The 144,179-nt window shown below is 42.9% G+C and overlaps 1 protein-coding gene across 2 annotated transcripts; it reads left to right on the top strand.

Annotated features, from left to right (window-relative positions):
* Positions 1-60,772: 60,772 nt before the first annotated feature.
* Positions 60,773-107,387, top strand: LHX9 (LIM homeobox 9). Of its 2 annotated transcripts, XM_044301740.1 has the most exons (6): positions 60,773-61,134; positions 66,117-66,319; positions 70,015-70,376; positions 88,580-88,585; positions 92,010-92,206; positions 92,978-93,235. In XM_044301740.1, the coding sequence occupies exons 1-6, from the start codon at positions 60,958-60,960 to the stop codon at positions 93,233-93,235; spliced, it is 1,203 nt and encodes a 400-aa protein (XP_044157675.1). In that variant the 5' UTR covers positions 60,773-60,957. The 2 variants fall into 2 exon arrangements, with proteins under 2 accessions (XP_044157675.1, XP_044157676.1); XM_044301741.1 differs by lacking the exons at positions 88,580-88,585; positions 92,978-93,235 and adding an exon at positions 106,868-107,387.
* Positions 107,388-144,179: the final 36,792 nt, after the last annotated feature.

Raw genomic sequence — 144,179 nt, 5'->3', positions numbered from 1 at the left:
ACGCCACTGATTGGAGGGCAAGTCTGGTGCCAGCAGCCAACTTGCTCCCGGCCTCTACAACATTCACCCAGTGTGCCATCCTGGTGACGACTGTGTTGACCAGACTCTTGGCTACTGAGACTGGACTTGTAGGTGAGGGCCTGCTGCCTCTTTGTCGGCTCTAGATAACTTTTAGGCGATCGCACGTCCCCGTGACGGCGACAATCCATTTGGATGTCTGCCCTATCAACTTTGGAGCAATTTTTCAACAAGGACCTTCTGGTATAGCACCATTTGCTTGTCCTCTCCACCAGAGGGATGAGAGATGAGAAGTTCACTTTGTAGCGGGGGTCAAGAAGGGTGAACAACCAGTAATCCGTGTTGTCTAAAATGCATATAACGTGTGGAAATGCAGCCTAACATGAAGTCAGCCATGTGTGCCAGAGTACCAACAGGCAAGACTTCGCTGTCATCATCAGAAGGTGAGCTGACCCTGTAAAACATTATATGCGAGGGCCTGCAGGTGAGCTGACCCTGTAAAACATTATATGCGAGGGCCTACAGGTTAGCTGACCCTGTAAAACATTATATGCGAGTGCCTGCAGGTGAGCTGACTATGTAAAACATTATATGCGAGTGCATGCTGTTAAGCTGACGCTCTAAAATATTATATGCAAGGGCCTGCGGGTGAGCTGACGCTCTAAAACATTATATGCGAGTGCATGCTGTTCAAATGACGCGCTAAATCATTATATGTGAGTGCATGCTGTTCAAATGATGCGCTAAATCATATGTGAGTGCATGCTGTACAGCTGACGTTCTAAAACATTATTTTCAAGTGCATGTTGTTCAGCTGACGCTCTAAAACTTTATATGCGAGTGCATGCTGTTCAAATGATGCTCTAAAACATTATATGCGAGTGCCTGCAGGTGAGCTGACGCTCTAAAACATATGCGAGTGCATGCTGTTCAAATGACACTCTAAAACAATATATGCGAGTACATGCTGTTCAGCTTACGCTCTAAAACATTATATGTGAATGCATGCTGTTCAAATGACGCTCTAAAACATTATATGAGAGTGTATGCTCTACAGCTGACTCTCTAAAACATTATTTTCAAGTGCATGTTGTTCAGCCGACGCTCTAAAACATTATATGCGAGTGCCTTCAGGTGAGCTGACGCTCTAAAACATTATGTGCGAGTGCATGCTGTTCAAATGACGCTCTAAAACATTATATGCGAGTGCATGCTGTTCAGCTGACCCTATAAAAAAAAATTAAGTTAGGGCCTGCAGTTAAGCTGACCCTATTAAGAAAATTAGAGTAGAGGGAATATATACAATCTGGATAAGGCTACTTTCACACTAGTGTTCGGCTGTCCGCTCGTGAGCTCCGTTTGAAGGAGCTCACGAGCGGACCCGAACGCTTCCGTCCAGCCCTGATGCAGTCTGAATGGATGCGGATCCGCTCAGACTGCATCAGTCTGGCGGCGTTCAGCCTCCGCTCGCCTCCGCACGGACAGGCGGACAGCTGAACGCTGCTTGCAGCGTTCGGGTGTCCGCCTGGCCGTGCGGAGGCGTGCGGATCCGTCCAGACTTACAATGTAAGTCAATGGGGACGGATCCGTTTGAAGATGCCACAATATGGCTCAATCTTCAAGCGGATCCGTCCCCCATTGACTTTACATTGAAAGTCTGGACGGATCCGTCCGAGGCTATTTTCACACTTAGCTTTTATATGCCAATATAATGCAGACGGATCCGTTCTGAACGGAGCCTCCGTCTGCATTATTATGATCGGATCCGTTCAGAACGGATCCGATCGAACGCTAGTGTGAAAGTAGCCTAAGGAGGAGGAGAAAATAAGATTCAACCATATACTCTTTTTTTGTGGTGGAAAATGTACATGGGAATACACTACATTAGATTGAGTACATTATAAATGATAGATTGAAATTTCCTTTATGTTCATCATCAGCTTTCCTCTGGTAGAGTTGAGAAGTAAGGAGCAATTCAGGCCTTGTTCATTTTTTATCTGAGTCAACCTGTCAACATTGCCAGTGGACAAGCGGATATGCTTATCAGTTGTAATGCCACCAGCAGCACTAAATACACGCTCAGACAAAACGCTGGCGTCAGGGCAGGCCAGCACCTCCAAGGTGTAGAGCGCAAGTTCGTGCCACGTGTCTAGCTTGGACACCCAGTAGTTGTAAGGCACTGAGGGATCATTTAGGATGCTGACATGGTCTGCTATGTATTCCTTCACCATCTTCCAAAACGTTTCCCTCCTTGTACCACTAGTCTGCGCTTCAGGGTGAGGTTGCTGGCGGGGTGTCGTGAAAGTGTCCCATACCTTTTGGTATTGCACCGTTTTATTCGTCATCTCCACCACAGGAATGAGACATGAGAAGTTCTCTTTGTAGCCGGGGTCGAGAAGGGTGAACACCCAGTAATCCGTGTTATCTAAAATGCGTATAACACGAGGGTCGCTGGAAAGGCAGCCTAACATGAAGTCAGCTATGTGTGCCAGAGTACCAACAGGCAAGATGTTGATGTCGACATCAGGATGACTCTCCATCTCCTCATCCTCCTCCTCCTCTTCTGCCCATCCACGCTGAACAGATTAAATTAAAGTTCCATGGGTACTACCCTCTGTAGCTGTCTCCAGCTCTTCCTCCTCCTCCTCTTCATGGTCCAATTTGCGCTGAGAAGACAAACTAAGGGTGGGCTGGCTATCACCCTGTGTAATGTCCTCCCCCATTTCCTCATCTGCCACATTCAGAGCGTCGTCCTTAATTGTATGCAGCGATCGTTTGAGTAGACACAATAGTGGGATGGTTACGCTGATAATGGCGTTATCGCCACTACCCATCTGGGTGGATTCATCAAAGTTTTTTAAAACCTCACATAGGTCTGACATCAATGCCCACTCCTTGCTTGTGAATAGTGGGAGTTGACTCGAAAGGCGATGACCATGTTGCAGCTGGTATTTCACAACTGCCCTATGCTGCTCACAAAGCCTGGCCAACATGCTCATGTTGCACAACAGTCGGTGAGCTGGAAGCCGCAAGCGCTGCTGCAGCGTTGACAGACTGACTGAAGCTATGGATGACTTGCGTCAATGGGCACACACACAGTGCGCCTTCACTAGTAGCTCTGGCAAATTGGGGTAGGTTTTGATAAAGGTTTTGTGTAAGGTTGCCGCGCTCCAAAGGCGCCACCAAGTTACAGCAATTGTCAGACACCATGCCTGGTTGCAGGTTGAGTGGCGAGAGCCACAGCTCATGCTGGTCCCTTATACCCCTAAGCACATCAGCTTCAGCACGGCCTGTTGACGCTTACCCACAGCAGTGCTACACTGCTTCCAGCTAGCGACTGATGGCCGACTGCTGCTGGAGGTGGAAGTGGAGGAGGAGGCGGTGGAGGAGGAGAAGTGGGGGTTGGAGACAGTAACATAGCAGAGACCCTGATGGACGTAGGGCCCGCAATCATTGGCGTGGGTAGCACTTGTGCATCCCAGGGTATGACTCACTCCTGGCCTCCACAATATTCTGTGTGCGGTCAGGGAAATGTAGCGTCACTGGCCACCAGCACTTGTCCATGTGTCCGTGGTTAAATGTAACTGCGTTGGTCAGGGCACGGGTGATGTTCTGGGACACATGCTGGTGTAAGGCGGGCACGGCACACCGTTAAAAATAGTGTCGGCTGGGGACTGCATACTGAGGGATGGCCGCCGACATCAGGCTGCGGAAGGCCTAAGTGTCCACAAGCCTAAATGGCAACATTTCAAGGGCCAGTAATTTTGAAAGTTGCACATTTAGTACTATGGCCTGTGGGTGGATATTTGCGCTTTCGTTCAAATGACTGTGTTATGGACATTTGCACGCTGCGCTGGGACAGGAAAGTGGATGTTGTTGCTGATGGTTCATGCGAAGGTCCAGGTGCAGGGCGAGGGGCATACGGGCTTGCGCCTTCGACAGGGGATTGGCCAGCAGTGCATAACACAGGGTAAGAGGAGGCAGTGGTGTGACCCGCAGACCCAGATTGTGGACCCAGGCGTTTAGCCCACTTATTAGGGTGCTTGGATGCTATGTGGCGAATCATGCTGGTGGTGGTGAGGTTGCTAGTGTTCATGCCCCAGCTCATTTTGGTATGGCACAGCTTGCAAACTACCACTCTTTTGTCGTCTGCACTTTCCTCAAAAAAGTACCATATTGTGGAACACCTTCCCCTTGGCAAGGTAGATTTATGCATGGCGGTGCTCGGTGTAACGGTTGCAGGCCTGTTTGGTGTGGGCCAACTTCTCCCTTTTGCAATCCCACTACTGCCTCTTTCAACCTGTATTGGTGCTGTGGATACCTCCCCCTCTGTACTGCTGTCCTCGCTCGGCTTTTCACCTTCCCATGTTAGGTCAGTGACCTCATCGTCCACCACCTCTTTTTCCACTTCCTCACTCTGCTCATCCTCCTGACTTGACCTAACCACAACCTCAGTGAATAACAACTGTGTATCATCATCCACCTTGTGAACTAATGATTTCTGTTCACCACCATCATCTTCTTGAGACTGTGAAGGCTCAAGAGGTTGGGAATCAAGGCAAAATATATCAGGTCCCTCTTCAAGCGTTCTAGGCGCGAGGGCCAAATGTAATAGTGCCGCTGGAAAGAGCTCCTCGGGATCACTCGTTTGGCAAGCCTCTCCATGGGGGAAGGAGGAAGGATGATCAGAGTGAGGATTCGGTTGACCAGACTCTTGGGTACAGAGACTGGACTTGGTGGAAGAGAGGGTGGTGCTTAACCGACTGGAAGCATTATCTTCACCAATCCAACCGACCAACTGTTCGCACTGGTCCAACTTGGACAGTGTTGTTCTGCGCCGCCCAGCTAAGTTGGACATGAAGCTGGGTACGGTGGATGTTATTTTTTTTTCTGGTGCACTGGCAGCAGGCACAGTTTCATTGTGCCCAGAGCCATGGCCTCTGCATGCACCATCAGCATCACGCACACTTCCCTGTCACTTAGTGCTCGCCTTCTTCATATTAATGGTTTTGTTACTAGATGTGGTGCAGATTTTTTTACAGTCCGCTAACAACACAGTTTTCGGATGCAGGACAGTAAATTTCACAGAAACCCACAAAAAATAGACACTATATTAGGCCCAGATTATTGGATTCTGCAATACAGACACTGTTTTCTGATGTAGTACAGTATTGGTTACAGAACACCACAGCCATTGGACACTATATTAGGCCCTGATTATTGGATTCTGCAATATAGACACTGTTTTCTGATATAGTACAGTATTGGTTACAGAACACCACAGATTACTGGAATTTGCAATACAGACACTGTTTTCTGATGTAGTACAGTATTAGTTACATAACACCACAGATTATGGATACTATATTAGACCCAGATTATTGGAATTTGCAATACAGACACTGTTTTTGGATGCAGTACAGTATATGTCACAGAAACCAGGGGCGGACACAGGCAGCAAAGGGCCCCTGTGCAAAGGATGGACCTGGGCCCCCCCTCCCAAACCACACATACAAATATAAGCATATATGTGCAAATAAAAAGCATCTTGTGAATATATTTACAATATGTATATATATTCTTTTCATACTAGGTCATGCCTCTTACTCTGCCCAAAGCATAACTATACACACCCAGTACCCTTAAAGGGAACCTGTCACCAGGATTTTGCGCATAGAGCTGGGGACATCGGCTGCTAGATGGCCGCTAGCACATCTGCAATACCCAGTCCCCATAGCTCTCTGTGCCTTTATTGTGTTAAAAAACCGTTTTGATTGATATGCAAATGAACCTGATATGAGTCCTGTATCCGGAGATGAGTCCAGCGGAAAGGAGCCCAGCACCGCCCCGCGTCCTCCGAATCTCCTCCTTGCTGGCTGATGTCACAGAGCTGGAGCGCCGAAATCTCGCATTGGTGGCCAGTGCGCCCCCCCCTCCCTCCCTCTATTGTAATAATAGCTTGGTGGCCAGTGTGCGGCCCCCCGGCCCCCCCCTTCCTCCCTCTATTGTAATAAATCGTTGGTGGCACAGTGTGCGTCCCCCATCGGGCCCCCCCTTCCTCCCTCTATTGTAATAAATCGTTGGTGGCACAGTGTGCACCCCCCATCGGCCCCCCCCTTCCTCCCTCTATTGTAATAAATCGTTGGTGGCACAGTGTGTGCCCCCCATCGGCCCCCCTTCCTCCCTCTATTGTAATAAATTGTTGGTGGCACAGTGTGCACCCCCCATCGGCCCCCCCTCCCTATATAGCATTACCAACATTGGTGGCCAGTGTGCGGCCTCCCATCTCCCCCCCCTCCGATCATTGGTGGCAGCGGAGTTCCGATCGGAGTCCCAGTTTAATCGCTGGGGCTCCGACCGGTAACCATGGCAACCAGGACGCTACTGCAGTCCTGGTTGCCATGGTTACTTAGCAATAGTACAATAGTAGAAGATTCATAGTTACCTGCTGGCTGCTGCGATGTTCGTGTCCGGCCGGGAGCTCCACCTACTGGTAAGTGACAGGTCTGTGCGGCGCATTGCTAAATGAACTGTCACTTACCAGTAGGAGGAGCTCCCGGCCGGTCACAGACATCGCAGCAGCCAGCAGGTAAGTATGAATCTTCTACTATTGTACTATTGCTAAGTAACCATGGCAACCAGGGCTGCAGTAGCTTCCTGGTTGCCATGGTTACCGATCGGAGCCCCAGCGATTAAACTGGGACTCCGATCGGAACTACGCTGCCACCAATGATCGGGGGGGGGGGGGAGATGGGAGGCCGCACACTGGCCACCAATGTTGTTACTGCTATAGAGGGAGGGGGGGCCGATGGGGGGCGCACACTGTGCCACCAACGATTTATTACAATAGAGGGAGGGAGGGGTGCCTTGTATTATAGTCCCAATTATTAAATACTGACTGGTTACTACAATCATGATTATACTCTTTAACCAATTATAGTCTTCTGTGCATAATGATATGAGGGTGATCGGACAATAGATCAACTGGCCCCAAATTTTATAATAAAAATATTATAAATTTAATTTATATGTATATTTTATTTATATTTTATTTGTAATCTGCTTATTACATATCGATTAGTTAAACTAACACATGATCTAATGATTTATTCTTCTTCTTGGCTGCTAGTGTAAATATTTATATCTTTATGTATCTTAATATTAATGACATCACTTATCCAGAATCATGTATCAAACGAAATTGATTAATATATGACTGATAGTTACACAGAACCCCACAAAGAAATTTTTTCCTGAAAGCTACCTCTATCTACAGGGAGTGCAGAATTATTAGGCAAATGAGTATTTTGACCACATCATCCTCTTTATGCATGTTGTCTTACTCCAAGCTGTATAGGCTCGAAAGCCTACTACCAATTAAGCATATTAGGTGATGTGCATCTCTGTAATGAGAAGGGGTGTGGTCTAATGACATCAACACCCTATATCAGGTGTGCATAATTATTAGTCAACTTCCTTTCCTTTGGCAAAATGGGTCAAAAGAAGGACTTGACAGGCTCAGAAAAGTCAAAAATAGTGAGATATCTTGCAGAGGGATGCAGCACTCTTAAAATTGCAAAGCTTCTGAAGCGTGATCATCGAACAATCAAGCGTTTCATTCAAAATAGTCAACAGGGTCGCAAGAAGCGTGTGGAAAAACCAAGGCGCAAAATAACTGCCCATGAACTGAGAAAAGTCAAGCGTGCAGCTGCCAAGATGCCACTTGCCACCAGTTTGGCCATATTTCAGAGCTGCAACATCACTGGAGAGCCCAAAAGCACAAGGTGTGCAATACTCAGAGACATGGCCAAGGTAAGAAAGGCTGAAAGACGACCACCACTGAACAAGACACACAAGCTGAAACGTCAAGACTGGGCCAAGAAATATCTCAAGACTGATTTTTCTAAGGTTTTATGGACTGATGAAATGAGAGTGAGTCTTGATGGGCCAGATGGATGGGCCCGTGGCTGGATTGGTAAAGGGCAGAGAGCTCCAGTCTGACTCAGACGCCAGCAAGGTGGAGGTGGAGTACTGGTTTGGGCTGGTATCATCAAAGCCTTTTCGGGTTGAGGATGGAGTCAAGCTCAACTCCCAGTCCTACTGCCAGTTTCTGGAAGACACCTTCTTCAAGCAGTGGTACAGGAAGAAGTCTGCATCCGTCAAGAAAAACATGATTTTCATGCAGGACAATGCTCCATCACACGCGTCCAAGTACTCCACAGCGTGGCTGGCAAGAAAGGTTATAAAAGAAGAAAATCGAATGACATGGCCTCCTTGTTCACCTGATCTGAACCCCATTGAGAACCTGTGGTCCATCATCAAATGTGAGATTTACAAGGAGGGAAAACAGTACACCTCTCTGAACAGTGTCTGGGAGGCTGTGGTTGCTGCTGCACGCAATGTTGATGGTGAACAGATCAAAACACTGACAGAATCCATGGATGGCAGGCTTTTGAGTGTCCTTGCAAAGAAAGGTGGCTATATTGGTCACTGATTTGTTTTTGTTTTGTTTTTGAATGTCAGAAATGTATATTTGTAATTGTTGAGATGTTATATTGGTTTCACTGGTAAAAATAAATAATTGAAATGGGTATATATTTGTTTTTTGTTAAGTTGCCTAATAATTATGCACAGTAATAGTCACCTGCACACACAGATATCCCCCTAAAATAGCTAAAACTAAAAACAAACTAAAAACTACTTCCAAAAATATTCAGCTTTGATATTAATGAGTTTTTTGGGTTCATTGAGAACATGGTTGTTGTTCAATAATAAAATTAATCCTCAAAAATACAACTTGCCTAATAATTCTGCACTCCCTGTATTTATTTATCTTTTCCTTCCTTCAATTTTATTAATCTTATTAATTGCTATTTTTATTTTCAATCATTCTTTTACTTTAATTACATTCTTTACTTTTTGGATTTGAAAATAGTGCTGCGACCTGGTGGCTGTGTGTTAACGGATATCTATAGAAAAACAACGGCAACATACAGCTTCTTACCCGTGCAACTGAAGAAAGGGATTCCAGTATATGAAAGAGAGTGGGGGCACTCGGCTAACTGGCGCCAAATGGACACAAATCATATTGAATTAAAAGCAATTAATTTATTCCTAGTATATAAAAATTAATAGATGCACATTATGATATGTCTTAATTGTTATATAGCATGATAATACATAAATTAGATGAAAATAAGAATCAAACTAAGTCACGTGATATATGTTGCCGTAATATGATGTCTGGACTGAACTTAAAAAGCTTGCTGTAAAAGAAAGTACAGGCTGTAGCTTTGTAGGCTTTTCAAAATGGCATATTAGCCAATTTGGAAGATAAAAGTCTATAGGTCACTTCTTGTTGTAATTGCTGCTGTACACCAAACGTGTTTCGGGGCGGAGCGTGGTGAGCAGTAAATGATTAGTGGCGGCTTTTTATGTCGACCATCAGTGACAAAAGAGGTTTTTCCTAAGGGTATCGGTTTATTGGAAACACTGACCCGGAATCCTGGCATGGCATTTGTTAATAAATGAGAATAATATCAAATTGTATAAGTTGATGCAACATATAATGATTGTAGTTGAGCGGACACCTGGATGTTCGGGTTCGACGGGTTCGGACGAACTTCGGAAAAAAGTTTGAGTTCGGGACCCGAACTTGAACCGAACTTGACCCCGAACCCCATTGAAGTCAATAGGGGTTCGAACTTTTGAGCACTAAAATGGCTGTAAAATGTAATGGAAAGGGCTAGAGGGCTGCAAATGGCGTCAAAATGTGGTTAAGAGCATGGCAAGTGCTCTGCAAACAAATGTGGATAGGGAAATGACTTAAAATAACATACAATACGTTAAAAAAAAATAATAATAATCTTGATCTAGGAAGACCAGGTCCATATGGAGAAGGAGGTTGAGCAGGGGGTGGATGTGGCAGTGTAGGTGGAAGTAGCAGTGGAGGAGGTAGTCTACACTGCTTTTTGGTTTGTTTTTTTTAAGTTTTTTTTTCAAATTAGGGTACACCCCAAAACATTGGGAAATATAACCCTCCAGTCGTGCTAAACACACGTTCAGACAATACACCGGCTGCAGAGCAGGCCAGCACCTCCAAGGCGTAAGGGCAAGCTCAGGCTATGTGCCCCAAGGGCAAGCTCAAGCCATGTGCCCAATTTGGAGACCCAGAAGTTGCAGGGGCTGACCCCTGTCAGTCAGTTTAGGCGTGTGCATACTTACTGCCCCACCATGTTGCACGTCCTTGTGATGTTCATGATCCAATTTGATATCTGCTCTATCAACTTTCGATGTTCTTTTATGCGCCTACCATGGTGATTACGGGTGGCGGGGAATCAGGGTTCCAGGCTGGAGAGGGAGCGTGAAAAAAAGAGACCAAATTTAAGGGAGATTACTTTTATTTAAAAAAAAAATGAATCAAGAAGAAATGTGGGAAAAGTTATTAAGGCGCAAATGTGGGACAAATTACAGAAGCCCAAATGTGTGCCAAAAGAGTCAAGCGGAATTGTGGGAAAAGCTATTGAGGCTCAAATGTTGGCCAAAAGAGTATTGCGGAAATGTGGGACAAAGTATTGAAGCTTAAATGTGGTACAACTTGCTTAAGTTTAAGCATTGAATCAAAGGAGCTGGCACGCATCAATTAAAGAAGCATTTCAGAAATGTTATTCCCTGTCACCTATGCAGAGCAGGGGTTTATTCACGTCTAAAATTGTATGATGTCAACCCAAGAATGTAACAGAGAAATTACAGAAATTAATTAACCTGTCTACTTGGTAGAGCAGGGGTCTATGATAGGGGCTGCGTGCTGGCTGCGGTATTTAGTGTGAACCTGCCCGTGTACGTGTGTACCCCTTTGACTGTATCTGTATTTCTGTATCCGTGTTATTGGTTGCCAAGGGCAACACCCAGTTCTGTATCCGTGTATGCTGGTTGCCAGGGGGAACATCCGGTTTTGTTCCTGTGTGTCTTGGCTGTCTGAGCTCCAATGCTGATGGGGTTAACCTTCTCTGTTTGCTGTGCCTGGGTGTGGCTTCCCAGGTGCCTCGTTACCCAGCTATATAGTCCTGTGAGCTGTGGTTCTGGGGGTCAGTCTTTGTCTGTCTGTGGCTGCTAGGTGTAGCTGTTATGTGCTTTGCCATGTTCTGCTCTGTACTTGCCTGACTTATATATTATATTATTTGTTCCCTGTTTTCACCTAGCAGAGCGTATCTGCATCTGAGCACCTAGCAGTGCGTAACTGCGTCCGTTATCTGTTCCTGCCCTGTATGTTTGTTTCATGTCTCCTCCGGAAGGGGGCTACTGGCTTTCCCGGAGGGGGAATCGCTAACCTGTGTGTACCTCGTACCTCTGGTTCTGTTTGTCTGTCCCACTGGAGGTTTCACCAGCCTGTTCCTGGCAGGTAGGGGCCAAGCATTCCGGGACCTTCTTGGAGGTGCGACCAGTGAGTCCCGGAGGTCTGCATTGGACCCCGGCACGTGACAAAATTGAGGTAGATTTACTAATCCAATAAATGGCATACATTTAGGATGTCTAGACCTGCAGCAGATTTATCACAGTGGCTCAGTCTGGATAATAAATGTGGTGCAGGCATAGACACATTTGTCTAACTTTATACCAACTATTGGTTGGCTTAGTCTGTGACAATTTTTACAACAGAGTTGTGGTGCACTTTCAGCACAAAATTCCATGCTAAGTCAGAACCCTTTTCCTTTAAGCCCCACCCCCTTCTCAAACTAGGTGCAAGGGAGTTGTTTAAAACTAGATGCAAGAAATGGCTGCAAATTTGGTGCAGTTTATGACAATGTCTAGGTGCACTCACGCTACTAAATGTGGGCCATCATTTCCAAATTAACCATTGATGAGTCGCAATTAGTCTCCATTTCGGTCCTGCACCCTAGCCAACTATCTTTCCCACATGCTGTTTTTAATTAGTGCAGTATATAGCTGGATCCTAGTTTCCCTGAATTCATTTCAGGCCTATTGGCACAAGAAGCAGACTTCTCATATGGTAGAGTCCCATCTAAATGAGGCCATCATGTTGTGGTGGATGGGCACAAATGATTTTGATCAAAATGTATTTGCTAAGTACCGCCTTATTATTTATAAGGTGAATACAGCATTAGTAAAATGTATAATACATGTATATGTACAGTGGAGGAAATAATTATTTGACCCCTCACTGATTTTGTAAGTTTGTCCAATGACAAAGAAATGAAAAGTCTCAGAACAGTATCATTTCAATGGTAGGTTTATTGTAACAGTGGCAGATAGCACATCAAAAGGAAAATCGAAAAAATAACTTTAAATAAAAGATAGCAACTGATTTGCATTTCATTGAGTGAAATAAGTATTTGAACCCTCTAACAAAAAAAGACTTAATACTTGGTGGAAAAACCCTTGTTTGCAAGCACAGAGGTCAAACGTTTCTTGTAATTGATGACCAAGTTTGCGCACATTTTAGGAGGAATGTTGGTCCACTCCTCTTTGCAGATCATCTCTAAATCCCTAAGGTTTCGAGGCTGTCTCTGTGCAACTCTGAGCTTGAGCTCCCTCCATAGGTTTTCGATTGGATTAAGGTCCGGAGACTGACTAGGCCACTCCATGACCTTAATGTGCTTCTTCTTGAGCCACTCCTTTGTTGCCTTTGCTGTATGTTTTGGGTCATTGTCGTGCTGGAACACCCATCCACGACCCATTTTCAGTTTCCTGGCAGAGGGAAGGAGGTTGTCGCTCAGGATTTCACGATACATGGCTCCGTCCATTTTCCCGTTTATGCGAATAAGTTGTCCTGTGCCCTTAGCAGAAAAACACCCCCAAAGCAAAATGTTTCCACCCCCATGCTTGACGGTGGGGACGGTGTTTTGGGGGTCATAGGCAGCATTTTTCTTCCTCCAAACACAGCGAGTTGAGTTAATGCCAAAGAGCTCTATTTTGGTCTCATCAGACCACAGCACCTTCTCCCAGTCACTCTCTGAATCATTCAGGTGTTCATTGGCAAACTTCAGACGGGCCTGCACATGTGCCTTCCTGAGCAGGGGGACCTTGCGAGCCCTGCAGGATTTTAATCCATTGCGGTGTAATGTGTTTCCAATGGTTTTCTTGGTGACTGTGGTCCCTGCTAATTTGAGGTCATTAACTAACTCCTCCCGTGTAGTTCTAGGATGCTTTTTCACCTTTCTCAGAACCATTGACACCCCACGAGGTGAGATCTTGCGTGGAGCCCCAGAGCGAGGTCGATTGATGGTCATTTTGTGCTCCTTCCATTTTCGAACAATCGCACCAACAGTTGTCACCTTCTCTCCCAGCTTCTTGCTAATGGTTTTGTAGCCCATTCCAGCCTTGTGCAGGTCTACAATTTTGTCTCTGACATCCTTGGACAGCTCTTTGGTCTTTCCCATGTTGGAGAGTTTGGAGTCTGCTTGATTGATTGATTCTGTGGACAGGTGTCTTTTATACAGGTGACTAGTTAAGACAGGTGTCCTTAATGAGGGTGACTAATTGAGTAGAAGTGTCTAACCACTCTGTGGGAGCCAGAACTCTTAATGGTTGGTAGGGGTTCAAATACTTATTTCACTCAATGAAATGCAAATCAGTTGCTATCTTTTATTTAAAGTTATTTTTTCGATTTTCCTTTTGATGTGCTATCTGCCACTGTTACAATAAACCTACCATTGAAATGATACTGTTCTGAGACTTTTCATTTCTTTGTCATTGGACAAACTTACAAAATCAGTGAGGGGTCAAATAATTATTTCCTCCACTGTATATAGAGTGCTGTTGCATTCTGTGTTTGCATCCAGATGCAACATTTGTAAACTAAATTGGACCTTTGGTTCTCTTTGTTTAGAGCAAAAAAAAAAAACAATTTCAGCATTCCCCAATAACACCAGCAGTCATTATGGTAGGTATAAAGTTATAGTATTTGGCTGCTTTGCCTAGGGACCTACAGAGCTCTACTTAGTAAAAGAACATTTCTACAGTGTATGTCAATTATTGCTTTATATACAACTAATCTACATAGGTTTGAAATAAGTTACATCACTTATATTTTTTTGCTATTTTCCTCTATTGTATTCCTATTAACTGCAGATCTAAAATCATAAAGAAATTACATGAACTTGTATTATAGGTTCATTATATTCTGTAATATTTTGTTTAGTCTTGAGACTATTTGTGGCGTTATCAGGAGAGTTTGTTTCATTTTTAGGTTTACTTTTCAATACCATTTGATACATTGTATACAAATATAGTCTACATAAATTGAATAAAGAGTGTCAGTACATTGCATTATTTATCTACCCCTGGTTCTGAGTTGTGGCTGGTTATGCTGCTGTCAACAGAATCAGTCAACAGGGTATTCCCATCGTAAGCATTTATGGCATATTCACAGGATATGCTATAAATATCTGATAGATGCAGATCCCTTCCCTGAGACCCACACTTGTCTCCAGAACATAGATCCCATAACCCCCACCACCACCTGGAGAGGTGGCCGCTGGCTGCAAAATCAAAGAGGAGAATGAATAGAGACATGGCCGTCGTCCATGTGTGCAACGCTCTTCATTCACTTCTATGTTGTGCAAGTGCTCCATAGACCTTGAGTTGATATGGAATATTGAAAGGTGTCAGCTCAGAAGCCTGCAGAATTGTGAATTCAGCTCTGGATTGTAATAGACTGTAATTTAACATTGAAAAAATTGCAATGTATGTAAAGGATTATTTAAAGGAGTTTTTGAGGATTTTAATATTGATGACCTATCCTCAGGCGGGGTTCTGACACCCGTCACCCCCGCCGATCAGCTGGTTGAAGGGAAGACTGTGGGCTGTGCCAGTGCTGCCTTCCCTTGGTTTGTTTACCTGCTGTCAACAGCGCATCGGTGAGCAGGTGGAACTACACGCCGTCTCATTCACTTCTATAGAAAGGCTCGTTCCTATACACTTAAAGAGGACCTTTCACTACAATAAAAAATCAAAACTAAGTATGCTGACATGGAGAGCGGTGCCCAGGGATCTCCCTGCATTTACTGTTATCCCTGGGTACCGCTCCATTCTCCCGGTAAAGGGTTCGGTATTTACAGATTTTCATCTCAACTGGGAGGAGCCTGCTCTAGTTCTCCTGGGTGTTTCCTTCTCCAGGCTGTAGCGCCGGCCAATCGCAGCGATCAGCTCATAACCTGAGAGTTTTTTTGGGAGAAGGAGAACTGAAAATCTGAAGATACTGGAGCGGCGCCCAGGGATAATAGTAAGTGCAGGGAGATCCCTGGGCGCCTCTCTCCATGTCTGTATGCTTAAAACAAATCCAAATGTGGTGGAATAAAAAAAAATCCAAATGGGGTGGAATAAAAAAGAAAAAAATGCAATTCTGCCAGTTTTATGGAGTATTTTTTTTTACGGAGTTCCCTATGCATAATAAGTGACCTGTTACGTTCATTCTCCAGGTCAGTACAATTACAATGACATCACACTTGTACAGTTTTTCTTGTGCTTCCATACTGAAAAAAATAAATAAAAACCTTTTCATCTCCATATTATATTCACCTCTGCAGTGTTCATTGCGTACCATTATTTATATGCCATATCATATTTGGGCTAGTGGGGTGTGTGTGCCAGGGCTGCTTTGTAGTTCCAATCTGGCCCTGATGGCACACAATATAACACACAGCAGTAAGCACCGTTTATGGAGTAAGGGCAGGGGCTAGGAATGGTTAGTGGGAGGGGTTAATGATGGGACATAGAAGCCCCATTTAGATTCCTGCTATATGGCCCAGTGATTTCTATGTACGCCCCTGATTGGTTACAAAACCGATGGACCTCACCCAGACCTCAAATAGAAAGTATCCCAATAGCTTTTAACATAATGGGATCCTTGCAATCATATGATTCTGGGGCACACAGCGGATCCAATATTGCAACGCCCTGTCATTGATGCATGCATTGTATAAAGCAGGCATGCTCAACCTGCGGCCCTCCAGCTGTTGTAAAACTACAACTCTCACCATGCCCTGCTGTAGGCTGATAGCTGTAGGCTGTTCGGGCATGCTGGGAGTTGTAGTTTTGCAACAGCTGGAGGGCCACAGGTTGAGCATGCCTGGTATAAAGCAACCAAGAAGGAAAAATAGTTTTTCACATTTTTTTTCTATGTCTGTGTCCTGCTTGATTGTTATATGAATAAGGCCTCATGCACACGACCGTAGTTATGGTCCGCATCCGTGCCAGACTTTTTGCGGCTCGGATGTGGACCCATTCACTTCAATGGGGCCGCAAAAGATGTGGACAGCACTCCTTGTGCTGTCCGCATCCGTTGCTGCGTTCCGAGGACCTGCAAAAAAAATATAGCATGTCCTATTCTTGTCAGTTTTGCGGACAAGAATAGGCATGTTTACAATAGGCCACCCTTTCCGCAAATTGTGGAAGGCACACGAGCGGCTTCCGTTTTTTGCGGATCCGCTTTTTTTGCGGATCCACGGTCGTGTGCATGAGGCCTTAGAAGAAGATTGCCGGAATTTTGTAATCTACCCACCATGCTCCTTGTGTGTAATGTAGAACTACCATATCTCCTAGCTTTGTAAATCACAAAAGATATATGTGAGTGTAATAGGCTTAAACAGATAGCAGAGCAGCCTGCGTATGCGTGTCACAGAGTAAAGAAGCGAGTATGTACAATGTTAAATAATACAATTATGCCACACAAATTGCAATGATCCATTACATTTGGACACATGAGGTTATCCGTGTAATGTTCCACATGAATTATCCACAATGTAATAACTCTAATTATCTTGACTTTGATAACTGTTCCCATTTTTCTCCTTCTCTCATCCAAACAGAACCTTGTTTGCACTTAATTTATAATTCACTTTAAACCAGCAGAAATCCATTTGCCCTTTCGATGCAGTAAATATTCCAACAGATAAAACTCTACAAACAGCGGCCATTAATAGAGCGGATGTCATATCCCGCACAGCGTATTAAATATATTGTGCAGCGTATTATGAGCTAGGTAATATATTCATTTATATTACTTTAAGACCGTATTCTGGGCTTTTTCTCCTAAATAGGGTTGTAAATAATTGCCGGTCTCGCAGGTTTCATTATTTTACGGAGAAAATTGTATTCAGCCTGCTGCAATGCAGACATCACAAACCCCAAAAACGCTGTTGGCATTTTTAAAGCAGGATAATGGTTTACATTACAGAATCAAAATTGATCATTCGAAGAAGAAAAATACAAAGTCAAAGTGCACTTGCCCATCTGTGTAGATTTATGAAAGGGTTAAATGGAAATAGCATGCATTATCACCAGATTCTTTAAAAGAGGACCTGTCACAATAAAATACAGTGCAATCTGCAGGCAGCTTGTTAAAGCACAGGAGGAGCTGAGCAGATTGATATATAGTTTTGTGGGAAAAAAATCTGTAAAACTAGTAATTTATACATTTAACCCCTTCAGTAACCAACCATACGCCTTTTTATGGCAGTCACTAAGGGGCCTTAAGCTGTGCCGCCACCTTTTGACGGCGGTCCGGTCTTAGCGCTGCACGGGTTCCCCCCGGCTGTTTAATCCCATATATGCCGCAGTCAATGGTGCCTGCCGCATGTAAGTGGTGAAAGAGGGAGTGGACTCCCTCTGTCTCCCATCCAGTGGCAGAACCAGAGCCTGGTCTCGGGAGAGGCACTTCCAGATTATTTTCTGTCCGCCGCCACAAAACAATGGTGCTTATAGAACAGACTACACAGTGTAGAGGTATACTGTATATTGTGTGGCACAGTGTAGGCTATATGTGTATAACATAAACATATTTCACATGAAAACTTACAATTACTTGGCTTGGTCCTTGGGGATCTCGGACACCACTTCAACTCTTTGGCCGGGGGCTCGGCGGAGCTGATGTTGTGTTTTATCCTAATGAGAGAGATTTCATAATAAGGATTTGAAGAAGGGGCAGAGGGATAGCAGAGCAGGGAGAGGCTGGTGCTGCCACTAGGGGGCTCATACCATGGGGGAGTAATAAAGCCCACCATAATGCCCCCCCAGTAGAAATAATTATCTTTAGAATGTGACAGTGCAAAAAATACTCCCTTGTAATGTCCCCAGTTGAGCTAATGTCCCCACCCATAGTGCCCCCATAATGTGCCAGTATAAAATACCCCTATACACTCACCTAAAGAATTATTAGGAACACCATACTAATACGGTGTTGGACCCCCTTTTGCCTTCAGAACTGCCTTAATTCTACGTGGCTTTGATTCAACAAGGTGCTGATAGCATTCTTTAGAAATGTTGGCCCATATTGATAGGATAGCATCTTGCAGTTGATGGAGATTTGAGGGATGCACATCCAGGGCACGAAGCTCCCGTTCCACCACATCCCAAAGATGCTCTATTGGGTTGAGATCTGGTGACTGTGGGGCCATTTTAGTACAGTGAATTCATTGTCATGTTCAAGAAACCAATTTGAAATGATTCGAACTTTGTGACATGGTGCATTATCCTGCTGGAAGTACCCTGATTCTGTAGCTTACAGAAACACTTAATTTGTGATCGTAAACTGCTGTACAGGCACAGAAGGAAAGGAGCGCCATGTGGTTTTTAGAGCGAAGATTTCACTAGGATAATTTTAAGTTGCCATATCACTTTTGAAGATTCTCTGATGAACCACTAGAGTAGAAACTCCAATACAATTACCCCATTTTGGAAACTACAGGATAAGGTGGAAGTTTGTTTGGTACTATTTTAGGGTACATATGATTTTTGGTTGCTCTATATGACACAAGGTAACAAAAAACAGCTGTTTTGGCACCGTTTTTATTTTTGTTTTTATAATGTTCATCTGACAGGTTAGATCATGTGGTATTTTTATAGAGCAGGTTGTTTCAGGATTTTTTTGGTTGATTTCAGTTTTACATAATAAAACATTTTTGAAAAAAATTGTTTTTTAGTGTCTCCATATTCTGAAAGCCATAGTTTTTTTTTTTTTGGGGGGGGGGGGGGGGCGGCGACTGTCTTATGTAGGGGCTAATTTTTTTCAGTATGAGATGATTGGGTACTATTTTAGGGTGCATAAGATATTTTGATCGCTTGGTATTACACTTTTTGTGATGCAAGGTGACAAAAAATTGCTTTTTTGACACCGTTTTTATTTTTTATTTTTTGCGGTGTTCAATGGAGAGGTTAGGTCATGTGATATTTTTATACAGAAGGTTGTTATGGATGTAGCAATACCTAATATGTATACTTTTCTTTATTTATTTTTTACACAATAACAGCATTTTTGAAACAAAAAAAAATCATGTTTTAGTGTCTCCATATTCTAAGAACCATAGTTTTTTTTTATTTTTTGTGTGATTGTCTTAGGTAGGGTCTCATAATGGCTTTTTTTTTACACCATTTATATTTTATTTTTTTCATGGTGTTCACCTGAGAGGTTAGATCATGTGATATTTTTATACAGCAGGTTGTTATGGACGCAATGATACCTAATATGTATACTTTATTTATTTAGGTTTTGCACAATAAAAGCATTTTTGAAACAAAAAATAATAATCATGTTTTAGTGTCTCCATATTCTGAGAGCCATATTTTTTTTTATTTTGATTGTCCTAGGTAGGGGCTCATTTTTTGCGGAATGAGATGACGGTTTAATGGGTACTATTTTGGGGTGCATATGACTTTTTGATCGCTTGGTATTACACTTTTTGTGATGTAAGGTGACAAAAAATGGCTTTTTTACACTGTTTTTATTATTTTGTTTACGGTGTGATATTTTAATAGACCTGATTGTTACGGACACGGTGATACCTAAAATGTCTACTTTTAAATTTTTTTTTCACTTTTAGCACAATAAAATCATTTTTGAAACAAAAAAATCATGTTTTAGTGTTCTGAGAGCCATAATAGTTTTTTTCTTTTTTGCCCGATTTGTTTTATGTAGGAGCTGTATGAGGTGAAGGTTTTATTGGCAATATTTTAAGGGGCATACGCGTTTTTGATCGCTTGGTGTTGCACTTTTTGTGATGTAAGGTGACAAAAATGTTTTTTTAGGACAGTTTTTATTTTATTTTTTCTACGGCGTTCAGGTGAAGGGGTGGAACATGTGATATTTTTATAGAGCTGGTCGTTATGGACACGGCAATACCAAATATAATTTTTTTTTTATTTTACAATTTTATGTGTTTTATTTTTTTTTATTATTTGAAACATTTCCCCCCCCCACTCTGGGACTTCAACTTCTGGGGTCTGGTCCCCTCTGCAATGCATTACAATACAACCTGTATTGTAATGCATTGGCATTGTAATGCATTGGCTGTCAGCTTTTATGCTGACAGCCTGCCTGTGAGACCCAGCCTAAGGACTGGATTTCACAGGTCTTCCGTAGAAGGCAAGCCCCAATGCCTATGGATGCCACTGCAGTGCGGGGATCCAATGGAGATGCGGAGGACACGCGTACCCTCCACAAACCCTCTGCATGCCGCGGGCAGCTTTGACTGCTTGACACAAGTGGTACATACGCCGGCATCGGTGTCTTCACCGATGCCTGCGTATGCAGCAGGGGCTCGGCTGTCAGTAACTGGTACAGGTACGGCGCTGGTCCTTAAGTCACGTCCACCAGAGCCGTACATGTACGGCGCAGGTCCTTAAGGGGTTAAGGGAATTTGTCATTAGAAGATTGCTTAAATCATATTTTTGGTTAAACAAGTTTTTTATAATTTTCTTGCAAAAAAATAGGTAAAAAATATAGTAGATACATTCCCTTTAAAAACATTTTTTCCATTTTTATTCCCTTTAGGCCCCATGCACACGGCCGTGTTTCACCGCGGCCTGGATCCCTCCTGAGAGCAGGAGCGCACGGCGTCACTGGTTGCTATGACGCCGTGCGCTCCCTGCTGCCGGCACAGTACAGTAATACACTGTATGGGGCCTTAAAGACTTTTTTTCATTGTGGCATTTCATGAGTCATAACATTTTTATTTTTCCATTGGCATAGCCATATAAGAGCATTTTTATTTAATGGCACCTTTTGGGGAAATATATACAGTAATATATTGTACTGTTAAAATTTTGGAGAGAGAAAGATAAAAAATAATTGAGTTTTGTTTTCATGGCATCCACTATGTGGTATAAATACCATGTTAGGCTACTTTCACACTAGCGTTCGGGCGGATCCGTTCAGAACGGATCCGCCCATAATAATGCAGACGGAGGCTCCGTTCAGTACGGATCCGTCTGCATTATTTTAGCAAAAAAAAGCTAAGTGTGGAAATAGCCTGGGACGGATCCGTCCAGACTTTCAATGTAAAGTCAATGGGGGACGGATCCGCTTGAAGATTGAGCCACATTGTGGCATCTTCAAACGGATCCGTCCCCATTGACTTACATTGTAAGTCTGGACGGATCCGCACGCCTCCGCACGGCCAGGCGGACACCCGAACGCTGCAAGCAGCGTTCAGCTGTCCGCCTGTCCGTGCGGAGGCGAGCGGAGCGGAGGCTGAACGCCACCAGACTGATGCAGTCTGAGCGGATCCGCCTCCATTCAGACTGCATCAGGGGTGGACGGCTGCGTTCGGGTCCGCTCGTGAGCTCCTTCAAACGGAGCTCACGAACGGAATACCGAACGCTAGTGTGAAAGCAGCCTTAATTAAATTCTGTGGTCAGTACTATAAGAACAGTACTAGATTTATGTACTTCTTTTTTTTAAGATCATTTGTTTTGTGTCATCACAATATCATTTAGGGGTACATACCACTTTTTTCATATTGACCTATCCTCAGGATAGGTCATTAATATCAGATCGGTGGGGTGGCAGACTGCCTGCACCCAGGCTGATCAGCTGTTTGAAGAGACCCCAGCACTTGTACAAGCGCTGCCTTCTCTTCATTGTTTACCTGCTCGCCAACTGCAGCAGCAAGCAGGTGTAATTAAAGCTGTTCTGTCCCAGTTCACTTCAATGGGATGGATCTCTCCTATTCGCTTGAACAGGAAGGAGTTGTCCCATTGAAGTAAATGGGGACAGGGGAGTTGTAATCACATCTGCTCACCGCTGCAGTTGCGACAACGAATAGGTAAACAGTGAGAAGAAGGCAGTGCCTGTTTGACCGCTGCCCTCTCTTCAAACAGCTGATCGTGGGGGTGCTAGCAGTTCCCCCCCACCCACCAATCTGATATTAATGACTTATCCTGAGGATGGGCATTCCTGGTGGATATAAAACCCCAATTACTCAAGTTAACATGATTACTATAATTGTCCCATAGTCCTCTCATTTCGCTGATCTTTGATAAATTTCCCTCTATGTGTTCGTCTATGCTCTTTTAGCGCTCATTGTGGCTGCGGTTTATTTGATATCAGGAGAGACTACTTTCCTGATATTAGTCCAATAATCAAAAGATTCACTACGCTTTGGATCTGGCTGTACGAGTGTCACGAGGGTGTCAAGAACCACGCCTGACTCAGTTATATCCGGGGTCAGGAAGTCGCAGCGGTTGGCTGCGCGCTCTATGTAGTAAGATAGGGCTGTTTCTTTATGATAGCTTTCTGGGTTTGCTTTGCAACCCTTTTTGGCTCACTCAAGGACCCGTAGCTCCTTCTCCTCAGCTGTTCCTTGCCCAGCACTCCCAACCTCCTTATATTCCCCTCTCCCACTTCTCTGGTTGCCAGATATAGAGCTTCCTGTCTGGACTTCTATACTGACCCACTGGAACCATGTAGCTGTGTTCCCTGGTGGTTGTTCCAGAACGTTACCCTCCGGATCCCTGTTGGGCCTTTGTGGTCTGCTGTTGTCGCCCACCTGGGTTTATATGTTTGTCTGTATTGTCTGTCCTTATTTGTATTGTCTGTCTTATTTGGTCAGTTATTTCCATCAGTTAGTGTGAGCCAAAACCATTAGCGAAGCCTATTCAGAGATAAGGTATTAGGCCTCATACACATGAACGTTGGTTGGGTCTGCATACGGCTCGGATGCGAACCCATTCACTTCAATGGGGCCGCAAAAGATGTGGACAGCACTCTGTCTGCTTTCCTCATCCGTACCTCCGTTCCGCAGCCCCACAAAAAAAAAATAGAACATCTATTCTTGCCTGTTTCAATGTCAAGGATAGGACTGGTCTATTGAGGGTCAGACCTTCCGTTCCACAAAATGCATATCGTACATGGCTGATATCCGTATAGAAAGATTTCCTCCTGTTTTGTGTTTTTGACCCACTCCTGGTTTGGCTCCCACAACTGATGGAAATAACTGACCAAATAACTGAAGTGTGAACTTGGCCTAAACTCAATAACCCTAATTTTGATCAGCCTCCTGGGTACTGCAGTCTACCCATTCCATTTATCACTTTAGTTGTGCGCATTTGAACCCACTCAAGCCATACGATGTATATTCTTCCACAAAAAATATGTCGATCTTAAAGTTAAGCGATATTGAAAGAGGAGCAAATGCCCAGTCCCACTAAAACAAGAAAATAAATGTTGATTTTAAAATCTCAACCGACACCCCTCATCCCTCACCCCTCATCCCTCACCCCATTAACTTACTTCTCTTCAAACAAATTAGATGGTTGCCCAGTCCAGCTGAAATCAAGCAGGTAATTTGATATACCTCTAATGTGCTCTGCCTGATCATTATGGAAGTAATCTGGGAAGTAAGTTCCACCAGGACCACTGGACGGATTAGGTCCGGATGCGTTCAGGGTGCGTTCAGTGAAACTTGCACCATTTTGCAAGCAAGTTCAGTCAGTTTTGTCTGCGATTGCGTTCAGCTTTTTCCGCTCGAGTGCAATGCGTTTTGATGCATTTTTCACACCAGTGATAAAAAAACTGAAGGTTTGCAAACAACATCTCCTAGCAATCATCATTAAAAAACGCATTGCATCCGCACTTGCTTCCGGATGCAATGCGTTTTTTAACTGAAGCCCCATTCACTTCTATGGAGCCAGGACCGCGTAAAAAAAGCTAAATATAGAACATGCTGTGTTTTTCACGCAATGCAGAACTGATGCGTGAAAAGAAACGCTGTACACAGATCCATTGAAATAAATGTGTTCACGTCACGCATTGCACCCGCACGGAAAACTCGCTCATGTGAAAGGGACCTAAGTCTCTGCAACGTCCTCCATGTGGAAAGCCTTGCCTGGAGGAGTCAGGACCCTCTCAATGTATGAAGTTGTAATAGAACACTCATAGACCTCTATGGGACCCATATGACTCCATATTAGGCTAGGGCTACATGACACACGACAATAAGCTGCATGAATGTCGTGCAACATTTATTGTAATGTATTGTAAAGTCTATGGTGTCGCACTGTGACTGCAACGTAACAGTTGCAGAAAAATCCAAGTTGGATGGATTTTTTGCGACCTTCGCGTCGCAGTCGCACCATGCCGCATGTCACAGTGCGACACCATTGGCTATCATAAAAAAGTCACGTGACTTTTTCTGCAACAAGAAGTCGCACGACACATGTCACCTTCTAGCCCTAGCCTTATGCAATTAGGGAAGACATACATGTCATTTGTGGCTTAGTGCCTCCACACAGAAAGTGTGTGCATAAGAACGTGTGTGCCCCGTGGCCATGCTGTGGCCCAAAAATTGCAAACACCTACTGTGGGGCAGCCGCAGCAGATCGTGGACCCATTCACTTTAATGGGTCCACGATCCGCCTGTTCCACAAAAGATAGGACATGTTTTATCTTTTTGCGGAACGGAAGTACGGGACGAAACACCACGGAAGCACTCCGTAGTGCTTCTGGAAGGTTCCGTTCTGTGCTTCCATTCCGCATCTCTGAATTTGCGGACCCATTCAAGTAAATGGGTCCACATCCGTGATGCGGAATGCCCACGGAACGGCGCCCGTGTATTGTGGATCTGCAAATGCCCACTGATCTGATACTGATGACCTATCCTGAGGATAGACCATCCATATCAAATTCCAAGGTAAACCTTTTAACTGAAAAAAACAAGAAGCAGGTTGGAAAGACAAACAAATATAGCCTTTAAAGGGTAACTCTCCTTTAAAAACACTTTCTACATGTCATAGTGACCACATACCACTTACATCCAGGGACATCTCCTGTCATGTAGACCTTCTCTTTCCTCTTCTCCTCTGTTTGACCCAGACCGCCATGACAAATTCTTTCAGCCGCATCTTGTCTCTACAGAGTTTGTTACACAGACACGTTAGAGTTCTCAATTTTTCCATCAACCTCCCCACAGTGTCATACTCCCAATACTGTGCTTATTTTTGCCCCCCAATGCACCAGGTACTATACTGCTTAAAAAAATAGTGACCCTAATAGACATAATTGGGTCATTTATCAAACTGGTGTAAAGTAGAACAGGATTTCCAAAAGAGCTGTCAAAAATGAAAGGGGAGATTTGATTCGCTGCTATGGGCAACTAAGCCAGTTCTACTTTACACCAGTTTGATAAATTACCCCAAATGTCCCTATAGTGTCCACTGCAGCTGTAATGTCCCCTAGAGTGCCCCCAGTAATAATAACACCTTATATTGTGCTCCAGGCAATAATCCCTGTATAGTGTCCCCAGAAATAATAGAATGGCCTCTACAGTGCCTCCCCAATAGCAAGGCCCCCCACGCTGCCCCACATAGTAATTCCCCCATAGTAATTTGTCCCACACAGTAATTTCCCCCGCACTGCCCCCATAGTAATTTCCCCCACACAGTAATTTCCCCCATATAGTAATTTGCCCCACACTGCCCCATATAATAGTTTATAGTTTACCCCCACACAGTAGTTTTCCCCCACACTGCCCCCACACAGTAGTTTTCCCCCACACTGCCCCCACACAGTAGTTTACCCCCACACTGCCCCCACATAGTAGTTTACCCCACACTGCCCCCACACAGTAGTGTACCCCACACTGCCCCCATACAGTAGTTTCCCCCCACACTGCCCCACACAGTAATTTACCCCACACTGCCCCCACACAGTAGTTTCCCCCCACACTGCCCCACACAGTAATTTACCCCACACTGCCCCCACACAGTAGTTTCCCCCACACAGTATTTCCCACCCCCCACATTCCCCATATAGTAATTTGCCTCCACATAGTAATCCCTCCCATAATAATTTTCCCCACCACTAATCCCACCATAATATTTTTCCCCCACATATTAATTTGCCCCCTTACTGCAATTTTCTCCCCAATGTACTGTCTCTTCACATGTCCTCTTGTGTGTGCCCCCATGTCCCCCAAAGTTGGCACATAAAATAAAAAAACTAAATAAAAAAAAACTAAAAGCTAAATACTCACCAATGTCCAGGCACGCACACTTCACTGTACTGCATCCCAGCACAGGCACGCGCGATGACGTCATCACACATGAATGTGTCAGGATTTCACTACAGCATAGGCCTCGGGCCTATTAGGCTTGAAGCCTATGGCGGAGATGAGAACTATGCGCCCCTGTGCCCAGCCGCAGTATGTGGGCGTTCGGGTCAGCGTTGGGCCCCCCAGTGGTGCTGTGCCCAGGGCTGTCGAATCAAATGTCATCCGCCACTGACTGGAAGGGGGCCCCTTTGGCCCCCCAACGCCGGCCCTGATAACATGATTACTCTTTACTTACAGAATGTCAGAAGGCATTCTCCAGATGATAACAAATAGTGAGCTTTTATTTAATCTTATTTTATTTTATTCCACAATGAAATCCCAAATGAATTCAGTGATTGAACATCTCAAAGCATGAATAGTGACACAATCGTTAGGCGTTTCTGTCCCCAGAGAGAGATCATTGTAAGTAGCCCTGTATGTGGTTAAGGCTACTTTCACATCAACGTTTTTTATTCAGGTTTTGAGTTCCAGCACAGGATCTCAAAATCTTAATAAAACGCTTCAGTTTCATTTAATACATCTGGATGCATCTGTTTCGCCTGGATCCGGTTGTATTAAATAGAAATGGAATAAACCGGATCCGGCATTTAAATCATTGTAAGGCCTTATGCACATGACCGTTTTTTTTTTTGCGGTTCTGTAGTTCCGTGATCCGTGTCAGTTTTTCCTTCCGTGGGTCTTCCTTGATTTTTGGAGGATCCACGGACATGAAGGAAAAAGTCGTTTTGGTGTCCGCCTGGCCGTGCGGAGCCAAACGGATCCGTCCTGACTTACAATGCAAGTCAATGGGGACGGATCCGTTTGACGTTGACACAATATGGTGCAATTGCAAACGGATCCGTCCCACATTGACTTTCAATGTAAAGTCAGGAGTCCCTATTATACCATCGGATCGGAGTTCTCTCCAATCCGATTGTATATTTTAACTTGAAGCGTCCCCATCACCATGGAAACGCCTCTATGTTAAAATATACCATCGGATTTGAGTTACATCGTGAAAACTCATATCCGACAGTATATTCTAACACAGAGGCGTTCCCGTGGTGATGGGGACGCTTCAAGTTAGAATATATCACGAACTGTGTACATGACTGCCCCCTGCTGCCTGGCAGCATCTGATCTCTTACAGGGGGCTGTGATCAGCACAATTAACCCCTCAGGTGCCGCACCCCTCAGGTGAGTGCGGCCCCCCCCTCTCCCTCTATTGTATTAATTTCATTGGTGGCCAGTGTGTGGCCTCCCCCCGACCCCCCCCCCCTTTATTGTATTAAATTCATTGGTGGCCAGTGTGCAGCCCCCCCGGCCCCCCCTCCCTCCACTGTACACAAGAGCGCAGGCAGCCAGCTACAGGGCAACACGATGTCACAGTGAACTGTGACAGAAGGTCTTGTATGGTGAATAATAAGGGGGGCCAATAAATAATTATAGTACCCGGTGAAGGGAATTTAATATGTCTATATAGAGGTACTACGTGGTCTATAAGCTGAGGGCAAATGATGTCGTATAGATGGACTATGAAATATACATATTTGGAAGAAGTGCGATGATGGAGCATTTAATGGAAACATACAAAAAGAAAGCTATAACGGGGACTTGGATGTCAAAAGCATCAAGGAGAAGGAGAAATAGAGGTATGAGGTAATAATAAAATAAGAGGAGTAGGAAAGAAGATCAGTCATAAGTCCAGCTGAGCACGCTATACAGATATTGTGGCTCATTCAGCTCCACTGTTCCTCCCTTGATATCTGGACTTTGCTATGCTACCATATTCACCCATTGCTGCTAAGAAACAGTGGGGGACATTTATCAAAAATCCAATAGCAACCAATCTTATTTCACCTTCCATCTTTCAGAGCTCTTTTGGAAACTGAAAGGTGGAATATGATTGGTTGCTATGGGAAACTAAGCCAGTTCTACTTTACACCAGTTTTGATAAATCTTTCCCAGTCACTTTTCCTTCAGTTCTCTGATCAGTGTTAGGCCTCATGCACACGGCCATTGTTTTGTTCCGCAGCTGAGCCGCCGTTTTGGCGGCGCGGATGCGGACCCATTCACTTCAATGGGGCCGCAAAAGATGATTACTGAAATAACTGTTGACTGCTGCATACCTCGGTTGTAACCTTGAGGCGGATGGGCTACAACAGCAGAAGACCCCACCGGGTACCACTCATCTCCACTACAAATAGGAAAAAGAGGCTACAATTTGCATGAGCTCACCAAAATTGGACTGTTGAAGACTGAAAAAATGTTGCCTGGTCTGATGAGTCTCGATTTCTGTTGAGACATTCAAATGGTAGAGCTCGAATTTGGCGTAAACAGAATGAGAACATGTATCCATCATGCCTTGTTACCACTGTGCAGGCTGGTGGTGGTGGTGTAATGGTGTGGGGGATGTTTTCTGGGCACACTTTAGGCCCCTTAGTGCCAATTGGCCATCGTTTAAATGCCACGGGCTACCTGAGCATTGTGTCTGACCATATCCATCCCTTCATGACCACCATGTACCCATCCTCTGATGGCTACTGCCAGCAGGATAATGCACCATGTCACAAAGCTCAAATCATTTCAAATTAGTTTCTTGAACATGACAATGAGTTTACTGTACTAAAATGGCCCCCACAGTCACCAGATCTCAACCCAATAGAGCATCTTTGGGATGTGGTGGAACGGGAGCTTCGTGCCCTGGATGTGCATCCCTCAAATCTCCATCAACTGCAAGATGCTATCCTATCAATATGGGCCAACATTTCTAAAGAATGCTATCAGCACCTTGTTGAATCAATGCCACATAGAATTAAGGCAGTTCTGAAGGCAAAAGGGAGTCCAACACCGTATTAGTATGGTGTTCCTAATAATTCTTTAGGTGAGTGTGTATATATATATATATGTGCAAAAAAGGCTAAGGCAGCACTCAAATATCCGTGAAAAAAAAGGGTATTTTAATCACCTATGTGGTAACAGCAACGTTTCAGCTCACTCCATGGAGCCTTTGTCAAGCCATAATACATAGAGCAAAATCAAGTGCTTATATAGGATACATAATTAGCAAAGTGAATACATGATTATACATCAATATAAAAAAAAAACTGTGTTAAAACAATATACAAGCAAATGTGCTATGTGCCAATGTTGTGTCCATAAATTCATCTGATTACAGTGCATAACATCACTAATCAATATCACAAATCAGGTGTACATGATCGTGTTAATTAAAAACAAATAATTCATTCAATCTAAAGTTCTCACATGTAGCTTGAGACGGCAGGACCTGGTCGGCGTCCGAGATTGCGTAGTGCGCAGGTGTAAAGTGCTTCTCATCCCGCGAGATTGTTCTATCACATAGAGGACATAGCCGCCCACAACCAAGATGGCGACCTCGCGCTAAGCGTCAACTGAGCATGCTCCATCCCAAAGAAGGGTGGAAACAGTCTGTCGATCACATGACAAAATCACATGACCGCCATTCATACAAGCGGACATAAGCCTTCATTATGCAACTCTTGAAATTTATTCTGACACAAAACATCTTCCTCTTTGACCAACGTATCTACCACCAGCTCAGGGGGGTTGCGATGGGCAGCCCTTGTGCCCCAAACTTCGCAAACCTCTTCCTGGGCTGGTGGGAGAAGGAGGTGGTGTTTACGGACACGATGGACCAATACACATCCTGTATCCAGTTATGGATTAGATATCTGGATGATGTACTAATACTGTGGAATGGTACTAAAACTGGATTTCTAGAATTTGTGGAGACCTTGAACACCAATGTGGTCGGCTAGGGACAGGAGAATTACCACCAAACTCTTTAGAAAACAAACCTCCACTAATAGTCTCCTACATTGGGAGAGTGGACACCCCCTGGCCCTGAGAAGTGGTATCCCGAAGGGACAGTATCTCAGGGCCAGGAGGAATTGTTCTGAGATTGGGGAGTTTAAGGCCGCAGCATCGGACCTCAAATGTAGGTTCAAAAATAGAGGATACCCAGAACATACTTTGAAAAAGGCATACCATCATGCCATGAGTGCGAATCGGAGCGAATTGATTGTACCTAAAAGCAGGGATAATACCGATTCTGCTCCACGTATCTTAGCCAACTTTGATAAGGCCCATCGTCAGGTCCGTGAAATCCTGCAAAATCATTGGTCTATCCTCCAGTCGGATCCAGATATCGGATCATCTATATCTGATTGTCCATTGGTTACGTACAGATGTGGCTCCATAGCCTTTATACCCGGCCTACACCTGAAACATGGCCCAAAAATACAGCAAAAGGCAACTTCCCCTGTGGTTCTTGCATTATATGTAAGTACATCATGAAAGGAGATTCTTTTACCAGTTTCTCTACTGGAGAGAGATATAATATCCGGTCCTTCATTAGATGTACCTCAGTGGGTTTAGTGCACCTGATCACCTGCAAATGTGGCCTACAATATGTAGGCAAGACCAAGCGTGAGCTTAGGAGGAGAATAGGCGAATATCAGATATCCGCAACTCACGGGACACTACGGTGTCTCGTCATGTGTGTGAGACACATGATGGTAATCCAAATGTGCTGCAGGTTCAGGGGATTGTTATGCATAATAGATCCACACGTGGCGGAGATGTGGATACACCACTACTCCGCAAAGAAGCAATGTGGATTTTTAAGCTACAAACTATCCAGCCTAGAGGCCTGAATGAAGCGATTTCCTATGCTTGCTTCATTTGAGCCAGATGCATTACACACCATGGATATGTCCACGGTGTTTGCGCTCATACATACTCTGAATTGTGCGGCTGTTCTTTGTTGCTTGTCTTTCCCTTAAGTTTTTACCGTGTTCACTGTGAGTAGCGGTAGCTACAGTGTACAGATATGGTGAGTGACAAGCAGGGAGAACAAGGGCAACACAGTGTTAATTAATTTTGGTTTGTGTTTTCCTTAGTATGGTATCAAAGCAAAAGGTGGCTACTTTGAAGAACCTAGAATATGACATATTTTCAGTTGTTTCACACTTTTTTGTTATGTATATAATTCCACATGTGTTAATTCATAGTTTTGATGCCTTCAGTGTGAATCTCCAATTGTCATAGTCATGAAAATGAAGAAAACTCTTTGAATGAGAAGGTGTGTCCAAACTTTTGGTCTGTACTGTACGTGTACATGTGTAAAATTCATTCATTTAAATAGCTTCCAGAGCTTCTTAAAAACATATCTTGATCTCAAAACTTACATGATAGTGTCAATAAACATATTCCAACTATTGCAAACATGATCAGTGAAGTTACATATGACATACATGTACATGTGTAAAATTCATCCATTTAAATAGCTTCCAGAGCTTCTTAATCTTACATAAATAAAGTGCTGCAATGGTTAAAAAGTGACGTGTGATATAGAGCCGAAACGTCGCCATTGCCACTGAGGTAAATAAAGTATTTTTTAAATTTTATTTTTTGGAGTGCTGCCTTTTTTCTACCACTAGTGGAGTTGAAAGGTGACGGCAGCCTCACGGTGAAACCCGCTGACAAGGGTGGGGCTAGAATAACATTATCCAAATGTGATGCATTGATGGAATGCAGTTTATTTTAAAAAAATCAGATGTATCCAAGATATATGAGTCTTCTCCAATGGCAAAATTGCATAGTAACTTATCCAGAAAAATAGCAATGTGGCTGAAAATGGAGTCAGAGCCGGACACTATGGGACGACCAGGTGGATCAGTTAAAGATTTATGAATCTTTGGTAACATATATATAACCGGAGTGACTGGTTGTGCAACTGTAAGATAGTCCTTAAACTCTGAGTCAATAATCCCAGCCACAACCGCTTCCATCAATGTATCTCTGATCATATCTGCAATCTGAAACTTAGGATCAGCATCAATCAATGTGTAGATATTAATGTCCCCCAACTGCCTCAAGATTTCAGCAACATATTTATCGGTATCAAGGATGATGATAGCCCCACCCTTGTCAGCGGGTTTCACCGTGAGGCTGCCGTCACCTTTCAACTCCACTAGTGGTAGAAAAAAGGCAGCACTCCAAAAAATAAAATTTAAAAAATACTTTATTCACCTCAGTGGCAATGGCGACGTTTCGGCTCTATATCACACGTCACTTTTTAACCATTGCAGCACTTTATTTATGTAAGATTAAGAAGCTCTGGAAGCTATTTAAATGAATGAATTTTACACATGTACATGTATGTCATATGTAACTTCACTGATCATGTTTGCAATAGTTGGAATATGTTTATTGACACTATCATGTAAGTTTTGAGATCAAGATATGTTTTTAATCTTTGTATTCAGATGTTAAGGAGTTAATGCACTAATTATGTATTAGTCACGTGATATGACGCAATCAGCTGTGGGGGTATATATATTGCTTGAGAAAGGCTCTGATATAGAGCCGAAACGTCGCCATTGCCACTGAGGTGGGTACATGATGGTCATGAGGGATGGTCAAATTCGGACTCTACCATTTGAATGTCTCAACATAAATCGAGACTCATCAGACCAGGCAACATTTTTCCAGTCTTCAACAGTCCAATTTTGGTGAGCTCATGCAAATTGTAGCCTCTTTTTCCTATTTGTAGTGGAGATGAGTGGTACCCAGTGGGGTCTTCTGCTGTTGTAGCCCATCCGCCTCAAGGTTGTGCGTGTTGTGGCTTCACAAATGCTTTGCTGCATACCTCAGTTGTAACGAGTGGTTATTTCAGTCAACGTTGCTCTTCTATTAGCTTGAATCAGTCGGCCCATTCTCCTCTGACCTCTAGCATCAACAAGGCATTTTTCGCCCACAGGACTGCCGCATACTGGATGTTTTTCCCTTTTCACACCATTCTTTGTAAACCCTAGAAATGGTTGTGCGTGAAAATCCCAGTAACTGAGCAGATTGTGAAATACTCAGACCGGCCCGTTTGGCACCAACAACCATGCCACGCTCAAAATTGCTTAAATCACCTTTCTTTCCCATTCTGACATTCAGTTTGGAGTTCAGGAGATTGTCTTGGCCAGGACCACAACCCTACATGCATTGAAGCAACTGCCATGTGATTGGTTGACTAGATAATCGCATTAATGAGAAATAGAACAGGTGTTCCTAATAATTCTTTAGGTGAGTGTGTATATATATATACACTCACCTAAAGAATTATTAGGAACACTATACTAATACGGTGTTGGACCCCCTTTTGCCTTCAGAACTGCCTTAATTCTACGTGGCATTGATTCCACAAGGTGCTTATAGCATTCTTTAGAAATGTTGGCCCATATTGATAGGATAGCATCTTGCAGTTGATGGAGATTTGAGGGATGCACATCCAGGGCACGAAGCTCCCATTCCACCACATCCCAAAGATGCTCTATTGGGTTGAGATCTGGTGTCTGTGGGGCCATTTTAGTACAGTGACCTCATTGTCATGTTCAAGAAACCAATTTGAAATGATTTGAGCTTTGTGACATGGTGCATTATCCTGCTGGAAGTAGCCATCAGAGGAGGGGTACATGGTGGTCATGAAGGGATGGACATGGTCAGAAACAATGCTCAGGTAGCCCGTGGCATTTAAACGATGGCCAATTGGCACTAAGGGGCCTAAAGTGTGCCCAGAAAACATCCCCCACACCATTACACCACCACCACCAGCCTGCACAGTGGTAACAAGGCATGATGGATACATGTTCTCATTCTGTTTACGCCAAATTCGGACTCTACCATTTGAATGTCGCAACAGAAATCGAGACTCATCAGAAAGGCAACATTTTTCCAGTCTTCAACAGTCCAATTTTGGTGAGCTTGTGCAAATTGTAGCCTCTTTTTCCTATTTGTAGTGGAGATGAGTGGTACCCGGTGGGGTCTTCTGCTGTTGTAGCCATCCGCCTCAAGGTTGTGCGTGTTGTGGCTTCACAGATGCTTTGCTGCATACCTCGGTTGTAACGAGTGGTTATTTCAGTCAACATTGCTCTTCTATCAGCTTGAATCAGTCGGCCTATTCTCCTCTGACCTCCAGCATCAACAAGGCATTTTCGCCCACAGGACTGCCGCGTACTGGAGATTTTTCCCTTTTCACACCATTCTTTGTAAACCCTAGAAATGGTTGTGCGTGAAAATCCCAGTAACTGAGCGGATTGTAAAATACTCAGACCGGCCCGTCTGGCACCAACAACCGTGCCACGCTCAAAATTGCTTAAATCACCTTTCTTTCCCATTCTGACATTCAGTTTGGAGTTCAGGAGATTGTCTTGACCAGGACCACAACCCTACATGCATTGAAACAACTGCCATGTGATTGGTTGACTAGATAATCGCATTAATGAGAAAGAGAACAGGTGTTCCTAATAATTCTTTAGGTGAGTGTATATATATCTATCTATATATATATATATATATATATATATATATACAGTACAGACCAAAAGTTTGGACACACCTTCTCATTCAAAGAGTTTTCTTTATTTTCATGACTATGAAAATTGTAGATTCACACTGAAGGCATCAAAACTATGAATTAACACATGTGGAATTATATACATAACAAAAAAGTGTGAAACAACTGAAAATATGTAATATTCTAGGTTCTTCAAAGTAGCCACCTTTTGCTTTGATTACTGCTTTGCACACTCTTGGCATTCTCTTGATGAGCTTCAAGAGGTAGTCACCTGAAATGGTTTTCACTTCACAGGTGTGCCCTGTCAGGTTTAATAAGTGGTATTTCTTGCCTTATTAATGGGGTTGGGACCATCAGTTGCTTTGTGGAGAAGTCAGGTGGATACACAGCTGATAGTCCTACTGAATAGACTGTTAGAATTTGTATTATGGAAAGAAAAAAGCAGCTAAGTAAAGAAAAACGAGTGGCCACCATTACTTTAAGAAATGAAGGTCAGTCAGTCCGAAAAATTGGGAAAACTTTGAAAGTGTCCCCAAGCGCAGTCACAAAAACCATCAAGCACTACAAAGAAACTGGCTCACATGCGGACCGCCCCAGGAAAGGAAGACCAAGAGTCACCTCTGCTGCGGAGGATAAGTTCATCCAAGTCACCAGCCTCAGAAATCACAGGTTAACAGCAGCTCAGATTAGAGACCAGGTCAATGCCACACAGAGTTCTAGCAGCAGACACATCTCTAGAACAACTGTTAAGAGGAGACTGTGTGAATCAGGCCTTCATGGTAGAATATCTGCTAGGAAACCACTGCTAAGGACAGGCAACAAGCAGAAGAGACTTGTTTGGGCTAAAGAACACAAGGAATGGACATTAGACCAGTGGAAATCTGTGCTTTGGTCTGATGAGTCCAAATTTGAAATCTTTGGTTCCAACCACCGTGTCTTTGTGCGACGCAGAAAAAGTGAACGGATGGACTCTACATGCCTGGTTCCCACCGTAAAGCATGGAGGAGGAGGTGTGATGGTGTGGGGGTGCTTTGCTGGTGACACTGTTGGGGATTTATTCAAAATTGAAGGCATACTGAACCAGCATGGCTACCACAGAATCTTGCAGCAGCATGCTATTCCATACGGTTTGCGTTTAGTTGGACCATCATTTATTTTTCAACAGGACAATGACCCCAAACACACCTCCAGGCTGTGTAAGGGCTATTTGACCATGAAGGAGAGTGATGGGGTGCTGCGCCAGATGACCTGGCCTCCACAGTCACCGGAGCTGAACGCAATCGAGATGGTTTGGGGTGAGCTGGACCGCAGAGTGAAGGCAAAAGGGCCAACAAGTGCTAAGCATCTCTGGGAACTCCTTCAAGACTGTTGGAAGACCATTTCAGGTGACTACCTCTTGAAGCTCATCAAGAGAATGCCAAGAGTGTGCAAAGCAGTAATCAAAGCAAAAGGTGGCTACTTTGAAGAACCTAGAATATGACATATTTTCAGTTGTTTCACACTTTTTAGTTATGTATATAATTCCACATGTGTTAATTCACAGTTTTGATGCCTTCAGTGTGAATCTACAATTTTCATAGTCATGAAAATAAAGAAAACTCTTTGAATGAGAAGGTGTGTCAAAACTTTTGGTCTGTACTGTATATATATGACCATTTAGTGCCCTCAATGAGTCAATAAAGAGGGTATCGGAGTACACTATCAGTGTTGACAGGCTGAAGTAGTAGACTGCCTCGACCATAGAATCACTGATAAAGTATGTGAAATAAAGTGGATTAGCAGCAATTTGATAATGTGCCCTGCTATGTTTCTGTATAGATAATAAAATTTACCCACTGTAGTACACGCTGATATGAAGAACACAATAAGGCAATGAAATGGCAGCATCTGCTTCTACTCCCGCATGTTGGCTTTGTCATATAGATCCATAGCGGTATCAAAAAATATCCATTATTATTCTCTTTTACTGAAAGTTGCTAAAATTTTAAATGATGGTTGTCTGAAGTTGTTCTTGCAGAGCTCACTTTAAAGATGGCAAATGCAGATGAAATTTCATGAAAAGGCCACAGAAATTTTGAAAATCCATTTAGGACCTTTAAACCTGGCTATCATTTAGGGCAGCCTTTTTTGAGTGGCTGTCAGTGAACTTTGACGCCACTTGGGGAAACAAAATGATAGGATAAAAAAAATCAGACCTTTGTTCCTCTTCACCAGCAGAGCTTGTCAAGAGGGTCGACCATATCCCACAGACATTAGGTTGTGACAGCTGTCAAAATTGGAGTGCTGAAAAAAAACAAATTTCTGTGGGCAACTTAACTGCACTATTTTACCAGCTTTTTGTGTATAGAAGTAATGATGACATCACATGATCCCATCACTTTGAGATCACAAGTAGCCACATTTGTTACTGTATCAAAAATGTGTTTTGCAGGTAACAACATACCCAAAGACAGAGTCATATTTGCGTGATACAAAATAAATGGAGCGAATAGAAAAATATTGGATATATCTAATATATAAAGCTGAGTGTATGTGAGTGTATGTGTGCGTATGTATGTCTGCTAAAGGAATCTGCACCATCGCATTTACAATCACGAAATTTGGCAGACAGGTATATCAGGTGTCCGGAAAGGTCTTAGACCAGGTCTCAGACAATAGAAGGTCTTTCTCTTCATATCCCAACCGCCATACACACGGTCACATATCCATTATCAGCCAATAGAAGCTCGCAGGTCCTTAGTCTCCACATATACACAGTTTTAGACCAGGTTTCCATAACAACCCAGCCATTTTTCTTCACCACTGAAGGTCATCTTTTAAGAAGCAGGGCTCTGTGGATGACACTGTAAAGGGAGCGGAATGCTGTAGAGGTCACAGTTCAGGGGCAGGTAGGGTGGTCCATCAGGCCACCTTCAAGAGACGGACTTAAAAACCCCGCCCCCAGGTCCCGCTAAGCCAAGTCCCCGATCCGGTTAGGCCACGTTCCCTCCCACTCAGCAGCCAACAGGGATTGAAAAAATGAAGGTAAAAATCAACTTCTGTCAGCTGCAGGGGTGGGAGTAAGGGTGACTTTATCCCTGAAGCTCACTCTCAGACAGCACAAAAGTACATCCCTGTGTCCATCCAGGCCCTGCACTGGACGGAGGACAGGGAGTCTGAAAAGTCTAAAACCGGACCTCTGGCTACCCTAGGGGCATGCTGCTGTGGAGGTCACAGTTAAGGGGAAGGTCTGCTATGGAGGTCAGTGTTAAGGGGCAGATTGCTGTAGCGTCCACTATTGTTGTGGAAATTACTGTCAAGGAGACGGGTACTTTGGAGGTCACTAATAATGGGGCGGCTGCTGTGGACGTCACTGTTAAGGGGGCGGCGTGTTGTGGAGGGAACGGAGCTTTGTGGAGGTCACTGTTAAGGGGGCAGGATATTGTGGAAATCACTGTAAAGGAGACTGGGTACTGAGGAGATCACTAATAAAGGGGCGGCCGCTGTGGAGGTCAATGTTAAAGGGGAGGGCACTGTGGATGTTACTGTTAAGGGGGCAGGCCGCTGTGGAGGTCACTGTTTAAGCAGCGGTCACTGTGGAGGTCACTGTTAAGGGAGGAAAAGACTGTGGAGGCCACTATTAAAGGGGCAGTGGGGTACTGTGAGGTCATTATTAAGGCAGCGGGGTACTGTGAGGTCACTGTTAAGGGAGTGGGGTACAGTGGAGGTCACTGTTAAGGGAACGGGGTACTGCAGCAGTTACTGTAAAAGGGGCAGTCGCTGTGGAGGTCTCTGTTAAGGGGGTCGGGAATGGTGGAGGTCACAGTTAAAATGACTATAACCTATGGTCAGTGTTAAGGTGCGGGTGCTGTAGAGGTCACTGTTAAGGGCCGGACCCCTGTGGAGGTCACTGTCAAGGGGGTGGGGTGCTGTGGAACTCACTGTTAAAGAGGCAGGCTTCTGTAAAGGTCAAAGTTAAGGAGATGGGCTGCTGTGGAGGTCCCATTTTAAGGAGACGGGGCACTGTGGGGGGGGGGGGGTCAGTGTTAAGGGGTGGTGGGCTGTGGAGGTCACTGTTAAGTGGGCGAGTACTGTAGATGTCACTGTTATAGTGAATACTGTTGATATCTTTTAACGACACACACAAACATTAAATGAAATAAATGAAATATACCCGTGCATAGCCAGGTCCTTCAGCTAATATATATATATATATATATATATATTTATGTAATCAGATCCCTGTGATCTCTTCTAAATTTGATCATAAAATATTTCAGATTATGTTTGTTCATAGCTTATACTGTTTGGCCAGTTTTTTTTATAATATTGGGATTTGGACCAATGTCCAAAATTTGGTAGGCCCAATCTTGACTGGTACCACCTTACCTGGAGATGTCTTTTGGGTGGATCCTTAAGCTTAACACCTGAAAGATAGGGTCAGACTGACCTACTAGAGTACCAGAGGATCCTCCAGTGGTCCCAGACTCCGACATAATAATGGACATCTACTAAAACAGGACTGCTATGGTTTAGCAGAAGCTAAAGCCGACCTTGGAATCAATAACCAGCTCACAGGTGGACATACTACTGTATATCTGCAGCCTGTGTGACAACACAGGTTCTAAGTAGGAAAGGAGGCCCATCACCATCTTATCAAGACAGTGCTTTCTACTGTATACTTCATTTTATTTTGCACAGGGGTGCTTAACTACTCAAAGGGGTTATTCCATGATTGTTTCCAGCTCCATACAATGTTTCCTGGAAACTATTTTAAAATAACTATGTAAAGATAAGAAATACATTTTGTATGTACAAGCAACTCTTTCTCATTTCAAAAAATGTGTTTCGCCGACCCACAGACCCTGGTCCAAAGTAATACTTTGTTGAAATGATATACGATAAATGAAGCTATAGATAGATAAATAAATACAATTCCTTTAATAAGGCATCAAACCATCTAGATCGTCTGACAAAGTGGCACTTGTTTTTGTAGTGTCACACTAGGTAAATGTGGGCACTGCACAAGGGTCATTATGGCCAAGTTATTCTCCACCTCCTGTGGAACATGGTCATTGTATTTTATATGATGTTTTATGAGATTTTCCCTGTTATCTCCTGTATCAGGCATGTTAGGGGTAGTTCCTCCTCCTAGACAGTAGGGGGAGCTAAGGAACCCCTAGTATATATAGTTATGCCCAGACAGGAAGGGGTGTGCATTTTAGTCCAGGAGGCTAAGCAGTTCAGTCTAGCATGCCTGAGGTTCCTGAGCAGGAGAAGCTCAGAACTTGCATCCAGGGGAAGAGTTGCCTCCTGAGAGAAACTAAATTCCTACAAAGTACAGTGCAGAGCAAAATTGATTCCAGCCGAACCAGAGAGCTGAAGGGCAGAAGGATATATTTAAAGCAAGGAGACATATACCTGAGGAAGTTTTCCCTAACCAAGGATAAAGCCAGCAATAGGGCATACGGGCCTTGGGATAAAGACAGACATGATTCTGAGGAAAAGTGCAGCCTGATCTGTGTTTAACCCTCTGAGTATCTTGCAAGAACTTTGTGCCTGCCAAATTGATGTAAAGCCTGCATGTGACTACTTCTTATATATGGAACTCTGACCAAAGACTGTAAATAGTTAACTGTTCAGTAAACAGAAGTTTTGGTTCACCACAACATCGTGTTCCTCAATTATTCCTACTGGCGTCACAAATTTAAAGGGATCTTGCCACAGGCACATTAAACAAAACCTGCAACATCCAGGGCACCTCACCTACCATCAGGCCTGGTCCCTATACACAGAGAGTGCCCCAGAGGACCCCTGTGCCAGCCTCTCCATTACTGCTGTACGTCTGCCCAGGGTATATAAAAGACTGTGAGTACTATAACCACCCTCGGTTAGTAACTACCCTTGTGACCTCACCATTCGCCTCACCCTGCTGGGCGGCGTACTGCATATTCAGCATAGAACCGTTATAAAATGGAGATTTAAGGGCAGACACAGATGAGCGAGTTCAGTGCGAGAAACTAGCTGCGTGTGTCAGTGTGAGTTCTTGTTCTGACCTCTATTTTAGGGTACGGCTACACAGCAACATGTGTTGCACAACAGCAAGTCACACAAAAGTCACATAACACAAAAAATGTGCAACAATTTGCTGTCATGTAACTGTTGTAGGCCACTTTCACAGGTTGCAAAATGCATGTAGTGTGGAAAAACCGCAGCATAGTACAGTACCAGCAAATTATATGAGATTACACAAATCTTATGGAGATTTTTTCAGTTCTGAAATGGACTTGCTTGCGTACCTCAATATCTGCAGCATGTCAATTCATGTTTGCAGGTTTATCTGTGGATTTCACCCTTTGCAAATGAAGGATGAGATCTGCAGCAAAATCGCATGAAATCTGCCTCAAAAACCACCATTATGTATTGAGGTTTTTTGTGCGGTTTAGGTGCCGAAACACACAGAAATCTGCACTAAATTTGTGTGGTTCTTCTGCATGTTGATCCGCACTCTTGTGCATGTACCCTTGTGATTTGGCTTGGAAAACGCATTGCATGCCACCCTCTACTTACATTAAAGCCTATGGAGTAAAAGTCACGTGGGACTTGTGACACAAAATCCATTTTTTGCAACTGTTGCTTCGCAGTCACAGGATATCGCTTGATGCATTGCAACACCATTGATAATCATTACTTGAAATGTTGTGCAACATACCGTGTAGTCGTACCCTTAGGTGTCCACATTATGGCAGCAACATCCAGAGCACTGTAGTGCTACAGAACCAGATTTGAAGTCCTGCTCAGTCGAGCCACGGGAGGTCAGAGTATTGCAGCTGTGATGCATACACTAAAATGTGCCCCTATTGCATCCATCTGAAATCAGCCTAAGGGCCAGAGTGCCAAACGTTCTGAAATTTCTGGACAATCCGTAAAAATAAGTGACTTTTTTTCCTGTGTCCAGGAAAAAAGCTAGATGTGTCCGTAACTTTTTTGAGGCTGTTGGTTCATGACTCTATTATTTTGGTGTTAATTCTAATAATTTTACAGCTCACAGTATGTGCTGGTAATAAGTTCCTATCAGTAGATTGTGCAATAGACCTATATATGTCCTATTATTGTCCACATTACGGACAAGGATAGTACTGTTCTATCGGGGGCCAGCTGTTCCATTCTGTGAAATACGGAATGCACACGGACGTCATCCGTTGCATATAGTTTTGTTAAATCCTATTCACATGCATCGTACTACATTATTATTGTTTTAGTAAATAACTGTGTTCCATATTAAATAACCAGACCGGAACATGTATTACTATGACTCTATGTGGTGCTATTTCTCTATTATACCTACTAGAAGTTCCTTAATGAATTGCCAACTGGGTGTTTCGATTTGGTGGTGTCATGTGTCCCTGCACAGCCTGACACTGGCATTACAGATTGGGCAGTGTCAGACTATGCAGGGACTCACAACCTTCCCACACACGCTGATAAAACCTAGCTGGCAATTCATAAAGTTCTAGTACGAATAAAAGAGAAACAACACAGCATTGAGTCATAAGAATAGATGCTCCAGAAATGTTATGAAATGTCATTTCATAGATAATGAAAATAGTTACTAACAGACATATTAGGAGAAGGGACGGGTCCTCTTTAAAGGCACTCTTTATAAGTCTCTAATAACAATAACAGCTATCACGCAACTCTTCAACCCCAAGAATGAAAAGAGGAAAATTGCAAATTAGAGCTTATTTATTCTTAAGCATGATAGCATCATTTGCTGTGTAATTGCTTGGAAAAGAAAATTGTCTACCATAAGTTTGATAATTTGGTCCAGTTTAGAGATGAGCAAATTTTTATTTAATTTGTTTTGCGTCTGATTTGTTAAATCTTTTAAGAAAATCGATTCATGTGTGAATCAATTCTACCCAAATCAAAAGTGTTCCAATTGGCCTAAAAATTGGTATATGACACTATGAGTCTCCTATATTTTTCTCTCTTGTCTTTCTCTTTTTTTTACAAATTTCTGCAGACACTGACATTTATAGCTGTTGGTAAACACGTGGTTGACTGTATTAACAGAGTGCTTAACTTCTTTCCGACAACCACCATACGGCAGAAGTCGGGTTCTTAAATATGATACCTGCTTTAAACAACAGACACCCAGGGTTAATGTCTGCAATCAATGATAATGCAGATCCCAGGCATTTAACCCCTTAGATGCTGTGGTCAGTTGTGACCATAGCATCTGAGGCAGTTTTCCCTGAGAGACATGGAGATCGGGGAAGCCATTTGTTATCTGTGGTAGACTTCAAGCCTGTATTGAATCACCCACAGACTGCAATGGTAATTCATTGCAGTCTATGGGAGAAGCAATCTAAAGTGGTTCCAAATGCCCAAACTATTACCATTTTAATGTATTTATCCCATATGGTAAATGTTGTAATGGACAAAGAAGCAATATGTCCGATTTGCCATTTTAGTCACTTCACCTCACAGAAAAATTAAATAAAAAGTGATCAAAATGTCCAAATTTGTATCAATAAAAACTACAGATAGTCTTGCAAAAAATGAGCCCTAAACAGCTCCTTAGACAGGTCAGTTTTAACTCATATGCATACCACATACCATAAAAACTAAACACATAAAACTATGGCAGAATTTTTTTTTTTTTTTTTTTTTTATTCCATCCCATTTAGAATGTAGCTTCCCACTACATTGTATGCAATATTAAATGTGGCATTAGAAAGTACAACTTGTCTGTCAAAAAAACAAGCCTTCAACCTACAGCGACAATTAAAATCCCTCACTCCCCATCCAACACGTTTCCCATGCATTGAGCCCCTGGCAGCAGCTATTAGATCTCATCCTGACATACATAGGGTCAAAGTTAACCAGGTTGAGTATAAGCTCACTTTATTTGTGGAAGATATTCTCCTCACTTTGACAGACTTACATATCACACTCCCAAATCTTTTCAAACTGTTGGACACATATGGCAGACTTTCAGGATTCAAGGTAAATACAACAAAAACAGAGGCTTTACCACTCAACCTTCCTCCGGATGGGTTAGCCACCTTAAAAGCTAATTTTCACTTTAAATGGAGTGTGGACACTATACGCTATCTGGGTGTGAACTTATCCACCACATATTCTTCCCTGTACGCCAAAAATGTTCCTTCTGTGTTTAAAGACCTAAAGGCTCTTATGAGCAGGTGGATGTCCTTACCCATATCCTTATTTGTCCGTATTGCAGCGGTTAAAATGTCTATCCTGCCCAGGCTATTATATTTGTTTGAAACTTTGCCAGTTGCTGTGCCAAGAAAAGAGTTGAGGGGTTTCCAGTCCTCTATACTCCGGTTTATCTGGAACGGGAAAAGACACAGAATAGCGTGTAACACCCTTACGGCACTTAAATCGCAGTGTGATCTAGCGGTTCCAGATATTACCAGATACTATTGGGCTATGCATTTAAGGAGATTACCGGCGTGGTCCATGCTTTTTGCTTACTCCAGGTGGATGGAGATTGAGAAGCTGTGGATAGTACCTATACATCCCAACTCCCTCATATGGTCACCTGTACCAGCGACACTAACTACGAAATTACTGGGACCGATGTCCTTCACATATAACATATGGCGAAAAAATGCAAAAAACACTTTCCCTTAGCTTCTGAGAAATTGTCTATGATCTCCTTTTTATTTAATCCGCTGTTCCCGATGGGTATGGAGTCATCTTTCCTTACACCATGCTTTTCTCATAAACTATTCCGATTTGCGGATTTTGTTGACTACAGAACTCTGCGACTACTACCTTTTGAGAGCCTTAAAACCTCGTTTAATTTGCTAACTATCAACATACCCAATTACAACACTTTCTCCAAAGCTTATATAATTCTTCACAGGTATTCACACCAACTGTGTTTGAAAAATTGTGTAAGCTCTCAGACTCCACCAGGGGACTTATCTCTGAAACTTACATTATTCTATCCTCCTCTCCCGAATTAGCTAAGCATGCGTATATGATCAAATGGGAGATGATTTTAGATCACACTCTTTCACTTGAGGAGTGGAGGATGATCTGGAATAGAGTAGCGTTGACTTCCTCCTATGTCACTCACAGAGAAAATTCCCATAAAGTGTTAATGTTCTGGTATCACACTCCACAGCTGTTAAGACATCTCAACCTCAATATTTCAGATAGGTGTTGGAGATGTGGATTGAGTGTGGGCTCTCATAGCCATATTTTTTGGGAATGTCCCTTGATATGTCCTTTCTGGGCGAGGGTTCAGGACATCCTCTTCCGACTTCTCCATATTAGGTTTCCATTGGAGTTTTTGGAAGAGGTCTGTCTCACCTTTGCAGTTTGATCTTATTACAAGCGTTACTGAGGTTAGGAAAATGAAAGATCTTTTGGCTATATTGGCCAACCAGGTTGATCGATTTGAGAAAATATGGCAAATATGGGACGAATTCTCAGACTCATGCTCATAGAAACTCACTATGCCTATCCCTATACCTCCCTTACCTTCCTGTCTTGTCTTGTAGAGTCTCACCTGTGTTTGTTCTTTGATCTCCATGTTCTTTTGCGGAACTTGACGGTTTACTGTGTAACTTGCTGTCTTTGTTAAATTCACAATCTTACTTGTGCCGTATTGGCTAACTTTCACTGTTTGAGATCATTATTGTATTTCTATTGCTTTTTTTTTTGATGATCCATGTAAAAAAAAAAAAAAAATCTTGTACATTACTTCTGTACTCTGTATTCTGCATAATGCTTTAATAAAAAGATAATAATAAAAAAAAAGGTTTATACGGCTAAGTGAATAGCAAAAATAAAAAAAATTCTGGCTCCGGGCAGACGGAGTAAAAAACAAAAAGAGTTTAAAACACACTGCAACATTGCATTTGTTATACTTTTTAATACTAGAAATGTTCCATAAATTGTCCCTTATCGGGGGCAGATAGCATTTAAAGGCACACAGTGTTTGCAAAAAACAGTGGCTTGTTCTGCACAAGCATCCAAAAATGATGCCTTAACAGTGACAGATGCCTGCCCATATTTATAGACACACAAGTTTTGTTATGTACAAGACTTGACAAATTCCGTCTTATCTTTGGAGCAGCAGTTCAGTGTGGATGTGGAAAGGGTAAGGAAAGGTCTAAGGCATGTAGGAGTAATAATGGCATGTGGCAGTAATAGTAGCAGCACACAGGCAGTAGATCTGTGTGTTGCTGTGTTAGGGTAGTGGTAGTAGTTGTGGCTGGGTAGGGATAATGGTAGTGGCAGTAGAAAGAGTAGCAGCTGTGGTGGCATCAGCAGCCATACGATATGGCACATGATGCTGGGCAGGCAGACAGCAGCAGTGGCAGGATGCGATAAATAGCTACTGTCAGCAATGACATCATCAGCCTTAGCTGGTGGTGTTTAATAATCCTCATGGATCCATGCCTCATTTATTTTGACAAAAGTGATATTTTGTACATTGGCAGGGGACAACTTTGTTAGTTTGGGTGTGACAACGCCACCTGCCACGCTGAAAACCCTCTCTGATATGATATTGCAGGCTGGACAGAACAAAGAGAGCATCCTAGGTTAGTTCCGGCCACTGTTTCAGTCTGCCTGCAGAGAAGTCCAGTGGGTCAGGAAAGACGGTATGCACCAGAAAAAGGCCACAGTCCAGGTAGGACGGAACCTGGTTATTCAGGCGGTATGTCTCTGTTTGCTAATTTGCATCGGCCTGGCATGGCATATAAAAAATGCTCCATCATGTTGATGAGACTAAACTGGCTGCTGTAGCTTCTGCTGCTTGTGGTTGTGGAGATAGTGTAAGGTGGGTAACTCACTAGGGGCGTGGAAAGGGGCCTCCTGGTCAGAAATGCCGGCGTCTTTTTCAAGCTGCTTACACAGTATATCCTGGTAATAAAGCAATTTGTCTTCCCATTTGGCAACAGGAAAATATTCTCCCATTTTTTTATAATAGTGAGGGTCTAAAAGCATGGCTATCCAGTAATCATCAGATTGCTTGATGCTAACGATATGACTGTAAGTATTGCTTGATGCTAACGTTATGACTGTAAGTACATAAACAAGTGAGTATATAACTTATCATTCCTGCCAGTGTCTCAAGGACCCAGTTCTTTCTGGCTCTACTGGTATATAAAAAAAAAAAACACTTTATGCTGCTTATATAGATGCTTCACCATATGTATGGTGGACTTCCAATGAGTTGAAACATTGTGGATCAAGTGCTGCGAAAGTAGGCCGTTCTGTCGATGCAAGCCCAGGAGTGCGTTCCTTGCCACCTAAGAATAACTGAAATGTGAGGACAGACTCCTGGACATGGCGGACACCCAAGCCATGGTACTTTTTTAAAAAACATTGCACCACAAAATTTATTACGTGTACTATGCAGGGAGCATATGTTATTTCCCCCCAAATGCAGCACAGCCATGATGTTTCTTGCATTTGTAGTGTCCCACTAGGTAGGAGTGGGCACTACACAAGGGTCAATTGGGTAACGTGTTACTTCAGCTCACAAGGGACAGTGATATTGCATTTATCCATGCATTGTAATGTATTTTCTGTGTGTTCTTACATGTATGTTTTCCCTGTTATATGCTTTTCAGGCCTAGTTGGGTGTAATTGAACATTCCAGATACTAGAGGGAAATAGGGAGCCCCTAGTATAAATGTCCAGGCCCAGACAGGGAGGGGTTAGGTCATAGTCAGGAGTCTGTGGAGACAGAAGTGAGAAGGCACCAGCCAGTGATATGCTGAGGGCCTCCTCCTGACATGCAGCTAGATAGTCCTGGTTCCTAGCTGCACCAGGAGGCTAGAAGGAGTACAGCCTGCTTGGAGACCGTGTGTATTCCAGGGTACTAGAGGAGTCACCTAGTCAGCCTGAAGCTCCTGAGGCTAAGGATAGCTCAGTTGAGATACCCCAGTAGTAGGAGAGCACCTCCTGGGAGAAACCTGCAGTCACCTTTCCAATCCAGCAGTGAAGACAGCTAGGAAAAGAAGGTATTGTAACCTTAAGCAAGTGCCAATACTGGAGGAAGGATTTTATACCAAGGATTTAAGCCAGAAATTAGGCATCCGGGCCTTGGGATCCAGCCAGCTAGAATAGCTGTGGGGATAGAGCAGCATTGTACTGCAAAGCATTAACTGTATACCCTCCAAGTATCTTGCAAGATTGAAACCTGCTGTAAAGTAAACCTGCTGTACATTTTCTACAAAATATTCGCGAAATATCACAAATTTGTATATTGCCCCTGCCGCTCATCACTAAGGAGGACTTGGAGGAGGCAGATAAGTGCCCGGTGTGGAAACTAGACTGACACAAACATAGAGGTGTCAAAGGACCTGGCCTCGCTGCCATGCTGTGCTGCTGCTGCAAAAAAAACTTTGACCCAGCTCTATGTGAGTATTTTCCATATGGCAGTCCTTCTCCACAGTGCCAGAAGACAAAAGGATTGCCCTATGCAAGATCTGCAGGGTGAAAATAAGCCATGGGCATTCAAACACAAACATAGGCACACAGCCTATTTGCAGCACATTCAATAGCATCACCAGATCCTGTGGAAAATAAAACTGGCCATCAGCAATTGGAACAAGAGTATCCTCTTTCTCCGGTCTCATTTGCAGCAGCAAGACCAAATCTACATGCAATACAGTGTCCCTATTGTCATCATCAGTTACTTAATTGCTAAATTGCAATTTCAAAAGTACCAGCAAAATTGTCCTCCAGTAAGGACTTTTTCTCCTGTCAAAAATAACAGATCCCAGTACTGTACTGACAAAAACGGATGCAAAATGAGCACAATTGATGCTCAGAATATTGGATCTGTTTTTATTTAATTTTTCTGTTCTAATAGATCAGAAGAATGGAAAATAAAACAGTGATGTGAACCTAGCCTTAGTTGTGAATCTAGCTGTGAAATATAAGTAAATGACTTACAAGGGTCTCTTTAGGGTACCTGCATACGCTGCGGATTATGTGCGTTCTTTTGTCGCGGATTTTCATGTGGAAAAACTGCAGCATAATACAGTACCAGCAAAGTGAATGAGATTTGTAAGTATTTATGCAACAAGTCAAATGCTTGTGCGATTCCATACATTATAGTTGTTTTCCCCATGGACTTCAATGCGGTTGTTAACATAAACAGAAAATTTGCACTTAAATTTGCATTAAAAACACACAACATCTGGGATAGTGCGGATTTATGTGCATTTTCTGTTGTTTTGGTGTGGATTTCATGTTGATTCTCTGTATATAAATCCGCACTGTGTGGAAGTGCCCTTTGCCTGTAGTTGCTCTTCTTGTGCCTGTGTGCAGCAGCCCCTTCCCTCTCTATATATTCCCATTTAATCTGATCCTTCAGTGAGCACACAGCTCGTCTTCACTAAAGACGTATGTAAGGCTACTTTCACACTCGCGTTTGGTGCGGATCAGTCATAGATATGCACAAACGCTTCCGTTCAGATAATACAACCGCATGCATCCAGTCAGAACGGATCCGTTTGTATTATCTGTAACATAGCCAAAACGGATCCGTCTTGAACACCATTGAAGGTCAATGGGGGACGGATCCATTTTCTATTGTGCCATATTGTGTCAGTGAACATCGTCAGGCGGCGCTTTGGTGTCCGCCTCCAGCGCGGAATATAGGTGGAACGGAGGCAAACTGATGACTTCTAAGCGGATCCTTATCCATTCAGAATGCATTAGGGCAAAACTGATCGGTTTTGGACCGATTGTGAGAGCCCTGAAACGGATCTCACAAACGGAAACCAAAAAGTGTGAAAGTAGCCTAAGCAGTCAATTGACATTTAGAGAAGAGGCACCAGGAGAGCAGCCTAATAAGAGGAGAAGGAAGCATCTTTCTTAGATAGGATATATAAAAAATGTTATTTTGTTTTTACTACTTATTTACGGAAAAAAATCAGTTACACGTTAAAGATGGCCCCTGTTCAGAGCTGAGCTTGTGCCATATCTGCACGGTGCCTGCTGTTTTACACATCAGACACCTTGTAGCCAGGATCGCACTGGGAACTTAAAGTGCCCCTGGAAAAAATACTAAAAGTGGCCCCCTTTTGTAGTTGGGTCCAAACTGATGGAAGGCAGGGCCAGTAATGCTGTATTTTGGCACATGATACCACCCCAACAAAGCCAAATACAATAGTCTATCACAAAATACTACCAGCAGCACAAAATATATCCCCATAAACAGGGCCGTCTTTAATATTGATTGGACCCTGGGCAAAAATATACTTGGGCCCCCTGGATCCCGCCTTCCCACACCTTAGCAGGTAATCACGCCCTCCACCACAACACACACACAAAAAATCCACACATCTGGTAGAGTACAGTGAATGACTGTAAATACTTCCAGTTCTGAAGACTCCAGCGGCTCAGGATCAGTGCTCTGGGCAGCTGGGCTCAGGGCTGGAAGTGGGCACCGCTCTGCAGGAAGGAGACCAGGGCTCGGCTCACCCTAGTGTTACAGTGCACCCCAGCACCCCACAGTATGCAGTATAGCACCCTATAGTACAGCACCACACAGTATGCAGTATAGCACCCCACACTATACAGTACCCCACAGTATTTAGTAGAGCAGTATAGCAGCCCACAGTATACAGCACCCCACAGTATACAACACCTCACAGTATACAGTAGAGCAGTATAGCACCTCACCGTATACAGCACCCCACACTATACAGCCCCCCACACTATACAGTACAGCAGTATAGCACTCCACACTATACAGCACCCACAGTATACAGCCCCCCACAGTATACAGTACAGCAGTATAGCACTGCACAATATACAGCACCCACAGTATACAGTATACAGCCCCCCCACTATACAGCCCCCCACACTATACAGGCCCCCACAGTATACAGGCCCCCCACACTATACAGGCCCCCCATAGTATACAGGCCCCCACAGTATACAGGCCCCCACACAGTATACAGCCCCCAACAGTATACAGCCCCCCACAGTATACAGGCCCCCCACACTATACAGGCCCCCACAATATACAGGCCCCCACAGTATACAGCCCCCCACACAGTATACAGACCCCCCATAGTATACAGGCCCCCCACAGTATACAGGCCCCCCACAGTATACAGCCCCACAGTATACAGGCCCCCCACAGTATACAGGCCCCACACAGTATACAGCCCCCCACAGTTTACAGGCCCCCACACAGTATACAGCACCCCAATATACAGTAGTTTACAGTATATTAGCATAACAGCCCCTGACACCTTTTTCTGATGTAATCTTCACAAAAAAAGCTCCACAGTTAAGACAAACTTCTCCTGCAACACTCCTGGTAGGACCTGTGATGACCTCATAGCCATGTGACCAGTAATATTGCTAGGTTACTGGTCACATGGCGATGATGTCATCTAAGGTCCTAGATCACAGCTCTCACAGTATGCTGCCTGGACTCAGTGCCGGCAGGCATGGCATGACAGCACCCCCTGTGTAGCTGACAGCCTGACAACCGGGGCAGTGGCTAACAGGGCTCAAGAGGCAGCTGCCTTGGGCCCCCCAGGAGCCCCTTTTGCCCCTTGGTAAAGATGGCCCTGCCCATAAACTTCCACTGGCCAGCTGTGAGGAGGGCCCAGGAGGCCCCCTGGGCATCAGCCCATCGGGAAATTTCCCTGTAAGGTCTATGGCCAATCTGCCCCTGCTTGTAGCAGAGCCCATGATTGGACACAACTGCCATTTATGGACTTTTAACCCCTCAGATGCCATGGTCAATTGGGACCATGGCATGTGAGTGGTCATTTATCGGAATAGCTACACTCCTGGTGACCAAATGGCTCACCTACAATGAGATTGTGGAAGCTGTTTGGTTGCTATGGCAGCTTGGGGCCCTCTGAATGTTCTGAGGCCTACCATAGTAATGTTGTTATGAATCCCTGCCTGTGACACATGTTCTTCAATAGCAAACCTAGGGAGACAAAATAAATGTGAAAAATGTCTTTAAAAAGAAAATAATAAATAAATTTTTTATATATATATATATATATATATATATATATAATTAGATATAAAAACTAAAATCACCTCCCTTTCCCCATTTTACAAGTAAAAAAAAAATATAAAGATCATTAGTATTGCCTCATTCCAATATGTATTAACTATTAAAATTTTTAAATGTTTATATTGATGAATGGCTTAACGGGAAAAACGGGAAAAAAAAACAAAATGGTCGATTTGCCATTTTCTGGTCACTTCTCCTTCCCCAAAAAAATTAAATAAAAAGTTATCAAAAAGTCATACACACTCCAAAATGGTATCAATGAAAAATACAGATCAGACCACAAAAAATGAGCCCTTACATAACATCATAGATGTTAAAAAATTCTGGGGGTCAAAATATGGTAATACAAAGAAAAAATGTATTTTAGTCAAGTTTTTTTTTTTTTTTAAGTATTAAAACACAAGAAAAAAAATATACAAATTTGTCATGCTGTCTCCTGGTCAAACACAAATAAATACTAATAAATATATCGCACATATGTTTATTTTATGTTTGCTAGTTATTCTTAAAAATTCACTACAGTCCAACATTCTGTGCCAATTAATTTTCTAATATATCTTTATAGTGCAGGAGCTCCTGATTTTCTGATGCAGAGCTCCTCATTCCCTGCAGAGACATTGAGTTAAATGATAGGCTTCTGGCCGTCTGCAGTGGCTTCTAGCATGAGCTTAGGAGCACACTGTTTTCTTATAAAGTTCAGTATATAAATCATATACACTAAATTGGTTTTCTGGGACTTTCCACAAACCTAGAATTAAAATTATGTCTGGCTGCTGCCACTAGAGAGAGCCTAGTAGCTTACAATGGTTTTATAGGACTTCAAAGGGTACGTCATAAATTTCTAAGGTGTGGGTCCCACCTCTGGGACTGACTCCTCTCTCAAGAACAGGACCCTGTGCCACTGCAGTGAATGAAGAAGTGGGTGCTTAAACGTGGATCTCTCCATTTACAGCTATGGGACTTCCAAATATAGCTGAATGTACTTACGCTGCTATTTTTGGAATTCCCATAGCAGTGAATGGAGAGATCCCTGCATGCAGGACCACCTCATCACTAATAACAGCAGGACAGGGTCTCATCCTTGAGATAGAAGTAGGTCTCAGAGGTGGGAATCACACCTATCAGAAAGATAGATCCTTAGGATAGAATATCAATGTCAGACTGTGGGGGTCTGATTCTTGTAACTGCTGTTGGAAGGAACCAGAGTTCATGGGCATCCGCGGGGCCTCTTTTATAGCCTGTGATTCCATCAGTCATATGGCCTTTCTGCAGCTCATGTCCCATTGAAGTGAATGGAACTGAGCTACCATACCAAGCACAGCCACCATACAATGTAGGGCACTGTGCTTTGCAGGGGCGGACTGGGAACTTTAAGTGACCCTGTAAAAAATACTAAAAGTGGCCCAGTTTTGTAGTTGGGTCCAAATTGACAGAAGGCAGGGCCAGCAATACCATATTGTGGAACATTATGCTACCACAACAGAGCCAAATACCAAAGCTCATCACAAAATACTATTAGCTGCACAAAATACAGCCCTATCCGTGAGGAAGGCCCAGGCGGCCCCCTGGGCATCGGCCCACCAGGAAATTTCCCTGTAAGGTCTATGACTAATCCACCCCTGGTGCTTTGTATACTATGAAAAGGCTTCAGTGCTCCTTGAGTGCTGCAGCCTCTTCCAACAGCTGACCGCAGGGCTGTTGGGAGTGGGACCCCCACCCATCTTGATGACCTATCTGGGGATAGGTCATCATCATTAATGTTTTAGTCTTGGAAAATCCCTTTAAAGGGGTATTCCCATCACAATGATCACTGTTAAATCTGTTAATAATTTGACAGTGATCATTTTTGTAAATACATTTAATTACCCAATTCTCACCCTTCTTGAGAAAATAAGTCCCCTCTTAACTGATCGTTGTCTTTCGTCTCCCCTGGTTACAACCACCTCTCCTGTCAAATCCCGCCGGGACGAGCTTGCGCAGAAGATTTTCTCCCGGCCGGGCCGCGCAATGTCCTGAACGCGCACGCGCCATGATGACTTCTTCCTGGCCAGTATAGTACAGAGCCACGAACGCTCACGCCGGCTCTGTACTATACAGGCCAGGAATAAGTCACCATGGCGCATGCGCGGCTGTGTGTGCATTCAGGACATTGCGCTGCCCAGCCGGGAGAAAACCTTCAGTCTTCTGCGCAAGCTCGGCCCGGCCGGGAGAAGAATCCAGGAAGTGAACGTCGCGCTCAACGAAGGTAAGTATGAAAAGTGAAGATGGGAATACCCCTTTAAGCTCCTAAGCCCTCTCTAATGGCAGCAGGTAGACACAATTTTGTCATTTAGAGTTAGACAGCTCTGTTTAGAGGAGCTCCCACAACTGCAAGATATATTGTGAAGTTAATAAGCCCAGAATTTGGACCTAAGGTGATTAAAACAAAAAACATAAAGGCATTCCTGCTTTTCCTATCTGATAAGTAACAGTCTATTTAATGGGTGTTAATGAGCCCTTCAGTTGATCAAAAGCATTGGCTAATGCCAATACAGTGTGCGCCTCTGTATACAATTCTTGTATTATCTTATAGTTAAAGGGAAGGAAATGCCTCTTGCTGTGTTACCACTACAAGCAGCACAGTAGGGACTCCAATGGCAGGCAGCTGTCTCATGGGCAGTTGTAGGGGAGCACATTATGGCCCCCAATTAAATCAATCTCAGTCTAAAGCTGGGCATACACAGGGCAATTTACTCAACCAAAGTGACAACATCTGGGGTACTGCTTGTCACATGGCAAGGAGGCACACTGCTGTCTCCTAAATCAGGTGGAAAACCTGCCCAGACTAGAAGGCAAAAATGGCATCATCTTGGAATATGGAGACCATAAACAAATTATTTTTAACTTTTTTTTTACTTTAATTGCCTCTAATGCCACATACACATGAGTGTGTGAATATGTTCTGATTTCATTTATTAGTTACCCTGTAAAAGTATGAATCCATATATATTATGAAGAGTAAATAATACTCTATTCATCTCTTGTGCTTAAGGTGACACGCGTAGCCGGTATTTATTTATTTTATTTATTTATTTTATGTATTTATTTATTTTTATGCATTGTAACGCGCATTACCAGTCTACAAATTGATTTACCAGTCGGAAGTCAGTTTCTTTCAGTCCTTCCATCACAATATACAAGTTTATTCACAGCAGAAGGAAGGGACAGTCCCGGTAAATGTGGGATCCGGCATTGCTGCAGCTGTTATGTGTATGGACTGGCCCTTGTCACCAGGCTGCCTGCACTATGTCATTATATTATCACTAATTAGCTGGAGGTGTTATCTCTAGTCGGGTTCATGCTAATTGAATGAGTGGAGCAAGAGGCATCAGCAGAGATTTAACTGCAACCCATAGAGGGAAGGCTACAAAAAAGCTGACAATGATATGGACAGGAAATTCTAGAGACACAAAACATTCAGCACATAGGAGGATAGCAAACACTGAGGGGACATACCACTCTCACTGCACATACATAGGATAATAATACCGCTGATAATAATTGTTTTCTTGTAGTCATTTTACAATTATTGGTATAAAAATGACTAATACTGTGCATCTACTATTACGAATATATCGTCATAATAATGATTTTTTATTATTATTATTATTATTATTATTATTATATTATTATTATATTATTATGATATACAGCATTTAGTTATTAATATTCTGTCAATAATAAAGTTTAATAATAATTAATAATAACAATAATAATGATGATAATATGAAATAAACATGTATTTATTGATATTCTGTATCAATAATAAAGTCGAATAATAATAATAATAATAATGTGAATAATTATTATTAATATTATTATTATCATCCTTGATCTTTCATTGTGACTACACAGATGTAGCCTTTGTTCTGGTGTACAGCACTGTATAACTTACAGACTATATTCATAATACTTCATAGTGTAGTATTATTGCCCACATGGACAAATACTAGAATATATAAAAAACGACCCCAAATAATCTCCAGTGTAATCATACATGAGCAACACATCAGATATCGGTCTTCTTCCATCCAGATGATCAGTCATCGATTCATAGTAGTGAAAGATTTTTTTTTCTCTAATTTTCGCATTTAATATGCTGTCATTAATACCGACTTTCATACCCAGGAGTGTAATCGCCATAACTGCAGGAGCGCATTTGAGCAGCCTGATCGGCCGACAAGCACCCTATGGACAAGGTATCGAATCTTACTGCTGTATCGTCTACTAAAGTATCGATCCTGTACAGGGAATGAATGTCCTACAGTGTAAATTACTAAAAATCCAGCAACCGACAGGATTTCGTTGATTACCAATGAAATCAACCAAATCTGAAGTATTCCCAATGCAAGAGAGGATGCTGGAGTAATGTAGGGATTATTGCAGGATGGTTGATGTGTACAGGTGGGACTGGTCAGCAGGTGGACAGGAGGACTGGGAGCCTATAGGTAAAGCTGGGGGCATAGGCTGCCTGTGGTGAGGGGCAGAGTCTCCCGGGCTGGGCATCTTGTTTCTTATAATGAGCTCAGGGACTGTCTGCAGTGAGGAGGGGCAGCCCCCAGCCCGTGCCCGCATCTATCCCCCCAGCCTGCTCTACACTGCCGAGCATCAGCTGGACCTGGAGCAGCAGCCTCAGCACCAGCACCTATAGAACCGCAGCCACAACACCTATAGAACGGCAGCACCAGCACCTATAGAACCGCAGCCACAACACCTACAGAACGGCAGCACCAGCACCTATAGAACCGCAGCCACAACACCCACAGAACGGCAGCACCAGCACTTATAGAACCGCAGCACCAGCACCTATAGAACGGCAGCCTCAGCACCCATAGGACTGCAGCCACATCACCAGCACCTATACCCCTCCAGAGTGTGGGGCACCAGGCACCGTATGCAGCACTACTCCTCTCATCATTAGCAGTCGCCAGTACAGAGAAGAGAGCAGGTATGTATGTCTGCAGCACAGCTCCCATCATCAGTACCTCATCCATTATACACGGACATGACTGGTGCAGATCCATTCATATTGACACCACAAGGCCAGCTCCCGGTTACTAGCAGCTCTGTGGGGTTCTGTCTACTTACTGGTGTGGATTACAATGAAGAACCTGGCAGTGTAAAGTGCAGGGACATCCAGAGGTAATGATAATATGTGAATAGCTGTGCAAAAGTAATGAATCCTGAAGAAGTGAGATGGTTCCCTGTATTATATGTACATGTATGTGTGTATCTATATATATATATATATATATATATATATTCCTATTGTTTCTCTTCTCATACATCTTCCTTGGTCAGGTAAGATTCTATAGCCTCCTGTACATAATAGTGAGGACACAGATCAGGAGCATGTACACATCTGATCACCACCACGTGTCTCCTCTGTGCAAAGCATCCAAATCTGACACATTGTGTGTGTATCTGTGTGTGTCTATATCTATGTGTGTGTGTGTGTGTGTGTGTGTGTGTATATATATATATCTATGTGTGTGTATATCTATGTATGTGTGTGTATATATCTATATCTATGTGTGTATATATCTATATATGTGTGTGTGTATCTATGTGTGTATATATTTATATCTATGTGTATATATCTATATCTTTGTGTGTGTATATCTATGTGTGTATATATATATCTATGTCTATGTGTGTGTGTATATCTATATCTATGTGTGTGTGTATATCTATATCTATGTGTGTATATATCTATGTGTGTTTATATATATATCTATGTCTATATGTCTGTGTATATCTATATCTATGTGTGTGTGTATATCTATGTGTGTATATATCTATGTGTGTGTATGTATATCTATATCTATGTGTGTGTATATCTCTATGTGTGTGTGTATATATCTATATGTGTGTGTGTATATATCTATATCTATGTGTATATATATCTATATCTATGTGTGTGTATATATATATATATATATATATATATGTGTGTGTGTATATCTATATCTATGTGTGTGTATATATCTGTATATATACACCCCTATGTGTTATACAGATGCGTGCAATATATGAAAGGTATGTGTCAAAAAAAATAAAAAAATAAAAATAGACACATAGATTAGATAGATAGTTAATAGATGTAAACAGAGACATAGATAGACAGACAGATTATTAGATAGATAGATTAGATAGGCATCCAAGTTATTACTAGCTCTGACCACATATATGTTTCGTGTATAGTATTGTGTGTACATCTTTATATTTGATGTTATTTGATGTATTTGTGTAAGGCTGACAATGTAGCGGGATGTCTGGGGCCCCTGCACAGTGACATTGAATGGGGCTTCACGGGGCACTGAGCAGCAGCCTAGGGCCACACATAACAAGGTGTTTATGGCCGGTGATGGGTCAGAGAGCCGAGTACACTGACACCTGGATATTCTCTGCATACATTCATTATTACAATCAGCAGCTGTCACTGTACAGAGCATCTCCATGTGTACACAGCATATACTGGGGAATGGTCTAATATAATACAATAAGCAGCTGACATTATCCAAATTATTAATTGTAGTATGCAGAGTAATCTAATGGACTATGCACATATGAAGTGTCTAATAGACTGTAATGTCATATGGAGCATGTATGGAAAATAGAGGCATTTTATCTCAAAGGTGCAGGGTATGTGAGGCGGTGATCATATCTCCAAACCAATGAATGGCCTCACCTGCACCATTATAGGCCATTACATGAGGGGCCAGCAGCTGAAATACACATCATCTACATGAAACTGGTTACTATAATATGTCATAAACAGATAGATAGATAGATAGATAGATAGATATCAGTTCTGCCTCCTTTTTTGGAATTATTAGATAGATAGATAGAATCTATCTGACATATGTATGAAATGAGGAGAGAAATATATCCATACTAAATAATTATTTATATATGGATATTATATCGAAAAGTAAAATGATATGTAAAATGGAAGCTATATGATAAAATGATAGAAAATTATAGAAATACAGATAAAGATATATATATATATATATATATATATATATATATATATATAATAGGTAAATACTAGATGATAGACTATTACAATTTTGCTTAGTGTCTCATAGAAAATTAATGAAACAACACTAGATTAGATAGATAACTTTAATATGATATAATAGATAGGTAGATAGATAGGTAGATAGATAGGTAGATAGATAGATAATAGAGATAGATAATAAATAGATAGATAATTGCAGAACATTGTATTGTGAGTTTATCTGGAACTTCCATAGTTGCTGCTGATATCATTGTGATATTTGGAGACCGTTCACACCCCGCACATCACTGGGATCTATAGCCTGGCTTCACACATTACATTATTATTATGTTTACTATTAGAAATTACAGATGTAAATGTATTAAATATGAAATGAATCGCTCCTTTTCTTAATAATCGTATGGCAATAGGAGAGAATGTTTGGATAAGTAATAAATAGCCATATGTACCTGCTGACATGACTAGCATTAGTGAGTATGCCATATATCGGGGTGCACAAGGGGCAGTGATCGGACAGGGGGGCGCTATTATTATTATTACAGCCCCCCATCAGCTCTCTGTGTATAATGATATATGGTATATATGATGCTCGGGATGGATTCATGTCACTTGTATTTTGTCAAAACACGAAAAAGAGAAATTATTTGATCTATTCCGATTCTATTCATTTCTATAGAACTCAGACCTGCAGAGAAATGTAGATTATTTAGGACCTTGGTATCGGGATGTCTACATACAACTGGAGTCACACATAGATATGACCCGATGTGATGATCTAGGTGTCCTGTCCATAGATCAGAGAGAGTGCAGAAATGAGGTATGAGGGCAGCCCTGTATGTGATACCCCTCTCCAGAGCCCCCAGTACAGAAGTCATCCCTCATACTCCCCATTGTAGATGTGGACACAGAGCACTGTGCACACCTGGAGGTGGGAAACCGCAGCGGCACTACCCCTACCTGCTGGAGATCTACTATCTATCTATCTATCTATCTATCTATCTATCTATCTATCTATCTATCGCTGTCTGTCAATTGATGTGTCTGTCTATTTCTCCTTTACATTTATGTGTTTTATTTAATCTGTATCAATCTATCTATCTATCTATCTATCTATCTATCTATCTATCTATCTATCTATCTATCTATTCCATCCAGTGAGGTCTCATCACACACACATAGAGGTGTGACTCTTTCATGTGCATACTACCCCCCCCTCCTCCCCACATATATCATATAGAGAGGTCCCTGGTGTCCCTGTGTCCTCTCGGTTCAGCTGATGATGATATGCACTTGGCTCCTCTCGCAGAGCTCACAGCTTCCTGCACCCCCCGCTGTGTCAGTGCACTGAGGAGCCAAGTCCCTGCAGAGCAGCAGCACATGGCTCAGTGCATGGCTGGCATCACACCTACAAGCACACAGTACATGGTGGAAGTAGTAATAATAATAATTAATAATAATAATAATAATAATCTGTGTTGTGGTGTGTTTCGGGGGTTAATGGAATAAACTGGAGACCAGCGTAAATTAAGATGTGGGAAATCAGGAAGCTTCTTCTCAGGACTTTCTTAAGTGACAAAGCAATGGGCATCCTGGAGAGGTGTTGGGAAGCTGTAGCCCTGTGTGCATCAAGCTCCAGGTTCCAGACTATAAAATGAATATATATATATATGAAATGAAGAGGGGGTTCACCCCCTGAGCCCCCCCCCCCCCCCCCCTTGTCACCACTTGTCCATCAGGAAGGCTCCACTAGTGCAAGACAACCTTTTGTTTTGCTTAACAAAATCCAGCCCCTCCTCCCCAGTGATCAGGAATGGGATGGTTCCAGCTCTCACACAATTTGGTGGTGGGCTCTCCAGGCTGCTGTGCTGACCAAGTGCTGGGAGACTGAGCAGCAACAGGACAGAGTAGACCTCCTCCCTAGCTTGTCTCTGAGGAAGAGCTCTGCTGAGAGAAGTTGTTCTAAGTTATCACAACACCACCACCAGCAGCATCATCATCATCATCACATAATATGCTCCATGGCTGATTGTGCTGCCTTGTGATACTTCCAGGAGGAGATCACTCATATCTACTGCCCTACCTTCCTCTGTGTGTGGATGCTGGAAGAAACATTGGGGTGCTGTATATGGAAATTGTGGGTTGCAGAACAGAAGAAAGTGCCTATCCCTTCCGACCAGCAGCCATGCTCTTCCATGGGATAACTGGGGGACATATACAAGGGATCATGGAAGAGATGGAGAGACGGTCCAAGTCAGCAGATAGCCGTCTGGCCAAAACTATCCAGGTCAATGGCAGAGAAACAGTGAGTACACCTTGTTAAACAGTTTTATTAAAGTTATCAATCTATCTGTCTAATCTAGTGTTGCTTCAATAATTTTCTATGAAACACTAAGCAAAATTGTAATAGTCTATCATCTAGTATTTACCTATTTCATATATATCTGTATTTCTATCATTTTCTATCCTTTTACCATATAGCTGCCATTTTACATATTATTTTACTTTTCGATGTAATATCTATATATACATAATCATTTTTTATGGATATATTTCTCTCCTCATTTCATACATATGTCAGATAGATTTAATCTATCTATCCATCCATCTGCTATCTATCTATCTATCTATCTATCTATCTATCTATCTATCTATCTATCTTTATATCACAATTTATATTTTCTTTCTTTCTTTCTTTCTTTCTTTCTTTCTTTCTTTCTTTCTTTCTTTCTTTCTTTCTTTCTTTCTTTCTTTCTTTCTTTCTTTCTTTCTTTCTTCATCCACTAGAGACATTCTTGATGCAGAAATACAACCATTCCCATTCCCCAGCTTTATGTGGTCATACATAACATGTATCATACTTAAATATTCAGTTTGCAGCTTTAAAAAATCCAGTTTACAGGCTTTATCTGATACCTTTGTGCAGTTAACCAGGTAATAACCCATTTATTTATTTTATTTTGCATTTAATTCCAGGTTATTATTCCATTACAGAGTACAGGGATGTAAACTGTGGCTGTTTATTGCTAGAGTTCACATTAAATATTAATACTATTATCCTGCAGACTTCTATTTAACCCTGTGATACAAATCTTCAAGCAATTTTACATTTTAGACACACTTGCAAAATACACATTTTTAAAACATTATTGTAGTCACTGTACAGATTCCTAACTGATTTTAGAATTTTGTCATATCTTTATTAGAGAATGCTGTAGAGAAATATATAATTTTTATGCACAATGCCAAAGTAAATACGTGTTCAATATCATACCGTTTTTAATAAATGTATTTTCATTTCATAATTCTGACACATTATATTTTGATAGGATATATGTATTTAAAGACATCTCTATTGGGAGTAGGTCAAATAAATCTTATTCATTAAAAAGACAAATTTGACTCTGCTCAGTAAATATATCTACATTATTAAAATTATAATGTATTTCTTTTATGATGATTATTGAGCTTAGTTGAAAAATATTATACTGATGTTAGTTTAATAAACAAATTCATAGTTACATTATAAACACACAAATAGTCAAAGGTAAAATCAGCCCCTGAAAAGATGACAATGTTAATTGGGGTCAGTATAAAAAAGAGATTAGACAGAGATCAAGCCTCATTAGTGGATAAGGGATATTTTTCCTTCTTTAATAAGCTCTCTGGGGAGATATCCAGACAGATACTAACGTGTTAATACCTCTGAATTCAAGGCTTTATAAGCAGTGTCTCAATCAACCAGGAGAAAGAATCTGTATTTGTGGCGAATGAAACCAGCATAAAGGACTTTAGGAAGCATCTAATTATATATCTCCAGAACTATATGTAGTGTTACTGCACTATGGGTTTTATTTGACTTTTGGGGGAACAACAAAGTGTATGACTGAATGGCAGTATACGCTCTAAGCTAATAGCTTCCCTTGTAAACTAGGTAGGTTAAAGAAAGAGAACCCTGGGTAAAAGGGTAAAAAATATTTTATATATATATATATATATATATATATATATATATATATATATGTATATATATATATATATATGTATATATATATTTTTTTTTACATTTTAAATATTTTCAATACATTTTTTACTAATACAAACAAAATAAATGTTTGCACTTGTAAATAGTTATTCCCTACATGGAAAGGTACTCTAATGTATAGAAAGGAAATTCAGAAAGGGTGTTTATTTTTATTTTTTTCTGTACAAACTGATTGGATAACTGATGCATAAAATTATTTTAGTATACATAAGTATATCTAATCAATTTCTTAGGTCTGGTCAAAGGTGTAGCAAGGACTCTTTCCATAATATCATTTTGCTTTATTTTTACTGATGGATTTTTTCCATCAGTTAAGTCACAGAGAAATGATGGGGATCCTTCAACTGATGCAAAAGTGATACAAAACTGCCAGTTTGCCAAGAGTCATGTTGCATATCTTTGAATCGCATAGAAAAGCAAAAAAAAAAAAAGCAAAAAAAAAATAAAAAAAAAATAAACAACAAATAAAAAAAGATCCTGGTTTAAAATGTACAATAATAATTAGATAATTAGTATATTTTTTATTTTTATTTTTTTATTACAAGCTAGATGTAAAAACACTCTTAACCCAAATAAGTTAATCACTAATAGAATTGGAAATGTAGAATTATGCATTTTTATCTATATTTACAATATTACCACCTTATGGTATAATATATTTATAATCTATTGTCCCTTCCCATTAGTATTCTAATTAAAAACCTGATGCAATATGTTTCCCTATTTAATACCAACATAACAAATAAAAACATTTTGGGCCATTGTAAAGAGTGAAGGTACTGGAATACAGTCTTTTAGCAATTTTTTAAAATCATGTTCCTTCCACAAAGTTAAGCTACTCAGCAAGAATCATAACAGAACAATGATTGTTTACTGGATTTAAATTGTATTAAAAAGGAAATTGTTTGGAATTACCTAAGGATTGTCCAGTTTTAAAAAGTCTTCTCAATGGCACACAGTAGCATCTACATATATGTACTAGTTGCTTAGTTTCATATACAGTTTCATATATAGTGGATTTCACTATCAATGTATAAAAGGCTTTCTACTCTTCCATGGTGTACATTCCCATTGTGTATGTTTTCTATGCAAACGTTTATGGTGTTTTAGTTTGGTGAAGGTTTAAAAGTTTTGCTCCAAACTACTACTATATTTTATGTGGCTGTAATTTGTATTATTCTAGAACTATTAGCATTATGTGATATCACAGCAGAATTATACTGTGTAGCCTCATGATGTTTTATTGGGCCCTGTTTCTTGCTTTCAACAGAGATATATTATAGGCATAGATATTACTTAGGACAAATGACTGCAAACACATTTTCCTAATGTGGATAGGTGTCATTCTAAAGGATAGAGAACTTCACCTAGAGATTACTTTCGGCATCTTCGCCATTGTATGTTTTAGGTTTTAGTACATTTTTAAACTGTTATATTCTAATACACTATAGAAAAATGTTTCATTATAATGGAACAGGCCTGCTGCCCTGCTGTATACAGTATGCATGTATACACTGTACCTCTTTGCATTATGGCACCAATATTTATAATGGTGTTGCCCTTAGCAACAAAAGCAGGCTTAATTTATTTTCTTTCGGTTTTAATAATCAAAGGAAAAATTTAATTGGCTACTATTCAAATTTCCACTTTATTCACCTACTTCTAATAAATATATTTGATGTTTTATGTGTGTTAGTAAAAGTGGTCTATGAAATCTGCATCAGTCCATGTGTACCAGAGCATTTCTCCCTAAAATAAATAAAATATCACCATAAAAATCGGTCTCCCTATGTCAAGCTGTTACATTATGTTTGTGGAGGCTGTCTATGTAGCTGTCTATATTGGTTTTTGGTTGGCAACCAATAGGGCCACTGTTAAAGCTCCCAAAGGGGTCATCACTCAGCTGCCCCGGAATCCTGAATGGACGGTGCAATATATGTTACTGCTGATATTTAACCATTACTAAGTGGATTAGTCATTCACAACTTCAGTAAAGCTAGGTACTTACCTTTCCCAGAAATAGATGTAAGTAGACTTAAGACAACTTAATGGAAACGTTAACAACCCAAAAAAACCACAAATGAATCAGATTTTTTTGTTAGTGGAAATATTCCTTAAATACGCTAATGACTGTATTCTGAAATTTATATTTGTGTAAATGAAGGGTTATGACCTTATGGCTGCCAGTCACATGTCATGCTATAGGATATCTGGAAATATTAGGAAAACTGATATTAAATGATACCAGATATCATTGACATGAATCGGAGTATTCTGCCTCCTACCTTTGGGAGTGGATATCCCTATAGAGATACATTATGCCATGTATTTTAATTATCCTGCTCTGCATGATGTGTAATATGTTAACTACTTTTGCTCTCCGAGTGATATTAATATTGTAACAACCATCACTCTATGTCTTGTATATGGTATTCAACTATTAAAATGATCAGAAAACCATCTGGTAAGCCCCAAGCCTGGTGCTCATCAACAGATTGGAGATCAAATATTTACTACCTGCATCCTGTTATAGACGTTCAATCAGATTGGCTGCAGACATAGCCAATAACCATAGGGCTGCCTGTCCGCCCATATAAAAAGTATATATCCTCATCAACATACATAATCATCCACATCGTTAACTCTGTATTTGACCCACGACGGTCAACATTTTTAGGTTAATCATTTTTAGGGATCAGAAAAACTTCTGCCAAAATATTTCTGCCTTCTTTATCATGTGTAACAAGTTTTATATCCTCCATAGATTTATGGCATTTCTATGGCTATGTAATTTTAGGTTAAAAAGATAGAGGAAAAAAATACTTCTCCAATAAATTTATATGCTATAATATAGCATAACATCATAAAATATATCAAGTAATATAAAATAATAGAACACAATCCTTCTCTCAACCTCTTATTAGTGGGTTTATATTAAGAACAAAGGTTTATATATACGTATATATATATATATATATATATATATCTATATACACACACACTTATTTTTTTAGTAAATATATGATATGTAAGAGAATTGAGCCCATGTTCATGTTTGCTGCCCTGGTTCGAGGCCTATATGGTCCTTCTGATAATTCCTAAGCAGTAAAGCAGCCACATATGATCCTTATTTGCAGTGTTGGTTCTTTCACTTCTTTATGTGACACACATGAATGTAACAGTGATTTCTTCTCCAGCATGTGTTGCCTGTATATTAACCTCTTCTCTCATTGTGACCGCAGAGAATGCCGCCACTCAGCCCAGAGAAGCCAGCTCTGTGTGCAGGATGTGGAGGGAAGATCTCTGACAGATACTACCTTTTGGCTGTGGACAAGCAATGGCATCTCCGCTGTCTGAAGTGCTGTGAATGTAAACTGGCCTTGGAGTCAGAATTGACTTGTTTTGCAAAGGATGGAAGCATATATTGCAAAGAAGATTATTACAGGTACAGCACTGTGTAGACAGTCCCGTTACAATCACATAGCTAACCCATGATTATACCCTTAGGCCAGGGTGGGTCCAAAAGATGGAAGAGGTGCACAGCTTTCAATTAGAGTTTTTTTCTATATTCATGTCTCGCTCCTAGCTTTGGCTTATAAATACTGTGGAAAATACTGACCAAAATACTGTCATGTGAATGAGGCCTGACACCATATGCAATTAGGGATGTGAACATAGTTTTACTATGGACGGATGAATAGATAATAGATAGATAAATATATATCTGTAAACAGAGGAAAGATAGATAGAAGTAAACAGAGACATAGGTAGGTTTACGCTGGGTGCACACCTGAGCGTTTTACAGCGCGTTCCTACGCGCTGTAAAACGCACAACAGGCAAGAACCAATGATTCCCTATGGGAAGGGTTCACACCTGGGCGTTTTACAGCGCGTACGATCGCGCTGTAAAACGCCCGACGCTCAAACAAGTACGGGAGCTTTTTTTGGCGTGTTTGACGTGCGTTTGGGCCATAGACTCTTTGGACAACACTGCTGTCAATCACCCAAACGCGCGTCAAACGCGCGTTCACTATTAAAAAAAACGCGCATAAAACGCGTGACAAAAACGCGCATAGAAACGCGCGTTTGAGAAACGCCTAGGTGTGAACCCAGCGTTAGAGTAGGACCTGCCAGACTGACATCACCTTTGCGTGGGTAGGCGGGACAGATGTGCTTTGATCAAAAAATATTGGCTGAAGGTCTCAGATTTTAACATATCAGAGTGAGGGCTTAGCCATATATAATGTTTGCATCTATTGTGTTAGCGCATTATTTTCTGTGATTTTCACATGAATGTGTGAAGCCCATGCCTGTGCTGTGGACCCCAAATTGCGGTCCGCAAAGCACAGCCACCATCCATGGGGCAGGCGCATCGGGATCATAGATCCATTCACTCCATTCTTCCGTTCCGCAAAAAGATAGAGCAAGATCTATCTTTTTGCGGTGCAGAAGCACGGAACGAAATCCCGTAGTGCTTCCGCAGTGTTTCGTTCTTCCGTTCCGCATCTCCGGGTTTGCTGACCCATAGAAATAAATAGTTGCGGAATGGCCACAGAACTGTGCCCGTGTATTGCGGATCCGCAAATGTGGTCCGCAATACGGCAACGGGCATCCCATGTTCGTATGAACGAGCTCTTAATGTTGCCATGTACATCCGCATAGTCAGTTATCAGATCGTGCAGGATGTTTTGTATCGTTTTCTGTGATTTTTAAACAGAGACATGATAGGTAGATAGATAGATAGATAGATAATTGTGCCAGAGCTTGAATCTACTAGGGGATCTTCTAGTGGACCAGTATGATCTAATGCAGGCATCCTCAAACTGCGGCCTTCCAGCTGTTGTAAAACTACAACTCCCACAATGCCCTGCTGTAGGCTGATACCTGTAGGCTGTTCGGGCATGCTAGGATTTGTAGTTTTGCAACAGCTGGAGGGCCGCAGTTTGAGGATGCCTGATCTAATGCCTAAAGGAACGCCAGAAAAACATTCAGTACTGAGCCACATTCTTAAAATCAAAAGTGGTGCGGGATTCTCCTCTTCCCTGGACTTGAATGCTGCTGTGGTGACCACTCCAGGTTCTCAAACAAGTTTCCTTTAACTTGCAAGACCCAAAACAGACAACAATTTCCCTCCTTTTATTTTTTAATTGTTAAGAAAAATATACTTAGTTTCAAAGAACTACATAGCAGGGTTATCAGATTGTATCTTTGTCACTTGTCTTCCTTACCCACCTGATTCCTTTCATTTATTATATCACTATGTGAAATTATTGAAGAAAACATTGGTAATAATACATAATGATACATATGGACAGTCTACTGCGTACAGCATTAGGCCTCTTTCACACTACAGTATGTCCATTTCAGTGTTTTGCGGTCCGTTTTTCACGGATCTGTTGTTCCGTTTTTTTGCTTCCGTTGTGGTTCCCTTTCCGTTCCGTTGTTCCGTTCCGTTTTTCCGTATGGCATATACAGTATACAGTAATTACATAGAAAAAATTGGGCTGGGCATAACATTTTCAATAGATGGTTCAGAAAAAACGGAACGGAAACGGAAGACATACGGATGCATTTCCTTATGTGTTCCGTTTTTTTTGCGGACCCATTGACTTGAATGGAGCCACGGACCGTGATTTGCGGGCAATAATAGGACATGTTCTATCTTTCAACGGAACGGAAAAACGGAAATACGGAAACGGAATGCATACGGAACACATTCTGTTTTTTTGCGGAACCATTGAAATGAATGGTTCCGTATACGGACCGTATACGGAACGCAAAAAACGGACCGCAAAACGGAAAAAAATAAAACTGTAGTGTGAAAGAGGCCTAATGGTGTTTCGGAAAAAGGTTCCTTAATGATACAAGAGCATTATGGATAAAAAAATCTATTATAAAAATCAAATAATTGAAAAACCAAATAAAGCATTTGTATAACCAGCTCTGGATACCTGGTGGCCCACTCAAACCAGGAGAACACTGGTGGTGAACTGATCACATTACTAAAGGACTGTATGTCTTATTCGCATCTCCCAGTTTCATGCACAGGTGTCTGCATTTCTCCAGTTCATACATGGAAAATAAATGAGCTCATTTGACCAATCCTTTGGTTCACACGAGAGATACAGGACCACCATTATACATGTTACATAGTGTAGTGTATGTAAACCAAGTGTGCAGCTGAAAAGTAAGACACCAGACTGCACACCTGAAGCTATGCTCTGATGGAAGGCAGGGTTTAGGGGCCACAGTCTAAACACCCAAGGACCACATGTGTCCTCCTGGCTTATATGGTATAAAGCAATTAGTAGTGTGTAATATTTATAGGATTTATGTCACATATACTTACATGCTTATTCTCAAGATCTGCATTTGTGTGTACTAAATTTAATATTTCATTTTAATACTGCTGGAAATGCCACGTAATGCTCAAAAATGATTAAACACAATTTATTATACCCATCACACCAGGCTTTTAAAAGCCACATTTTTTTCGTAGGTGGGGACGTGGGTGTGGAGACCCCTGCTAATTTCTTTCTTCCGTGGTTTACCACTGAGACTTTTTTTTACAAAGTTGCAAAAAAGCGGCAAACTTGCTCCAGTAGGAGGGTGGCGTAGAAAAACTGGAGAAGCTTTTCTAGACAAAAGTGCTAGGATTAAAGATGTGACAAATTTAACAAACCATGTGCGACACTTCATGAATATGGCGCAAAGTATGCTAATATAGACTCAAGCAAAACTGGCTTCAAATATTACCCTGATTATAAATCCCCTCCATTGAATTTTAAAAATACATATAGAAGTATATTCAGCAGTGTGAATGCTGCCCACCATTTTTTTTTATTGTATGTTCTGTTTTTTCCCATTTTCACATATTTGCACTTTTAAAGGACAACTTAAAAAAAAACAAAGACTAGAAATATTAACTTTTAAATTCAGGCATAATAATAACAACCCATCAAGCATTGTGTGGCAGGGTAAAAAGAGTATAATTCCTGATGTATGCCTACAGCTAGGTGTATGTCTCAACATATGCTAGGCATATATTGGAACATATTCATATTTATAGCATATGAACATTTATATGGATTGATTTAATTTCAAGTGCCCTCAGTGAATGAATGTTTTGCTTGTCTCCAGAAGGTTTTCGGTGCAGAGGTGTGCTCGATGCCACCTTGGCATTTCAGCTTCAGAAATGGTTATGAGAGCAAGAGAGTCCGTCTATCATCTAAGCTGCTTCACATGCACCACGTGTAACAAGACCCTGAGTACAGGAGACCATTTTGGCATGAAAGAAAATCTAGTATATTGCCGGGCTCACTTTGAGCTCTTGGTCCAGGGAGATTTTCATCCTCAGCTCAACTACACTGAGATTTCAGCCAAAGGTGGAGGACTGTCTGCACTTCCCTACTTCACCAATGGAACAGGAACCGTGCAAAAGGGGAGACCCAGAAAGAGGAAGAGTCCTGCCCTGGGAGTAGACATCATCAACTACACTTCAGGTAAGAACCTTCAAAACTTTTTTGCAGGTAACTTAATATGTTAAGCCATATATATCATATATAAAGCACCTACAACCATTCCAGTCATTATACAGGAGTACAATAATATGTTGTCAGTATGACTATAATTTGCCAGACAATGTACGAAAGCAATTGAAGATGTCAGCTTAGCACAAGTAGTTTAGTTAACACGTCTTGTTAAGCATGTGTGTTAACTCTACTATATCTGTACTTCAGATAAAGGCAAATAAAACAATGCATTTGCAATGTTATTCACCTTTTTCTATAGAGGAAACCTGTGCTGTGAACATAGGTAACAAAGTAGGTATTAAGGTGCCATTGGTATATGAACTGACCAGAGGACAGGGTTCCCCAATCAGTGGCTCAAAAGTCACACGTGGCATTTAACTCCCACTTCATGTGGCTCCCCATCACTGAAACTTAGCACCAGAGTCAAAACCATATCACTGACCACTCGGGAAAAGCCATATAACCACTGGAGAGCCAGTGAATCCCATAGTGGACCTATGAGCTAATCAGAAATGGACCTCTCTTCCCTCTTCTCCCTGTGTCCTCAAGTGCTGGTTATACATTCCTTTCCTGTCACTCACAGGCTGGGGGGCAGCAAGTGGCAAGATGATATAACATCCTGTATCGGCACAGAGGCAGGACATATCTTCTCCACCCATGGGCCCTCCCTCTTGATCTAGCTGACGTGTTCACGACCCTCATCCAATTAGTTTAAAGCTTCTTGCTGCAGATGAATTAATCACATATTCCTTGCCACTCGCCAAAATCCTAGAGCTCTCTGCAGAGGGCAGCGGCTGGACTTCACTAAAGTCTGAGGACAAGTGATAGAGGCTTTGTGAACAAGTCTGAAAGGCAGACAGTTGCGCTTGCACAATCTGCTTGATGATGGTTCAGGCAAACCATGCGGTCATTGACAATCGACAAGCAAATAACTTGAATAATTTACATGAATAAGACTGAGCTTGGAGTACATTTGCCACCCACTAAACAATGACTCCTACTATCAGCTGATTGGTGGGATAGCAGGAGTCGGACTGCCACAATCTGATATTGATGAGTTATCTTAAAGGGAATCTGTCACCGCCAGAAGGCCCAGTAATACATGTATAGGACACCTGCTGATGACTCTGGATTAGTGATTGGCATGTTGATGCACATCTTCTATTCCCTCACTGTGATCCTGCAAACCAGCCATGGACTGCGTTGAGAGGACTCTTGTGCATGCGCCCATAATGGAGAGGACTCCAGGAGAAGTCCTCTCTATGCATTCTATGGCTGTTTTGTGGTGCATAGCGGTGGAATGGGGTGAGTATTGATAAATAAATTACTGATCTGGAGTCAGCAGCAGATTTTCTATACATGGTATTACTGTACTTAATAGTGCTTGACAGAGACTCCCTTTAAGGATAGTCCATGAATATTTAGATTCCAGAAAACTCTAATACTCAGTGTGGCTCAACACCTTCTGCCATATTTGGTTCCTGAGCTAGACAATGTTGAAGACCTCTGCCATAGGATATCCGTGGTCAACTTTCAAGTACTTACAACTTTCAGGTACCAGCCAGGCCCAGACTACCATCCAGACAGTTGTGATATTTGCTGGCTGCTCTGGGTTTCCTCAGACTCAATTAAACTCTAAGCTCTGCTCTGAAACAATTATATTTGTTGTGCTTCAGCTTCTCGCTGACAAACAGCTGTACTGGATAACCAAAGCTGCCGCCCCTTTTGATGGACAGCTTAGATGCATGTGTTTGGTACAGCGCATAATATGTCTACCAGTGATTCCTAAAGATTAGTAAATATAATTAAAACCCATGTTAGGCCTCATGCACACGACTGTTGTTTGGGTCCGCATCCGAGCCGCCGTTTTGGTGGTTCGGATGCGGACCCATTCACTCCAATAGGGCCGCAAAAGATGCGGACAGCACTCTGTGTGCTGTCCGCATCCGTGGCTCCGTTCCGCGGACCCGCTAATTATATTGCCGGCGCCCGTTACGTTCCGCAAATTGCGGAAGGCAACACGGACGGCTTCTGTTTTTTGCGGATCTGTGGTTTGTGGACCGCAAAAAACGGCATGGCCGTGTGCATGTGGCCTTAGCTTGTCTCCTCAGACTATTCTTTGGGCTTCATTTGGCCAAATTCACACTTTCAGTTCTGATGCAGTTTTGTAAGTGAATGCAGTAGAGATGTATCAGGCTTTACTCAACTCGTTTCTTTCCTTTTGTATGTGCTCCTGGATTTTGCAAAAAAAAAAAAAGCATTAATACCTGCATCAAAAACAGCATTGACACTGTGGGGGAGATTTCATATGGCTGTATGTCGTGTTCTGGTGTACAAGAGTTGCACATTTTGTTGTGAGTGCTGTTTTGTATCAAAATTTGTGACTCAGGCTGCGTTCGCATCTGATATGGAAACCTGATCTGGCACAAATGCCGGCTGTTGGCTGCATGCAGAGGTTTTTGTCCAGCCAAAACACAGCATTTATTCTGTAAAGTGGCAGGAACATCCCTAGACCTCATTAAAGTCTATGGGGATCTGTCCGTGAACTATAGTATGCGGCAATGCCAGATCCGGTGAAAACAGCTTGCCAGATCTGCTGCTATAGATGTGAATGCAGCCATATTTAACTTTTTATGACATCCTCACCACTTCACCAAAAAGTGGGTGGGTTGTGGGCGGAGGAGGTGGCCCACCGGTGGGACCTCCACTCCCCGAATAATTTAACAACACGTGCACCAGAAAACTGGCGTACATTTTACCTGAAATTTACTCCTGCTCTTGGCTACCATAGATTTCAGTCTGGTGCATGGACAACAGGAGATGCAAATTTATTAAGAGGCATGAGGCTCTGAATACCTTTGCCCCATCTCACATCAGCGCAGGGCATATAAGACCAGCGTAAATGCCAGTTTTTATAAATCTCGCCCTGTATGTGTGACTCCAGCTTATGTACATTTATGGGAAATGCTCCCAAATTCTTATACTGCACTGCAATCAAGATAACTCCACAGACACAGGAGCACATGTGCTAATGTGATTACAGATAGACCAAATTTTGACACATTTCTTGCATATATGGGGTCATTTATCAAACTGGTGTAAAGTAGAACTGGCTTAGTCGCCCATAGCAACCAATCAGATTCCACCTTTCATTTTTGACAGCTCCTTTGGAAAATGAAAGGAGGAATCTGATTGGTTGCTATGGGCAACTAAGCCAGTTCTATTTTACGCCAGTTTGATAAATGACCCCAATAGTGTGACTTTAAGACCTATTTATGAAGCAAATGCACAAAAAGATGACCCACTTCTCCTGGCTCGCTTGTTTCAGTTCTGGGGGGCATGGCTTTAAGATGTGAAAGGTTGTAGCACAGTTGCACCAAAATCTTAGCACAAAGTAACTTAACCAGCAGTTGAGGTAACGGAAAAGTGCCCAGCCATCTACCAAATTTATCCTACATCGTGCACCACTGTGCAGCATTTTACTGGGCAATTTTCACTTTGTATTTTATTTAAAAAACAGTGTGATCAGATATTACACTCACATCTATGGCAGAATAATGTCAAGTCTACAGACACAGGAGGCAATTCATCAAAACTGTCCAAAAGAAAAACTGTCTTTGTTGCCCATAGCAACCAACCCCAGCAGAAGGCAACGCTCTCTTTGGTTGCTATGGGTAATAAATATAGCTTTTGTGGACATTTCTGTTAATAATAAGTGATGCCTACAGTATTGGTTTTGGGTCCTTTACCATTTTTTAGGACAGCTGTTTTTTTTTATAATAAAGTGGGACAATTTTTCTGGTGTTTTTCCCCACAGACGTTTTTATAGGAATTCAGACAAAAAAGCCCAGTACAAAATACTTCCAAAAATGTTTGTAAAAAACAACATTAAAAGGGTTTTCCATGACTTAAAGGATAGGTCACTCATCAATATCAGATCAGTGGGGGTCGATCTCACGACACTCCTGGTATCAGCTGTTTACAGAAGCTCTGCTGCTGGAACCCGCACGTTCACTTCAATGGACGAATCGCCGCTGTGACCTGGCGCTGTGCAGGGGACGGAGCTGTGTAGTTCCTGAGCTTCACAAAAACCGCTTAAAAAGGCACAGCATTTTTTCTCTGCAAAAATGTTAAAATTCAGCAAAAAAATTATTTGTGCGTGAAAAAATTGAAGGCAGGTATGATGGAGGTGACAAGTTGCCGGATTCAGCAAGTCTACAGTAAGACCGTCCGCTCAGGTAGAAGGAGAATCACTTGTATCCTGGGGCAGGGTGAATAGAACAGTAAATGGCCACCCATGAACATTCTTCTGTTTTCTTCTTAAATTTAAATAAGTGCAAAAGTTTTAAATAAAATTAATAATACATCTTCATAAGGCCGGAGTCACACAGCCGTGTTCTGGATTTATGATTCAGTTCATCTCTATTACTTGGATGTGTCATCCAACCCTGGGTTTAACTGAACTGAACTCACAGCATCATAGGGATCTATAGTCTGTAGTCTGCTGGTGAAACATCCGAAGAGAGACACAGCCTAAGGCCTAGCTCACCCGATCGGTTTTTTTGCGAGTGTACGGGCCATTTTTGTGTTCCGTATTCGGAACTATTCATTTCAATGGTTCCGCATTAAAAACGGAATGTGTTCTGTAAGCATTCAGTTTCCGTATTTCCGTTTTTCTGGTCCGTTCTAAGATAGAATATGTCCTATTATTTGCCCGCAAATCACGTTCCGTGGCTCCATTCAAGTCAATTGGTCCGCAAAAAATGGAACACATACGGAAATGCATCCATATGTCTTCCGTATCCGTTCCATTTTTGTGGAACCATCTATTGAAAATGTTATGCCCAGCCCAATTTTTTCTATGTAATTACTGTATACTGTATGTGCCATATGGAAAAACGGAACGGGAAAAATGGAACGGAAACACAACGGAACTCAAAAACGAAACAACGGATTCGTGAAAAAACAGACCGCAAAAAACTATAAAAAGCTACATGCACACAAACGTATGTGTTTTGCCGTCCGCAAATTGCAGATCCGCAAAAAAAAAAGGATGTCATTCCGTATTTCATCCGTTTTTTTTGCGGATCCATTGTAATAATGCCGATTCTTGTCCGCAAACTAGAAAAAAAATAGGACATGCACTATTTTTTGGGCGGAGCAACGGAACGGACATACTGATGCGGACAGCACACGGTGTGCTGTTCGCGTTTTTTTGCGGACCCATTGAAATGAATGGGTCCTCATCCTATCCGCAAAAAAAAAATGGAACGGACACGGAAACAAAATACGGTCGTGTGCATAAGGCCAAAGCCATACGTTCGTGTGAACTAGGCCTAAGAGAGTCAACTCTTACAGAACCACTGATTCCTTTTCACACAGCCATGATTTACATTATATGAATTCTGGTACCACCCACTAGGGGGAGCTTTATATGTTTTTCTTCAGATTCCATTAAACCCAGTAATACATCTGACTTTAGTAAGCTCCCTCTAGTGGTGACTGCAGGCTGCTAGAATTGTATTCTTCTCCAGGACTACAACATTTATGGCTTATCCTTAGAAGAACAAACGGGCTACAGTGCTGTACAGAGTACTACTTCTCCTTCATTATATACCATGGCGCGTGGTAATTGGTGGAGTTGGTATGAGTTGGACCCCCACAGATATTGATATTAATATCCTATCTTTAGGATAGACCATCATTTTTTTAGTCCTGGGGAACCCCTTTATTTCTATGACTATGGAAAATATTTTGAGCTTTGTATCAAAAGAACTAAGTTTTGACCTTTGAAGATTATAAAAGCTATTATGCAAAACGTTGTACCCAAAAATGAAAGATGATAAACCAGGGACATTTACTGTGAAGTTAGGCTTCATCTAGTTTATTAGGAGCTACTTAAAGCAATCACTGAAGAAAATACCAGTAAGGCCTCATGCACACGACCGTGCCATTTTTTGCAGTCCGCAAACCGCGGATCCGCAAAAAAACAGAAGTCCGCAATTTGCGGAACGGAATGGGCACCGGCAATATAAATGCCTATTCTTGTCCGCAAAGCGCGGACAAGAATAGGATATGTTATATTTTGTTAGCGGGGTCGCGAAACGGAGCTACGGATGCGGACAGCACACAGAGTGCTGTCTGCATCTTTTGCGGCCCCATTGAAGTGAATGGGTCCACATCCGAGCCGCCAGAACGGCGGCTCGGATGCGGACCCAAACAACGGTCGTGTGCATGAGGCCTAAGGATGACTGGCCTCCTTGGTAGTCTTAAAGCGTAACCTGAGTCTGACACATTTATCTTACACAGGCAATGCAACAATTGAAAGGTTTCGTCACTTCAGAAGGGTGGATCTGACGGTGTCATTATCTTGTTTTTCTCGTATGATCAAACCAGTCTCTAGGATAGTCTGCCCAACTGTGACCCTAGCCTTCTTTCATTCTGGAAAATCCTCATAGTCAAGCTTCAAGTTCTATGATGCGTGATGTAGACGAACAGGGCACCTCCTGTGCTAATTATTTCCCATTAATTAGTAGTGACACTGGAATCCCTTGGCCAACAACCAGCATTTAATAATCCAGTAAAACCCTGAGCTCAGCGATATCTCATAACCCTTGCAATGCCACCAGGGAATTAATAACACCTGCCATTTCTCACTAATTATCTTTTACTGTCACCCATTTGGATCAAATTGTCCTTGCAATAGCAAATTGTTTATTTTATTGGGTAGAAATGACTTGCAAGTCACCTCAGGAGTCAGAGCAGAAAAAAATAATCATTATTTTCAGTGATTCATTCAACCATTCGGTTGACTAATCAATGATCAATCTTGTAAAAAGGATGCTATTAGGGTATGGCCCAACAGTGTGACTGGCAGCATGTGGCCAAGCAGACCCAGCCATGGCAGCCATGATCCGCATGATTTGACTGCAAAAAAGCGCGTGGGTGGATGTGTCTTGGCCGTACTGTCAGACCGCAGTCTTGCATGTGTGGCTGAGCCATGGTGAGTGGACATGGCTTATTGCTAATTGCCACTTAAAAACCCTGCAAGTTAAAGGGTTGTCTCATTCAGGGAATAGCATTTATTATGTAGAGGAATTTACTAGAGATGAGCGAATTTCATGTTATGAAATTCATTCACGCTTTGTTTCGTGGTAAAAGACGAATTGCATTATGGATTCCGTTACCACAGACCAATTCTATGACGGAATGCGTAACGGAATGCCTTTAGAGGCATTCTGTTATTCATTCCGTCATAATAGAAGTCTATGGCCAGCATAACGGATCCATCCCGTTTTTGTTATGCAGGAGAGGACTCCCCTCCTTGCTTTTACCACCAAACAAAGCGTGAACGAATTTCATAACATAAAATTCGCTCATCTCTAGTAACTTCATCTACATTATAAATGCTATTTGCTGAAGTGAGACAACCCTTTAACTTGCAGGGTTTTTTTGTGGCAATTTGCAATTCCGTCATAGAATTGCGTCCATCATTGATTACTCTACTGTTTTTTCATCCAAAAAATCACAGTGAATAAGTTACTATTTAGCAAAACTGGCTGTTGAATTCAGTGGGGAATGGGAAAACTGCAGCCCATGCAAACTGCAATGTGTGTTTTCTTACCAACAGTTGTAGAACATTTCATAGAACTTCTTCTAAACAAAAAGAAACCATGGCCAGTGATAGCACCTATGTTGCAACCAAACAGAAACAACATTTTATGTTTGAGGGTATGACCACATGTGTCATAATTGCTGCTGATTTTGCACAGCAGAATTGACTGCAGAAAATCAGTTTTATCTGCCCAGTGTGACTGTAATGTATGTTCTAGCATGATTTTGCTGTGGCTGCAATGGTGGTTTAGTTTTGTGTTCTGCTACTACTGCAACACATGAATACTCCAGGTCCCTAGATACTTTTGCATTTCAAACTGTATGAATGCCAAATAACTCACACTTTACAAGATATAGGGGCACATTTATTAAGACCGGGGTTTAAGACGCAGGCCTTAATAACCCTTATTCCTGGTGGTGGATCCGCCAGAGTTATAAAGAGGCGCCGGCCTCTACATAACTTCAGCGGATCCTCCGACAGTTCTAAATGTAAAAGTTTCTTAGCTGGCATACATTTAGACCATTTTCTGTGCCTAAGACAGGTGTAGAAAATGGTATATGAGATGGGCCTGCTGGCCCGTCCCCTTCCTTGCCAACGTCACTCACACATTTTTAGATCTGCCTTGAGCGGGGAGAGGTGTCAAGACTGTGTCATGGTCTGGTGGTAGTGGAACGTGACACTTGTGCCGTGCATGCTTGTTGCCGGTGGCAACATGTTGTTTTAACATGTGTGGTCACTTCCCATTTTGGTGTGTACAGGGTTAAGGTGTGTGCAAGGTGGAGCTGGGTGTGGCCTCATGGCTCTTCTTATGTTGGAGTTGTGACACTGTGGTCAGTTGTTTGTCTGCCTTTCACCTGTCCGTATGGGCCTCCTTGTGGAACATCAAGGTCTTTAGCGATGTCTCCCTATGTTCTCCTCCTTGTTCCCTTCCTTACCTGTTGTTATGTTTGGTGTGGGTTTGTTTTGGGGATTTGTTGTTATGTCTAGTTTGGTGTTCTGTGTCTGGTATATTGCCCGGCATGGTTGCTAGACATCCTCTTGTTTGTCTGTGCCTCTGGAATGGGGTCTCAGGATTCCCCGGAGGGGGAACCACTAGTCAGTGTGCAGCTCTGCTGGGGCCACCATGGATCCTATCCGCATGGGGGTCCAGGCAGGTTCTGGTTTTCTGGATTCCGTATCTGTGTTTTGTGCTGTGTCCTGGGAGGTGAACAGATTCCAGTACATCTGCATGGGGTCCAGTTGTCATGGTTGCACTGGCAGGTAAGTGCGTGTTGTCTTTGCTCTTACCTGCTGATCCAGTAGCTGTGCACTGTCTATCCCTTCCCTGGCAGCTAGGCCAGTGAGACTCCTGTTCATCTGCGTTTGGGAGGAACAGGTCGTCTCATCCCCTCTCTCTTTTTGAGGGACTATCAGGGCGACTCAGGGTCCTAGGTTTCCTGGGTATGAGCCGTCGTACAATCCAGAGTGAGGTCTTAGGGCGAGGATTAGGGATGCAATAGGAGGTGTCCAACCCCTTATCCCAGCCTCTGGCCTAGTTGCTTGTCCATCTGCATTACATTGTACGGTGGGGAGTTTCCCCCACTCCCCACTGTAACAAGAGGTTGCAGATTGCGGTGCAAAGGTCCTAATTTAGGCGTATTTCTGTTTGATAAATGACCCCCAGACTCTATAAATATATGCTAATTGTTTGCATAGTGATATTGCCTTATACATTTTTATAGTAAAATAATAGTAGCAGGCACTCGCTAGTACAGCTGGTACATGCCTGGCCCTGTCAATCAAAGTCCAGATGACACTGCAGTTGTAGAGAGAGAAGAACCTCTAGTACAGATCCGGAATTGCGGATCCGCACTTCCGGGTCCGCAATTCCGATCCCGAAAAAAAATAGAACATGTCCTCTTCTTGTCCGCAATTGCGGACAAGATTAGGCTTTTTCTATTAAGTGCCGGCGATGTGCGGTCCGCAAACTGTTCTGGTGACAATTGATTGCAGTGTATGAAGTTTGCATTAGGCGATAGCATCTGTATAGCGGTTTGTGAAACCAATACTCTGATTACCATACATGGCATATTTCATATGGGGACTTTCAACATAACAATGGAACTATGAATTATTGTACCTAGAGCTGCTTTGATTAGCACCTCCAACGTTGGGACTATCTATATACTGTACTAATTCAACAAGCTTACCAATATACAGTTATAGCTAGTAATCAAGTGCAATCAGCTGCTCCACCAAAGCATATACAACTATTTCAGAGGATCCACTGACTAATAATTTTTTAACCTTTTATCTGTATTTTATTTATTAATAAATTATACGTGTATCCAGCTGTACTAGCGAGTGCCTGCTACTATTATTTTACTATAAAAATGTATAAGGCAATATCACTATGCAAACAATTAGCATATATTTATAGAGTCTGGGGGTCATTTATCAAACAGAAATACGCCTAAATTAGGACCTTTGCACAGCAATCTGCAACCTCTTGTTACAGTGGGGAGTGGGGGAAACCCCCCACCGTACAATGTAATGCAGATGGACAAGCAACTAGGCCAGAGGCTGGGATAAGGGGGTTGGACACCTCCTATTGCATCCCTAATCCTCGCCCTAAGTCCTCACTCTGGATTGTATGACGGCTCATACCCAGTAAACCTAGGACCCTGAGTCGCCCTGATAGTCCCTCAAAAAGAGAAAGGGGATGAGACAACCTGTTCCTCCCAAACACGGATGAACAGGAGTCTCACTGGCCTAGCTGCCAGGGAAGGGACAGACAGTGCACAGCTACTGGATCGGCAGGTAAGAGCAAAGACAACACGTACTTACCTGCCGCTGCAACCACGACAACTGTACCCCATGCAGATGTACTGGAATCCGTTCACCTCCCCGGTCACAGCACAAAACACAGATATGGAATCCAGAAAACCAGAACCTGCCTGGACCCCCATGCGGATAAGATGCATGGTGACCCCAGCAGAGCTGCACACTGACTAGTGGTTCCCCCTCCGGGGAACCCTGAGACCCCATTCAAGAGGCAAAGACAAACAAGAGGATGTCTAGCAACCATGCCGGGCAATACACCAAACATACTAGACACAGAACACCAAACTAGACATAACAACAAATCCCAAAACAAACCCACACCAAACATAACAACAGGTAAGGAAGGGAACAAGGAGGACAACATAGGGAGACATTGCTAAAGACCTTGATGTTCCACAAGGAGGCCCATACGGACAGGTGAAACATCCAGAGAGGAGCAAAGCTCCTTCTCCTACAAAGGCAGACAAACAACTGACCTCAGTATCACAACTCCAACTTAAGAAGAACCATGAGGCCACACCCAGCTCCACCTTGCACACACCTTAACCCTGTACACACCAAAATGGGAAGGAAAACCAGATTAAAAGGGGAAGTGACCACACATGCTAAAACAACATGTTGCCACCGGCAACAAGCATGCACGGCACAAGTGTCACGGTCCACTACCACCAGACCATGACACAGTCGTGACACCTCTCCCCGCTCAAGGCAGATCTAAAAATGTGTGAGTGACGTTGGCAAGGAAGGGGACGGGCTGGCAGGCCCATCTCATATACCATTTTTTACACCTGTCTTAGGCACAGAAAATGATCTAAATGTATGCCAGATAAGAAACTTTTACATTTAGAACTGTCGGAGGATCCGCTGAAGTTATGTAGAGGCCGGCGCCTCTTTATAACTCCGGCGGATCCACCACCAGGAATAAGGGTTATTAAGGCCTGCGTCTAAAACCCCCGTCTTAATAAATGTGCCCCTATATCATGTAAAGTGTGAGTTATTTGGCATTCATACAGTTTGAAGACCAAAAGTATCTAGGGACCTGGAGTATTCATAGAAATGAATGGGTCCGCAATTCCGTTCCGCAAAATGCGGAACGAAATTTACGGACGTGTGAATGGACCCTAAACCTGTAGTTTACCCATTCCAGGTAATATTTTAGTTGCCCTCCTCTAAACCCTCTCCAGAATTCTATACAATACGCTGTATACAATGTATACAATGTGTGGTTTGACTAGTGATTTGTAAAGTGGCAGGACTATGTTCTCCGCTTGTGACTCTATATCCTTTTGATGCAACGTACAGTATAATTTTATTAGCCTTAGCAGCAGCTGCCTGACACTGTTTGCTACAGTTAAGTTTACTGTCAACTAAAATTCCTAAGTCCTTTTTCCATGATTTCTTTGGGAACTGTATAACTTAGTATACACCCTCTAGTGATTGCTACAGGCAGGTACTATATTATCGCTTATCGTTATAGCTGTGTGAATGGAAGCAGAGGATTTGGTGCTCTGTTCTGCAAAAATATTGTGCCCATAAAAAGGTATATTATGAAATTAAGCAGCGCATAATCTAGAGCAAAACTAATGTTTATAGACTGAGGTCAGCGTGAAGCAACTAAGGCTTCGTTCACATCTTTGTTTCGGAGATGCTTATGCCTGATCCGGCACAAAAAACTGTTGCATGCAATGGTTTTTGTCTGGCTGAATCCCGCCATTTATCCCAGGAATTGGGAGAATTACAGCCGGACTTCATTGCAGTCAATGGAAATCCGGCGGTTAAGTAGAAGACGGAGATGTGAATGAAGCCTTAAATATAGTCTGAATAATGTGAAATAGTCTGAATAATGTGGGATCCTATTTTCGTGAGTGGCTTATCTATGGAATAAAACAGAATGCCATTCATTAGAGTAAGGCCTCATGCACATGACCTTTGTTTTGGTCTGCATCCGAGCCGCTGTTTTTGCGGCTCGGATACGGACCCATTCGCTTCAATGGGGCCGCAAAAGATGTGGAGGCCTAAAGAATTTATTTTACAACTATTTATAACCTGTGGGGACTCTCTATGGTAGACAGGATTAGCGGACGCAGTATAGAGGCAACAAGTTCTTTGGATCAAACAGTTCAGTATTTTATTCACACTTTAGGCAAATGACAAAACAAGCAGTCATATTCAAACGAGAAGTCAGCTTGCGGTGTTGGTGGTAATGTACACCATGCGGCAATTCTGCCTCAAAGAGTCCTTGCTGATAGCAGCACCAACCTGTTTTTATGCCAAATAGGTAGCAAGCCTTCATCCAGAGACAAGGCTCCCAGATCCCAACACAGAGGCATGGCTTCTGAGCCCAGCTGCCTATTCAAGGACAGCCAGGTGCTGCCAAAACCTTTAAAACCTTTAAAATCCGGTCCGGGATTTGACCTAACCTGGCTGTAAATACCTGTTTTCCCATACCAAACCTCTCACTGTGTCACAAACCTTACTTCTGTGAACAATGAGTCAATAGTGTTCTGAGGAAACATACATATGCTTGTCCTAAAAGGATGTTTCATGTTTTTAGTGCGGTTTGAAAACCAAAATATCTGGATCATATAGGCATCAAATTGATTAACTAGAAAACAGCTTTAGGGCTCATACACATGAGTGTGTATGCCCAGTTCCCTGCTGCGGACCGAAAATAGCAGTCTGCAATGCATGATTACCGACCGAGTCAATGCCATTTGCAGATGGGGACCCATTCACTTGAATGGGTCCACGACCCACAAGATACTTTCCGTAGCGCAAAAAAAAATGAAAATGTTCTTTTTTTTGCAGTTCTTAGGCATGGAACAAAATCCTATGGAAGCTTCCAATCAGTGCCTACGCCCTGCACCACTCCGTATATTGCGGACCCATTCAAGTCAATGGGCGATACGATGTGCACACGGACGGTGCCCGTATATTGCGGACTGGATGTTTGCGGTCCGTAATACGGCCCTGGGGCACACATAGTCGTGTGCATTTGCCCTTAGACAAAAATATATTGTTTATTCTCATATAAACCGCATTATATATTTCTGCAGACATGTGACATGAACACTGCATAATGGTGAATGGATAGAAAAACACGGTTCTGTGGCTTTTTCACTGGAGAATGTAGTGGACTACCAGAGTCATGGAAGCTTTGACATCAGAGTATTTCTGTAATGTATGCAGAAATGTAATGTTGATGGGACAACCTTAAAGAGGTTGCGCCACTAATATAAATGTATCCCACCTAAGATATATTGCTGTTATATCACTTTCCCCAAATACCATAATTTATCAAAACTGCCTTTTTTTTTCAAAAGCTATTAGTATAACATTGCACCCTACGGCAAAACAGTTTCGATTTTCAGTTGCTATTGGTTACGTCCTGCATTGTTGGCTTATAATGTAGGATGTAGAAAGCCTCACTGGTAAGAAGTGTGATCAGTGTCACATGATCTGTGGATGTCAGGACCACCCTGCAATCCATAAGTGGTGGTCGTGCTTGCACAATATAGGAAAAAGCACTAGGCTATGTCCCGCTCCCATGGTCCCGGCCACCAGAGAGGCTGATGCTTTTTCCTATAGTGTGCAAGCAGGGTGAATTGCAGGGTGGTCTGTAACCATGGAAATGAGCAGTATATAATTTGATGGAAAAACGAAAACAGCCAGCAAAGGAAGCAATATGGACAATCTCAATACATTAGTATGTGCCTTATATTAACTTTCTCTACACGATAAATGCAACTTACTGAAGTGAGACGACCCCTTTAAATGGTCAATATTGTAATGTTATTTTGAACCACATAATTCAGGCCTTGCCTACATGTGCAGGGCAATATACAAGTTATACAACTGAGGAGCCTTTTACCTGCCTATACAAAAGGATACAACTTTATATGTATCACTTGTAAGTCACAATTTTAGGCTAATATTTAGTTGCCTTTACTATCCCACGACTGAATCTAATGCCATTAGTTTGAGTTTGGGCGTCCTGTAGTGAGTGTTCCTGTGCAGCCTCGAGCTTTCAGTAATCAAGATGTGTGAAGTAGTAAAAGTAAAACAGGTTTTCCCACTTAAGTATGTAATGACAGATCAGTAGGATGTGCTTCCACTTGCTAATGACTAGGGGTCTAAAAACTAGAAATGCTAAAATTAAGGGCCCTCTGCCCTCTGAGGAGCATTGCCATTTCTTCTAAACTGTTGCCTGCACATTGCTATTTTTGTCCAGGCGTTGTGCACATTCTGGAACCCGGTTGTAGTTCTCCACATCACGCTCTGGAGAGGAAAGATTGGTGGATAGTTCTACAGGTGCCCATGCATGAGATAAAAGTGGACCAAAGTAGCTGAATTTGGCTATTTTGGCAGACCACTGTGTGAAAATTGAACACAAACATTAGTTTGCGATGGCCAGTAGCAGATTATTGTCTGTCGAAGATGTGAATCATCCCACTGGAAAATTTTGGGTGTGGTTGACCAAAAATGCTAATTTATGACATGATCAGCTGAACATGACAGATCATTGCCATTTTGTGTGAGCCCAGTGTGTTTTTTCCTCCCCCCTCCCCTAAACTGACTCCCTGATCGGCCAGTTTACTCTGCTGTGCTACTGGTGGGATCATTCCTATGAATCATTCCACGGATGACCAGCCACATTCCAGTGTGGACTTCTCTCACATGTACGGCCATCTTAGCTCTCCAGGGGATGCTAGTCATAGATGGCCTCTTATGTTTTCTTGGAATCTTCACCAGTATACCAGTGTATCTTGTGTTTCCAGCCATTTTCTTTCCCAGCCCCTGGTGTCCATTTAGGTTTTTTGATTTGTGTTCCGTGGTTTGTAGACCCTGTCTATTCCTGGCATCCAGTGCATTAGTCCAGTCACTTGAAATTAAACTTTATCACTGTGATCCATGCAGGAATTTGACAGCTATACCATCCTGTGTGATCAGGCCTATTTTTGATCAGCATGTGTATGATATCTACAGGGGAGGCAAAGCTGTATGTGGGAGGCAAGGCTATGTTACTTATGGGTCTGTTGGAGGATCCTCTTGTGAGAAAGTCCAATACTTGTGCCTCAAAACACTTGAAGGTGGTGGTGAACTGACACCCTCATCCCTCTATGCTGCCTATACAATGTTTGACTCAATCTGATCTTGGGAATACCAGACTACAGAGAGTTATTACTTTAGTGATAAGATATCTACATCACATCACACAATGATTTCTAGAGGAATGTAGATAGGTCTGGACACTATCACTGCAAACAAATATCAATCAGACTCTGACCTTGAAGTGAGAACCTATGGGGCACACTTATCATGACCGGCGTTTTCATTGCCGGTCTTGATTCCCCGTGTGCAGCCAGAGGATGTGCCAAATTTATGCAGAGGCACAGGCCTTTCATGGATTTGGTGCATCCTCTCATTGGCCGTGCAACAGACTAAAATCTATGGCAGCTGCTTCCTAGCTGCCATACATTTCTATATTAATTCACTCCAGAAAACTGGCGTGAATGCAGATACATGTCGGGTCTGCAGGCCCCACCCCCTCCTGTCCTCGCCATGCACCCTTTTCTCGCCTTTTCTGAAAAGCAGTGAGAAGGGGGAAAACGTGAAAATGTTGACACAAATATGGTTTGTGCCAAAATTAGCAACTTTTTAACGCCACTAAGTTGGCGCAAATACCATAATAAATGCCCCCCTGTATTTCTCTATATTTCATTCAAATTTATCTCACAGTTTTTTTTGCCTTCCTCTGGATCAACTTGCAGGATGAGAGGCCGAACTGGATGGACAAATGTCTTTTTTCGGCCTTATGTACTATGTTACTATGTTACTATGTTATATATCTATCTCAGATCTACATATCTATCTATCTACGGTATCTATCCTTTATTGTACTGTACTTCAAAGTCTAAAGGTGGTCATATAGTTTTAATAGTTGTCGGCTCTTCCCCATACACATCCAGACTGGGCTTGGCCAATATTTATAGTGGGGATCAGAGAATAAGCAGCTGCCAGAACCTTATCTTCCTTAACAATAAAGGATCAGGCATTCATATGAAATCCTTTACTGAATTAACGTTGGCCAATCACTTCATACGCATTAAAAAGTCGTCACGACCCACCAAAATCAATGAGTTCTGCCAGCTTAGGTCTTATGTGTATGTTCACTCTAAGGCCCCTTGCAGACAAGCGTGAGCAGATTAGGTCCGGATGCGTTGCGGATGCATTCAGTGAAAAATGTGCGATTTCGCAAGCAGGTCCATTCGGTTTTGTTCGCGATTGCATTCAGTTGCTCAGTTTTTATCGCGCGGGTGCAATGTGATTTAATGCGTTTTGCACACGTGTGATAAAAAACTGAATGTTTACAAACATCTCTTCACAACCATCCGTGAAAAACGCATCGCATCCGCACTTGCTTGCGAATGCGATGCGATTTTCAAGCAGCCCCATTCACTTCTATGGGGCCAGCGTTGCGCAAAAATCGCAGAATATAGAACATGCAGCGATTTTCACACAACACACAAGTGATGCGTGAAAACCAACGCTCATGTACACAGACCGATTGAAATGAATGGGCCCGGATTCTATGCGGGCGCAATACGTTCGCATCACACATTGCACCAGTGTGGAATACTCACTCGTGTGAAAGGGGCCTACTCATGGTAATTAGAATCTCTGAAGGCATAATGTGGTACAGCTATAGATTATAATACGTAAAGCAGCAACGCAGTCTTTTAAGAGTTCACACTGTACGATGCAACAATTAAGGGCTCTTTCACACTTGCGTTCTTTTCTTCCGGCATAGAGTTCCGTCGTCGGGGCTCTATGCCGGAAGAATCCTGATCAGTTTTTTCCTAGTGCATTCTGGAGAGAAATCCGTTCAGGATGCATCAGGATGTCTTCAGTTCCGGAACGGAACGTTTTTTGGCCGGAGAAAATACTGCAGCATGCTGCGCTTTTTGCTCCGGCCAAAAATCCTGAAGACTTGCCGCAAGGCCGGATCCGGAATTAATGCCCATTGAAAGGCATTGATCCGGATCCGGCCTTAAGCTAAACGTCGTTTCGGCGCATTGCCGGATCCGACGTTTAGCTTTTTTTGAATGGTTACCATGGCTGCCGGGACGCTAAAGTCCTGGCAGCCATGGTAAAGTGTAGTGGGGAGCGGGGGAGCAGCATACTTACCGTCCGTGCGGCTCCCGGGGCACTTCAAAATGATGTCAGGACGCCCCAAGCGCATAGATCACGTGATCGCATGGCACGTCATCCATGCTCATGGGGCGCTCTGACGTCACTCTGGAGCGCCCCGGGAGCCGCACGGACTGTAAGTATACCGCTCCCCCACTTCCCACTACTACTATGGCAACCAGGACTTTAATAGCGTCCTGGCTGCCATAGTAACACTGAACGCATTTTGAAGACGGATCCGTCTTCAAATGCTTTCAGTTTACTTGCGTTTTTCCGGATCCGGCGTGTAATTCCGGCAAGTGGAGTACACGCCGGGTCCGGACAACGCAAGTGTGAAATAGCACCAAGACAAATACTACTGTATATCTGACAGCACAATAATCATGCATATCATAAAATAATACATACAATAATTACAATTCATATGGTCCATGCTGTGTTTTTGGTGACCTTTCATGTATACATTGAACTTATCATAGAATAAATTCAGAATTTTGCACACTTTTTTAGTTTATCAGAATAAATCCCTGGAAGGAATATACAGCGCTCAGTAAAGCAGTACACTACAGTGTTGCAGTGCCCCCTAATGGATTTTGTGCATATTTCCTTATAATTTTTTGTTACATTTGTTCATCCTAATATTTGTTCCAAACAGTCCAGTAATCATAAGTAAAGCAAATGAGGTTATCAATTATTACTACAAAAGATCAGCAAAAATCACATGAATGAGAATAAATGCCATGCAGACGATTCCTTATTTTTCGGCTAGCTATTGCTGAGAAGACTCCCTAACCATGGAGGAAGTATCAGGAATATTAGCTAAGGATGGATTTGCATGTCACAGTATTTCTAGAAAGTGATAAACTCCATGTGGAAGTCCATCACATTATCTAACCTAATAAAAATGATACAATTTAATTACCATTTGGCAGTGATGGTAAATGGTAAACTGATCGTTTGGCATCGAGAACCACATTATTTTGTTTTACTACAATGATGTTTTCCTTCAAGCATCTTACTAAAATATTCCACTGAGTAAAAGGACATCTTAGACCACTAACCCGTACAACGAATGATAAACTACATATATGTATAAAATAATTGTCAGCAGATCTCACTGATATCAACCAGATGCACTGGACCCTGATGTCTGCTGCTGGGGAATCAAGGATTAACACGTTGCATGTTAGCATGCTGATCCTTATTTCATCAGAGTGATTGGCACTTATCCCCATATCCTTATAGCAATAACATGAACATTCAGCATAGCAGAATGCAGCTCTTCTAGGCGGCCGACCAGTTGCCCTATAATTTGGGCTCTGATTGCGTTTGTCAGAGATGAATGAGGAAGACACACCAGTCACCATGTAAGAAGAGAGGACCACTGGTGTAAGGCCTCATTCACACCTCAGTGTTTGGTCAGTGATTTCCATCAGTGATTTTGAGACCAAACCAGGTACAGCTCTAAACACAGAACAGGTGCAGATGTTTCCCTTAGGCCCCCTGCACACGAACGTGTGCAACCCGTGGTCGTGCTGCGGCCCGCAATGCACGAACACAGTCCGTGGGGTATCCTCAGCGAATCGAGGACCCATTTACTTGAATGGGTCCGCGATCTGGACGCTCCGCAAAAAGATAGGACATGGTCTATCTTTTTGCGCAACGGAAGTACGGGACAAAACCCCACGGAAGCACTCTGTAGTGCTTCCGTAGGGTTCCGTTCCATGCTTCCGTTCCGCACCATTCTGCATCTCTGGATTTGCGGACCCATTGAAGTGAATGGGTCCGCATCCGTGATGCGGAATGCCCACAGAACGGCACCCATGTATTTCGTATCCGCAAATGTGGTCCGCAATACGGCAATGGGGCGCACACGTTCGTGTGCAGGGGGCCTTATACTTAGGGCTTGTTCACACAACCTGTTGAAGCCCCTGCCCATGCTGTGGACTGCAAATTGCGGTCCGCAATGCACGGGCACCATCCGTGGGGCAGCCACATGGGGATTGCAGACCCATTCACTTGAATGGGTCCGTGATCCATCTGTTCTGCAAAAAGATAGAGCAAGTTCTATCTTTTTGCAGTGCGGAGGCACGGAACGGAACCCCAGAAAGCACTCCGCAGTGCTTCCGTAGTGTTCCGGTCCGTGCTTCCGTTCCACGCCGTTCTGCATCTCCAGATTTTCAGGCCCATTGAAGTGAATGCGGAATCTGTGATGCAGAATGAACACGGAACGGTGCCCGTGTATTGTGGATCCGCAAATGCGGACCGCAATACGGCAATGGGCAGCACGTGTTCGTGTGAATGAGCCCTAAATATCTGTGAAGGCTCGAATCCTGGTTTTGGCTCACAATCACTGATGGAAATCACTGACCAAAACACTGACATGTGAATGAGGTTTAAGGGCTCATTCACAAGGCCGTTGCCCTTCCATGGCCGTATTGCAGCCCGCATACTTGAATGCGGAATGGACAGATCGCGGACCCCATTCAAGTGAATGGGTCCGCGATCCGCATGCAGCTGGCCCACGGTTGGTGCTGTACATTGCGGACCGCAATTTGCGGTCCACAGCACGGGCATGGAGCCTTTACGTTCGTGTGAACAAGCCCTAAGGCTGGGTTCACACATCAGTTATTTGGTCAGTTATTTCCATCGGTTATCATAACCAGTAGTGACGCCTGCTCAGAGATCAGGTGTAATGATTTCATTTGCAGCTATTCTGTGTTTTTGACCTGCAACTGATTTTGGCTCACAATAACTGATCAAAATAACTGACCAAATACCAGAAGTGTGAATTCAGCCTAAAGCTACATGCACACGACCGTATGTGTTTTGCGGTCCGCAATTTGTGGATCTGCAAAATGAAACGGATGACATCCGTATGCGGATCCATTGTAACAATGCCTTAAATGGACAAGAATACGACATGTTCTATTTATTTTGTGGGCATACGATACTGACATACTGATGCGGCCAGCACACGGTGTGCTGTCCGCATTTTCTGCGGACCCATTTGAATGAATGGGTCTGCATCCTATCCGCAAAAAAAAAAACCCGGATCGGACATGGAAACAAACAATGTTCGTATGCATGTAGCCTAAGGGTCCATTTACACGTCCGTAAGTGTTTTGCAGATCCGCAAAACACGGACACCTGCAATGTGCGATCCGCAATTTGCGGACCGCACATCACAGCCACTATAATAGAAAATGCCTTTTCTGGTCCCCAATTGCGGACAAGAATAGGACATGTTCTATTTTTTTCAGGAACGGAATTGCGGATCCCGAAAATTCAGATCCGCATCCGTTTCAGCCCCAGAGCGAATCGGACCCAGAGCGAATCGGACCCAAATGACGGACGTGTGAATGGACCCTTATAGTCAATAAACACAATTTTTTGCATTAATTTGTTTTCAGTTTTTTGATTATTATTTTTTTTTTATATATGCTAAAATGCTTTTCTAATGTGTTGTAAATTGTGTCCAGGCAACTGCGGAAACTCCCAAAAACGTGACATATTTTTACACCTATACCTGTATATTTATATCTATATCACATAACTATCTGTCTATCTATCTATCTCTGTCTTTATATGTATCTCTGTGTTTATGTCATAACAATATTTATTTTCTATCGATGCATCTATCTATCTCTCTATCATGTGTGTATGTGTATATATATATATATATATATATATATATATATATAAAATCTGGATCTATATGAGTATAAATCTTTCTTTCTCTCTTTTCTATCTATATTTATGTCTCTGCCTCAGTATATTAATTTTATAACAACCAATCTTTGTCTTTCTTTTCTGTTTATGTATCAATATTTATATCTATCTCTTTATCTATATGTTTGTCTCATAATTCTTTTCTATCTATCTATCTATCTATCTATCTATCTATCTATCCATGTTTTAGCTGACCGAACCCTACCTTCTGTGCCCTGAAATCATTGTGATTTTCTTTACAGGTTGCAATGAGAATGACACAGATTTGGACAGAGACCAGTCATATCCTCCCTCCCAAAAGACAAAACGAATGCGTACCTCATTTAAACATCACCAGCTCCGTACCATGAAGTCATACTTTGCTATAAACCATAATCCAGATGCAAAGGATTTGAAGCAACTGGCTCAAAAAACAGGATTAACCAAAAGGGTCCTACAGGTGAGCAATGCGTTCTCCTTTCCTAGAAATGTCCTGTGGTACCCCTGGTCTGTCAGAATGGCCCCTGTGAATGATTAATTTTTGTCTTTTATTATTACTTTCCCTGCTAAATGAGTCAGATATAACACTGATATACTGACTGGCTTAGCATGGAAATACTGTGTAGTAGTTATTGGGTGTAATGTTTTAAGCGGGTGAATGTTTTTGACATATGAGGAGGTCACTGAAAACTTGCTCTCATTGTCATCTTTTCCACTACTCCCATTAGCACAACTTTAGTAGACGACGGCCCTAGTCCTATGACAGATTACTTCTGTATGTCTGTCTCACATGAATAGTATAATCATATTTTAAGCCTGCATCTAATACACAGAGATAATTCCCATCTACTGGATGATAGCTCATCCAGTAAAAGCAGGCTAAGAATTTATTCCAGTTTAATGATTATTTTTTAGCTGATACTGGGACTGTACATCCAAACAGAAGCATACATCTTTCCTTTATAATTGTCCTCTGTTTCGATCCCAATCCTGGTTTTGGAAAAAAAATACACACCGTCATAGTGTTTATGGCCCCTAAAAAAATGATGTAAAAGCCATACAGCTTGAGTGTGACTTTTGGCTGTAGAATAGTTGGCCCTTATGGTAACCCATGTGTTATAAGGTGATAGTCTTTTACGAAGTAGGTAAAACACACCCAATTAAGTATCTGGATAAAAAATAAAATAAAAAAAATAATCGGTAAAAGGAATGCCCTGGGATTGGTTTGCAGGTTTGGTTTCAAAACGCACGGGCGAAATTCAGAAGGAATCTATTACGTCAGGAGAATGGGGGAGGCGATAAGGTTGAAGGTCCCTCTCTCAGCGCTCCAGCATCAGCGGACAGTGCTGCACTTACACCAACAGGTGGCGCATCCACATTATCAGAACTCACCAGCCCCTCCCTCAATGTCGGGGCCTCTGTAACTCCAAACATGGACAATCATGAGTCCGGAAGCCCTTCTCAAACTACACTCACCAATCTTTTTTAACGTGTACTAAGACTCTACTTGTCTTCTGCTGTCTCTTTTTTTGTTGCAATACTGTGCATTCAACCCTCTAATTGGGATATATCAACTGAACATTTTAGAAGAAGAAGAATCAACTCTGTTGTCACTCAGTGAATTAATCACGACATATAGGCATCTCTTATGTGCTGTCATTGTTGCCTGAACAAGTAATTTTCATGGGCACCCATGTATGGATACTGTGTAGGGCAGAGTGAAGAGATGCACCGGGCACGGGCAAATGGTCATTTCAGTGTGCGATATGTTGTCCCTCATTTATTCCTGAGTTATATCAAACTTCGATCAGTGCTGGAGCCTGGTGCAGTACTGTATTCTTACCAGGCAGGGGGCCCCTTGGTACCCTCTGCACCTATGTCTTACTCTTCTCACTGTGATTTTGGCATCTCCGTTTCTTTTATCACTAGGACTGCCCATGTAGTGATATCATTACGTTCAGGTAATTTCAAGAATTTAATTGGAATGGAGCAGTCTGACTAATTATGAAAAAGTTCCGTATTTATTAAAATTCTCTGGTTTTCACAAAAAATCCTAACTCTATTTGATGTCATTATAATATATTGCCTCCAATGTCCTCTTGTTTCTTCTGCCCCTAAGTCTGTATCAACCAGTAGCTGCCTAAATGTGGAGTTGCCATCTCTTTATATTACACTGCCGTTTGACAATGGACAGACTCATGAATAGGAGAAGTACTAGAAGTGATCTATAAAAGGCCCTTTGTTGTACAAAAATGTGGAAAAGTCTCTATGAAGTTATCAGTGCTTCAAGTTACAGGCCCAATCCCTATAGAACCACCTCTACCTCCAGCTTTGTGCTCTCGCTGCTCACGGTTATCCTGGGCATTGTGTAAATCCAAATCACCCACATCATTTAGCTTTCATATCAATAATTAGTGTGTGAACACTGATATGGATGGTGATGTTGGAGTAACATAATGGGTGAGAGAAAAAGGGAACCCGTGACCATGAAATGCAGTGCAATCTGTAGGCAACAGGTTATAGAGCAGGAGGAGCTGAGCAGATTAATATATATTTTTTTGTGGGAAAATATCCAGTAAAACCTGCAATTTATACATTTAAATCTCTGCTCTTTCTGTGTCCATTTGTACAGGAGGGAAATGTTACCAGTGAATCATAGCATTCCCTGTGTAAGTGTGTATACAGAGATAGCTGTCAGTCACTGATAGCTGTACACAGGGGAGGTGTTATCAGTGATAGCATTCCCTGTGTAAGTGTGTATACAGAGAAAGCTGTCAGTCACTGATAGCTGTACCCATTAGATGTGTTATCAGTGATTGATAGCATTCTCTGTGTAAGGGCTCATGCGGTCCGCAAAAAATACGGATGACATCCGTGTGCATTCCGTATTTTGCAGAACGGAACAGCTGGCCCTTCATAGAACAGCACTATCCTGGTCCGTAATGCAGACAATAATAGGACATGTTCTATTTTTTTGCGGAACGGAAATAAGGACTTACGGAAACGGAATGCACACGGAGTAACTTCTGATTTTTTGCGGACCCATTGAAGTGAAAAAAACTCAAAAAAAATATGAAACAGACACGGAAAGAAAGTACGTTTGTGTGCATGATTCCTTAGTGTGTATACAAAGATAGCTGTCAGTCACTGATAGCTGTACACAGGAGAGGTGTTATCAGTGATTGATAACATTCTCTGTGTAAGTGTGTATACAGAGATAGCTGTCAGTCACTGATAGCTGTACACAGGGGAGGTGTTATCAGTGATTGACAGCATTCTCTATGTAAGTGTGTATACAGAGATAGCTGTCAGTCACTGATAGCTGTACACAGGGGAGGTGTTATCAGTGATAACATTCTCTATGTAAGTGTGTATACAGAGATAGCCGTCAGTCACTGATAGCTGTACACAGGGGAGGTGTTATCAGTGATAACATTCTCTATGTAAGTGTGTATACAGAGATAGCTGTCAGTCACTGATAGCTGTACACAGGGGAGGTGTTATCAGTGAGGATAACATTCTCTGTGTCAGTGTGTATACACAGATAGCTGTCAGTTACAGATAGTTGTACATGGAGGAGCTGTTATCAGTGATAGCATTCCCTGTGTACGTGTGTATACAGAGATAGCCGTCAGTCACAGATGATAGTTGTACATGGAGGAGGTGTTATCAGTGATAGCATTCCCTGTGTAAGTGTGTATACAGAGATAGCCGTCAGTCACTGATAGCTGTACACGGGGAGGGGTTATCAGTGATTGATAGCATTCTCTGTGTACGTGTGTATACAGAGATAGCTGTCAGTCACAGATGATAGTTGTACATGGAGGAGGTGTTATCAGTGATAGCATTCCCTGTGTAAGTGTGTATACAGAGATAGCCGTCAGTCACTGATAGCTGTACATGGAGGAGCTGTTATCAGTGATTGATAGCATTCTCTGTGTACGTGTGTATACAGAGATAGCTGTCAGTCACAGATAGTTGTACATGGAGGAGGTGTTATCAGTGATAGCATTCCCTGTGTAATTGTGTATACAGAGATAGCCGTCAGTCACTGATAGCTGTACATGGAGGAGCTGTTATCAGTGATTGATAGCATTCTCTGTGTACGTGTGTATACAGAGATAGCTGTCAGTCACAGATAGTTGTACATGGAGGAGGTGTTATCAGTGATAGCATTCCCTGTGTAATTGTGTATACAGAGATAGCCGTCAGTCACTGATAGCTGTACATGGAGGAGCTGTTATCAGTGATTGATAGCATTCTCTGTGTACGTGTGTATACAGAGATAGCCGTCAGTCACAGATAGTTGTACACTGGGGAGGTGTTATCAGTGATTGATAGCATTCTCTGTGTAAGGCCTCCTGCACTATAACATGGTGCCTGCAGATTTCATTACATTTTGCGGTGACAGGTTTTCTTAAGGGCTTTTTACACAGACCTATTATAAGCCAAATAAAGAGGTTTGCTGATCATTGGCCCGCGCAAATTGCCCACCGATCAGCTGACAAATGAGCAATCAGATCTTTTATGCCGGCATACAAATTAGTTTTTGTCGGCAGCTCATTACCCTGTGTCAGTGTGCTTCTGACAATAATGTGAGTGAATAGCTGCTGTTCGTTCAGGCATTTAGCTGCAAAAAAATCTGCCAATGTAAGGCTGGAGCTACATGGCGATGTTAGCCGTAACAAAATCCACCACTGCAGGATTTTAATTCTGAGATCACAGTTGTGGCAACTTGCGAGTCACAGTTCAATGCTATTCAGTTCAGTGGCTGAACCGCTACACAGAGATCTTGGCTGTGACAACCATCTCCTAACCAAAGATCACTGTGTAGCCCCAGCCTTAAAGAGCCCTTAGAAAGCTGGAATTCTCAGTGTAAGGCCTCATGCACACGACCGTATGTCCGTTCCGTAGCCCCGCAAAAAACAATAGTGCACGTCCTATTTTTTTCTAGTTTGAGGACAAGGATAGGCATTATTACAATGGATCAGAAAAATAACGGATGGCAAAACACATACGGTCGTGTGCATGAGGCCTAATAGTCGGCATGTAACACACAGATCACAAGTTGTTGAGAATGTTCTGTATATAAGTTGCTTTTTATTTCACTGAAAAGTCACAGCCTGTATGTGAAACCTAATATAACAGTGCCACTGCCATGGGCCCCAAGAGCAAAGGACTTGCAGGAGTATAACTATAACTTCATGCACTGATAACCTAGACAAAAAAGCTGTTATAAAAAAACTGTTGTCTTATGTTCACTAAAGGGCCTTTTAAGTTATACAGTATGTATATATATATATATATATATATATATATATATTAGGTAGGTCTCTTTTAATGACATACACTGATTTCCACTCTATTTTCAGTTGCAAATTTGAAGCATGATCTATATGCATCCATTCTTATTAAGTGCCTCTTAGTAAATTATATTATACTTATTTCCATAACCTTGAAAAAAATAACTGAATGCAAATGTCAGTAAATTCAGAGTAAAAAGACTAATCTGCTATGAATCCAAGATGAGATTCCTACCGTTTTGAAAAAGTTTGTACTTCGTGAACGGTTAAAATGTTGTGACCTGTTGAAAAAGGCTTATGACCATGAGCACGTCCAGTACATTTCCTTCTGCATTATAATCTGCTGTTCTGTAGCTGGGAACCGGGAAAACTCTGTCGCTGGAGTCATACTTAGGCCAAGGCCACACTAGTGTATTCTTGCAGTATGTTTTGAATGTCTTTTTTATGTAAAATAGGTGGACACTGGGTGCACAGAACAATGGCAGGATTTCTACTCCTGGGTCTGTATTTTGTAGCATGGGCTCTGTTCACACTGATCTTTTTCTTTCTACATTTTGTCTCTAGGTTGCTAAAAACTGCTTTGTTTACATTTCTGCTCCATTTAAACTGATAATAAAGTGTGACACTGATGTGAGCAGAGCCATGCAGATTTTTTATGGATCCCGAATCTCATAGAAATAAGTTGAATCTGTCCTCATGCACAAACCGAGGCTGTACGAAGCCACACATAGTGGGTTCATCTGTACAGATTCATATTATGGAAATATTCTAGAGTAAAATATATCCCAATACAGCATCTGATGGAGTATGCCATGTTTTTTTTTTTCAGTTGTATTCATAAAGAATCCAAAACATAGAACCTCTATATGCCTTCATATGAAATCGGATGCATACAAGGCTACAGCAGGGCATCCCAGAAGTCCATAAGTGCCGTATTTACATTCTTTTTTAGAACAATATGTGTTCAAAAATGTAACTGCAATCACTAGTGTGAACTTAGCCTTAAAACCCCTTAGTGATCAAGCACATTTTAAAAAAATTGCATTCCAAGAGCTAGAACTTTTTTTTTTTCATAAATGTACTTGTATGAGGTCTTATTTTTTGCAGGACAAGTTATAGTTTTTAATGTACAATTTTAAGTACATGTAATGATTGATTAAAGCAAGCCGTTTAGCTAAAACCCCCTTTGTTTACGTCAGTAAAAACACGTATGGGTGGTCACTAAGGGGTTAAACCTTTTCTCTTGGGCATAGTAAAACAACCAAACGTTTGCAATTCTCTCTGCCATACTTGGGCATCATGAATTTGACAACTACAAATGATTTGTAGCAAGTGGCAAATGACAAACACCTCCTGTCTGGCTTTGTCTTGGTTCAGGCTTTTTCTTTGTTCCAGCAGGCTTTAGCATTAAACTGGCAGGCAAACTCAATTCTGCTATATCTTTCTCTCACTCTGCTGTATTGACAAGCTCACTTGGTGTCTTTGTTTCCTCTTTGATTGAATGGAACTGATTTTCATCTGCAGGCATTTTCTGTAACAAAATCTGCTGCGTGAAGTCACCCATACATGTAGATTTGTTGTGGACATTTTTCCACCACTTTTGGATGAGATTTTTTTAGAATCTCACTCACTTTCTTGTTACTGTAAACTACTTTGCAGAAAGTCTACAACATTTCAGCCACTTGTGACCATAGCTATTCTGTATAAAAGTGAATTATCAGGGCACATTGAAATACAATTTTCAGCATTTCAGTTCAGAAATATTCCAGGGAACCTACTGCCAGCAAAGATTTGTTTTACACTATGGCCAAAGAGCCATGCTCCATGACTTGGTAGCCAGGTTCTCCCCGTTATGAGTGAAGACTCCAGGGTATTATGTGAGGTGATGCATTTCCAAATATTTGTGAAGACATTCTGCACTCCTTAGTTCATGGTGTGGTCCAGGCAGGCATTCATTAATGTAATAAAGAATCTCTTCTTATATATTCATGACATCCCATCTATAGCCCAGTCACAGACAAAACACCAAAAAAACTGCCCACAACAAACAATAATTTAAGGGGTTGTCTGGGGTCAGAGCTGACTTCTTCCCCCACTCAGCCATTCTGACATAAGCATAGCAGCATTTCATGATCACGCACGGAAAGGGCTGTTTCGGGAGATCCGATGATGTACCGTGCTCTCCATGGGTAAGCTAGGCGGCGGCTTCCACCTAGCAGTGAGCCCAGTGATGTCAATGGCACTAATGGACTGCTTTAGTGCTGCCTTAGCCTATAAAATGGCTAGGGCAGTCCTAAAGCCTGCCCATCAGAGCTGGTGACATCACCGGTAACACTGCCAGGCGGAAGCCTCTGCCTAGCATTGTAAAATTTTAAACAAACAACCCTTGCCCTGTGCGATACACAGCCGATGCTCATGTCAGAGGGGCTGAGTGGGGGAAGAAGGCTCTGAACCCGGACAACCCCTTTAACACAAGTGATATATTATTGCAAACATGACACACAAGAAAAGGGCTCTGTTGCTCATGACAACAACAAATTCTCAGTCTTCTGATGGATAGGACTATGAAGGAAAATGGTCATGTCCTGAGCAACATCAAATGTCTCCCGCTCATTTACTCAAATGTGACAGACTACATTATACATAGATTCATCTTCCATTTAGTGGTGTTATAGTTATAGTTAGGAGTTCTAAAATCTCAGAAAAGCCATTTTATTACCTACATATAACTTTTAACATACATATATTGGATGATGACTTGTGAGTTCAATCATTTATCTACTACCAATAAGTAAAGGTTTTTCCAGGTGTTTATCCTCAGGCTAGGTCATCAGTATTAAATCGATGGGGGTCCAAAACTTGGCATCCCCACAGATAACACTTTCACTTGAATGGGTCTGAGCTGCGCCTAAGCCATGTGACTAATGAACATGATGTCACTGCCTCAGGAAACATACGCTGCACTCCTCTTCAAGCAGCTGATTGGCCGGGAGTCAGACCCCTACCAATCAGATATTGATGACTTATCCCAAGGATCGGCTATCAAAATTAAACACCCAGAAAACCACTTTAAAGGGATTCTCCAAGATTTTTTATTTTTTTTTGGCAAGCTCTGTAAAATTAAAACAGAGATCTTATTCCTTTAAAGGCCACCATGGCTCCGATCCTCGCTGGGCCTTCAACAGTCGTTGCAACTTCTGCAGCCAATTGCTGGCCTCTGTGGTCATGTGCCATTCATGCACACATAACCACTGAGGCCAGTCTGCAGGAGTCAAGTGAATCATGAACGTGACATCGTCACTGTGGGCCCAGAGGGGAACGGAACATTGGGGACCAGAGCAGCAGACTACATCCTTGCAGTAACCACGTTCAGGTGCAAAGGCCAAAATGTACTTAGATTGGTTTGAAATAAATATATTAACATTCAGAAAATATTCTTCTTCTGTTACCCAGTTTAGTTTTATTTCCTCTGCTTGTCCGATGTAACGTCATTCTTATTTTGCTCATTCATGTTCTACATTTATGTTGATATTTGTCTTTTCTAATTTATCAAATATTTTAAGACATCTAAACATTAATATTTTATTACAAAATACATATTTAAATGTAAGAAACAATCATGATTGTACATATCCTGAATATTACTTTGAAATCATGTTTTAGTATCTATTTTTCAAGTTAGATGGAAATAAGCAAAATATGATTTGTGTTTTTTAGTGAAAAGTGGGCTTTTCATGGATTTTCTTTTTAATTTGTTAATAATCAGATTGTACCAGACAAACATCAACTATTTCTAATATATGCTATTTTTCTTACTTTTGTATAAAATAACTTGTGTGCAAAGGGTTGTTTATTATTTTTATTGTATCCTATGAATAATAATTATAATCTGAGCATGCATGTTTAGCAGCAAATGTACAACAATTGCAAGTTCAGCATCTGCGTTTGATGAGAGTTATGATACTCAGGTCCCATTAATAGTGAGGCTAGTTGCACACTTGTGTTTAAATCTTCTGGCAGACTGTTCCAGCAGAGAACGTGCCTGTGGAGTTCATTGTATCCAGCATAGCCAGATACTGCATTTCCCTGCTGGAGCCCATTGACTATAGTGGGACCTGGTGGAGATCTGGCCTTTTTCTGGCATTAGTGCTGGGATTCGACTGGACAAAAACCACTGCAAGCGGCAGTTTTTGTCCAGACGAATCCTGGTGCTAATACTGGAAGCAGGCCAGATCCTCTATAGGTCCCATTACAGTCAATGGGGCCTGGCGGTGCTCCAGCCCTTTCCAACTATGATGGGTACAATGAACTCCAGATACCCACTGGGTCCCATTTTAGCCATTTTAGTCAATGGACTCTGGGGGGGGGGGGGGGGGGGGGGAGGCAGTATACGGCTATGCCAGGTACCATGAACTCTAGCAGGCCTGCAAGAAGATTTTAACACTAGTGTACAATTAGCCTAAGAATTCATGTATTTATTTTGTAACTACTTTGAAAAATAGTGTTAACCAGACGGGGGAATAGCTCATAAGGGTATGCCCTTATTTTGACGTTTTACACAAAAACGTTTGCAGTTTTCTCCACTTATGAAAAGTGGGTGAGAAAATTGCCTGTTTAGAAATATTAGTTTAACAACAGATTTATCACTTGCAAAAAATTAGCAGACTCACTTTAGTAGGGGGATGATGGCGTAGAAAGATTGGAGCAGCATTTCTAGTCTAAAGTGTTATGTTTAGCATGTGACTTTTGATATATTTTGCACATGGTACTCCAACACAGACTCAAGCAAATGCTGACTTCAAATATTACCCTCATGATAAATCCCCCCAATGCAATTACAAACAAGGTCTAATTCATTATTTTCCAAAAACAGTGCCCCTCTTGTACGACATTACATCTAAGTAAATATCAGACAAGACCAGGGACCAGATTGGTGGTATTTTTGGGAAAAACAGATTCCCAATAGATGTCTAATGCAATCCCTTTAAGGATGGCGGGTGGTAATACTGCAATTTTTCCAGTGGCTCACTTTGTATCCAGAACCATTAGTGTATCACTAACTTTGTGAAGACATTACATTATTTATCTTGTACGGCCTATGAGTTGCTGTCTGTACTATAGTCCAAAGCTGTGTACACATTTGTACTGGCTTCAAAGCTGAAATCTTCCAGCATTATTTTCAGAATGAAAACTTGCTTTCTTGATTTGTATTCTGTTCGCTACAGTAGTCTGAAGTAAGTCACAATGCAATTTACCGTCCAACTGCATTATAATTAAGTTAGGGTAGTCTGTCGACGAGCTTGTTGACTGATTCCATTAACAGCAAGAAAAACCTCTAAATGTAGCTGTTAGCTATAATACTGGATGTAATTCACGATCAGTATGAGATAAGTAATGCAACTGATTTCCAAAACTACCACATGATGAACCAATAATTTAAAGGGGTTGGCCACCCTGCCATATTTTTAGCTTACTCGCTATATTTCTGTCCCTACTGCTATTGCCTTAAATTTCATCCAGATTATTTTTCTTCTGCCGGTTTATGATCTGGCTTCTGCTGTAAACGGTGTCCGTGCATTGTTTTTGCAGCTCTGCCATCTTTTTGTGACATCCCTGATAATGCCTCCATAGGGTCCCTTGTCCTGCCAGCATTGAACACTCCCCTCTTGTTTTCTACTGCCCAGACTTCTCAACAAGTATTCGGTGTCTGCGCAGTAGAATCAATTCTTATAGCGGCCGTTAAAAAACCAGCAGAACAAAAAGAATATGGATGAAAGCTGCTGAAGGCAACAGGAGCAGGGACAGAAATATAGCGAGTAAACAAAAAATTTTGCAAAGTGGCCAACCCCTGCAGTTTTTGTGAATGGGGCCAGAGCGGACTTCTGGTGGCACACATGGGCTAGTGTTAATACGGATCACACATGGGCTAGCGTTAAGCCTTTCAAGTGTGAAAGTAACCTTATTCAAACTTCCATAGAGCTGTTTCAGGCCTGTTAACTCTCATCAGTGCAAGATATAAAAATCTATGAACCTTGAAAACTATTTCTTTTGGAAAAGCTAATATATGCAAATGCTATTCCACCTAGGATACAATAAAAACAATATAGGGTCTTAAACATAAAAGGTATACGGTACGTACAAGGGGACGAGATCAGTAGGTCTAACCAATCCATTGCCATTATCTGACATTCTGTATTTTAGGCAAATGCCTTTGACATTGGTGAATGTTACTTTTTTAATTAATTAAATGATTGTGTACCATGCTCTGAATCAATGTTTTGCTTGACTGAATAAAGCTTTTGCACATTAAATTAGTGTTTTACGTTAAAGCCGGGTTCACAGAAGATCCTATAGATGAACATGCTGCACTATTAAATGATGCTAAGTTTTTTTCCATAGTGAAACGCAAACTCTTAAGTCATTGCTGGAACTCGATGCTGGACAAGAGGAAGAACAGAGTAGTGAGTTAGTAATGTATGAGGTGGTAATATGATTACTGCACGTTACCTAGATTGTCATGGAAATCCGAATTTACATTCCTTAAATGGCTTTAAAGTAGCCACTGGGCATAGTACTGTTTAATACGTCATTAGTACAGAAAATCATCAAGCATCCTATTGAGACAAATCACTTTGTATATTTTTAGCACTGGCCAGAGAAAAAAAAGCCAAAATACATATCTCATGTGTTTTTAGCTGCATTTTATTTTTAATTTTTTTTAACAGAAAGAGTTCCAGGAAATGTTCTTACATAGTAGACCACTTGTGCTGTACCCCATGTAAAAAATACATTTTTTACATAACTTTTTTTTTAGTGTAGTAACTAGTGGAAACAAGACCCAAAAAATGCCAGCATGCTCCAAAACGGCATCAACACTGTAGCAGAAAACGTTAAAATTTGGAATGGGAATTCCGAAACTTCTAATTACTAAGACTGCAGTAAAGTACCATAGCCATAAACTTCAACATAAACGTCCTATGTGATTCTGATGAGGTTTTTGCTTCTGCTTGCAGTTACGGATTATATAAGGTAACATTCCCTAAGCTATACATATTGGTAAATGTATGACTTAAATATTATTAAAAGCCAGAAAAAAATGTTAGCTGCTCAATGTAGTTAAATGATGTAGCGTTATATTACTAAATTTGTTAAGGGCTTTTTGAGCCAAAATTTCAAATAAACATTTTATTGGTCAAGTTTGCTTAAGAATGAACATTTCATTCATTTCTTTTAAATAGCCGGATTATCAAACTTCTCAGGGTTCTTACCATATTAATCCATCTTAAATCTATGATTGGGTATTACATTCTTGTACAATGGTAAAAAAAAAAAAAAGAAAAGAAAAATAAATGTACATTCAGTACTATATACTGGTATGAATGAAGCATTTAAGGAATGGTCAGTTACATTTACATTTTGCAGAGTAGCAAAACAATCAGGAAATCAAGACTATATCGCACATGTTTGAATGGGCCTAGTTTGTGCAATGAAATACATTACAGATGGCTGTCTCCATTTTACATATGATCATAGTATAGGTAACATTCTGTACATAAATATCTGTTGATTTTCAGACAACATATTCACCCCAGTCTGTATTTCCTGCCTTTAGAAAGATGAATTAAACTCCTTTATATGGGGTTGTATCTCAGTTCTTCAAGTGCCTTACTGTACTTTACAGTACTTTGTGAAAATCAGGATGACTTTGTGTTGTTTGTTAAAATGTTTCCTTTTTGACAATTCAATAGTTTTGTACGTTTAATTCTTATTTCTGAATAAAAATAAAATATAAAGTCAAACTTTTCAATGATCTGTTACAGGAGAGAGTTGACTTTCAGTTCGGCTGGTCAGCTGGCTACAAATAATGATCTTATATATACATCTTCGTGTTTCAGTACAGTATGTAGTAGAGAACAAATGTCCATGTTTTATTTTTTTGTTTATTGAGAAATGCATTGTATAGAGCAATTCCCTTTGAATATTTATGGACCAAACCTTTGTGAAATCTGATTAAATTTGTGTGAATAAACAATTTGTATTTAGTGGACTATTATTTATAGCTTGATTTGCAATCTGCTCTTTGCTTTCAGACTATATCTTAAAAGAGACTAAAGGTATTTGGAATTATATAACACTTTTAGCATTTTATTGCTAAGACACTGATATGTCTTTTACAAAAGTTTCTTACCTTTTGGAGAAAAGCGTGCAGAGAAATGCAATTTCTTATGAAAATGTGCCTCACATTAGCTGATATTGCATGGAAAGGGTTGATAATAAATTGCTTTTTAAAAAATAAAATAAAAAGGCATACAGAGAAGCGGAGTTACCGCATAAGTATTTGAGGAAAGTATCTCATAATTTAGTTGCAAGCAGAGAGCAAACAGGTGAAGAAAGTGTAGAGAATTGTAATATGAAGGGTGATGCTATAATGGGTTACATTACAAATTTCATGCTTTTTGACACGTTAAAAACATTTTGTTCACAGCATATGGGGCCATATTGCTACATTTCACCCATTTTCAGATCATCTTCTAATGGTCATGATACTGGTGCCTTTAAAGGGCATCTGTCAGCAGATTTGTACCTATTACACTGGTTGACCTGTTGCATGTGCGCTTGGCAGCTGAAGGCATCTGTGTTGGTCCCATGTCCATATGTGCCCGCATTGCTAAGAAAAATGAAGTATTAACATATGCAAATGAGCCTGTAGGAGCAACGGGGGCGTAGCTGTTACTCCTAGAGGCTCTGCTCTCTCTACAACTGCCACTCCCTCTGAACATTGATTGACAGGGCCAGGTAGTAAAAAAAAAACAGTACTCCCATATTTACCACGCAAACACAGATCGTGTTCACTTTAGACTTAGAAATTTCTCTATTTTAATATTTTCAAGATAAGAAAATTGATGGAGTGGTAAGAAAGCCACCTATTTCAAGCTACATATGCTTATAATGGTTTTCCTTCTTGGGCGCGTATTTAGCAATTTATATAAAATATAAAGTAAAAATCATCATGGCAATTTCTGGTCAGAAAATGTTGCTAAACATGAGTATGTACCATTCATTTATCACTACCATCAATTCAAACTGGTGAGTCTTGGGTGAAGATTTTACGTCTAGCACCATTTTGGAGCTATTCTGTAGCTATTATGAAATCTTCTTTGCAACCAATTTTTTTTATTGCTCAAAAATAATCTAAAATCAAAATGCCTCCTCTTCTTGCTAGCCTGCAGACAGTAGGCTACACATGACTACAGGATCAGACTACACTCAAGGTTTGTATAGGTCTGCATGAAGCTGCATACACAAAACAGTGTTTTTTGCAATTTTTTTATTTTATATTTGTTGATTGGTGCAATAAAAGACTTGATTTCCAAATTAAATATAATCTAATACCATCATCGGAATTGCTCTTGTTCTTAAAAACACTGCAGGACTAACTAAGGGAATGCGATTGCCCTGCAACACCCCTGCCTATGTGTCAGCAAGTTACAGACTAATGAGTCTGCCGCCCACTTGTAGACTTCTCATAGCTGTAAGCAACGACCTGTAGCCTGCTGACAGACAGGTAAGGAGGCTGTGTAGAATTGGATTGCTCATGCAGCTAATGGAAGGTATTCCATTATTATTTCATTTTAGTTCTGCAAAGTAGCTCCAAAGTGGAACGTCACATTAAAGTAGGTGGTTTATATTTTGGGTTTAGTTCCTATTTTTTTGGATTTAGTTAATAAACATAATCAAATCACATTAAAGTAATTGCTTACCCCGTTAGTGCCAGGTTGCTCTGTAGTTTAATACATTTTTGCTATGATTTTTTTCAGGGAGAACAATGTTCGGGGTTTAACAGCCATACAACCCGGCGTTTGAAAATTCCCTAAAGTATTTAAAGAAGGGGAAAAGTTTGATCGGAAAACCTACTGCAGTGAAGACAAAGACAAAATTAGCTAAAAACATAAAAAAAACTATACATATATATATATAAACATAAAACATTTGTCATTTTTGAATGTTGAGAATTGTTTTTTCCTTTCCATATGCATAATTGGCTGATAATTATAATGTTGTGCTATAGTGTAGATATGAAAGGCATAACAATTTATCAGTTGCAATTTCAAGATTTATAGATTTCTCTACAACATTATAAAATATGTATATACACAATGGAGCAACCTGGCATTAATGAATCCGTTTGAATGCAAAGTTTATTGATGACTTGCCTGATTTTAAGCACAATACATTTAACATAAATGTGAAAAGAAACACTTTATAACATGCCTGCAAAAATGTATTCTTAAAAATGTGAATTATGTATCATTTATGTCTATACACTTTTCATTACAATTTTTTTTTCCTTTCAGGGTCAGTCCCATGTAACACAACCAAAAGGAGCATTTAAAAAAAATAGTTTCAGAAAATGGTTATAACTAATAAGAACTCATTAAAAATTTACAAATATGCTTAATGGAAAAAAATCATTTAAAGGGGTTGTCTCTTTACAACTTATCCCCGATCCATAGTCTCTGATAAGTCTCTGACTCTGGTTCCCCCGCCAATCACTAGAATGGGGGCCTGTGTTCCCACTTGAATGGATCGTCAGGCACACATGTGTGCTGTTACTCCTTTCAAACATATGAGACAGCCAGAGATGAATGTGCAATGGTACTCCACTATCTCCGGAAGCGCCCATATGTGTCTCTGCTTCATTTAAACAGAGGAACAAGGGCACCCATTCTAGTGATTGGCGTCAGCTTTAGACGTTGGACCCCCACAGATGTGACCCTTACACCCTATACTGTGAATAGTGGATAAGTTGTTATAATGGGACAACTCATTTAGGTTCATTCTAGAGCTTTCGATTAAACAACAGGTTTTTCTTTTCTTTTAATGACCAATGGAAGCCAACAGAATATTTTAAGGCCAGGATCACACAGCCCAGATTTTTTGCAGTCGTATATATATTTTTAGTAATACAAATTGTGTCTAACCATATCCACTGGTGAAGGAGGTATGAACTTTTATGTCTGCCACAATAAGTGAACTTGGTTTAAAGTAAGTCTGTTATGTTGAACAAGCAGTTTTATCTGCCAGAAGCATGTTATAGAACAGGAGGAGCTGAGCAGATCAATGTATAGTTTTGTTGGAAAAGATTTGGTAGAACTTGTAGGTTATTGAGCTAAATCTCTATTAATTCAGGACTTAGGTGTCCAGTGGATGGTGTCTATCAATGACTGACAGCCTTCCTTTCATGAGTGTGCATACAGACTGTCAATTACTGATAGGAAGGCCCACTGGACTACTAAACTCAGAACAAATAGAGGTTTAATTACAGTACCAGTTATCCTGAATCTTTTCCCATAAAACTATATATCAATCTTATCAGCCTCTCTGCCCTACAGTATGCTGCTTTCAGATCAGGCTGCTTCTTCAATACGACAGTTCCCGTGAAGAAGCAATTTTAAAGCACAATACATGGGACGACTCTAAGAACAAAAAGTAAAATTTTTTTTTTAAATCTGCATGAGGTTCTAATACACTTGTTCTCTATTTGTGTGAATAACTTTCATTGATGTTTGCTGTAAAATAAATGAGATTTTTTCCATTAATAAATTCAATGCAGATAAAAGGTGTTTCTACAAACATTTCATAACAAAGTTGTGATTTTGGATTATTACTCCTAAGCACTCACAAGATTGTATATTCAGCCCATGTCTGATCCAAATTTTTGGGAGAATGCAAGTAGACCCATTCATTTCTATGGGGCTACAAAAAATGCAGACAGAACGTGAATGTCATCTGTATGCCGTCCGCATCCCTGTGGCTGTTCCACAAATTATAAAACATGTCCTATTCTTATCTGTTTTGCAGACTTTAATAGGCAGTTCTACAGTAGAACCCATGGAAAGTGTGGGATGCATATGGCCGGTATCCGTGTTTTGAGGATCCGTGGTCTGCGGACTGCAAAACCAGTACGGTCATCTGAATGCTCAATAATAATATATTTTTTAGAAGGTACATGGCCTGTCACTGGATCAAGTATGAAAAGATACTTTCACAATTTTCAAAAACTCTGCAAGAACTGCCTCACTTTGGTTTCTTACCACTGCAGTCATTTTAAACAACACCATTCTTCAGTTTCTGGTCTCTCATTTCTGGTATTTGCTGTTCAGTGCAAATACCTTACCCATTTTATAAAGTACACTAAGAGCTGATTCGACCCAGGAAACGCGGTCTGTGTGTTGGCAGCATCTCCTGGGCCGACTGTGGCTCCCTTGACTCGAAACGACTGCATCATCTTCATTTATGATGCAGTAAATTCATATCTGATCATAGATCTATTAAACTGTACTGACATGGATGATGTGAGCACAGTATAATATATCCATAAGTAGGGAAGAGCGAACCCGAACTTCACCAGGTTTGGGTTCGGTGTTCAGGTGGGTTAGTAATAACGTTATAGGTTCCGTTATAACGGAATATAACAGAATTTGTAAACGGAATGCAAAATGGAAGCCTTTAAGAGGTAGTCCGTTTTGATCCATCATAATAGAAGTCATGGCTAAGCATAACGGATCCGTCTGGCTTGCGTTATGCAGACTGGAACACAAAGTCCTGCATATTATGACGGATTAAAACGGAATGCCTCTTAAAGGCATTCAGGGGCTCCATTAGCGGCCTATGCTGAAGATTCTGTAAAACAAAACCTCCCTCACAAAATATTTGTGTGGTAAAATGACAGGCTCCCTGTTGGAAACCTGATGGACCCAATTATAATCGTTAGGGTCATATAATGGATTGTAATGGAATTTTTTGTTTTTCTGTTCCTCCTACAATATAACAGAAAATGTCAAGGAGACAGATGATGTCAAGTAGACATCATATGGAGGCAATTTGCCTTGTCACATGAGCCTCCATCAGCAGCCATCTTATAGACAGGATCTCTATGTGGATAGCACAAAAGATTTGCATAACAAGGTGGTCTGGCTTATGAAATATAGTTAACGACACAGAATAACAACAAAGGCTATATTAGTAAGTGCCATATATTCATGTTATATGCATATTGGTCACAAGTAGCGAGAAACCGCCTAACCTCGTTAGTGTGTATGTCCCTCTTTGAACATTATTTGACAGCTCATATATAAGAATAATCTAAATAAAAAGTCAGGGGTGGAATCCAAATTTGCAACAACAGGTTCTTCATATCAAAATGTAAGTTTGCCAAGTGCATCAGCGGGTGGGGAGGTACCATCAGGGACAAAGAAGCACCTGGTGATTAGGGAAGAACAGCTGGGACAGAGAAGCACCTGGTGGATGTGGACACATTGTCGGTGTCTGTCAGGAGCAGAGGCACTGTAAGGGGTAAAGAGGCACCTGACGAGTGGAAAAGCATTATCAGGGGTACAAAAAATGTTAGTAAGGCTTTCATTTTAGCTAACCTGGGGCCAGGCTAAGGAACAGGACAACAAGACAAACAGTGGTGGGGTTCAGCAGGAAAGCTCCCCTTCACTCCTTTAGGATGTAGGATAGGAGCATCAGAGCATTTCCTTGCTCCATTGCTCCCCTTGCCCTGTGCTGCATCGTACAGGGCAAGGCCTGTTTGTTGTGAGCTGGCTTCACAACACTATGCTCGGAGGAGACTTCCGCCTAGCAGGGAGCCCGATGACATATAAGTCTCCTCCTAGCATAGTGTTGTGGAGCCCAGTATGTCACCGGTAGAGTTGAGCGGACACCTGGAAGTTGAGATTCAGACGAACTTTGCAAAAAAAAAAATCGAATTTGGGACCAGAACTTGACCCCAAACCCGAACCCCATTGAAGTCAATGGGGACCCGAACTTTTTAGCACTAAAATGGCTCTGAAAAAGTAATGAAAAGGGCTAGAGGGCTGCAAAAGGCAGCAAAATGTGGTTTAGAGCACGGCAAGTGCTCTGCAAACAAATGTGGATAGGGAAATTACTTAAAATAACATAAAATATGTAAAAATAATGATCTTGATCTAAAAGGATGAGGTCCATATGGAGTAGGAGGTTAAGGAGGTGGATGATGTGGCAGTGTAGGTGGAAGCGGCGGTGGAGGAGGAGGAGGTAGCCAACACTTGTTTTTGGTTTTAGTTTTTATTTTATTCTATTTTATTATTTTATTTTATTTTAGTTAAAATTTGGGTAGATACCAAAACTTTGGAAAATATAAAAAATAAAACAATGAAAAAAGTGCGCTGGAGTATAACAATGGCTGGGTGAGGCCGGTATACATGTTTATTCTGCACAAGGTACAGACAAGTCCTGTGGGATCCATGCCTGGTTCATTTTAATTGAACGTGAGCTTGTCCACATTGGCTGTGGACAGGCGGCTGCGCTTGTCTGTGAGAACGCCCCCTGCCATGCTAAATACATGTTCAGAAAATACACTGGCTGCAGCGCAGGCCAGCACCTCCAAGGCATAAAGGGCAAGCTCAGGCCATGTGCCCAATTTGGAGACCCAGAAGTGGAAGGAGCAGACCCATCATCCAGTACGTGTAGGCGTGTGCACACACACTGCTCCACCAAGTTGCTGAAATGCTGCCTCCTGCTAAGACGTTCCATATCAGCTGTTGGTGCTGGTTGTTGTGACGTGCTGACAAAGCTTTTCCACATTTCGGCCATGCTAACCCTGCCTTCTGAGGTGCTGGCGGTGCCCCAGCTGCGTTGGCGACCTCTTCCTCATCCTCTGCCTTCGCCTTGTGCTTCCACTGTGCCCCCACTGTCAGGTGGGAATGCCATCAGCAGCGCGTCTACCAGCATGCGCTTGTACTCGCGCATCTTCGGATCACGCTCCAGTGACTAAATTAACCACGGTACGTTGTCCTTGTAACGGGGATCCAGCAGCGTGGCCACCCAGTAATCAGCACAAGTTAGAATGTGGGCAACTCGGTGGTTATTGCGAAAACACTGCAGCATGTAATCGCTCATGTGTGCCAAGCTGCCCAGAGGCAACGAAAAGCTGTCCTCTGTGGGAGGTGTATTGACTGTGTCCTCTGTATCCCCCCAGCCACACACCAGTGATGGGCATTAGCTGATTTGGGAGCCACCCTGTTGTGAAAACAGTTCCTTCTCCTCCATCTCCTCATCCTCCACCTCGTCATCCTCCAGAACTGGTGCATGAACCTACCCTTGGAGCCACTTGTGAATGGCTGACCTGAAATCCTTGTAAATGATCCCTCTTCCTCCTCCTCCTGTGCCACATCCTCTTCAATCATCGCCCGAAGCGTTTTTTCAAGGAGACATAAAAGTGGGATAGTAATGCTGAGAACGGCGTTATCGGCACTGGCCATGTTGGTGGAGTACTCAAAGACTCAAAACAGTGCAACAAGGCACACAAGTCTCGCATGGAGGCCCACTCATTGGTGGTGAAGTGGTGCTGTTCTTCAGAGCGACTAACTGCTGCTCGCACAGTCTGGCCAGCAAGTGCAAGGTGGAGTTCAACCTTGTGGGCACATCGCATATGAGGAGGTGAGCGGGAAGGCCGAAGTTATGCTGCAGCACTGACAGGTGAGCAGCAGCAGGGTGAGAACGCCAAAAGCACGCATAGACAGCCTGCACTTTCTGCAGCAGCTGTGACAGATTGGGGTAATTTATCAGAAATTTCTGCACCACAAAATTCACACACCACCAGGCCGGGCTTGAGGCTCACTGGCACCAACCACTCATCGGTCTGTTGTTCCATGTCCGTCCACAGCTCCTGCGCGGTGTGGGGCTTGTCCACCAAACAGATAAGTTTCAAAACTGCCTGTTGTCGTTTACCCCTGGCTGTGCTGAAGTTGGTGGTGAAGGTGTTACGCTGACTAGATGAGGAAGCGGTAGAGGATGAGGAAGCAGAGTAGGAGGAAGAAGCAACAGGAGGCAAAGAGAAACGCCCTGCAATCCTCGGTGGTGGAAGGACATGCACCAAACTGCTATCCGCCTCAGGCCCAGCCGCCACTGCCCTTACCCAGTGTGCTGCTAGCAGTGGCATCGCCAAGGGGGGGCCAGAGGGGGCCACGGCCCCCCTACATCACGCTGTGCCCCCCCCCATGTGCGCCCCCAACTAAAATGCCCCCCCAACTGAGCGGCCGCAGCCCGGCACAGGGAGATAAGCGTTTTCATTGCGCTCATCTCCATAGTCATCTGCCTGTGCTAGTGCGGCGGGAGAGGTGTGTCCCTTCCCCTTCCTCTGATAGGCTGCAGGCACTAGGCCGGCAGCCTATCAGAGACCGGCGCAGGCGGCGCGATGATGTAATCGCGCCACCTGAGCCATACAGCGCGGGACACAGGCCTGCATCGCATCGCTGACATGCAGGTAAGTATAGGTGTTTTTTTTTTATATGTACAATAGTTTTACAGGCACATTAGGGGGGCTCTTGTTACTGGCACATTGAGGGGGCTCTAAGCTTTTGTTTCTGGGCTGGCACATAATGGGGGGCTCTTACTGGCACATGGGGGCTCTTACTGGCACATGGGAGGCTCTTGTTACTGGCACATGGGGGGCTCTTGTTACTGGCACATGATGGGGGGGCTCTTATTACTGGCACTGGGGGGGGGCTCTTGTTACTGGCACATGGGGGGGCTCGTGTTACTGGCACATGGGGGGGCTCGTGTTACTGGCACATGATGGGGGCTCTTGTTACTGGCACATGATGGGGGGGCTATTATTACTGTTACATGATGGGGGGCTTATTACTGGCACATGGGGGGGCTCTTGTTACTGACACATGATGGGGGGCTCTTGTTACTGGCACATGATGGGGTGGCTCATATTACTGGCACATGATGAGGGGGCTTATTACTGGCACATGATTGGGGGCTTATTACTGGCACATGATGGGGGGCTTATTACTGGCACATGATGGGGGGCTTATTACTGGCACATGATGGAGGCTTATTACTGACACATGATGGGGGGCTTGTTACTGGCACATGATAGGGGTCTTATTACTGGCACATAAAGGGGGGCTCTTGTTACTGGCACATAATGGGGGGCTTATTACTGGCACATTGGGGGGCTCTTGTTACTGGCACGTGATGGGGGGCTCTTGTTACTGGCACGTGATAGGGGCTCTTATTACTGGCACATGATAGGGGGGCTCTTATTACTGGCACATTGGGAGGGCTCTTATTACTGGCACATGATAGGGGGGCTCTTGTTACTGGCACGTGATGGTGGGCTCTTATTACTGGCACATGATGGGGGTTCTTATTACTGGCACATTAGGGGGCTCTTATTACTGGCACATTGGGGGGGCTCTTATTACTGGCACATGATGGGAGGCTCTGTTTACTGGCACATGATGGGGGCTCTTGTTACTGGTACATGATTGGTGGCACTTATTACTGGCACATTATTGGGGGCACTTATTACTGGCACATTATTGGTGGGCACTATAGGGGCATCTACTGAGGCCACAAAGAAGGGTTTTTTTATATGGGGGCTCTGTACAGTAGCATTTTATACTGGGATACATTATGGTGGGTACTATGGGGAAGGGGGAAGAGGAGTACTATGGAGTCATCTACGGGGGCACTTAGAAGGGGTATTTTATACTTGCAAATTATGAGGGACACTGAGGGCATCTACTGGAGCACGATATATGGGGCATTTTATACTGGTACATTATGGGGGCACTAGGAGGAATGGGGGAGAGGAGCACTATGGGGGCATTTACTGGGGGCACTATATAGGGGTATTGGCACATTGTGGGGGCACTATGGGGACATTAGCTCAACTGGGGGCATTGCAAGGGTGTATTTTTTGCACCATTGTTTTGTGACAGCGGACAGAAAATAATCTGGAAGTGGCCCTCCCAAGACCAGGGTCTGGATCCGCCACTGGACCGCTCACAGGAGTGTACATTCGTGTAATCCGTATCCTCTGACCTGCAGAAATCAGCACTCGCTCAGTAACAATTAACAGGCAGTGCCTGTAGGCTGTAGCCTGGCCCTGTTACCGAAGCTAGCTGAGTGGTGTAAGGTTAAGGTACTAGTAAAGATGAGTGGCCGCTTAATCCTGATTTAAAGTTAAAGTTACTGCAGAATATGGATTACAGTTTAGAAATGTCAAATGTCACTGTTATAGGGAGGGGGATCTGTGGATGACACTGTTATAAGGAGGGGGATCTGTGGATGACACTGTTATAGAGGGGGAAATGGGGATGACACTGTCATGGGGTGGATCTGTGGATGACACATATAGCATAAGATGCTATATACGCTATGTGTCATCCACAGACCACCCCTCCATAACAGTGTCATCCACAGATCTCCACATAGCAGTGTCATCCACAGATCCCCCTCCCTATAGAAATGTCATCCACAGGCAACTATGACATGTTGAAATCTGAGTGTTTTTTTTTTTGTTTGTTTTTTTAAACCACAGACAGCAGGACTTTTCTTCCCTGTTGCGGTTTTAGGTATTGGGTAAAGTATTGCAGCATTTCTAAGCATACTTGTGTAAATGTATCGTTGTTATAGCTGCCCCCCACTACTTTTGTCCTGGCCCCCAGTGTGCCCCCCCAAAATTTAAAAGCTAGAGACGTCACTGGCTGTTAGGGAGATATAACGTCCCTGACCGTGCTTACTGGTCCACATATCCGTAGTTATGTGGACCTTGCCACAGATGGTGTTGCACAGTGCACACCTGATTTTGTCCCCTACTTGGTTGTGCAGGGAAGGGATGGCTCGCCTAGAAAATTGTGGCGACTGGGCACAATGTACTGTGGGACAGCCACCGCCATCAGATTCTTGAAAACTGTCTGTGTACACCAGACTGAATAACAGCATTTCAAACGCCAGGAATTTGGAAATGCTGGCATTCAGGGCCAGGGATTGCGGGTGGGTAGGGGGGGTACTTCCTCTTTCGCTCCAGTGTTTGGGAGATAGACAGCTGAATGCTTCCATGGGACATTGTGGAGATGCTTGGTGACCGAGGTGGTTGCGTTGCTGCCACATCTTCTGTTTGCGGGGTGGCAAGTGCCACAGTCACTCCAGAGGGGGATGAAGAGGCCGAGACTGCAGCAGAAGAGGAAGCAGGAGGAGCCAGAGACCTTTCTTGGTTTTTGAGGTGTCTACTCTACTGCTGCTCGTGCTTTGCACTTAGATGCCTGGCCATGCAGGTTGTGCTCAGGTTGAGAACATTTATGCCTCGCTTCAGGCTCTGATTGCACAGCGTGCAGACCACTCTTGTCTTGTCGTCAGTGTGAAAATAACCTCACCACTGGGTTTTGGAGGGGCCCGTTTGCCAGCCTCTTGCCTCAGGATTATGGCCCATGTACTAACTTTGAAGGAGAAGACAGACCGGCCGCACAGCTTAAATCTGTGGAACTGTTTTGGGCAGGAAAGCCACGCCTGCGGCCGGCCAAATGTGACTTCCATGGAATTCGGGAACCCCTGCTCGGATCTGGGTGATTTTTGGATATGTTGTTCGCCCAGATCAGAGCTATCCATGGATGTATACATTATGGGGATATGTGGGGTTTTGAGGTGTTTTCTGTGTTTTGGGAAAAATGTGTGGTTTCTGTCTGTGAGTGATTAAGTTAGCCCATTATGTTTGGTAATTGTATCACAGGCAGAGCCCAATGTGTTTTGGTAATTGTATTTTGTTGATTGCATCAAAGACAATGCCAATTGCATTTTGTTGATTGCGTCACAGACAATGCCATTGTGTTTGTTGAATAGGGTTAGTTTTGTGTTTAAACTGAACAGGATTGGCTGCTATGTCATGTCCTCACTATGTCATGTGTATATAAGTAAATGCTGTGTGTTCAATAAAGAGTTCCTGTTTTACATTCAACATAGAGCCTCATGTCATGTGTGTGGGGATTGCTATACGTGTATACTCCCCTGGCTATTACTCCTAGCTCTTGCAAGAGCTGTTCCTGGTTCCTGTGGTGGTATCAGTGTCGAGCGGAGTGCTTGGAGTCCTCGGGAGGCACTGGGAGCATCCATCAACGGAGGTACGCAGTCGGGGTGTCAGGAGATCCTTTACAGTCAGCACATTGTCTGAAGAACTGCCACGCCAGGGAACTCCTTGAAGCTGGCTTTGCTCGGTCCCTTGCTGCGGTGGGCAGTAGCAGGCGTACTGTCTAGGGGACAGCCGCTCCGCTTTTGCACTATGCTCCCTCTTTTGCTGTGCTGGTGGCTCTGTGCAACCACCGCCTTTTCCTCCGAACTACACAGGTAACTCACAAGACCTTAATTCCATTGTCCACCACATCATCTTCCACCCAGTCTTCACCCCTGCCCTCCTTGTCGGTCTGCAGACTGCAGAAAGCCGCAGCAGTTGGCACCTGTGTTTCATCAACATCCGAGACGTGCTGCGGTGGTCCTCCCATGTACTCATCCTGAAACATACAGTGGATATAAAATGTTTACACATCCCTGTTAAAATGTCAGGTTTCTGTGATGTAAAAAAATGAGACAAAGCTAAATCATTTCAGAACTTTTTCCACCTTTAATGTGACCTATAAACTGTACCACCCAATTGAAAAACAAACTGAAATCTTTTAGGTGGAGGAAAAAAAAAAACTAAAATAATGTGGTTGCATAAGTGTGCACACTTATAACTGGGGATGTAGCTGTGTTCAGAATTAAGCAATCACATTCAAAATCATGTTAAATAGGAGTCAGCATACACCTGTCATCATTTAAAGTGCCTCTGATTAACCCCAAATAAAGTTCAGCTGCTCTAGTTGGTCTTTCAGTCAAGAGAAGGGTACAAAAGAATTTCCAAGGCATTAGATAAACTATGGAACACATTGAAGACATCATCAAGTGGAGAAAATATGACTAGGGTTGAGCGAACCCGAACTGTAAAGTTCGGGTTTGTACCGAACTTTAGGATTTTTGGACCCCGGACCCGAACCTGAACATTTCAGTAAAAGTTCGGGTTCGGTGTTCGGCGATTTCTTGGCGCATTTTGAAAGGCTGCAGAGCAGCCAATCAACAAGCGTTTAACTGTGTGACCTTAAAAGCCATCACAGCCATGCCTACTAATGGCATGGCTGTGATTGGCCAGTGCAGCATGTGACCCAGCCTCTATATAAGCTGGAGTCACATAGCGCTGCACGTCACTCTGCTGTGCTCAGTGTAAGGAGAGGATGCTGCTGCTGTGAGGGAGAGAATAGGACAGAATCTGTTATCAGAACTCCAATTGAATTCAGCGATCTACATAGATTTAGTTGTGTGGGTGCAGTGCACAATCTTTTACCCTGCCCTGAGCCCAGAGACAGAGAAAAATAACTGTTATCCGTCTGTTAGTTAGGTGGGCGGCGGCGGCCATTTTATGCAAGCTCAGTGCACCAGCACTGCATATGTGGTTTTGTGACATTCAAATCCAAGCTTGAAATACTGCATTAATAATTTGGTTTTAAAAAAAACACCCTTTTTTTTGGCAAAATACACGATTTTACAGCCCTTGCTGCATCTGCACGTGTGAAATTCAAGCGTTATATACAGCTTTCATATTCTGTTAGCAAAAAAAACACTTTTTTTTTTTTTTTACAAAATACTTAATATTGCAGCCCTTGCTGCATCTGTGATTGTTAAAAACAAGTTTTAAAAACTTCAATAATTTTCTGTCTTTGAAAAAATAACCTTCATTTTGTTATAAAACAACACCCATTTTGGACCAAAAACTTTGCTGCATATGTCATTGTGAGATACACCCTTTATATACTGTGGTTCTATTCTGCTATTAATAAAACACCTATTTTGGCCAAAAATCTTTAATTGTGGCATAGTCTGGATCTGTACGTGTCAGATACACCCTTTACATACTGTGGTTCTATTCTGCTAATAATAAAACACAAATTTTGGGCAAAAATCTTTAATTGCGGCCTAGTTTGCATCTGTACGTGTGAAGTACACACTCTAGATACTGTGGTTCTATTCTGTTATTTGAAAAACAGCCATTTTGGGCAAAAATCTTTAATTGCGGCCTAGTCTGGATCTGTACGTGTGAGATACACACTTTACATACTGTGGTTCTATTCTGCTATTAATAAAACACCCTTTTTGTGCAAAATACACAATTTTACAGCCCTTGCTGCATCTGCACGTGTGAAATTCAAGCGTTATATTAGGGTGACCACGTGTCCCGGATTGCCCGGGACAGTCCCGCATTTGGAGAGTCTGTCCCGGGTCCCGGTCACCCTCATTCCGGGACAATTTAGTGTCCCGGAATGACCTGAGCCACAGCCGCCGACCTCTGCTAATTGCTCTGAGGCTCCAGGACCACCACACATTACAGTCCAGTCCAATCATCACCTACTACCCGGACAGAAACCTTCGGGCGGTGAGGTGATCCGCTTCCCAGCGTGACGTCACTTCACGGCGCCACTAGCCTAGGTCGCCGGCTGATGACGTCAGGACTCTGAGTCTGAGAGGAGATGAAGCTGCGGGTAGGCGGCGCAGTGATGTGAGCAGTGAGCTGTGCTGAGGTAACTGGCTGGCGGGATGATGATGACATACGTTCTTAACTTCTTATGTATGCCGGTCACGTTTCACTCTACTATCCATTCATGTTGTGATAGATATTAGGGGTATAGGGATGAGCCATAGATTACAATTACAAGTGGAGTGGAGGTTTATGGAAGTGATTGTATTATATACTACTAGCAGGAGACACTTTATAGTATATTGTCTGCTCTGTATTACTGGGCTGCAGTGAAAGGGAAAACCAAACTTTTCCCCAAACTAGTAAAAACTTGCGAAAAAAATATCCCCCTTTCCTGGATAAGGCTATGGGGACGCTAATAAAGGTGACACACATGGAACTGAGAGGACATTGATGAAGGAGACAGAGACACCTGAGGGGACACTAATAAAGGAGACACACAGAGAACTGAGGGGACACTAATAAAGGGGACACACAGAGAACTGAGGGGACACTAATAAAGGAGACACACAGAGAACTGAGGGGACACTAATAAAGGAGACACACAGAGAACTGAGGGGACACTAAACAGGGTGAATTTGTTTTAAATCAAATCAAATTTAAATTCAAATACCAAGCATGACAATGCAGGGCACAATCACAAATTACTGAACAATGCACAGGCAGTTATGTTTATAGCAATCTCAAGCATAACTTCGATGCAATGAACTTGCCAGCGTAAGTACAAAGTACGCCGCTGTCACTAAGTGACTTAATTTTTTAAAAAAAGTATCAAAAATCATATTTTTTGGGGAGTGGACATGGGTGCGGGGGGGCCGGGGCGGGTGTCCCTGAATGGCAGTTTGGAAATGTGGTCACCCTAGTTATATACTGCTGTCATATTCTGTTATAAAAAAAAACACACCCATTCTGGACAAAAAAGTCTTTGCTGCATGTGTCATTGTGAGATACACTCTTTAGATACTATAGTTCTATTCTGCTATTAATAAAACACCCATTTTGGCCAAAAATCTTTAATTGCGGCCTAGTCTGGATCTGTACATGTCAGATACACCCTTTACATACTGTGGTTCTATTCTGCTATTAATAAAACACACATTTTTGGCAAAAAATCTTTTATTGTGGCCTAGTCTGCATCTGTACGTGTGAGATACACCCTTTACATACTGTCATTCTATTCTGCTATTAATAAAAGACCCATTTAGGGCAAGATCCTAAATTTGAGAAATTTGAGGAGAGCGTCAAATAAGGGACTTGGCCCAGGTCGTGGTGCTGCTGGTGGAGCTCTTGTTGCAGGGATGGGACCTGGTCGATCTGTGCCAGCTACACGCACAAGTGAAACCCCTTCCTCAGGTACGAGTAGGCGACAGAACCTGCAGCGGTATTTGGTCAGGCCTATTGCGGCTCTATGAATGGTGAGGCCAGAACAAGTACAGGCAATAGTAGATTGGGTTGCTGACAGTGCCTCCAGTTACTTCACATTGTCTCCCACCCAGTCTCATGCTGAAAGATCAGAGTTGGCACCTGCAGCCGATGTCCATCAGTCTTTCACCTCACCCCCTTGCAAATCAGCCAAGCAGTCTGAGCCCCAAGTCATGCAGCAGTCTCTTCTGCTTTTTGATGACTCTGTTTGCAGGGTTTCCAGGTCCATCCACCTAATCCTGCCCCAGAAGTGGAAGAGATGCACTGATGCCCAACCACTTATGTTTTAAGATGAGTACATTGGAGGACAATCGCAGCACGTCTCGGATGATGACTAAACACAGGTGCCAACTGCTGGGGCTCTCGAAAGTGTGCAGACTGACCAGGAGGGCAGGGGTGAAGACTGGGTGGAAGATGATGTGGAGGACGATGAGGTCCTGGACCCCACATGGAATCAAGGTCATGCGACCAGCACAGCAGAAGAGGGAGCAGGGTGCAAAAGCGGAGCGTCAGTCCCCTAGACAGTACGCCTGCTACTGCCCACCGCAGCAAGGGACCAAGCCCACCAAAGCCAGCTCCAAGGAGTTCTCTGGTGTGGCAGTTCTTAAGACAATGTGCTGACGAAAAGACACGAGTGGTTTGCACGCTGTGCAATCAGAGCCTGAAGTGAGGCATTAATGTTCTCAACCTGAGCACAACCTGCATGACCAGGCATCTAAGTGCAAAGCATGAGCTGCAGTGGAGTAGACACCTTAAAAACCAAGAAAGGTCTCTGGCTCCTCCTGCTTCCTCTTCTGCTGCAGTCTCGTCCTCTTCATCCAACTCCGGAGTGACAGTGCCACCTGCCACTCCGAAAACAGAGGATCTTCCAGCAACACCACCACCTGGGTCACCAAGAATCTCCACAATGTCACACGGAAGTGTTCAGCTCTCCGTCTCTCAAACACTGGAGCGGAAAAGGAATTCCCCCACTTCACACCCGAGATCCCTGGGTCTGAATGCCAGCATTTCAAAATGACTGGCCTTTGAAATGCTGTCATTCCATCTGGTGGAGATGGAGAGTTTTAAAAGCCTTATGGCGGTGGCTGTCCCACAGTATGTTCTGCCCAGCTGCCACTACTTTTCCAGGCGTGCCATCCCTTCCCTGCACAACCAAGTGGGGGACAAAATCAGGTGTGAACTGCGCAACGCCATCTGTGGCAAAGTGCACCTCACTACGGATACGTGGACCAGTAAGCACGGTCAGGAACGTTATATCTCCATAACAGCACACTGGGTAAATGCAGTGGCGGCTGGGTCTGAGGCGGATAGTAGTTTGGCGCATGTCCTTCCACCACCGAGGATTGCAGGGCGCTTCAGTTTGCCTCCTGTTGCTTTCTCCTCCTACTCCGCTTCCTCATCCTGTCAGCGTAACACCTTCACCTGTAGACAGCTCTCCATAATGCAGCAGGAAATTACCTTTTTGAAATATGAGATTTTTAAATTAACCACTAAACAAACTCAGGCTGAGAACATTGCAATGCCACTGCCACAGAGGCCCCCTAGAAATGGAAGATGGGTTACTGTAGGTTCTGGTAGACTGAGAGTTGTGGATAGAAGGCATGTCCCACAGTCTGTGGCTCTCCATAATTCATTTGCAGCACTTTTAGAGTGCAAGAGCAACATGGAGGATGGCTCAAGCACAGTGGGCGAGAAACAATCATCTCCCATGCCTAAAGTATGTAAGACTGCAGCCAAAGACAAAAAGGAGAAGGTGAGGATTGATAGTAAGCAGCTGTTGGTGGGTGATTCCATCATAAGAGGTGTGAAGTTTGAGGAGAATGGTGTTGTGAGATGTCTCCCTGGTGCTACCGCTAGCAGGGATAGACGACGGATCCATAATATTGTTAGGCAAGCAAAGCAGGAAAGGGAAGTGGATGTTATTCTCCATCTTGGGACAAACGATCTGGCTTGCAATGAGGTTTCAAAGGTGAAAGAAGCTTTTCACACACTTGGAAAGGATATACGGGAGGTTGCATCAACTGTTTCATTCTCTGCAGTTTTGCCTGTGCATAATCTTCAGCATGACAGGAAGATGCGCATTAAGGAATTCAATGTATGGCTTGGTGAATGGTGTCTGAACCAAGGGTTTGGCTTTGTGTCTCATGTTAGCTCTTGTTGGAATGGAAAAGAACTGTACAAGAAAGATGGTTTGCATCTTTCTCTCAAGGGAACGAATGTCCTCGGTGAACAGTTCCAAGTATTTGCTAAGAAGCATTTAAACTAGGAAAGGGGGGCAAAAGAGTGATAATCCAGCAGTCCAACTGCCCCCCGGAATGATGCCAGAAGAGGCCAGTAGCACAAAGGTTAAGAAATGACAAGCTCAGAGTCTTGTCTACAAATGCTTGCAGTCTAGGGAATAAGATCAATGAACTTGAGGCTATAATGGCATCTGAGAATATAGATGTGGTGGCTGTTACTGAGACGTGGTTCAAGGGGAGTAATGACTGGGATACATCAATACCAGGGTTCTCTCTATACAGCAAAGACAGAGAAGGTAAGAAGGGGAGGGGTGGCCCTGTATGTGAAAGATATCATAAAATCTAATTTGTTACAAGTTAGCGAGAACAATTTAGAGTCAGTTTGGGTTACCTTGCAGCTTGATAATTATAAGGTAACTCGTGTAGGTGTGATATATAGACCACCTAGCCAAGTCAAAGAATTAGATGATCTACTAGTTGAGGAAATAGCTAAAATTACATTGAAGGGGGAAGTTATCATTATGGGAGACTTCAATCTTCCAGATGTAAACTGGAAAACCAAAATAGCTAGTTCTGCCAGGAGTACAGACAGGGGCGTAGCGTGGGGGGGGGCCAGGGGGGCCGTTGCCCCGGGCGCCAAATTGTAGGGGGCGCCAGGCAGAAGGCAGTAAAATGAGGGTGATGGAAGCCTATGGCTCCCATCCCCTCCGTTCCGCCTGGCATGAAGCTTTAAAACGCAGTAGAGCGGCGCAGGAGTCCAGGAGATCGTGATTATGTGACCGTGACCTCCTGCGCCGGGTCTCGCGAGATGACGCGATGACGCGGCGCAGGAGGCCACGGTGATGTGTTCCTGACTGCCTGCGCCGGGACGCCCAAGCAAAGACTGCAAGAGGTGATGAAGAGAGGTGAGTACTTTTTATTTTTTTTATGTAAGTACTGGGGGCCATACTGGGGGCACTATGGAGGTGGCCAGTATATTTAAAGAATGGGTACTGTTTTATATTATACAGAGGGGCCATGATACATTATACAGAAGGCCATTATATATTATAGTTATACAGAGGGGGCCATAATAAATAATAATTATACAAAGGAGCCATTATATATTATACAGAGGGGCCATTATAATAATACAGAGGGGCCATTATATATTATAATAATACAGAGAGGCCATTATATATTATAGTTATACAGAGGGGGCCATAATAAATAATAATTATACAAAGGAGCCATTATATATTATACAGAGGGGCCATTATAATAATACAGAGGGGCCATTATATATTAGAATTATACAGAGGGGCCATTATATATTAGAATTATACAAGGGGGCCATAATATATAATAATTATACAGAGGGCCCATTATTAATAGCCTCTCTGTATAACTATAATATATAATGGCCCCTCTGTAATATTAGGATATATAATGGCCCCTCTGTATTATTATAATATATAATGGCCCCTCTGTATAATATATAATGGCTCCTTTGTATAATTATTATTTATTATGGCCCCTTCTGTATAACTATAATATATAATGGCCTCTCTGTATAATTCTAATATATAATGGCCCCTCTGTATTATTATAATGGCCCCTCTGTATAATATATAATGGCTCCTTTGTATAATTATTATTTATTATGGCCCCTTCTGTATAACTATAATATATAATGGCCTCTCTGTATATTATATATAGTGACCCCTCTGTAATATTAGGATATATAATGGCCCCCTCTGTATTAATATTATATATATATAATGCCCCTCTGTATAATTATTATTATATATAATGACCCCTCTGTAATATTAGGATATATAATGGACCCTCTGGATAATTATTATATATAATGGCCCCCTCTGTATTATTAGGATATATAATGGCCCATTATATATCCTAATATTACAGAGGGGTCATTATACAGAGTGGGGCATTATATATAATAATAATAACTAATATTAATAAAACTCTGCAGAGATGTGACGTGGCTGAAAGAAGGTGTCATGGCGGTCTTATCTCTGAATGAAGATGCTGAGGAAAGTCTACATCACAGGAGACGTCACTGGATGGATGAGGTATGTGGTGCTGTATTATACTGTATATTTTGTAGTGATGTATGCAATGTCCAAACACATATTTGTTATACGGTAGGGTTGGGGGGGGGGGGGGGGGGTGGATTGAGAATTTGGCGCATCCCTGCTGCATCCTGGCCCCAGACTTCAGGTCACACTGTGCGTGTTCTGAATTCTGGGGCCTTATACCCATCTACTACATCATCTGTACTTAGAGCGTTGTCACCATGTTATCTGTGGTGTTACATAGGACTGCTACATTAGCTGTAAAAGGGGCGTGTCCACAGGTTGGGATGGGGGGGGGCGCAATACATGGCTCGCCCCGGGTGCTGGCAACCCACGCTACGCCACTGAGTACAGATATTCTAAATTCCCTACTGGGATTATCTCTACAGCAAGTAGTGGAGGAGCCAACCCGGAAGGAGGCCATTTTAGATTTAGTATTCACAAATGGGAATTTGGTATCTGATATTACTGTAGGGGAAAGCTTGGGATCTAGTGATCACCAATCAGTGTGGTTTACTATAAGTACAGTGACTGAGTCACACCACACAAAAACAAAAGTTTTAGATTTTAGAAAAACTGACTTTTCTAAAATTAGATTAGTGGTATACGAGTCCCTATCAGACTGGAACAGTTTTTTTTTGGGAGTCCAGGAGAAATGGGACTACTTAAAAGTGGCACTATTGAAGGCAACAGAAAATTGCATTAGGCTTGTCAGTAAAAGCAAAAAAAGGAAGAGACCACTGTGGTACTCAGCAGAAGTGGCCAAAATCATTAAAAACAAAAAGATAGCATTTAGGAATTATAAAAAAAACAAAAAACGAGGATGACAGACAAATTTATAAGATTAGGCAGAGAGAGGCCAAACAAGTTATAAGAGCTTCTAAAGCACAGGCAGAAGAGAAATTAGCTCAGTCAGGGAAAAAAGGCGATAAGGCATTCTTCAGATACATAAATGAAAAAAGGAAACTAAAACAAGGAATTACCAAATAAAAAAAAAAAAGAAGGAAGGTATATGGAAGATGATAAAGAACTAGCTGACTGCCTCAATGAATACTTCTGTTCAGTTTTTACAAAGGAAAATGAAGGAGAAGGACCTCAGTTAGGAAAGAAGGCTAATAAATCTTTTGATGCATGTGTCTTTACAGAGGAAGAGGTTCTAAGTCAACTGTCTAAAATTAATACAAATAAGTCACAGGGGCCTGATGGGATACACCCAAAGCTATTAAAAAAGCTCAGCGGTGAACTAGCAAAACCATCAACAGATTTATTTAACCAATCACTGGCAACAGGAGTCGTCCCAGAAGATTGGAAATTAGCAAATGTTGTGCCCATTCACAAAAAAGGTAGTAGGGAGGAATCAGGCAACTATAGGCCAGTAAGCCTGACATCAATAGTGGGGAAATTAATGGAAACCATACTTAAGGAGAGGATTGTGGAACATCTAAAATCCCATGGATTGAAAGATGAAAAACAGCATGGGTTTACTTCAGGGAGATCATGTCAAACTAATCTTATAGATTTTTTTGATTGGGTGACTAAAATAATAGATGGAGGAGGTGCAGTAGACATTGCTTATCTAGACTTTAGTAAGGCTTTTGATACTGTCCCACATAGAAGGCTTATCAATAAAGTTCAGTCTTTGGGCTTGGACTCCCATATTGTTGAATGGATTAGGCAGTGGCTGAGGGACAGGCAACAGAGGGTTGTAGTCAATGGAGTATATTCAGACCAAGGTCTTGTTACCAGTGGGGTACCTCAGGGATCTGTTCTGGGACCCATATTGTTTAATATCTTTATCAGCGAAATTGCAGAAGGCCTCGATGGTAAGGTGTGTCTTTTTGCTGATGACACAAAGATTTGTAACAGGGTTGATGTTCCTGGAGGGATACACCAAATGGAAAAGGACTTAGGAAAACTAGAGGAATGGTCAAAAATCTGGCAACTAAAATGTAATGTTGATAAGTGCAAGATAATGCACATGGGACATAAAAACCCAAGAGCAGAATATAAAATCAGTGATACAGTACTAACCTCAGTATCTGAGGAAAGGGATTTAGGGATCATTATTTCAGAAGACTTAAAGGTAGGCAGACAATGTCATAGAGCAGCAGGAAATGCTAGCAGAATGCTTGGGTGTATAGGGAGAGGAATTACCAGTAGAAAGAGGGAGGTGCTCATGACGCTCTACAGAGCACTAGTGAGACCTCATTTGGAGTATTGTGCTCAGTACTGGAGACCATATCTCCAGAAGGATATTGATACTTTGGAGAGAGTTCAGAGAAGAGCTACTAAACTAGTACATGGATTGCAGGATAAAACTTACCAGGAAAGATTAAAAGGACCTTAACATGTATAGCTTGGAAGAAAGACGAGACAGAGGGGATATGATAGAAACTTTTAAATACATAAAGGGAATCAACAAGGTAAAAGAGGAGATAATATTTAAAAGAAGAAAAACTGCTACAAGAGGACATAGTTTTAAATTAGAGGGGCAAAGGTTTAAAAGTAATATCAGGAAGTATTACTTTACTGAGAGAGTAGTGGATGCATGGAATAGCCTTCCTGTGGAAGTGGTAGCTGCAAATACAGTGGAGGAGTTTAAGCATGCATGGGATAGGCATAAGGCCATCCTTCATATAAGATAGGGCCAGGGGCTATTCATAGTATTCAGTATACTGGGCAGACTAGATGGGCCAAATGGTTCTTATCTGGCGACACATTCTATGTTTCTATGTTTCTACCACCAACTTCAGCACAGCCAGAGGTAAACGACAGCAGGCAGTTTTAAAACTTATCTGTTTGGGGGACAAACCCCACACCGCGCAGGAGCTGTGGACGGGCCTTGAACAACAGACCGATGAGTGGTTGGTGCCAGTGAGCGTCAAGCCTGGCCTGGTGGTGTGCAATAATGGGCAAAATCTCGTAGCAGCTCTGGGACTAGCCGGTTTGATGCACATCCCTTGCCTGGCGCATGGGCTGAATTTTGTGGTGCAGAGATTCCTTAAAAATTACCCCGACATGTCAGAGCTGCTGCATAAAGTGTGGGCCGTCTGTGCGCACTTTTGGCTTTCTCACCCTGCTGCTGCTCGCCTGTCAGCGCTGCAGCGTAACTTTGGCCTTCCCGCCCACCGCCTCATATGCGACGTGCCCACAAGGTGGAACTCCGCCTTGCACATGCTGTCCAGACTGTGCGAGCAGCAGCAGGCGATAGTGGAGTTTCAGCTGCAGCACGCACGGGTGAGTCGCTCTGCGGAACAGCACCACTTCACCACCAATGACTGGGCCTCAATGCGAGACCTGTGTTCCTTGTTGTGCTGTTTCGAGTACTCCACTAACATGGTCAGTACCGATAACGCCGTTCTCAGCGTTACTATCCCACTTCTATGCTTTCTTGAAAAAACGCTGCTGGCTCCTGGAAGAGGATGTGGCACAGGAGGAGGAGGAGGAAGAGGGATCATTTCGTAGGGTTTCCGGCCAGTCATTCACAAGTGTCTCCGAGGGTGGGTTCCTGCACCCACAAACGCCAGATACACAATTGTCCAGCCAAGGCACAGTTCTGGAGGATGACGAGGTGGAGGATGAGGAGATGGAGGAGGAGGAACCTTCTTCACAGCAGGGTGGCACCCAGACCAGCTCATGGCCATCACTGGTGCGTGGCTGGGGGGATACAGAGGACACAGACGATAAACCTCCCACAGAGGACAGCTTGTCATTGCCTCTATGCAGCCTGGCACACATTAGCGATTACATGCTGCAGTGTCTCCACAGTAATCTAACGTGTGCTGATTACTGGATGGCTACACTGCTGGATCCCCGTTACAAGGACAACGTACCGTCCTTAATTCCGTCACTGGAGCGTGATTGTAAGATGCGCGAGTATAAGCACACGCTGGTAGATGCGCTGCTGGTGCCATTCCCACCTGACAGCGGGGGCACAGTGGAACCATAAGGCGAAGGAAGAGGTCGCCAATGCAGCTGGGGCACCGCCAGTACCTCAGAAGGCAGGGTTAGCATGGCCGACATGTGGAAAAGCTTTGTCAGCACGCCACAACAACCAGCACCAACAGCTGATATGGAACGTCTTAGCAGGAGGCAGCATTTCAGCAATATGGTGGAGCAGTATGTGTGCACACGCCTACATGTACTGAATGACGGGTCTGCCCCCTTCCACTTCTGGGTCTCCAAATTGGGCACATGGCCTCAGCTTGCCGTTTACACCTTGGAGGTGCTGGCCTGCCCTGCGGCTAGTGTATTATCTGAACGTGTGTTTAGCACGGCAGGGGCCGTTATCACAGACAACTGCAGCCGCCTGTCCACAGCCAATGTGGACAAGCTCACGTTCATTAAAATGAACCAGGCATGGATCCCACAGGACTTGTCCGTACCTTGTGCAGAATAGACATGTATACTCACCTTCTCCTCTTGATCGCGTAGTTCCCGGTCTCTTTACTTCTTGAATGATTGGAGCATGTGATCTTCCGACGTCACCACAGGTCATTTAGCCCACAGCTCATCATTCAAGAAGTAAAGAGACCAGGAACTACGCGATCAAGAGGAGAAGGTGAGTTAACTTTTTTTTTTTAACCCCTCCAGCCCTATTATACTATGCATTCTGTATTCAGAATGCTATTATTTTCCCTTATAACCATGTTATAAGGGAAAATAATACAATCTTCAGAACATCAATCCCAAGCCCGAACTTCTGTGAAGAAGTTCAGGTTTGGGTACCAAACATGCGCAATTTTTCTCACGCGAGTGCAAAACGCATTACAATGTTTTGCACTCGCGCGGAAAAATCGCGCATTTTCCCGCAACGCACCCGCCTCTTATCCGGGCTAAAAATAAGACGCCCGTGTGAAAGAGGCCTTACATTTTTGGGTGAAATTCACAAATTTTTGGCTGTGATATACCACTGCTCTACCTAGTAGACAGGTTTAAAAAATTCACTAATTTGTCTGTTACATTTTCGGGTGAAATTCACCCATTTTTGGGTGTGATATACCACTGCATGGTGCAGGCATCCTCCACTGTATGCATTTTTGCTGGGGATCGCTATTGGCAACGGGCCACAAGTGCAGGATTTGCTTCCCTGTTTATATATGCACAACTGCATGTGGGTTTGAGCACTTCCTGCCTGTTTAACACCACACCATTTTTTTCATTTGTGCTCGGATCGGCTCATTACGAGAGGGTCCCCTACCTAAGCCTATACTCCCCCCCCCTACCTAGAAGCAGCAGAGTTATGCCGGAACTGCTTATCGAAGGGTAGCCTAAAGGGGGCCACACCAATGATGAGTCCTGAGAAGAAGGGAGGGCTTCTGGGTGGGTCGAAAGCATTCGAACCGACAAGTGGGGGCAGGAGAGCCAGGTTTAAATAATTAAAGCCCCGCCTCCCCTCACACAAACACGGCACTCTTTAATTGCCTACCACTTGTGCTCGGATCGGCTCATTACGAGAGGGTCCCCTACCTAAGCCTATACTCCCCCCCCCCACCTAGAAGCAGCAGAGTTATGCCGGAACTGCTTATCGAAGGGTAGCCTAAAGGGGCCAAAAGAACCATGCATAGGAGTTTTGAAAGACTTTGATAACAGAAACTACAAAACCAAAACTCGAAAGCCAGTGACATTTTGTATTAAGGATCTGGGATATAACGCATGGAACACGCGGAACTCCAACGACCCAACCGTTTGATTACATGTACTGGTACCTTATGCATGGACGCCGCAGCTGCTGCGCCCCTGTGGAAGGAATGTCCTGTGATCGAGAGAGGATCGACCCCTGAACCTGTTAACTAAACCCGAATGTGCTGAATACCTGCCAGGTATAGTTAACAGTGCTATAGGACAGGTTTAATTGAGAGTGGCAAAAAACCCGACGAAGCCCAATAGGTGAGTGATAGTCCCCCCGGCCAGCAGCCGGGTAGGTGTTCATATTTCTGAAACAGGCGCCAAGCTGTCTTGTAAGCCCTCAGGGTATTACTGGCCAAGGAATTGGCCATCAGTCTGTTAGCTATGGTGAGATGAGAGACTAGTCCCAGCGCAGCTGGGCCTGGTGAGGAATTGGCATTGGCAACCGATCTGCCCCTGGACAAACCTGAAAGAAAAAGTGGAAAAATTTATTTATTTATTTATTTTTTAAACGGAGAAGCCATGTGTGAGACTCTAATGGCAGAGTCATATGTGTAAACCTAAAACTGAGAAGCCATGCGCGAGAGACTCTAATGGCGGAGTCATATGTGTAACCTAAACGGAGAAGCCATGCATGAGACTAATGGCGGAGTCATATGTGTAAACCTAAACGGAGAAGTCGTGTGTGAGAGACTCTAATGGCAGAGTCATCTGTGTAAACCTAAAGCGGAGAAGCCATGCGCGATAGACTAATGGCGGAGCTATGCGCGAGAGACTCTAATGGCGGAGTCATATGTGTAAAACTAAAACGGAGAAGCCATGCGTGAGACTCAGATGGCGGAGTCATATGTGTAACTAAAACGGAGAAGCCATGCGTGAGAGACTCTAATGGCGGAGTCATACAGACGTGGACAAAATTGTTGGTACCCTTTGGTCAATGAAAGAAAAAGTCACAATGGTCACAGAAATAACTTTAATCTGACAAAAGTAATAATAAATTAAAATTCTATAAATGTTAACCAATGAAAGTCAGACATTGTTTTTCAACCATGCTTCAACAGAATTATGTAAAAAAATAAACTCATGAAACAGGCATGGACAAAAATGATGGTACCCCTAACTTAATATTTTGTTGCGCAACCTTTTGAGGCAATCACTGCAATCAAACGCTTCCTGTAACTGTCAATGAGACATCTGCACCTCTCAGCAGGTATTTTGGCCCACTCCTCATGAGCAAACTGCTCCAGTTGTGTCCGGTTTGAAGGGTGCCTTTTCCAGACTGCATGTTTCAGCTCCTTCCAAAGATGCTCAATAGGATTGAGGTCAGGGCTCATAGAAGGCCACTTTAGAATAGTCCAATTTTTTCCTCTTAGCCATTCTTGGGTGTTTTTAGCGGTGTGTTTTGGGTCATTGTCCTGTTGCAAGACCCATGACCTGCGACTGAGACCAAGCTTTCTGACACTGGCTAGTACATTTCTCTCTAGAATTCCTTGATAGTCTTGAGATTTCATTGTACCCTGCACAGATTCAAGACACCCTGTGCCAGACGCAGCAAAGCAGCCCCAGAACATAACAGAGCCTCCTCCATGTTTCACAGTAGGGACAGTGTTCTTTTCTTGATATGCTTCATTTTTTCGTCTGTGAACATACAGCTGATGTGCCTTGGCAAAAACTTCGATTTTTGTCTCATCTGTCCACAGGACATTCTCCCAGAAGCTTTGTGGCTTGTCAACATGTAGTTTGGCATATTCCAGTCTTGCTTTTTTATGATTCGTTTTCAACAATGGTGTCCTCCTTGGTCGTCTCCCATGTAGTCCACTTTGGCTCAAACAACGACGGATGGTGCGATCTGACACTGATGTTCCTTGAGCATGAAGTTCACCTTGAATCTCTTTAGAAGTCTTTCTAGGCTCTTTTGTTACCATTCGGATTATCCGTCTCTTAGATTTGTCATCAATTTTCCTCCTGCGGCCACGTCCAGGGAGGTTGGCTACAGTCCCATGGATCTTAAACTTATGAATAATATGTGCAACTGTACTCACAGGAACATCTAGTTGCTTGGAGATGGTCTTATAGCCTTTACCTTTAACATGCTTGTCTATAATTTTCTTTCTGATCTCTTGAGACAGCTCTTTCCTTTGCTTCCTCTGGTCCATGTCGAGTGTGGTACACACCATATCACCAAACAACACAGTGATTACCTGGAGCCATATATATAGGCCCAATGGCTGATTACAAGGTTGTAGACACCTGTGATGCTAATTAGTGGACACACCTTGAATTAACATGTCCCTTTGGTCACATTATGTTCTGTGTTTTCTAGGGGTACCATCATTTTTGTCCATGCCTGTTTCATGAGTTTATTTTTTTACATAATTCTGTTGAAGCATGGTTGAAAAACAATGTCTGACTTTCATTGGTTAACATTTATAGAATTTTAATTTATTATTACTTTTGTCAGATTAAAGTTATTTCTGTGACCATTGTGACTTTTTCTTTCATTGACCAAAGGGTACCAACAATTTTGTCCACGTCTGTATGTGTAACCTAAACGGAGAAGCCATGCGTGAGAGCCTCTAACGGCGGAGTCATATGTGTAAACCTAAAACGGAGAAGCCATGCGTGAGAGCCTCTAACGGCGGAGTCATATGTGTAAACCTAAAACGGAGAAGCCATGCGTGAGAGACTCTAATGGAGGAGTCGTATGTGTAAACCTAAAACGGAGAAGCCATGCGTGAGAGACTCTAATGGTGGAGTCATATGTGTAAACCTAAAACGGAGAAGCCATGTGTGAGAGACTCTAATGGTGGAGTCATATGTGTACACCTAAAACGGAGAAGCCATGCATGAGAGACTCTAATGGCGGAGTCATATGTGTAAACCTAAAACGGAGAAGCCATGCGTGAGAGCCTCTAACGGCAGAGTCATATGTGTAAACCTAAAACGGAGAAGCCATGCGTGAGAGACTCTAATGGAGGAGTCGTATGTGTAAACCTAAAACGGAGAAGCCATGCGTGAGAGACTCTAATGGTGGAGTCATATGTGTGCACCTAAAACGGAGAAGCAATGCATGAGAAACTCTAATGACGGAGTCATATGTGTAACCTAAATGGAGAAGCCATGCGTGAGAGCCTCTAACGGCGGAGTTATATGTGTAAACCTAAACGGAGAAGCCATGCGTGAAAGACTCTAATGGCGGAGTCATATGTGTAAACCTAAAACGGAGAAGCCATGTGTGAGAGACTCTAATGGTGGAGTCATATGTGTACACCTAAAACGGAGAAGCCATGCGTGAGAGACTCTAATGGTGGAGTCATATGTGTACACCTAAAACGGAGAAGCCATGCGTGAAAGACTCAAATTGTGGTTTGAAATATTTTTTTTATTTTTATTTTTTAAACTATAAACCACTTACGCAGCTCCAGTATGGGCACAGCTCTGAGTACGAGCACGAAGAGCATGGTATAACGCAGGTCACCTGCACGGACTAACTAACATCCTGTGCCTAAATGACCCCCTTGGAACCTTCTGTACGGCCGGCAGCAGGAAGCCAGCCACCGCCTATGATCTGCTCCCCCTGACCGAGCCTGGTACTCCTTCCCCCGATCCCTGCCTACCTAACGGCACGGCGGCCCGTGCCAGACGTTATTGAAGATGAGGAGCGGGGAAACGGTGTCCTGCACCTTTACCCCCAGCCGCATGGGGAGCTCACGCTGCTCCCTGGCAGAGTGCACCAGTGCGGGGGAGCCCCCCCCCTCAGCCAGGGCCGACCCACCGCCGGCTGGACACTCATACCGCGTGGGGAGCAGCGCCGCTCCCTGGCAATGTGCACCAGATCAGAGGGAGCCCTTCCTTTACCGTGAGCCCCGGCCCCCGCCGGTTTGAATCGTGTGCCGCGTGGGGAGCCGCATAGCTCCCTGGCATTATGCGCCAGCGCGGGAGTGCCCCCACCTAGGGGCTGGTTATTGTGACTGAAATCCGCTGGGAGACTGAGGCCTGACCGGATCTACCTGTGACCGTGAAGGCTGACCCCCGAGGCCGTGGCTGACCCGCGTGTGTAGACGTGACGCAACTACCTGTAGATGCCCATCCAGTGCCTGTAGTCAACGGGAGTGCGACCGAGTCTGTGGATGTGACCGACTGGCCCCTGTAGTCGTGAGGGGACCCTACCTCAGGAGTAGCGGTAACGGACCATCGCCTGTAGACGTGGTAGTATTACCTCACGAGTCTGTTGACATGAGACTAATGCCTGCAGTCGTGGCAGGGCTTTATAACGAGTCTGTAGTCGTGACAGACTAATGCCTGCAGTCGTGGCAGGGCTTTATAACGAGTCTGTAGTCGTAACGGATTTGTGCCTGCAGTCGTGGCAGGACTTTATAACGAGTCTGTAGTCGTGACAGACTGATGCCTGCAGTCGTGGCAGGGCTTTATAACGGGTCTGTAGTCGTGACAGACTGTTGCCTGCACTCGTGGCAGGGCTTTAGAGCGGGTCTGTAGTCGTGACAGACTGATGCCTGCAGTCGTGGCAGGGCTTTATAAGGAGTCTGTAGTCGTGACAGACCTGGCAAAGCAACATTCCTATCTATACCATTTTTTTTTTTTACTTCTCCCCCCCCCCACCAAAGACCACGACTGTAGGCGCCACCCTGTAAGAGATGCGCCAGAGGCCTGGCCATAATAGTCCACCATCCCCCCTTCCCCAAGCCTATGCAGGAGAAAAGGAGGGGGTTGGCCCACGCCTGCACCACCTCTGACTCACCTGGCGGCCATGACAGCCACAAACCCCACAGTATCGTAAGTTAGCCAACCACCTGTGGACCTGAATAAACAAGGACAGACATGTGAGTGAGCGCACGGTGGCTGGGTGACCCTTCACTCCTGCCACCGCTCCTTTGCTGTCCACCGGATTATTGCGACTGCGCCCGAACCAACCCCCTGACTCGCCGTATGGGCTTGCGGGCGGCCCGGCTGCGTGCGCAAAGTGACGTGGCCAGCCCCCCTCTTTGGAGCCCTCTTTATATTTGATCCTTAAAACATATCCCAAATATATAATTTTTTTTAAAAAAAATTTGTCCTGCCTTAGTACCTAGCCACTGTGCCTGAGCAAGGAGCCCTGTACCTGGACTGCAGTACCAGTATGGGCCTGTAGGTGTCACCCTCTATCAAGCCAGGGCCTGCTGGAGCGCAGCAAGCCAGTGAGCTGCGCTGAGGAGCCGACGGCCGGCGTGACCGCTGCTCTGGGTATGTGAAGGACGTGTGACCCGTCGCTGCTGAGCCACAGATGAGGGGTGCCCGCCTGGGGGACGCTGCACGTGGGAGCGGGGGTGCTTAGCGCGGGGCCTGGAGCGGATCGGGGTGCCTGGAGCGGAGTGCCTGGAGCGGGGTGCCGGAAGCGATCGGGAGTGCAGGCAGTCGCCAGCGCGGCTGGGGGCCGGCGGCACGCTCGGCAGCCCCCCATGTTATACATAGCGAGACGGGTGTGCAGCCACCCTGCCTACCTAATCACCGAAGCGACGAGCCCGACGCAGCCGACCACCCGATTCTCCAGTGACGCACGCACTTCTCTGGCACCAACCCACGAGCCGATTCGAAAGCATTCGAACTGACAAGTGGGGGCAGGAGAGCCAGGTTTAAATAATTAAAGCCCCGCCTCCCCTCACACAAACACGGCACTCTTTAATTGCCTACCACTTGTTTGTACAACTGATGAAAAACATGCATTTAGCTTCAAGCAGAAACCCGGAATATGACCTGTTACCTCTGCACTCAATAGTTTTTACACGAGTGCAGAAGTATCTACAAACACATGTCCTGTTAAAAAATGGCTGCCTGCTCCATGGGTTCAGTGGCGTCCTTGTCATAACAAGATTACCTAGAGGTTCTGTCTTCCTTTCAAATGGCAGCTCATTTTTTCATCCTCAGAGTACCTGGCTACAGAGAAAGATAAAAATAACTTTCTGGATTTTTAGTTCTGCAGACTGGTGTATAACCATGGTGGCATGTATGCAGTGGCGTAGCGTGGGTTGCCAGCACCCGGGGCGAGCCATGTATTGCGCCCCCCCCCATCCCAACCTGTGGACACGCCCCTTTTACAGCTAATGTAGCAGTCCTATGTAACACCACAGATAACATGGTGACAACGCTCTAAGTACAGATGATGTAGTAGATGGGTATAAGGCCCCAGAATTCAGAACACGCACAGTGTGACCTGAAGTCTGGGGCCAGGATGCAGCAGGGATGCGCCAAATTCTCAATCCACCCCCCCCCCCCCCCAACCCTACCGTATAACAAATATGTGTTTGGACATTGCATACATCACTACAAAATATACAGTATAATACAGCACCACATACCTCATCCATCCAGTGACGTCTCCTGTGATGTAGACTTTCCTCAGCATCTTCATTCAGAGATAAGACCGCCATGACACCTTCTTTCAGCCACGTCACATCTCTGCAGAGTTTTATTAATATTAGTTATTATTATTATATATAATGCCCCACTCTGTATAATGACCCCTCTGTAATATTAGGATATATAATGGGCCATTATATATCCTAATAATACAGAGGGGGCCATTATATATAATAATTATCCAGAGGGTCCATTATATATCCTAATATTACAGAGGGGTCATTATATATAATAATTATACAGAGGGGCATTATATATATATAATATTAATACAGAGGGGGCCATTATATATCCTAATATTACAGAGGGGTCACTATATATAATATACAGAGAGGCCATTATATATTATAGTTATACAGAAGGGGCCATAATAAATAATAATTATACAAAGGAGCCATTATATATTATACAGAGGGGCCATTATAATAATACAGAGGGGCCATTATATATTAGAATTATACAGAGAGGCCATTATATATTATAGTTATACAGAAGGGGCCATAATAAATAATAATTATACAAAGGAGCCATTATATATTATACAGAGGGGCCATTATATATTATAATAATACAGAGGGGCCATTATATATCCTAATATTACAGAGGGGCCATTATATATTATAGTTATACAGAGAGGCTATTAATAATGGGCCCTCTGTATAATTATTATATATTATGGCCCCCTTGTATAATTCTAATATATAATGGCCCCTCTGTATAATTCTAATATATAATGGCCCCTCTGTATTATTATAATGGCCCCTCTGTATAATATATAATGGCTCCTTTGTATAATTATTATTTATTATGGCCCCCTCTGTATAACTATAATATATAATGGCCTCTCTGTATTATTATAATATATAATGGCCCCTCTGTATTATTATAATGGCCCCTCTGTATAATATATAATGGCTCCTTTGTATAATTATTATTTATTATGGCCCCCTCTGTATAACTATAATATATAATGGCCTTCTGTATAATGTATCATGGCCCCTCTGTATAATATAAAACAGTACCCATTCTTTAAATATACTGGCCACCTCCATAGTGCCCCCAGTATGGCCCCCAGTACTTACATAAAAAAAATAAAAAGTACTCACCTCTCTTCATCACCTCTTGCAGTCTTTGCTTGGGCGTCCCGGCGCAGGCAGTCAGGAACACATCACCGTGGCCTCCTGCGCCGCGTCATCTCGCGAGACCCGGCGCAGGAGGTCACGGTCACATAATCACGATCTCCTGGACTCCTGCGCCGCTCTACTGCGTTTTAAAGCTTCATGCCAGGCGGAACGGAGGGGATGGGAGCCATAGGCTTCCATCACCCTCATTTTACTGCCTTCTGCCTGGCGCCCCCTACAATTTGGCGCCCGGGGCAACGGCCCCCCTGGCCCCCCCCACGCTACGCCCCTGCATGTATGGATATTATGGAGACCTTCTACAGACCTATCCTTCTGGAAAATGGCAGACTGCACAGGACACCAATCCAGGCATAAATGAAACCATATTTCCATCTCTCTGATCATTGGCTGCTCTTATTCATATGATGCATTTTACAGTGGGGTTGGCTAGACTCTCCTTTTCACACAAGAATATATGAACATGGCATACTGTAGATTTCAATCTACAGGGTGAGACACAAGACTCCAATCAATGCAATAGTATTGAAATCTATGAAAAATCTGCTATGGAGCCCTGCCACAGGAAATTAACAGCTCCCCCGATCGCATCTATTTTTGGTGTTACATTTTTTTATTTTATTATACCATATTCATTCTGGCAATTTTGTTCTTATTTTTTTATACCCAGGAAAATGTAAATTGACAACACAACATAAGGAGGGGAACGGTACAAAGTGAAATGTAAAATAAAAAATAAATAAAAAACACCACCACATGCCAACCCAGTAACTATAAGCCATACATCCCATATATCAAAATGCCCATTAGGGTCCATTCACGCGTCCGTAGAATTGGTCCAGATCCGTTCCGCAATGTTGCGGAATGAATCCGGACCCATTCATTCTCTATGGGGCCGGAAGAGATGCGGACAGCACACAGTGTGCTGTCCGCATCCGCACTTCCAGTGCGCGTCCCTGATCTTCCGGTCCACAGCACCCGAAAAAAATAAAACATGGTAGGCAGTTCAGAATAGGCAGTTCTATGGGGGTGCCGGTTGGGTGTATTGCAGATCCGCAATTCACACGTCCTCCCTGCAGAGCTGATCTGGATCTGCTAAGAACCAGAAGATAATGCAGATACCTGGCTCCCAGGGATCACATGATGGATGGGACCATAGCAGGAATCGGCATTGCTGCTTCCTGATCCTTTATACCAGGGGTGGCCAACCCGTGGCTGTTGAGCCGCATGCGGCTCATTGCTTCTTCAAGTGCAGCTCTAGCTGTGTAGCTGGGAAGCAGTCAGGCCCGCTCAGTCTCCACCCGATGCTCAGATCTCATTTCCTGATCGGGCACCGTTCCTACTTTGCAGTTCCAGCTCACTCTCCACTACGTCCTGATGCACACAGTGTGAGAACGCAATACGTGGAAACATGCAAACAAGTCCTGACGTTGTGTCATCGGGTCACAGTGGAGAGCGTGTCAGACCTGCAGAGTAGCAGGTGCCCGAGCAGGAGCCCACTGCCTGATCAGGAAAGGGAAGAGATTTTTTTTAAATTATAGAACTGAGCATGGAGTTGTGATCTAAGCATGGGAGGTTCTAATCTGAGCATGTGTGTGTGTGTGTGTGTGTGTGTGGGGGGTTCTGATCTCGGCAATGAGGGTCTGATTTGAGCACGGGGGGGTCCTGATCTGAGCAATGGGGGTCTGATCTGAGCAATGGAGATCTGATCTGAGCATAGGGTGGTCAGATCTGAGCATGGGGTGGTCAGATCTGAGCATGGAGCATGGGGCATGGGGGGGGGGGGGATATGAGCATGGGCGGAGGATCTGAGCATGGGGGGAGAGGGGAGATCTGACACTTGGAGTCTGATTTGTGTTGCCTGATTCAAGCATTGAGGGTTTTATTTTAGGGGTCTGATTTGGAGGTCTGATGAGGTTTGGGGATCTTATTTTAGGTCAGATGAGGATTGGGGATCTGATTTAGGAGTCTGATGAAAAATATTTTTTTCTCTTATTTTTCTTTGTTAAAACCTAGGTGCATCTTGTAGGGGCGAAAAATACGGTGACTCGTGTGTAAATGTATAACTTGTGGCTCCTGGTAGTCATCTGTTTCTTTTTTTTGGGCTCTTTGTGTCTGTAAGGTTGGCCACCCCTGCTATATACAGTGCTCGTTGAAAAGGCAGGGTTGGTAAAAAAACTATTCTTACCTTCTCTGGGAAAGTCCTGCTGTCACTGACAGCTTAGAAATGTCAGAGGGTGAGATAAGTGCCGACCAACCGGACTTAAAATGTCAACGGGCAGGTGGCAAGCGGTTAAAACTGTCAACTGTTCCTTCAGTTCTTATGGTAAAGAAGTTTTGTTGCCTCTGGAGACTGAATGTTATCTTCTCCAGATGGAGGTATTGCCCCCTTGTCCTTTGAGAGAATTTCAAATGGAACAGCTTTTATTTATATAGGTTAATTTTAGATGACTCTTCTCAAGTTGAAATAAGCTTATTTATTTTAATCTTTCCTCATCCTCCATGTCCCTTATCAGTTTAGTCCCCCTTCTTAGCACTTTGTAAGGTGATAATACTACATCTCTGTCCCACGAGCTCATACCTTGTTTAATACATGACAATATCCTGGTAGCCTTAGAAGCAGCTGATTGACATTGCATGCCATTATTTAGTCTATGATATACACACAAATCCTTCTCTATAAGTGACCAGTGTTACATGCCCCTAGGACATATGATGTATGTCAGTTATTAGTAGTCAAATGCAGAACTTTGCATCAATTGTTGCTGAACCTCATTTGCCAATTTGATGCCCAAAGATTCAGTCTCCAAGTCAGCAAAGTAGAGAAAAGTACAGAAGATATAAATGAGCTAAGCATGTCATGTAACATTGCAACATTGTTTGCGAATAAAAGTTGCTAGATATCCGCTGTAGCTTCACTATTTTCGAGTGGGCTATTTATTCCATAAGCTGAAATATACATCGACATTGGTCTTCTCAAGTTGCCCAATAGTGCTCATGGCTAGTGTGAAGCAAGCATGGTTCAGATAAGAGTATGGGTAAACCAGCATAAACATACTTCAACAAGAATATTGTCGCAAAGCCAGATAAACTTAGAGAAGTGGAATGCACGGGGACAAAACACCTGAGATTGTGTTTACATGTGTTAGGAGATTCTACTGTAATAGATTAGCTTTTATTCTTGATTATCAATATATGGAAGTATTTCTGGGCCTTGCGCGAAGGACTTCCATGGCGCCCAGCTAAGCTTATATTTATTGTGTTGACCATTTGCATATGAGCAAAGTTCCTCCAACCTCGCGATTTGACCGATCTTGGTGATCCAGTCAGCTTGTAATTTTTGGATATTTTCCATGGACTACAGATTACTATATAGGCTGGTGTCATCTGCAAACATACAAACAGTGCTATTAATCCCATCCTCTTGTAAGTGATCGCTCTCTCTCAGGGGGTCGCAGTCACAGACTTTTTCGCAGACAACCGGATTTAATGTCCAAACTGGTGTTTTATTGTGGCACTTAAGCACCCACACAAACATAAGCATCAAAATGAAACAAACACCTTCCGGTCTGGGCTCTAACTAATACATAGTAGTTTTCCCTGACTCACCTCTAAGCACAGGGTCTCAGGCTCCAAGCCTGTTCATCAGACACAAGTCCATATGGGAAGAGATGAGGCTTCAAATAGCCTCGTGGCCCCTCAGCCACATACGGTCCAGCAGCCTCCAGGCTGCGACCACACCAGCACCCTCGGGGGGAGATGGTCCAGAAGTTCTCCTGACTCTGGCCGTGCGACACTCTTTCTGTAGGTGTCGCTGGGCTCCCCAAAGTTCAGGCTTTACAAAGCCTTGTGGCCCCTCAGCCCTCCTGGCTGAGACCACAAAGAGCCTCTGTAGGCCTCTGTTACACAAAGGGTTGGTTTTATCCCTCCTTGATTACAGCAGGCCTCACCTGCAATGACCTCAGGTAAAAGATAATACCCTGACTGGAAGGGTGTGGACTAGCAGATCCCACTACCAAACCTGTCCACCAGTCCAAATAAAATCCATCCCAGAATAAAATGTAAACAAAACTGTCTCAGCATACTATGCTTTGCTGAAACCCCTGCAGCTTTTTCTGGATTTTATTTATCTCACCCAGCTGAGGAACCTGGGTGAGATATACACCCCTACCAGGACCTTTACTGTACACATCGCTACATATCCCTCTAGTCTTCTTCAGACCAGAGGTCGGAGCATTTTCCGACATCGCACCATGTCCTCCGGACAATATGGCCGGTGTCATACTTTTTCCTTTATTCTGCCACACCCAGGCCAGCAGAGTTCGGTTTATCACAAATACCCAGTAAATAACACCTAGGGGACTCCAGCGCCCATCTAATGGCCAGAAACTCTCTTTCTACTTTTTTTTACGAGCGACAATGATGCTCTCTCGCCCTCTTTGATCTCGCTCTCTTTGTTTCTCTACTTTCCTTTCTCTTTGCCTCTGCAGTTGGGTCAGCTGCTGATTGCGCAGCTCTACGCTCATGCGGTATTCTAGCTTCAGATTGCTGTGCTCCACCTGTAAGTCAGACATCTGCTTCTTTATTTCCTCATTCTGATTCTTGAGGATCTTGTGGTCACTCTTTTCTTTCTCTTCAGCAGTGGTTTCCTCAGATTTGGCAGCAGTTTGAGAGTCCTCTGCTTCTTCAGTGGCTTTTTCCACTTCGGCAGACTCTCCTTCAACCTTTTCTTTGGGCTCTGCAGCATCTGAGGAGTTCTCCCACTCCAACTCATCAGCCTTCTCATCCTTCTCGGCTATGGCATCATATACCAGCACTTTTAATTCCTCCTTTTCTTTTTCATCAAAGTTGAAGGTACGGGGAACATTGGGGTCATTATCAGACTCTTCATCTTCCTCTTCTGGCATTCCCTCTAGAGGATCCCCTAAGACATTGTTCTCCATTCCTGCAAGTTCCCGGAGAGCCATTCCAGAGAAGTAGACAGCATCTGTATATTGGTCGTCCATCTCACTGTACTTTATCCCCAAAAGGCTGCAGACTTCTTGGAAGTCATTGATGGCGGAGGGGATGTCTTTTATGACCAGGTCCCAGTTACTCACTGCCATGCATCACCATCTTCAAACCCATTCTCAACAGATGCCGACTTTAATTTCTTAGCCTCTTCAACCTGGCGCTTCAACTGTTCAGCATTGCGCCATCATCTTCCAGTTGCATTAGCACATCCTTCAGCTTTTCCTCCAGTTGTGCTATCTTTGCTTCCAAGGCTGTGATGGATGCCTTGAATTTGGAGTTAATAGGGCCTTTCACTACCTGGATATAGTTCTTAGACACTATACTGACTTCTCCCCACTTAATCAGGTTCATGTCCTGAACCCGCTCAGGCTCTCTTTCATTTGCCTGATTCACGTTGTATGTTACAACATCTTCATCAACACTGCACATGAGCTCACTACCCATAGAACACTGTGGAGACTGCCTATCCACACCTGGTACGCGTGGTACACCCTCTAACACTGCGACACTTTCCTGCACATTTAGTACAGTGGGTTCCCTCAGCTCTATGCTACCAACATTATCAATCAGCATTGTCAATTCACATACATTTTTACCAACAGGGGGAGCTTCTTCCCCGATCACAGCCTGCAAAGGAAATGGGGTGTCATCATCATCATCACAATTATATATTTCACATAACTTCACATTTTCATAAGGCCTTTTCTCAGTAACCACATCTGCTTCAGATTTTCCAACAGTTTTGTCAACTTTAGGTTTCACTATCCTGCTTCCTCTTACACGGGTTAGCATAGGAT

This window comes from Bufo gargarizans, chromosome 7 (genome assembly GCF_014858855.1).
Source record: "Bufo gargarizans isolate SCDJY-AF-19 chromosome 7, ASM1485885v1, whole genome shotgun sequence".
NCBI lineage: Eukaryota > Metazoa > Chordata > Amphibia > Anura > Bufonidae > Bufo > Bufo gargarizans.
The sequence above is the reverse complement of the archived record's forward strand: the minus strand, read 5'-3'. Positions and strand labels throughout refer to the sequence as shown.

What these genes read in the sequence shown, in the direction of transcription:
- LHX9 (XM_044301740.1), top strand. Translation starts at nt 60,958, where the DNA reads ATGGAAATTGTGGGTTGCAGAACAGAAGAAAGTGCCTATCCCTTCCGA. An exon ending in TGCAAAGAAGATTATTACAG is followed by an intron (nt 66,320 to 70,014) that starts GTACAGCACTGT and finishes GCTTGTCTCCAG; the next exon opens with AAGGTTTTCGGTGCAGAGGT. An exon ending in TAACCAAAAGGGTCCTACAG is followed by an intron (nt 92,207 to 92,977) that starts GTGAGCAATGCG and finishes ATTGGTTTGCAG; the next exon opens with GTTTGGTTTCAAAACGCACG.